The 113,658-nt window shown below is 54.7% G+C and overlaps 46 protein-coding genes and 1 non-coding gene across 47 annotated transcripts; 27 read left to right on the top strand and 20 right to left on the bottom strand.

Annotated features, from left to right (window-relative positions):
- Positions 1-1,283: 1,283 nt before the first annotated feature.
- On the top strand, positions 1,284-3,252 carry LY79DRAFT_555172 (uncharacterized protein). The gene is made up of 2 exons (XM_060557908.1): positions 1,284-2,349; positions 2,420-3,252. Exons 1-2 carry the CDS (start codon positions 1,533-1,535, stop codon positions 3,076-3,078), a joined length of 1,476 nt encoding a protein of 491 aa, XP_060413625.1. The 5' UTR covers positions 1,284-1,532; the 3' UTR covers positions 3,079-3,252.
- Positions 3,253-4,573: 1,321 nt separating this feature from the next.
- Positions 4,574-8,123, top strand: LY79DRAFT_590574 (metallopeptidase MepB; the record flags this gene model as incomplete). The annotated part of the gene is made up of 5 exons (XM_060561172.1): positions 4,574-5,908; positions 5,968-6,269; positions 6,330-6,541; positions 6,693-6,879; positions 8,054-8,123. The coding sequence occupies 5 exons, from the start codon at positions 4,574-4,576 to the stop codon at positions 8,121-8,123; spliced, it is 2,106 nt and encodes a 701-aa protein (XP_060413626.1).
- A 255-nt stretch (positions 8,124-8,378) lies between these two features.
- Positions 8,379-9,894, top strand: LY79DRAFT_670074 (TfdA family taurine catabolism dioxygenase TauD; the record flags this gene model as incomplete). The annotated part of the gene is made up of 7 exons (XM_060563732.1): positions 8,379-8,396; positions 8,574-8,630; positions 8,697-8,827; positions 8,876-9,035; positions 9,103-9,459; positions 9,533-9,634; positions 9,688-9,894. 7 exons carry the CDS (start codon positions 8,379-8,381, stop codon positions 9,892-9,894), a joined length of 1,032 nt encoding a protein of 343 aa, XP_060413627.1.
- Positions 9,895-11,839: 1,945 nt separating this feature from the next.
- Positions 11,840-13,157, top strand: LY79DRAFT_222940 (uncharacterized protein). Its single transcript, XM_060551622.1, has one exon. It carries the CDS (start codon positions 12,013-12,015, stop codon positions 12,688-12,690), a length of 678 nt encoding a protein of 225 aa, XP_060413628.1. The 5' UTR covers positions 11,840-12,012; the 3' UTR covers positions 12,691-13,157.
- LY79DRAFT_222839 (general substrate transporter) lies at positions 12,832-15,305 on the top strand. Its single transcript, XM_060551621.1, has 4 exons — positions 12,832-13,129; positions 13,189-13,975; positions 14,034-14,357; positions 14,415-15,305. The coding sequence occupies exons 1-4, from the start codon at positions 12,972-12,974 to the stop codon at positions 14,838-14,840; spliced, it is 1,695 nt and encodes a 564-aa protein (XP_060413629.1). The 5' UTR covers positions 12,832-12,971; the 3' UTR covers positions 14,841-15,305.
- Position 15,306: 1 nt separating this feature from the next.
- LY79DRAFT_222829 (uncharacterized protein) lies at positions 15,307-15,945 on the top strand. Its single transcript, XM_060551620.1, has one exon. It carries the CDS (start codon positions 15,389-15,391, stop codon positions 15,875-15,877), a length of 489 nt encoding a protein of 162 aa, XP_060413630.1. The 5' UTR covers positions 15,307-15,388; the 3' UTR covers positions 15,878-15,945.
- Positions 15,893-16,292, top strand: LY79DRAFT_580095 (uncharacterized protein; the record flags this gene model as incomplete). Its single annotated transcript, XM_060560073.1, has 2 exons — positions 15,893-16,145; positions 16,231-16,292. The coding sequence occupies 2 exons, from the start codon at positions 15,893-15,895 to the stop codon at positions 16,290-16,292; spliced, it is 315 nt and encodes a 104-aa protein (XP_060413631.1).
- A 1,939-nt stretch (positions 16,293-18,231) lies between these two features.
- On the top strand, positions 18,232-19,040 carry LY79DRAFT_516488 (uncharacterized protein; the record flags this gene model as incomplete). The annotated part of the gene is made up of 3 exons (XM_060554825.1): positions 18,232-18,303; positions 18,389-18,679; positions 18,789-19,040. 3 exons carry the CDS (start codon positions 18,232-18,234, stop codon positions 19,038-19,040), a joined length of 615 nt encoding a protein of 204 aa, XP_060413632.1.
- A 422-nt stretch (positions 19,041-19,462) lies between these two features.
- Positions 19,463-20,738, top strand: LY79DRAFT_659654 (uncharacterized protein; the record flags this gene model as incomplete). The annotated part of the gene is made up of 4 exons (XM_060562749.1): positions 19,463-19,894; positions 19,952-20,030; positions 20,381-20,427; positions 20,661-20,738. Exons 1-4 carry the CDS (start codon positions 19,565-19,567, stop codon positions 20,736-20,738), a joined length of 534 nt encoding a protein of 177 aa, XP_060413633.1. The 5' UTR covers positions 19,463-19,564.
- A 556-nt stretch (positions 20,739-21,294) lies between these two features.
- LY79DRAFT_590578 (family 16 glycosyl hydrolase) lies at positions 21,295-22,617 on the top strand (the record flags this gene model as incomplete). The annotated part of the gene is made up of 2 exons (XM_060561173.1): positions 21,295-21,382; positions 21,482-22,617. 2 exons carry the CDS (start codon positions 21,295-21,297, stop codon positions 22,615-22,617), a joined length of 1,224 nt encoding a protein of 407 aa, XP_060413634.1.
- Positions 22,618-23,584: 967 nt separating this feature from the next.
- On the bottom strand, positions 23,585-28,481 carry LY79DRAFT_580099 (Sec7 domain-containing protein; the record flags this gene model as incomplete). Its single annotated transcript, XM_060560074.1, has 2 exons — positions 23,585-25,575; positions 25,631-28,481. The coding sequence occupies 2 exons, from the start codon at positions 28,479-28,481 to the stop codon at positions 23,585-23,587; spliced, it is 4,842 nt and encodes a 1,613-aa protein (XP_060413635.1).
- A 1,512-nt stretch (positions 28,482-29,993) lies between these two features.
- LY79DRAFT_555199 (uncharacterized protein) lies at positions 29,994-30,646 on the bottom strand (the record flags this gene model as incomplete). The annotated part of the gene is made up of 2 exons (XM_060557909.1): positions 29,994-30,221; positions 30,282-30,646. One exon carries the CDS (start codon positions 30,641-30,643, stop codon positions 30,398-30,400), a length of 246 nt encoding a protein of 81 aa, XP_060413636.1. The 3' UTR covers positions 29,994-30,221; positions 30,282-30,397.
- Positions 30,647-31,499: 853 nt separating this feature from the next.
- Positions 31,500-32,057, bottom strand: LY79DRAFT_555202 (uncharacterized protein). Its single transcript, XM_060557910.1, has one exon. It carries the CDS (start codon positions 31,911-31,913, stop codon positions 31,734-31,736), a length of 180 nt encoding a protein of 59 aa, XP_060413637.1. The 5' UTR covers positions 31,914-32,057; the 3' UTR covers positions 31,500-31,733.
- A 772-nt stretch (positions 32,058-32,829) lies between these two features.
- On the top strand, positions 32,830-33,549 carry LY79DRAFT_223016 (uncharacterized protein). The gene has a single exon (XM_060551623.1). It carries the CDS (start codon positions 32,915-32,917, stop codon positions 33,374-33,376), a length of 462 nt encoding a protein of 153 aa, XP_060413638.1. The 5' UTR covers positions 32,830-32,914; the 3' UTR covers positions 33,377-33,549.
- A 1,545-nt stretch (positions 33,550-35,094) lies between these two features.
- LY79DRAFT_555205 (uncharacterized protein) lies at positions 35,095-35,574 on the bottom strand. Its single transcript, XM_060557911.1, has 2 exons — positions 35,169-35,574; positions 35,095-35,117 (listed from the first exon to the last, which is right to left on the bottom strand). Exon 1 carries the CDS (start codon positions 35,519-35,521, stop codon positions 35,297-35,299), a length of 225 nt encoding a protein of 74 aa, XP_060413639.1. The 5' UTR covers positions 35,522-35,574; the 3' UTR covers positions 35,095-35,117; positions 35,169-35,296.
- Positions 35,575-36,599: 1,025 nt separating this feature from the next.
- Positions 36,600-37,255, bottom strand: LY79DRAFT_555207 (uncharacterized protein). Its single transcript, XM_060557912.1, has one exon. It carries the CDS (start codon positions 37,170-37,172, stop codon positions 36,912-36,914), a length of 261 nt encoding a protein of 86 aa, XP_060413640.1. The 5' UTR covers positions 37,173-37,255; the 3' UTR covers positions 36,600-36,911.
- LY79DRAFT_632886 (uncharacterized protein) lies at positions 37,220-38,620 on the top strand (the record flags this gene model as incomplete). The annotated part of the gene is made up of 1 exon (XM_060562202.1): positions 37,220-38,620. One exon carries the CDS (start codon positions 37,220-37,222, stop codon positions 38,618-38,620), a length of 1,401 nt encoding a protein of 466 aa, XP_060413641.1.
- Positions 38,621-38,749: 129 nt separating this feature from the next.
- On the bottom strand, positions 38,750-39,861 carry LY79DRAFT_555209 (uncharacterized protein; the record flags this gene model as incomplete). Its single annotated transcript, XM_060557913.1, has 1 exon — positions 38,750-39,861. A coding segment is annotated over exon 1 (298 nt), but the record flags the coding sequence as incomplete, so codon positions are not given.
- Positions 39,862-40,882: 1,021 nt separating this feature from the next.
- LY79DRAFT_516456 (Alpha/Beta hydrolase protein) lies at positions 40,883-42,040 on the bottom strand (the record flags this gene model as incomplete). The annotated part of the gene is made up of 1 exon (XM_060554823.1): positions 40,883-42,040. One exon carries the CDS (start codon positions 42,038-42,040, stop codon positions 40,883-40,885), a length of 1,158 nt encoding a protein of 385 aa, XP_060413643.1.
- A 1,202-nt stretch (positions 42,041-43,242) lies between these two features.
- Positions 43,243-44,555, top strand: LY79DRAFT_223074 (uncharacterized protein). Its single transcript, XM_060551624.1, has 4 exons — positions 43,243-43,879; positions 43,947-43,956; positions 44,024-44,312; positions 44,369-44,555. Exons 1-4 carry the CDS (start codon positions 43,622-43,624, stop codon positions 44,397-44,399), a joined length of 588 nt encoding a protein of 195 aa, XP_060413644.1. The 5' UTR covers positions 43,243-43,621; the 3' UTR covers positions 44,400-44,555.
- On the top strand, positions 44,396-47,119 carry LY79DRAFT_516344 (aspartyl-tRNA synthetase; the record flags this gene model as incomplete). The annotated part of the gene is made up of 2 exons (XM_060554809.1): positions 44,396-45,388; positions 45,443-47,119. The coding sequence occupies 2 exons, from the start codon at positions 44,396-44,398 to the stop codon at positions 47,117-47,119; spliced, it is 2,670 nt and encodes an 889-aa protein (XP_060413645.1).
- Positions 47,120-48,216: 1,097 nt separating this feature from the next.
- LY79DRAFT_580104 (uncharacterized protein) lies at positions 48,217-50,020 on the bottom strand (the record flags this gene model as incomplete). Its single annotated transcript, XM_060560075.1, has 2 exons — positions 48,217-49,662; positions 49,781-50,020. The coding sequence occupies 2 exons, from the start codon at positions 50,018-50,020 to the stop codon at positions 48,217-48,219; spliced, it is 1,686 nt and encodes a 561-aa protein (XP_060413646.1).
- Positions 50,021-50,350: 330 nt separating this feature from the next.
- Positions 50,351-52,906, top strand: LY79DRAFT_590584 (aldehyde dehydrogenase; the record flags this gene model as incomplete). The annotated part of the gene is made up of 4 exons (XM_060561174.1): positions 50,351-50,357; positions 51,163-51,217; positions 51,317-51,358; positions 51,457-52,906. The coding sequence occupies 4 exons, from the start codon at positions 50,351-50,353 to the stop codon at positions 52,904-52,906; spliced, it is 1,554 nt and encodes a 517-aa protein (XP_060413647.1).
- A 461-nt stretch (positions 52,907-53,367) lies between these two features.
- Positions 53,368-53,454, bottom strand: LY79DRAFT_t140. The gene has a single exon. It is a non-coding gene; the product is annotated as a tRNA-Gln (tRNA).
- Positions 53,455-54,373: 919 nt separating this feature from the next.
- Positions 54,374-54,988, top strand: LY79DRAFT_516369 (thermoresistant glucokinase family carbohydrate kinase; the record flags this gene model as incomplete). Its single annotated transcript, XM_060554813.1, has 2 exons — positions 54,374-54,490; positions 54,557-54,988. 2 exons carry the CDS (start codon positions 54,374-54,376, stop codon positions 54,986-54,988), a joined length of 549 nt encoding a protein of 182 aa, XP_060413648.1.
- Positions 54,989-55,860: 872 nt separating this feature from the next.
- On the bottom strand, positions 55,861-56,193 carry LY79DRAFT_670085 (uncharacterized protein; the record flags this gene model as incomplete). The annotated part of the gene is made up of 1 exon (XM_060563733.1): positions 55,861-56,193. The coding sequence occupies one exon, from the start codon at positions 56,191-56,193 to the stop codon at positions 55,861-55,863; it is 333 nt and encodes a 110-aa protein (XP_060413649.1).
- A 1,927-nt stretch (positions 56,194-58,120) lies between these two features.
- Positions 58,121-58,699, bottom strand: LY79DRAFT_659664 (uncharacterized protein; the record flags this gene model as incomplete). The annotated part of the gene is made up of 2 exons (XM_060562750.1): positions 58,121-58,310; positions 58,362-58,699. The coding sequence occupies 2 exons, from the start codon at positions 58,697-58,699 to the stop codon at positions 58,274-58,276; spliced, it is 375 nt and encodes a 124-aa protein (XP_060413650.1). The 3' UTR covers positions 58,121-58,273.
- Positions 58,700-60,617: 1,918 nt separating this feature from the next.
- On the bottom strand, positions 60,618-61,204 carry LY79DRAFT_516419 (ankyrin repeat-containing domain protein; the record flags this gene model as incomplete). The annotated part of the gene is made up of 3 exons (XM_060554818.1): positions 60,618-60,752; positions 60,848-60,988; positions 61,046-61,204. 3 exons carry the CDS (start codon positions 61,202-61,204, stop codon positions 60,618-60,620), a joined length of 435 nt encoding a protein of 144 aa, XP_060413651.1.
- A 1,949-nt stretch (positions 61,205-63,153) lies between these two features.
- LY79DRAFT_516346 (NAD dependent epimerase/dehydratase) lies at positions 63,154-64,209 on the top strand (the record flags this gene model as incomplete). The annotated part of the gene is made up of 1 exon (XM_060554810.1): positions 63,154-64,209. One exon carries the CDS (start codon positions 63,154-63,156, stop codon positions 64,207-64,209), a length of 1,056 nt encoding a protein of 351 aa, XP_060413652.1.
- Positions 64,210-64,382: 173 nt separating this feature from the next.
- LY79DRAFT_223401 (membrane transporter) lies at positions 64,383-66,162 on the bottom strand. The gene is made up of 3 exons (XM_060551625.1): positions 65,759-66,162; positions 64,692-65,702; positions 64,383-64,636 (listed from the first exon to the last, which is right to left on the bottom strand). The coding sequence occupies exons 1-3, from the start codon at positions 65,993-65,995 to the stop codon at positions 64,556-64,558; spliced, it is 1,329 nt and encodes a 442-aa protein (XP_060413653.1). The 5' UTR covers positions 65,996-66,162; the 3' UTR covers positions 64,383-64,555.
- A 587-nt stretch (positions 66,163-66,749) lies between these two features.
- LY79DRAFT_632907 (enoyl-CoA hydratase/isomerase) lies at positions 66,750-68,171 on the top strand. The gene is made up of 2 exons (XM_060562203.1): positions 66,750-67,208; positions 67,303-68,171. The coding sequence occupies exons 1-2, from the start codon at positions 66,778-66,780 to the stop codon at positions 67,895-67,897; spliced, it is 1,026 nt and encodes a 341-aa protein (XP_060413654.1). The 5' UTR covers positions 66,750-66,777; the 3' UTR covers positions 67,898-68,171.
- A 13-nt stretch (positions 68,172-68,184) lies between these two features.
- LY79DRAFT_670089 (uncharacterized protein) lies at positions 68,185-68,539 on the bottom strand (the record flags this gene model as incomplete). The annotated part of the gene is made up of 2 exons (XM_060563734.1): positions 68,185-68,415; positions 68,522-68,539. 2 exons carry the CDS (start codon positions 68,537-68,539, stop codon positions 68,185-68,187), a joined length of 249 nt encoding a protein of 82 aa, XP_060413655.1.
- Positions 68,540-69,555: 1,016 nt separating this feature from the next.
- Positions 69,556-70,478, top strand: LY79DRAFT_555235 (uncharacterized protein). Its single transcript, XM_060557914.1, has 2 exons — positions 69,556-70,015; positions 70,090-70,478. Exons 1-2 carry the CDS (start codon positions 69,817-69,819, stop codon positions 70,275-70,277), a joined length of 387 nt encoding a protein of 128 aa, XP_060413656.1. The 5' UTR covers positions 69,556-69,816; the 3' UTR covers positions 70,278-70,478.
- Positions 70,479-72,158: 1,680 nt separating this feature from the next.
- LY79DRAFT_590590 (heterokaryon incompatibility protein) lies at positions 72,159-72,725 on the top strand (the record flags this gene model as incomplete). The annotated part of the gene is made up of 1 exon (XM_060561175.1): positions 72,159-72,725. One exon carries the CDS (start codon positions 72,159-72,161, stop codon positions 72,723-72,725), a length of 567 nt encoding a protein of 188 aa, XP_060413657.1.
- A 2,408-nt stretch (positions 72,726-75,133) lies between these two features.
- Positions 75,134-77,382, bottom strand: LY79DRAFT_590591 (uncharacterized protein; the record flags this gene model as incomplete). Its single annotated transcript, XM_060561176.1, has 2 exons — positions 75,134-77,273; positions 77,327-77,382. 2 exons carry the CDS (start codon positions 77,380-77,382, stop codon positions 75,134-75,136), a joined length of 2,196 nt encoding a protein of 731 aa, XP_060413658.1.
- Positions 77,383-77,804: 422 nt separating this feature from the next.
- On the top strand, positions 77,805-81,987 carry LY79DRAFT_607910 (MYND finger). Its single transcript, XM_060561901.1, has 4 exons — positions 77,805-78,058; positions 78,124-78,367; positions 78,418-78,468; positions 78,525-81,987. Exons 2-4 carry the CDS (start codon positions 78,196-78,198, stop codon positions 81,941-81,943), a joined length of 3,642 nt encoding a protein of 1,213 aa, XP_060413659.1. The 5' UTR covers positions 77,805-78,058; positions 78,124-78,195; the 3' UTR covers positions 81,944-81,987.
- A 588-nt stretch (positions 81,988-82,575) lies between these two features.
- On the top strand, positions 82,576-83,430 carry LY79DRAFT_471987 (uncharacterized protein; the record flags this gene model as incomplete). Its single annotated transcript, XM_060553214.1, has 2 exons — positions 82,576-82,919; positions 82,944-83,430. Coding segments are annotated over 2 exons (831 nt in total), but the record flags the coding sequence as incomplete, so codon positions are not given.
- Positions 83,431-87,689: 4,259 nt separating this feature from the next.
- Positions 87,690-88,897, top strand: LY79DRAFT_555244 (uncharacterized protein). Its single transcript, XM_060557915.1, has 2 exons — positions 87,690-88,345; positions 88,422-88,897. Exons 1-2 carry the CDS (start codon positions 88,070-88,072, stop codon positions 88,626-88,628), a joined length of 483 nt encoding a protein of 160 aa, XP_060413661.1. The 5' UTR covers positions 87,690-88,069; the 3' UTR covers positions 88,629-88,897.
- A 954-nt stretch (positions 88,898-89,851) lies between these two features.
- LY79DRAFT_223566 (uncharacterized protein) lies at positions 89,852-90,423 on the bottom strand. Its single transcript, XM_060551626.1, has one exon. It carries the CDS (start codon positions 90,318-90,320, stop codon positions 90,000-90,002), a length of 321 nt encoding a protein of 106 aa, XP_060413662.1. The 5' UTR covers positions 90,321-90,423; the 3' UTR covers positions 89,852-89,999.
- A 471-nt stretch (positions 90,424-90,894) lies between these two features.
- LY79DRAFT_555249 (uncharacterized protein) lies at positions 90,895-91,935 on the top strand. Its single transcript, XM_060557916.1, has one exon. The coding sequence runs from the start codon at positions 91,011-91,013 to the stop codon at positions 91,533-91,535; it is 525 nt and encodes a 174-aa protein (XP_060413663.1). The 5' UTR covers positions 90,895-91,010; the 3' UTR covers positions 91,536-91,935.
- A 1,888-nt stretch (positions 91,936-93,823) lies between these two features.
- Positions 93,824-94,814, top strand: LY79DRAFT_670095 (uncharacterized protein; the record flags this gene model as incomplete). The annotated part of the gene is made up of 3 exons (XM_060563735.1): positions 93,824-94,172; positions 94,242-94,732; positions 94,800-94,814. 3 exons carry the CDS (start codon positions 93,824-93,826, stop codon positions 94,812-94,814), a joined length of 855 nt encoding a protein of 284 aa, XP_060413664.1.
- A 695-nt stretch (positions 94,815-95,509) lies between these two features.
- Positions 95,510-95,909, top strand: LY79DRAFT_223662 (uncharacterized protein). The gene has a single exon (XM_060551627.1). It carries the CDS (start codon positions 95,605-95,607, stop codon positions 95,830-95,832), a length of 228 nt encoding a protein of 75 aa, XP_060413665.1. The 5' UTR covers positions 95,510-95,604; the 3' UTR covers positions 95,833-95,909.
- A 2,014-nt stretch (positions 95,910-97,923) lies between these two features.
- Positions 97,924-99,535, bottom strand: LY79DRAFT_670096 (uncharacterized protein; the record flags this gene model as incomplete). Its single annotated transcript, XM_060563736.1, has 4 exons — positions 97,924-98,309; positions 98,391-98,823; positions 98,902-99,450; positions 99,521-99,535. 4 exons carry the CDS (start codon positions 99,533-99,535, stop codon positions 97,924-97,926), a joined length of 1,383 nt encoding a protein of 460 aa, XP_060413666.1.
- Positions 99,536-100,249: 714 nt separating this feature from the next.
- Positions 100,250-101,899, bottom strand: LY79DRAFT_580118 (uncharacterized protein; the record flags this gene model as incomplete). Its single annotated transcript, XM_060560076.1, has 1 exon — positions 100,250-101,899. One exon carries the CDS (start codon positions 101,897-101,899, stop codon positions 100,250-100,252), a length of 1,650 nt encoding a protein of 549 aa, XP_060413667.1.
- Positions 101,900-102,887: 988 nt separating this feature from the next.
- LY79DRAFT_670098 (uncharacterized protein) lies at positions 102,888-103,400 on the top strand (the record flags this gene model as incomplete). Its single annotated transcript, XM_060563737.1, has 2 exons — positions 102,888-103,117; positions 103,388-103,400. 2 exons carry the CDS (start codon positions 102,888-102,890, stop codon positions 103,398-103,400), a joined length of 243 nt encoding a protein of 80 aa, XP_060413668.1.
- A 590-nt stretch (positions 103,401-103,990) lies between these two features.
- LY79DRAFT_516392 (ribosomal protein S2) lies at positions 103,991-105,293 on the bottom strand (the record flags this gene model as incomplete). The annotated part of the gene is made up of 3 exons (XM_060554814.1): positions 103,991-104,285; positions 104,359-105,202; positions 105,263-105,293. 3 exons carry the CDS (start codon positions 105,291-105,293, stop codon positions 103,991-103,993), a joined length of 1,170 nt encoding a protein of 389 aa, XP_060413669.1.
- A 218-nt stretch (positions 105,294-105,511) lies between these two features.
- On the bottom strand, positions 105,512-108,355 carry LY79DRAFT_607924 (uncharacterized protein). Its single transcript, XM_060561902.1, has 3 exons — positions 107,889-108,355; positions 106,751-107,624; positions 105,512-106,692 (listed from the first exon to the last, which is right to left on the bottom strand). Exons 1-3 carry the CDS (start codon positions 108,096-108,098, stop codon positions 105,728-105,730), a joined length of 2,049 nt encoding a protein of 682 aa, XP_060413670.1. The 5' UTR covers positions 108,099-108,355; the 3' UTR covers positions 105,512-105,727.
- Between the last annotated feature and the right edge of the window lie 5,303 nt (positions 108,356-113,658).

A 113,658-nucleotide genomic window follows, 5' to 3' on the forward strand; every position in this document is an offset into this window, starting at 1 on the left:
TAGACGTTGCGATTACTCTGGCAAGTTCACAGAGACAATTCATTCTCATTTTTATGCTAGGAGAGCTAGCTTGGAATACCTTGGCAATGGCTTAGTTTTCGGTGTTGCAACGGCTTTTCTACTTGATATCTGTGACGAATGAGAATGAGGCAATAGGACACAAAGGTGGGTCCACAATTGCCGTGCTGCGATTGTGGCGCTATATCACCTCGTGACAATATCTAAGTCCCAAAATGCTGATGGCTTCCTACTTTGGAGATTGGGGTAGTAATTATCACACATCAGCGGAATGAGCTTACGATAGGTATTTGCTAGAACCATTCTCAAGCACGCACTATTTTCCTAGATACGTTATCACTTAACAAGCGGTATGCACATCTTCAAAGTCCCTTATCGCGTCATTCTATACTACGCCTTGCCTATAGAAGCTTACTAGACAGGATACGTTGATACACGCTCCACAAAACTATAGGTAGATTGGCGACGCTTGAATCTCGAAATCTTCGGAGGCTATACAAAGTATCCCTGGTCAGTTGTTTTGAATTTTATCGTCACTAGCAAGATATTTATACGATTTCTATTTAGATTCTACACTGATACCCTCCAGATCGTAGAATAACGCCCAATTCTGTCTCGTCTCTAATAGTCGTCTTTTCAATATATCACTGAGAAAGATATTCAAAACCTTGCAAGGGGTTCTTCTTTGATCATAATTTTAAAAGCTGCCAATGAAGCAGGATTGCGGATAAACGGGAATCCCAGCAGAACCGGATACTAGCAGCCTGGCGGCGAGGATCGTAGTAACTTGGTTATTGTTCCAGATTGAGAGTTTTATTCCCACTCATATGGTAATTCTCATGTCTGCAATATCGGGAGTCGTAAAGGTGTAGAATCACTTCACATAAACTAGACGCACCTTGCTCGGCTGGGGCTTTCATTAAGTGACCGAGATAATTAGCCCTACCGAGCGAAAATACAACCCAAGCTTACTGGGAGTCGAGAACGCCGTTCGACAGGTTAATAGACACTGCCTCTGAACGTCCAGTTGGTGGAGAATGCTTTCTGCAGGGAGGCCGAAACCAGTCTAGCCTAGCGATGACCATGGCCCTCCAAAAGTCATGGATAACGCCCAATGGTCATAGATATGAAAGCCAAGTTGGTGGCTTGGACGGGAACGGCCACGATATTGCCGCCCGGTTAGTCAGCGAATCACAGATTGCAAAAAATCAATATTAACTCTTCCGCATGCAAGGGTGCTGCACCTCTTCTTGCCAGCGAAATCACATGGCGAAGCAATGGGCCAATTATCCGATAGACTGTCAGACCACACGTTTTCAATGCATTCCTACAAACGCCATGCAGGAGCTGGGTCTGCCTCACGAGGGGCTATGCTATTCCGGTAGCCTTGACTGAAATGGAATTTTGAAGAGTGCGAGCGAAGTACAAGATACCGGGCGATCCAAGTTTTGGCCTTTCCTTGTGTGAGGGTTGCACCATTGTAGTGTCAAGATTTTATTCTACGACCATCAGCCATGGCGTCAGATACGCAAACCAAGACCTGTCTCGACATAGCTGTCGACCACCGTATTAGAAAACTGCTCAAACCTGTCCCGAGATACACGACGGATTCCTCCCCACATGTCTCCCGCCTGGAGCAAGAGGGCCGGTCGTTGCGATTGCCACGCGCCGAGATCCAAGTCACAGCGCAGCTAGCGGGCCCGCCTGTAAAAGGCGGCATCGTCGTCATGCTGCAGCAGCCCCGGCACAACCACCCGTTCGAAGAGGGCCTCGGCGCCGTCATTGACAGCTGCGAAACGCTCCGTGCCCTTGAAGACATATTCACTGTGGTCTCCTGCGGGACCCTGGATTTTCGGGAGGACATCGCCGTCGTCGATCTGCTCCCATATGTTTCGGGAGACCCAAGGGATGTCGACAACACGAGGTTGAGGAACGCCTTTCTCTTATCAACTGCGACTATCTACGACAAGAGTCCCGACGTTCTGCTCTGCGCGGGCAAGATCATGATGCCCTTGGCAAGAGCAAAGGCTGTCAAGGGCAGTTCTTACATGTTGGAGAATATCGGGATCGGGGAGCAATTCAGAGCTGGGTCGAAGTGGCCAGATAAGGCGAGGTTTCGGCCCGAAGGCCAGCGTGCGTTTGTTGCCGTTCCCAAAGTCAATGGGTTTCACCCGAGCCACGCGATGAACTATCACTCTCACGTCAGTCATCTCAGGCAGCTTCTGATTCTGATTGGCGCCGAAGCCTGCGGCATGTATCGGAGTGACTGGGAGAACAGTATATGGATGGACGAGTTGAGGCTTCGTTGCAAGGAGTATACCTCGCGCACAGGTAAGAATATAACTGCATCATCCCATGTTTGGTTTGATACACATGCCCAAATGCTGACTTCATATCACAGTTGCACGGTCTACCAGATCTCCCACGCCAATGAGCCCTGGTAGAGACGAGACTAGGCGCAGCAGCACGAAATACATACCAGAGTATCAAGAGCTCTACTCGAAGACCCTGGTCGACATAAGGATGTGCGTCAGCCGTCTCATTCCCACCGACCAGGGCTACGAGGTCTTGCTCAACAGCGGTCTAAGCGAGAAATGCAATGACGCCAGTCTTATGCTGCGCCAGATGCATCGCCTCCAGGAAAGGGGTTGGCCCGAATCCGTAGCGTGGAAGAACGAGGCTGCCCTCGAGCAAGTGGCGGCCGACACTTATCAGTTCGCCACCGACACTTACCACTTCGTCAAAACACCCGCAAGCAAAGCCGCAAGGCTGCCCATCGAAACGCCGCTCGCCAGAGCGCTCCGAGAAAACCTCGATCTCATATTTGCGCGTGCCACGGTGGTGCAGCGTCGCAAAGAGTATGACTTTAGCTTGAAGGACGCAGCCAATGACTTCCTCGATCTGGCAGTCGAAATCGAGACGCTGTTGCTGAATCTTTTGCAGAAGAAGGAGGCGGCGCTTAACGCACAGGGCCTGGAAGACGTGCTTTCAGAGAAGCTCAGCGGGTTGACCCTTGCGCCGGTAGCTACTCGGGTGGCTGTGAGAGATTCACGCTCGTAGCAGTTCAGTGTTGAGTCGTTGGGTTTGTGTGTTGGGGATACTGCTTTTATGACGTCTGTACAATTTTTGTGGATATTAAACGTCATGTTCCAAAATGGGCTTCATCACAAAGAGACAGAGCCCGTGCTAAGATTTCAGTAGCAATGATTCAGCTGTAAGAACGTTTTAAAGTCACTTTGTGCCCATTATGGGTTTGTGTATTCGTGAAAAGTTCATCCTCATCGATCTATCCTGTTAATATCTGAAAACGTTGAGATCGATATCAACAGCCGATCTGGGAGCTTCTGCGGTCGCCGCTCGATGAAGTTGGGACCTTGAACACTAGAGTTAATGTGCTCTTGTCTCCCCTCCATAAAACAGCACTTTTCGAAGGTGTTGACTCATCCATGAGAGTTTCAAACGGAGGTTGATAGTTTAAGAAAGCCACAGGTCTTTGGAGACCACAGGGCTAAGGTGGCACTCTATGACGATGCCCTCAGTGATTCCACATCATTTTAAGCACTCTTGCTTCGCTCCGAACTACACTTTGATTTCCCAAAAAATTGAACATCTTCCATGAGCTCTCAAGTCAAGCACAGAGGATAGTCAGGCACTATTTCTAGGCTTCCACCGCCGTCAACCACCGCCGCTAAGCATGGCGAAGCTTCCGAGCAGTCAGGCCAGTCGGGTCGTCTCTGACATAGTCTCGGTCAGCTGGTTTGTTCTTTCATCGTCTCTTACCTCTTAGGTAACCCTTTCCAACAGGAAATTGGTATCTATACTCTCTCTCACTGCGCAACTGACGGAAAATAACCTCGAAAGCTTTGGGCAGGCGTACCCCATCACCAACCTCGGCAGCCTCGCAGCCTATCTCGGCTTCTTCGGCATCACCTCATCCATCCAGTTTCAGATTACGTTACACGATATCAAGTTTCTTTCGACTCCGTGTTCGCACGTATATCAAAGATCCTGCGGTTCTTGATGTTCGTTGGGTTCGCGTTGGTGGGCTCGTTTATTCCCAGGCCATCGGCTCCATGCGGCCCACTGTAGCGCTGATATTCTCAGTCATTCTAGCCGTGGACTGGGACACTAGACAGCCCAGTGCCGTGACCTTGAGATGGAATCTCACGGGGACTTCGGAGCTCTGGAAGAGAAGTTAGTGAACCGGACCTTGCCAGGGTATCATGCAAGCAGGCAACCAACAATGTTATGTATGCACTTGGTCACAAACAAACAGTCTGTTGGTGCAAGGCAGCTGCAAGGGAGGGCGGGGCTATGAGACCCTGAAACTGATACCACATCCGGCTACCTAATCCACCAACGATCTTCCTGTCCTGAACAAGTCTTCCCCACCAAAAGACGACATGGTTGAAAGTGCGAGATGGGACTGCCCGGGATGTTGAGTTGATTAAATACGTGATGATCCAACTTCATACTTTCAAACCTCAAGCACGAACTGACCAAACCATTCCAAACTCTCGTGACCGCGCTCAGGCTTGAAGTCTGCATCTTCACAATGACCGGCTCTTCATCACCCCTCGGTAGCCCCCCTCAAGCGCCGCCCGTTTTCACCGCGACGCCAACCTCAATCATTGCCGACATCAGTCGTCTCATCGAGGCATCCCGGGTCGCCCAAAAAGCCATTGCAGACTCCGTCACCCCTTCCACCGCAACCTACGACAACGTCCTTCTCGCGCTTTCACACGCAGAGAATGCATTGGCCTCTGAATCCAGCCTTCTCGTGTTTTACAAGGCCGTGTCTCCGTCCCCTGACGTCCGTGCCGCCTCTGCCAAAGCCCGCAACATGTTGCGCGATTTTGCCATCGAATGCTCCATGAACGAACGCATATTCTGTCTTGTGGATGCCGTGTACAACAACAGCGACGTTTCTCAGAGTCTAGACGCTGAAAAGGGGAACTACCTGGTCAAGAAACACAAAGAGTTTGCCAGGAACGGTCTTCGTATCCCGGCCGGGCCCCAGCGAGACCGCTTCGAAGAGGTGAAAGGCAGAGTCGAGGACTTGACGTCAGAATTTTGCAAGAACGTGGCCGAGGCCGATCATGCCGTGTGGTTCACACTTGACGAACTCGATGGGTATCCGCAACACCTGCTCGCCCATCTCGAAAAGGGGCAACAAGGCAGCGAGAACGAGGGCAAACGCCGCATCAGACTGCCCAGCCAGCTCGGGCCCCTCTTGGCAACCGCACGCAACCCCGAGACACGGAAGAGAGCCCGGGTGGCCTTTGAAAACCGCTGCCCCGAGAACGTCGCCGTCTTCCGCCAAGTCGTGGCCCTTCGCCACGAAGCGGCGCGGCTCCTGGGGTACGCCAACCACGCCGCCCTCAGCGTCGAGGACAGGATGGCCGGGTCGCCCCAGCGCGTCGACGCTTTCCTCTCGTCTCTGAGGTCGAAGCTGACAGAGGCCGCCAGGGCGGAGTGTGAAGCTCTTCTCGAGGTCAAGCGGCGCGACGCCGAAGCCCGAGGTGAGGCTTTTGATGGGCGCTTCTACCTCTGGGATGTGCAGTACTACATGCGTCTCCTCTCGCACGAGAGGTACTCCGTTGATCAAGAACAGATCGCAGAGTACTTCCCTCTGCAGCCGACAGTCGAAGGAATGTTGCGCATCTTCGAACACCTCTTTGGGATGGTGTTCCACGAGATCCGGGGTGAGGAGAGAGATACTCTATCGCCCACGAGCAAAGGAGACGACTTGGTCTGGCATAAAGACGTCCAGGTCTTTGCCGTATGGGACGTTGAGGGCGAAGGCGGTGGGTTTCTGGGGTATCTTTATCTCGATCTTTACCATCGAGATGCGAAAAAAGGCAATCCCTCAAACTGCAGCCTCATCCCGGTACGACTCTTTCCCCTTTTCCTCCCTGATCCGCAGCCATATGCTGACACCCCATGTAGGGCTTCACCAATCGAGATGGAACTCGCACGCACCCTTCCACAGCTTTGATCAGCAGCTTTGCCCCTCCTGCGTCCGCCAACCTACCATCGCTGCTGCGCCACTCCGACGTCCTGATGCTCTTCCACGAGCTGGGTCACGGCATACACGACCTCGTCTCCCGCACGCAGCTCGCGCGGTTTCACGGGCCGATGGGCACCGCCGTCGACTTTGGCGAGGCGCCGAGCCAGATGCTGGAGAACTGGTGCTGGGCGCCGGAGCAGTTGAGCGGACTGAGCCGGCATTATTCTTATCTCTCGGAGGCGTGCCTTCGAGACTGGCGGGCCCTGGGAGGGAACGGGGACGCGCAACAACCGCCGGAGAGGATTCCTAGGGATGTGGCCGAGGGTCTCCTTAAAAGCAAGCATGTCGGCGGGGCGCTGAGTGCATTGGTACAGCTATCCATAGGCGTTTTCGACATGTCCGTCCATCAGCCGTCCAGCCAGGATGCGGTTGAATCCACGGACTTTACAAAGTTCTGGAACGAGCTCCAGAGGGAGATGGTCCCAACAGATGACCCGTCCGCGCTGGGTGAGGGTGGCGAGTGGGGACACGGATACACCAACTGGGATTTCCTGATGGACGAGTACGATGCTGGATTCTACAGCTACCTTTTGTAAGTTTCACTCCACCCACTGCGCAAATCAAAGTGGTGGCGTGGCTGACCGGTTCCACCACAGCTCGAAAGTCTACGCGCAGGACATCTTCAGCGCGGTTTTCAAGAAGAATCCCACGAGCGAGGAGGCTGGCCGAAGGTACCGGTACGGCGTGCTCGAGAAGGGAGGGAGCCTGCCCGAGATGAAGACGCTTGCGGACTTTCTGGGGCGAGACGTCCTCATGGAGCCGTTCTACGAGGACTTGGGCTTGGCTGCTTGGTGAACATGATAAGAAGCATGCATCTCATGATGGGGAACGTCGCGGTTCACCGCGCTTGCTCTGGTGTTTGGGGTTTTGTAAGGGTTGTATCAGTATCGGTGAAACAGTCATGCAAGGTGTGGGTGCATGTTGGAGCATTTGCCTGCTTCCGGATTGCAGTGGGATTGGCCCAAAGGTGGTTGCACTAAGAAGCCCTTGGGGGGGGTTAAAGTTGCAGTGAACTGTGGACATATGTGGTTGGAGTGTACGCCTATCGATTATTGATACCTATTGGCTCGCCTCCCTTGTCTCGGACAAACCGCTTGCGAATACTTAACGTGTACCAGGGCTTCATGCTGTCATCCTGCGACGCACATGACCTTAGTCTTGTCGGCACCGATATGATGTATTACCTGACTCCGATCTCTGGGGGCTGTCCACAGCCTCGTCTGATGGCTGAGAATATCTCTTGGCAAGAAGCATGCTAAAAAGTGATGAGCCATGCGAAGAGGCCCTTGTGATTTATCATAGGGTCTATCAATACCGCGGGAAACGCTCCGATGTTGCAAAGGCGTTCGGTCATACCAGATGTATCATGTTGCACTGCTCTCTGCCTTCTCGGGTGGGGGGAAATGCAAGCTATCGGCTGGGGTCCCGCAATTTGCGTCAAGACGACTGGGGACAGTGGCTGTTAATCTCAAAGCTAATGGCCAACAGTGCCATGGGCGTTTCTACAAGTTCACGCAGATACGCGGTTGGGCTTCCAGCAACGTATTTAATATCCTCTCCAATCTGATCACCAATCTTCTTATGAAATCCCCATGGTCTCTTGAAAAGCTATCCAGTCGATCTCGCTGTTTGCAAGGATCTTTTCCCGGGACAGGCCCGGAGAGATGGACGGCAACCTCCCTTTGCGTGTAATCATCACTTTTCCATTCAATTCATCATCTGACAGGATTGCCCCCAATGACATACAAGAGACGGTGATTTACGTGTGTCCAACTTGACCTTCTGCTGGGTTCGCACACCACCACACGACGACCCCGGAGCCGATGTGGGGGGGGGGGGGTCGCTAACGGCGTAAAAACCCGCGCCGAGAAGCGGGGACGTCTGCCGAACCGGTTCCGTCTCTGCCCCAGTTGGCCAGCACCACTCCTGATGCCATCCCCGCCGAGATTACGACAAAAAAGAAAGGCAACAAAAAACGCCAACCTACACACGTCGCGCACCCCTATGGTATCCAGCACGCAGAGAAAGTGACTAGTGCTGCGTACGTGCATCGGGAGGGCTGGAATCCTCCTTGTGACGAGCAATCAGGACATCGATCCCGGTGATGCAATGCGTTCCCTCCCCCCCGCCCCCCTTCCATCCTCCGAAGCAGTCGGAACCAGTCCTATCAACAACGGTTGCTCGCGAAGGGTCTCTTCATCTGCGGGTTTCCCCGCATACACAGTGCCGATGACGTAAATCGCGGGATGGATGGCTCCAAGTGCTCGCCATCTGCCGTCCGATTGACGCGATGGCAATTCTTCTGCGTGTTTTTGCTTTCCGGTAGTTCGCGGGAACATTTAAAGTCAAAGGCCCCATTAAAGGGATATTATGTAACGAAGCACTTGGTATTCCTACGTAAAGGAATAGGAGAGCAGATAAAGAAACGAAATATATAAGAAAGACAGAAACCACGACGTCTTCCAACACAGCTACAGAAACCCAGGCCGGGGTGGCGCCCGTCAAGCTGACACTGGCGTACGACGACAAGATCTATGATCAGGTACACTTGTCTAGCACCACCTGGCCTGCCGCAGAGAAAGACCGAGATACTGACACCTCGCGACAGTACAAGTACTCACAGTACCTGCCCGTCTACGACGAGAAGACGTCATTCGCTCCGCTGCAGCCGTTCGAGTTCAACGACCGCGGGCTCGCATCACACAGGGAGAAGGCCGACCTCTTGCCCAAGGGCCACCCGTAGATCAAGGAGACAAAGCTGACCCCGGTCATCGGAACCGAGATCAGGGGCCTTCAGCTGTCGCGGCTCGACAGCAGACAAAAGGACGAGCTCGCGCTTCTGATCGCCGAGCGGGTCGTCGTCGTCTTCCGCGACCAGGACTTCAAGGACATCGGTGCCGAGAAGCAGAAGGAGTTCGGGCGTTCCTTTGGTCCCCTCCACATCCACGTTCGTCGCCCCCCCCAAAGACTCGTGTGACCAGAAATGCGTTACTGACGAAAAAACGGGGGGACAGCCCGTGGGTGCCCACGTCAGGGAGAACCTCGAGTTCCACAACATCTACCTGGGTCCGGACAACGAATCCCGCAACCGGAGCAAGAGCAACAAGCTGTCGACCATCGGGTACCACTCGGACGTTTCGTACGAGCACCAGCCGCCCGGCGTCACGATCCTCACGCTGCTGTCGGTGCCCGAGACCGGTGGCGACACGGCGTGGGTGTCGCAGACGGCGGCGTATGCGCGGCTCTCGGGACCGATACAGACGCTCTTGGAGGGGCTGAGGGCAGAGCACAGCGGGTTTCCTCAGGCGGACAACGCGCGCCGGGATGGAAGGTTTGTGAGGAGGGAGCCGGTCAAGTCGGATCATCCGATTGTTCGCATCCACCCGGGAGGTCGGCCCCGAATGCTGGTGCATGACGCAGACCTACTTACAACTGTCTCTTTAGGCCACCGGCCAAAAGGCATTGTTCGTCAATCCCGGCTCCGCGAAGAAGATCATTGGGCTTCGAGACGAAGATTCGGACGCGCTGCTGAAGCTGCTCTGCAAGGTACGTGATCGAACGCTGTGTAAAAGTAGTTGGGGGGCTAACAGGTTCTGCAGCACATCAACCGCGGCCAAGATTTCCAGGTGCGCGTCAAGTGGGAAGAGGGAACGGTGGCGCTGTGGGACAACCGCGTAACGGCGCACACGGCCATCTCGGACTACTACAACGTCCATAACCCACAGGAGGGACTGCGGCACGGGTTCCGGATCACAGCACTGGTGGATAAGCCGACGGGGGTGAACGGCCTGGAATCCACATGGTGAGTCGCATGACAACATTCATAGGCTTGTTGAGCCTGCAGTCTGGACGAGTTTGAAAGGTGCAAGTGGGCTGTCAGGGCGACGATGGCATTGTCTCGAGGGGCAGGGGTTGTCTTGAAAGCTTCGGACGTGAAACTGGGGGGGAGGTCTTTGGAAGAGAACACGGACCCGTGCGTGACTTTGTCAGGTATTACTATGTGTGCACCAAACATCTCATGCATAGCAAATGGAGAAATGCGCCGTAAAGCGACCGAGAAAAGTGGGAAATCATACTTATCAAGGAATGCATGCTAGCTGTAACATTGCAAATGGGCCATCGTGGAGATGAACTATTGCGGTAGGATAACTATGTTGAAGATCGGGTACGCGCCTGATCCCACCAGTCAACCATAGTCAGCCATTGGGCGACCGCAAACACCATCGGCCGACCCGGGAGCTAATTTTTGATTTCTCATCCAGGCCCGTTTCTTCCCTTTGTGGTGTTGAATACTAAAAATCCCAAATGCATCTCGTCTTATCACTTGGGGGCAGCACCCTGCCGTACGTTTGGATTGCCGGTGTTCATGTCCGGCCAAGGCGGCCAAGGCTCTGGACCATGGCTATGGCGACTATTTGTGTGTGTTAGTAATGTAATAATGGTGGAGAAGACATTACCGAGCCCCATGGGAGCAAGCGATGGCGAGAGTCTCAATCGGAAAGGGGCAGATAAGCGGCGTGGACACCATGATGATGTGATTGACGGCAGCGGAATGGTGCGAAGGCCGAAACAGCGGAGACTCAGAGACGGACTTGATTGATTCGCCTGTCGTTCCCCGGAGGAGGTGCCGAAAGACTTATTGGAGAGGGGGGGAAGCAGGCACAGTCGAGAAGAATCCGGATGCCCCGAGGGGAAGACGACAATGGCTTGTCGAGTGGATGTGCGGACTCCATGGAGCCAGAGCCTGCAGATCATCTCGGACTACGACCGACAAGCGAGTCCAGAGTCCGGACATAGGGGAGAAGACTCCAGACTCCAGACTCCAGAAAGCAGGGAAAACCGGGGATTGCTGGAGAAGGAAGTATATCTGGGGATGAGGAGAGAGAAGGGCCGAAGAGAGGCCATGAATGAAAAAGAAGCCCAGTCACGAACACGCAGGTGTTTGTGTGTGTGTGTGTTTTCTTTTTAACGACGTACGTCATCTGGGTTGAAAGTGGGTCGCGGCACATGGCATACGTACCTCGGTACCGATCCGTCCGTACCTCCCCAGCTTAGATAGGTAGGTACCATACGGATACATTGGGAAAGAAGGACGCACGTAGAGAGGAAAGAGGCAAGGAGGCGGCGGATGGAGAAGAGAAGGAAGGGAAACGGAAAGGGCGATGTCAGGTGGTTCAATCAAGGTTTTTTCTGGGCCGGTGATGGAAAGAGCTTGTCCGCTGCTTCCAAGACTTCCGCGTAGCATTTTGGTATAATCAGCAGCGGCTCTTGGACCCCTGGGCCTTGGCTTCTTTTTTTGGCGTGGCGGGCGAATGCTTCACTTTGTTGAGGGATTGTCGGGGGAGGAAAATACCAGCCAGGCGGTGCCGGTCGGTGACTGGGAGCATCGGCCCTTGGCACAAGATCCGAGAGGTCCGCCTACCTGGTCGGGAAGGGCAAGTCGCTTAGTGGTTGGCCACTATCGGCGATGCGCCGTAAAGTTGCATTCCGTTGGTTGTTGCCGGCCGATGCAAGAGCACGGCACGCATCCATACCTACTAGGAACGTTACACTGAGGTACGCTACCAAATACTTGTAAGCGTACGTCTACCTAGGTAGGTAGGTATCTACCTAGGTATCTACTTGCGCCCTGGCACAAGGGTTGTCGGATGGAGTCATGTTGCGCGGCTCCGTTGGATTCCTTCTCGATCCCGTTTACTGTATAGTGTATACGCCAAAAATACTTTGCCGTGTTTATGGTCCAATCGCTTTGGCGCAACCGATATCTTTTTGACCCTCCAGCTTTTTCCTACTCCACTGACCCAAAACCCCGTAGGAGAGAGAGTACCTAGGCAGTTTACCTAAGTGGTTTATATGGTGATGGGTCGTAAGCAGGGACAACAGGCCTACACCCTGGACCCTCCGTGAAATAGGTAGTCGGCGCCATGTACCTTTTCACATATTGCCATACCAAAGGTACTTACTGTGCACTACGGCAATCTTCACACCCGACGGCGGGGGAACCCTTCCCTTCTACTCCAACTTCCGCACACTTTCTCGCCCGATTTACATCATCCCACACCCCCATTCTTGTTTCCACCACTCCACCAACGTCAACCAACGTCATTCCACCCCCCTCCGGCCTCAATACCGTCGATACCGACAGACCAGACAACCAGACTCGCCAATACCAGGGACGACCCGCTCATCACTGTCGAGAGGCACGCCTTCCCCTCCACGGTTCCTGGAATACGCCGTCGGCCTCCCACGGTTGCCCATCATTCCCAGAGCCGCAACCGGCTATCTGTCACGCCTCTCCACCATGGCATGCAATGCCACGCCGGCCGCTCTTAGGTATTCATTCTCCATGTTTTGTCCCTCGCCTCACAGCTTCACGCCAATTTCTCATCATCCTAGTTCATGTTCCTGAGACCAGAATGATGGGGAACGGGCCGATTCCTCAACCTGGAGACCCCAGGCCCCGGACGGAAACACCTCGGTGCCATCCACACGTGTCCATCCCACAGTCCATCCCAAGTCATCGGACACGCAAACTCTGGCATCGTCTCCGCCTCTTCCGCCCCATTGACACACAGTCCTCTCTCTCTCTCTCTCCCTCTTGACGTCACGCCCCTGACTATTGAGACGCCCTCCCACACGCTCTCTGCTCCCCCAGAAAATGTCGTGTCCTTACGGGGGCCCACGTTGCTAGTGGTGCTTAGTGCTTGCGCTGTGTGTGGTGTGTTGTGTGTCGTGTCTCGATCGACCGAAACAAGCATATATATCGCCCGTCGTGCCCCCTCACCAATATTGCCTTACTCCTCTCGGACGAACCATCATTGGCATCAACCATCAAACAATCCCACCTATCCTTTACCCCGATACAAGCAAATCGTCGCCCAACATGGGTTTCTCGACGATTGAGTTCGACAAGTACAATCCTGCTTCAGAGAAGGCAAGCGATGCTCGCCAGGACCTCGCCCACCTTGACTACTCCCCACTGAAGCGCATCACGGGGCGGTCATGGGCCATGGGCATTCTCATTTCCATGGGAGGCATGGTGTGAGTAGATCCAAAACAGCAGCTAGAGACGGAGCAACCAACCACTGACAACCTCCCAGTTTCGGATATGACACGGGTCAGATTTCTGGCTTCCTCGAGATGCCCGACTTCCTCCAGCGCTTCGGCGAAGCCCGCCCCGATGGTACATACCACTTCAGCAACGTCCGCTCCGGTTTGATCGTCGGTCTCCTCTCCATCGGCACACTCATTGGTGCTCTGTGCGCCGCCCCTATCGCCGACCGCTTCGGACGCCGCTACTCCATCTCCTTCTGGTGCGTCGTCACCTCCGTCGGCTTCGTCATTCAGATCGCCGCCGAGAGAGCATGGGAGCAAATCATGATGGGCCGTTTCGTCGCCGGCTTCGGAGTCGGCGCCCTGAGCCTCATCGTCCCGATGTTCCAGGCAGAGACGGCTCCGCCATGGATTCGCGGTGCTCTCGTATGCGCCTATCAGCTCTTCATTACCCTTGGCATTTTCCTGGCCGCCTGCTTCAACTACGGCACCGTCTCACACCTCGAGCACAGCTCTGGCTCATGGCGAATCGTCGTCGGTCTCGGCTGGCTGTGGACCATCATCCTTGGTGTGGGCATCCTGGCTTTTCCGGAAACGCCTCGCTTCGACTATCGCATGGGCAACGTTGAGCGGGCAAAAAACACACTCTGCCGCGTCTACGGCGCCCCCGAGAACCACTACAGCATTCACATTCAGCTCGAGGAGATTGAGAGTAAGCTCCGAGCCGAGTCCAAGATCAAAGGCAGTGCTGTCCAAGAGTTCACCGGCATGTTCAAGGCACCCCGCATGGCCTACCGCATTGCTCTGGGTTGCGGTCTGCAGATGTTCCAGCAGGTATGGACCAGATCCGATGTCCTTTTCATAGCCCACAAACACTGACAACCCTTGACAGCTCACTGGTGCAAACTACTTCTTCTACTACGGTACCACCATTTTCGCCTCCGTTAATATCAACTCCTTTATCACGCAAATCATCCTCAACTCCATCAACTTCGGCACCACCTTCATTGGTCTCTACATTGTTGAGCACTTTGGACGTCGCAAGTCGCTCATCACAGGCTCCATATGGATGTTCATCTGCTTTTTGGTCTTCGCCTCCGTCGGCCACTTTAGTCTCGACCGGGTACACCCCCAGAACACTGTCGGCCCCGGAATCGTCCTCATCGTCTTCGCCTGCCTGTTCATCCTGGGCTTTGCGACCACCTGGGGTCCTATGGTAAGCTTTTGTCACCCAAAGACTAAGCGGGTTGTATCAGAAACTAACTCGAGCTAGGTCTGGACCATCCAAGCCGAGCTCTTCCCGTCCCGCTACCGCGCTAAGGCCATGGCCCTCTCAACAGCCAGCAACTGGATATGGAACTTCTGCATCGGCTTCTTCTCTCCCTTCATCACCGGGGCCATCGACTTCCGCTACGGCTACGTCTTTGCCGGCTGTAACTTGGTCGGCGCCGCCATCGTTTATTTTTTCGTCATCGAGGGCCAGGGCCGTACCCTCGAGGAAATCGACACTATGTATCTGGAGCGCGTCACCGCCTGGAAGAGCGCTCAATGGGTGCCGCCTTCCGCCGAGGAGATGAATCGCATCCGCAAGCAGGCCGGTACAGAATTGGACGCTATCGAAAATGAGAACGCCATGAGCAGCGAGAAGAGTATGGAGCCAAAGGGCCTCAATGGCACTTCTCACCAAGAGAGGGTCTAAGTTCTGGCCTCGAGGTCCTCGAGGCCCGCAGGGCGTTTTCATCTCAGTCTGTGGCCACGAATAGGCTTGCAAAAGCGATTTCTTTACATTAACGATTTGCATGGCATGGAGTTGAGGCATAGTGAACTAAACTATATACCAGTCGCATGATTTCCAGCGTTTATACCAATACCAATATGATATTCTATATATTTCATGGGCTGGCCAGGCCCCCCCCTGTTCATGTTCGTTCTATCTCCAAGGCAGTATGCTCACCATCAGGCAGAATTGGTTTGGCCATGGCGAGACACCGGCCCGCGGAAACCGTCATGAAACAGCCTATTGTTGTGATAGCGACCTAGGTGTGCTCGTGTCAACTCGATCAAAGCCCATTAACAACGATCCCAGGTGCGCCCAGCGTGTCGCGCGTCACGATTGATTCTGTGGTGGTGCACCCTAGCTTTCGGGTGGGCGGTCCTACAACGTGATTTTGTCCTCGCTGACGTTGTGCGTGCCGGGTCAAAGTTGAGGGTGAGACTAGCATACATTAGGAAGTCCATGGAGAGCTCATGCACCACCCTTGTTGTTACTTCTCGACTTCCAGAATACACAGCCTACAGGTCAGCAGCGTACGCTATAGGAGCTACTATATTATACGGAGAAGGTGGAGCAAGTGGCACAATTATGGCGAAGACGCCGGTCCCGGCCGCTCCGCCGAGGTACGACGCCCTACGTCTGGACCTTGGCCCTCCCGACACCGGCTATCGCGACGGCCCCGACGAGGACATCGCCCTCACCTCCGCCTCCTGACAGCCATCACCACACCAAGAACGACATATCGTACGGCAACGGGCTCTGGGAAACACGGGAGTCGCGCGCGAGGGTCCCGAGACGCATCTCCCACCATCGGCAGCAGCGGCAGACAAAAAAGACGGGAGCCTAAACGCCGACGTGCTGGTCAAGCTGCGCGAGAAGTGGGTGGGGGGCCATCTGTGTCGAGCCGTGTCTACCTCGAGGCACTCAAGCCCATTCTGGTTTCGCTGGTGAGGTCAACATGAACGGCCACCGGAGACATGCCTACTCGTCATCCTCCGCCACCATATTCTACGAGTCCAGTGCACGATGCCAAGTTCCGCGACGACAGCCGGGGCGTCCGTCACCTCGTGCCACACAGTACCGGGCACGATCCTCAAACTACACATCGGCCTGACGAGACACCTCAAGTGCGACTTGGACAGCTGCAAGTCGCGAGGCTGCTGCGGCCCGGCAACAAAATGACGTCGAGGATGATGGCCGCCCGAAACGTCGTGAAGGGAAGCTCCACGGGTAAGTTCGAGAACCTCGGGGAGGTAGGTGATGGGCCGCCACGCGCACAAGAAGGTGACGGACTTCCGCCTGACGCACCCACCAGCTTTGCCGCGGTTCTACTTCCTCTTTATCATCGCCAAGAAGGTACCCGGCATAGGCAAGTAGTAGAATCATAGGTACAATCACATCTGATCCTGGGATTCCCCAAAGATCATTAGCACGAAAGGTACTGGTATGGCGCCAGGTTGGGATCAGCTTAACGAATCTTAGTAAATAAAAGCCTAGATACGGACCCGCAATCTATTCAGTCCCCTGCATCTTACCTAGACGCTTGTGTAACTCCATCATCCCACAACACTCACTTGCAGAGACCCTGCCTCGACCCAGTCTTCGCAGCATGGTATGCGGTAGCCAAGACCGAAAAATGTGCCCATGTCCCCCGCAGCCAAGTTAGCACACGGCCTCTTTGCACCTGGCAGTGCCGACCAATGAGACTACGGCCCATCAGGCGACCACGCACCCAAATACGGTCCGCGTACCATAACAGGCTGGAGGAGATGTATTCCAAGGCGCGCAGGAGGGCGAACAAGACGCTCAAAGCCGAGTCCGGCAAGCGCCTAACGTCATGGCATGTTGACAAAGAAGTTGGTTTTGGCTGGAGCGCCGGATGTACGGGACTGGGTACGACTTCAGGGGATGTGAGGATTCCGAAGGCACGTTCGAAAAGGTGTGGAAGGGAAGGGCCTCGTGCTCGGAGCTGTGCCTTTTCCATGGAGTCCCAACCTGCAGCAGCCACTTTAGCTTGATCAGATGCAAGGTCCGATCGGAGGTGGAAATGTGGGCTTGCGTCGCCGGTATCTTGGATAGGTCCGCTTCGCGCGAGTAATGGACGCCGACCAATGGGCCGGGCTCACGGGGACGGCTTCGACCCTTTTTTGGAGAGATGGCGGGAACTACCGGTATGATAGGTGGCCTACACCGCTTGTGGATGGCGATATCCATCAGCGCTTGCTTGGCCTGTCGTAAAAGCAATCCAACCAGCTTTCGAGATGGTCTCCCCCGGGTTCTGCGCGTGGCCCGGCGGTGACGCGGATCTATCCTCCCGCCCACCTGCACCTGCCTCTATTTGTCTGGCGTGAGACATAGGGCTTCACGCGTCTTGGTACTGCCAGGCCGCAGCCCGAGATGCTCGTCTCTGGGTCCTGAGAGGTTGCTTTCTTGGCCGTCGCGTAAGATAGGCTGCTCTCTCGACCACACAGAGGAGGCAGCCGGTCCCCGAACAGGAAGGTTCGTGGAAAGCCGCGTGCGCCGGAGTCGAAGAAGCCGGGGGGTGGGGGGCATGGAGGGAAGGGGTCAACGTGCAGCGGAGAGGACAGGAGGAGGAGTCACAGCCCAAAGCATATCGCTCCTTCGCAGGTGATTGACAGGGACCGATAAGATAACGTGCGGAAGCCGGCTGATATGAGTGGTTGGCTTTAGGATTGGCTCAAGGTTGGCAGCGTGGAAGGGGTGCATCGACACTGGAGATGGATGATGCCCCGCCAATGGGAGCAGAGATAAAGGCCATACACTGCTGTCAGCTCGCCGGCTGAACCCTGTGGCCCCCCCCCTGCTAAGTCATAGGAGACGTCTGCTTTGAGTTGCACTGCGAGCCGACCTAGCGCCTCTTTTAGAGGAGCGCGGCGTTTCATTGCCTCCAATGCTGCATCGAGGGCGGGCTCCTGGGAGGTCGAGCTGGAGATTAAGACGGCAGGTAGACGAGTCGTGGGGTGGGGAAGGGCGGTGACTGGTTCGACGGCGACACGGACGACATGATTGTGGAGTTTTGGGGGCACGTTGAACAGAAGGAAACCTGCGCTTGGGACTATCGTGGCCCGCCGATCATGGAGACGTCAGTGCAACCGTCGAGATAAGCAGGAAGGAGGCAAACAAAACATATAAACCATCGCGGATCTCCCGTTCTGGGAGATCCAGATCCTTCTTTACCGTCGGTGCCAAGCCGCTCGTTCACTATAGCTTCCAACCCTCATCTTCGTCGTTGCTCGGTCGCTTCGGTCGCCAGTATCCGCCAATCGTCATCATGAAGGTTGCCGCCGCTCTGTTCATGCTCGCCGGCGCGGGCCTCGCCGCCCCCGTCCCTAATCCGGTCGCCGAGCCGATGCCGATGCCCACTCCCGTAAGTGCCGAAAGACGCCTCCCCCGTTGAATGCTCGGGCCCACCGCAAACGGAGCTCGCAAGCTAATTCAAATTTCGCTTCCAGCCCGGCATCCCTTCCGCTTCCACGGCCAAGACGCAGCTTGCTGCTTTGACAGTGAGTGCGTGGACCAACACGGACACGTACGACCGTGACCTGTTCCCCCACTGGTCGACCGTCTCTGGTAGCTGCAACACGCGTGAGACGGTGCTTCAGCGAGATGGCACCAATGTTGTGGTCAATTCTGCCTGCTCCGCCACTAGCGGCACCTGGTCGAGCCCTTACGATGGTGCGACCTGGACCGCGGCAAGCGATGTCGACATTGACCACATGGTACCTCTGAAGAACGCCTGGGTCGTGAGTCTCCCTGGCACAAGTTCAGTCGAGAGTCGTGCACACGGTTGCATTCTGTGCACTTGGATGTGATGATAAGTAGCAAGGTAGAAATGCTAACATGGGACGACAGTCCGGTGCCGCATCGTGGACGACTGCCAAGCGCCAGCAGTTCGCCAACGACCTCACACGTCCCCAGTTGTGGGCCGTCACAGACAGTGTCAACCAGGCCAAGAGCGACAAGAGCCCCGACTCTTGGAAGCCTCCTCTGGCAAGCTTCTACTGCGTCTATGCCCGAAGTTGGGTGCAGGTCAAGAGTTACTGGGCCCTCACTGTCACATCTGCCGAGAAGACGGCCCTCACTTCGATGCTCAACACCTGCTAAGCGGTGCGACTGTTTTGGCATTTCGATACAAGCGAGGAAGGGTTTTTTTTTCCTTTCTTTTCTTCTTTTCTTCTTTTTTTCTTTTTTTCTTTTTTTCTTTTTTTCTAAATTTGCCGTAGTGGTTTGCGTGCCGGTTGATCATCATCAGCGAGCAAGCCACGGTTGGGCGGTTCTTTTTGTTTATACCGTTCTGTTCACCTTTTGCCCCCCTTATTGATGAGAACCAATTTGGCTTGAGACCATGGAACGTCGAATACGAAAGTGCCGAGGACGCGCAGAGGGATGGTTGCTGAACGGGCTCGCCCAGCGCCGCTACGAGGCTTACGACGGATCGATGCAAGGGGCGATGGGAGCAAGTGCATTGTTGCAGGTTTGTGCGGCGGAGGCCGTGCGAAGAGAGACAGAGATGCAGACTATGGATTGCTAGTCGGTTACAGTTAGCCGCTAAATATTTGCAAAAATAAAGAAATGCAAAAAAAAAACCAAAACCCGAGCCAAACGCAGGAGTCGCTCGGAAAGGGCAAATGATCCTTCGTTACGGACGTGATGGCGATGTAGTCAATATGGTGGTTCACCTACCACTTGGACATGCACAGAGCAATTTCGGATGCAGCTCGACCGGGCTCGTCCCTGACCTGCCTGTTCGCACAACACAAGAGACGACCAGCGGTCTTGGCATCTGGCCACAACCCGATCGGTCGTCTTCCCTCGAGGTTCAGGATTGGACAACATGGCTTGTGCGAAAGAGTCCACCCGAGATGACGAGGGATCCAACAGCGCCGCTTGCGACAGCGGTTGGTCAGTTCGAAATTGCGTCCGAGCATGCCGAGACTGCGATGGGTGGAGGGGAAGACGTGAGGGGTCGGAATGTCTTCATGTTGTTTAAGCGTGAGACAATGCTGGATGGATAGGGACGAAGTCCTACCGAGGGCTGGAAGGGAGGCAACGTCGGCGTTGTCGAAGGCTGTCAATGGAACGGCAACAGGGGACGTAAGGCTTCGGTTGGAATGTAAAGGCTGGGAAACGGTGTTGAGCTGGACTGGGTTTGAGTTGAAGCTACGTAGTAGTAGTAGTTGCTCCTGCGAACCGAACGGGGACTGGAACACCACGACGAAGACGGTGTAAGACGGAACCGGCGTCAAGCTGGACTTGAGTGGATCAGGAGCTGGATTTTCTCGTGGATGCAGAAGCGTTCAATTGCAGGCATGCAGTGCGGCAGAAACAAAGATGTGTGGGGTACGTACCGGTTCAAGAAGGAAGGAAGGAAGGCGCGTCTGCGGCTGAGATAATCTCCTGCTTGCGGCGGCAGTAACTAGTCGGACCTATGTACCTTTGCGCAGTGCTTGTAGGGAAAATATACCTCCTTGGGACCCCGCGTCAGTATAAGGTAGGTCCCCGGCTCCTCCCTTTCTCTCGCTTGCCCTGCCCTACGCTTCCCAACCCAGCCTTGGTCGACTTGGCAAGCGCGAATTCGATAGTGATTGGTACCTTGGTGTGGTTGGAGACTGACTACTACATAGGTACCTGGGGGAAGAGGCAAGAACGAGCTGCAGCAGGAAGGAATCAGACGAGACGAGACCGTCTGCCCGTGTCATCTTACTAAATTAGGTAACTACCTAGGTAGGTACCTACTGGGGTACTTGCTTTACCTTGGGTACTTGGAACAGAAGAAGAGACAAATGGTCCACGGCTGTCTGAGAGTCTAGGGGATTTCTTGGGATGGCTGGTCGAGTCCAAGATGCCTTACTGACATCCAATTACCGGCCCAACTGGCCCCCAGAGCCGTTTGCCGCCTGCTTTCATCTCATGTCTCGCCCGCCGTCGTCCGCTGCCTTCGGTAAAAAAGGGTCGTCTTCGCCTTCTTTACCGTCGACTCACTCACCTTGTTCCTAAACTCTCCAGCCTCTCGTTTCTTGGTTTCCACAAGTCCAGCCCGGTCAGTCTTTGGTTACCACTTTCACCTTCCTTAGTTCCTTCGCCTTCCCCCGTGCTACGTTAGATCCTTTCTTTCGTCGCCGCTAGCCTTCCCAGATATCTATATTTGGCTCATTCTCTTTCCCGGAAGTGACACCTGTGATCCTGCATTGCTTCCCTGCGGCGGCTCGCCTTGGATTTCCATCTATATACCCCGACTACCGCTCCTTTTGCCCCTCCCTCTGTTCTTCAGCAAGCCAACACCACTCGTTCACACCCGTCCCATCGGACACGCCCGCATACCGCACACAACCACTGCCCTCATCACAATCAACCAACAATGATGAGATACGCTACCTTGGCTCTGGCCGCTGCTGGTCTAGCATTCGCCCAGACCTTTTCGGTGTGTAACCCCGTTAAAGGCGACAGTGAGTGCCCCCCTTCCCCCAAACCTCCACTTACACCCGCTTAAGGCGGCCTCGATCACCTCACCTAATGCTACCACAATGCTGACGTGTTGTCCTCAGCTTGCCCCCCGGATCCCGCCTTTGGCAATCAGACCGACTTTGACTTCCGGACCTCCAAGAACATCGACGACCTCGAGTCCTTCTTCACCGTCGATGGCGGCGTCAAGTTCAACCCCAAGCTCATGTCCTTTTCCGCCGACACGGGCGCCGAGATGACCATCTTCGAGGAGAACAACGCCCCCACCCTTACCTCCAAGAACTACCTCTTCTTCGGCAAGGTCGAGGTCGAGCTCCAGGCCGCCCCTGGCCGCGGCATCGTCACTAGCATCGTCTTCCAGTCAGATTGCCTTGACGAGATCGACTGGGAGTTTATCGGCTCCGACCAGACCCACGTCCAGACCAACTTCTACGCCCTCGGCGTCAACGACTACACGCATGGACGTGTCCACCCGGTCTCCTTCAACCCCATGACCTCTTTCCACACCTACACCATCGAGTGGACCAACGAGTCCATCATCTTCTCCATCGACGGCGAGGTCTACCGCACCGCCACACCGGAGGAGGGCAACTACCCGCAGACGCCTATGCAGGTGAAGCTCGGCACTTGGGTCGGAGGCAAGGGCACTGCCCAGGGTACCATCGACTGGGCTGGTGGTCTCGCCGAGTGGGAAAATGGTCCCTTCGCTGGCTACTACCGCTCCCTGAAGGTCTGGGACTACGCCGGTGGCGACAAGTCCGGCGCTGAGCTGTACGAGTATTCCAAGGGTTCCGACGGCAAGTGGCAGAGCATCAAGGTCGTTGGTGCCGGCGCCGGCGACAAGCCCTTCCCCGGCGGTGTCGCTTACAACAACGGTGGGATGGACAACAAGCCTGATGATAAGGGTAAGGCCGCTCAGTCCGACGGTCCCGTGGTCTCTCTCAACAGCACTGGCGTCCAGACGTCCACCACCAACGGCCCTATATCGTCCGCCACCGTCGCTGCCACCGCTATTACCCGTGCTAACGGCACCTCGTTCACCCTGACGAGACAGGCCTCCAACTCGCCCACTGGACCTGCCTACGTCCAGACGACGTTTCCCGTCGCCCCTGCGACACCTACTCCGACCCGCATCCCCGCATCCAGTGCTTCCCGAACCATGCAGAACAGCTTCCTGGTCGCTTGCCTTGCGGTTTTCTTCGCCAACATACTGCTGTAATCGGGTAGCTTCGCATGGTTGACCGGTGTTGCTTGCTTCCCCCTCCCCCCCCGATCTGTGCATACCTTTTAGACGACGGGCTTGTGTGTTTGTATGTAGATATGTATAACGGACTGGGAAAAAGGCGTCAAGGCCGTCAAGGCCAGAGGAATGTCTGTAATGCTACACACTAATAATACCGCTTTTACCGCATTGCCAACACTAGCCTTGTCTGTATGTGTGACGGCTGGCCGTGAGGAAAGGCTCTATCTGGAGCATGAAGCATACCAGAGTCATTGAACACAATGGACGACAATAATGACAAGAGACGGGCATAGAAACGCACTCAAAAGGGGGGGAAAGCGTCATCGAGTGGCTAAACTCGAGGTTCAAATCATGTTTGGAAACCAAGTATATTGCTTTGTTTCTGGGTCTTGTTTTGTTTTGCTCGTGATCGTATTACTTTTCACAACCCATTAATGAACCCTCCCTACGTTGCGAGAATCCCACTCCCATGCCCCCCCTCACTCTATTATCTCGACTGCGCTACCGCCTAGAACCGCCCCAAAAAAAAAAACAAAAAAAAACCAAACATCCAATGCATGCTATGCTTCTTCCACAGACCCCAAAAAATGCCGGAAAGCCCACCAACGCCTGTGCTTCCCAAGTGCCTTGGGGGGAGGGGGGGAGGGAGGCAGAGTGAGGACATAAGGCCGAGGGCGTTAATGACAAAAGGGTTGGGTATCGAACTTATGTTTGTACAAATGAGGAGAAGTCAAATGAATAGCAAAAATGGTTTACCAAACCAACACCACCACCGCCCCCCCCCCCCTTCCCAAAAAGAAAAAAAAGAAAAAAAATGCCCACCCAAACTCCCAGAGTTCAAGATGGTGGTCATGTCGTCGTGGGCTTGGCTTGTGCGCGTACAATCCACCCGTAATGTTTTCCGATCGAGAGACTCGCTCGTACCGTAGCGCTAATGTACGCATTAGGCCCTGATCGTCGCGTCTCGTCCAACATCAAACTCGATCTCGCCTTCATCCAGTTCTCCTCTGGCCGCTCGTCGGGCCAGGTTTCTCTCCATGTAGATCTCGTTCCTACGTGTTTCCGCCTGCTGTAGGCAGTCGACGTAGGTGCGGAACTTGACAATCTCCCGCAGAAGGTAAGCGCTCTTCCGCTCCCAGTTCGCCATGGCGCGAACGGCGTTGCTGCCACGGGGCGTAAAGGCAAGCAACATCGGGCTGCGAAGCTGATTGTGTGCTTGCAGCTCGCCTTCGATGCCCTTGACGTACGCAAGGAGACCTTCGAGCTGCTCCTCTTCCGGCAAGTTACTGGGCCGCATGCTCTGTGTCGGAGGCGCCCACTCGGCAACGTGAATTCGGTCGCCAGGTAGCTTATGGCCACGGCCGCCGGAACTGTAGGGCCCTCCGGGTCCTTGGTCGAGAGAGCCAGAGCGGAAGCTCGACATACTAGGTCGAGAGTTGACGGTGCCGCTTTGGGGTCTTGAGTTCGACCGCTGACGTCCTGTCGTCGGGCCCGTGGTCTGTTCGTTGATGGCCGCGACGAGAGCGTTATTGATGATGGCATCGCTCCATCCGTACTCGATATTGCTGATACCGCCGACCAGCGGGTGCGTGCTCAGGCGCGCGCTCCAGTAGTTGGCCGTGGTCACAAACTCCTTGCCAATTTCCGGGGTTCCGACCTGGAACAGGTGCACGGCACCCGTGGGCAGACTAAGAGCCCAGACATGGGGCCGAGTTCTCGAGTAGCCCGGCGGGGGCAGCGTAGACGCCAGAGTCTGCCGGAGACTGAAGGTGCCTAGGTTAGTGGCGTTTTCCTGCCAATTGCCACCTCCTACGATGGCTGGACCCTTGCTCGCGTGGCGACCACGGCTCTTGCGTCCCACCGACTTGTTAGTGGCAAAGGAGAATATACTCATTTGGCCCCGCTGGATGACAGCGAACACCTCGTTCCAATGACGGTCCTTGGCCTTCTTGTCTATGCCGTCGAGGTGGTGCTTGTGGATCACCATACCCTCCTTGACCCAAGGGGGGCCGGCGAGCTCCAGCGATTCATCCTCGAGCAGATGGGTAGGCTTCAGTTCGTCGCTCACAATGGATGGCTCCTTACTGACAGCTGATTCATCGTCACGGATGACGGCCTGGCTAAGGGCGTTGGCAAATCCGATGGACTGTTGATAGTCGCCCCCGCGGAATGACGAGCTGAGCGAATCGACAGACATCGATGTCTGCGTTCGGCCCAACGAGAGCTTGCTCCAGGTTGCCGAGGATAATGTAGGGCTCCAAACTGAGTTTCCGTCGTCGAAGCTCGTTCGCGATGAAGAGAATCCCGGATTGCCCATACGAGGTCGTGACCTGCTCTTCGAATTCCATCTGGAAGAATGGGCACGGCCATTTTCAGCTATGCGCCCACGCATAGATGCCTGACTCTCAGACGGGGCCTTACTCAGAACGCTGGGCGTTCGCTTCAACATGCCAATGACAGACAAGCTGCCATGCGAGTTCGGCGCGAGGTTCTTCGACGGATCGGCGCCGAAAAGTGGCAATCGCTCGTCGCGGATCGAGGCGTAGATGTCCTTGAGGACGACTTCAACTTGAGCCTCCCAGGCGCGCATCGAACCGTCGAACGGCGCCTTCACCAGGGGCCCGCATTCGTCATGGCTGTGGTCTCCGGACCCGTCGACCTCGTGCCTCGGCGGGGGTCGGAACGACAAGCGGCGCGAAGTGGAACGATCCTCTGCCGATGCTCTGGAATCGTCGCCTCCAAGAGCGCTATTGGACTTGCCTGGCAGTATGGTTGGCCGTTCGAACGCGTCGGGAGCCGACTCCGCCACCGCCTGAGTGATGGTGGTCATGGTGTTCTTGACGAACTGGCTCCGCGTCATCTTTTGTTCGATGTCAGCCAGATGCAAGTCAGTGTTGAGCAGCATGATTGAATAGCAGATTGTGTGGATAACATCTATGCCGTGTTAGCTCGAGCTCCCTCATCCGGGCATGTGGACAAGAAAACGTACCGGATGCCTTGAATCCGTGGTTGGTGTTGCAGTCACACCAACGCTTAGAAAAGGCAACCAAAATGCGATCCACCTGCTGCGTCTCCGCCCTGAAGACCAAACGCTCGCAAACCAAACGAAGACTCTGCAAGATGCTCTTGCTGGTGAAGTCGTAAAGATCCATATAGGCCTGCAGGGTTCTCTGACGGATGGGGCCTTCCTCGCCCATCCACGCGGCGGCCTTCTCCTTCTGGATGAAGTCCTCGTTACCATCAAAGATTTTTTGGGCCTTTTGGCGGTCGTCCTCTGTTGGGTCTCCAACAACGAAGTCGGGCTCATCCAGAGGCTTCGCGGCCATGGACTCAAACGTGCCGTGGGCCTTGGGGCTGCTGTTCCCCGAGGGGTCGATTCTGACGCTCGGGCTAGGAGCACTGCTCTTGGCAGACTTGTAGTCGGTCGCAGTTGATCCCGATGCCCTGCTGGCAGACCTGGTACCCTCAATCGGCAGAATTAGCGATGGTCTGTTGCCTTCTTCATCAGAGTCTGTCTGCGCGACAGCCAATTTGTCGTTGTTTCTGCCTCTCAGGGTCCTATCCTTTCTATCTGAAGCACTCCTCCGCGGCGGCGACGCATCTTTGTTCGTCTTGGCAGACCTGGATCCAGTGTCCTTTTGCGTATTGTTACCCCGCTTTGACAAAATGTCAGCTTCGTTGTCGCTGCCATCGATGTCGAGAAAGGAATTGTTTCTCTTCTCTGCCGACATGGGAGGTTCTGGGGGCCGCCGGGTCGGGGTATCGGTGCGCCGTTCGTAGTCGTAGGGCATGTCATCACCATCACGAGATCCAGTCCGGACCTCTCGTATACGTGCATTGGGACTTGGCTCGTAATCGGGCGAGAAGGAGCGCGGCTGCTCGTCGATTGCGTCGTCGCGGGAAGCTGGAGTGGGATCGGAGGCCATCTCAGAGTTGAGAGTTTGCAGAGGCGGGGCAGATTGTGGTGTCGAAGGCGTGTTTGGCGTCACCGGGCTGCCCTTCAGGTATGGGTTCATGACTCTGCGAAGGCTACTAATTGGGCTGGGTTCGGGTTTCGCAGAAAGTTTATCCTTGGCTGCAGCCAACTGAATCGGGGGCACCAAGGGGGGCACTGGGGGTTCGAGAGTGGCGGCGGCTGGCATGGGAGGGACCTCGTCGGCGGACACAGACTTCTTCCTGCGACGGAAGAAGGAACTCGGCTTCTTCTGCAGCACGTGATGCTGAGAATGGGATGAGGAGGTATCCCTCGAAGTGGCGGAACCAGAGGGCTTCATCTGGTTCGCGGTTTGCATGGATTTGCTCCCTGACCTTTGGTCGGGGACGTCGACAGACGTTGGCGACGTGACGGCCGTGGAGCTCTGCGTATCGGGCGTGTTGCTAAAAGTATTATTCTTGGAGGAGCCGAAGACTCGCCTGAAAAACCCCGGTTTTTCTTTCGTTTGCGATGCTGCCTGAGCCGGGATCTGTACTCCGTGCACGGCCTCTTTGGTCTTGCCGTAGCCCACGTGTGGTGCAGGTGCGGAATCCATCTCAAGCGCGGGGATGGAAGATGGTGCTGGGGATAAAATGGCGGACGACCCAGACACTGGGGCCGAGATTGGCAAAGTCGGCGTCTCTTCATAAGATGAGTTGCTTGGTTTGTTTTCCGGCTTGCGGTGGTTCGTTGAACTACTTATTGCGGACAGGTTTGATCGCTTGCGTTCGAGCGCGACGGGTGGCGGTTCGGCTGACTCCACCGCAAGGGATCCGGGTGTGGCCGCTAAGGAATGGGGGACGCCCGTAGGCGACACGGGCGAAAGCGAAATCGTGCGTCGGGGCCCGCCAGGCACAGTAGGCGTCGGCGCAGCGTCGTAGTCGTCATCGGCGAAAAAACTGTTGGAAAATTCGATATGCCACGGGGCACCTCCGGCTTGTTGAGGCTGCAGCAGCTGATGTTGTTGTTGTGTGGCCTGCAGTGCGGGAGGGCGATGGCCGTAATCGAAACTCGATGATCTACCACCAAAGCCCGATGCCCACCTCGTACTACTGAGGACCTGGGCATAACCGGCATCGATGCTATTCGAGCTGCTGCTTTTCGTGCTCCCCTTGCCTCCTCGAGAGTGCATCTGGCGCGGTGGGCCTGACGTGCTTCGCAACGGCTCGCGCATGCTGCTGATGCGATGCAGGGCGGGTTGATAGTTGGAGATGCTATTACTTCTTCGTCCACGAGAGGATATCCTACTCGCATCGTCGGCTTCGAAATCGGAGCTGTATGAGTACGAGTGCCCATTGGCACGCCCACCTCGCACCGACGTCGCGAAGCCGTCTCCGTCGGTATCGTACTGGTATTGTTGTGACGGCTCATCAAGCATGCCCGGCGCTCCGGCCCCAAGCGAGCCGAAGACTGGACTGCCCATGTTAAATTGATCGAGGGAGATGAGCATGTTGGCCATGAGGGAGTCGCGTGTAACGTTTCGCGGGGACAGGGACAAGTCGTGGGAGTCGCGCAAACGAGCAAGATCGGGGTTATTGTTCTCCTTGTTGGCGGACATGTCGAAGCTATCGGGTGAGTCGGGGTTGTCTAGAAACGAGTCGTCGGCATGACGGGAGAGGGCCGGTCCTTTCAGTAACCGGGAACTGGGCTTGCTCTTGGAGACAGACGAGGAAGAAGAAGGCGGCGGCGGCGGCGGCCTCTTCTTGCTCCTTGGCGGAGGCGTCTGCGGAACGGAGGGAGCGGCAGCGGTAGCAGGGTCTCGTGAGGCGACAGCGGTAACAGGCCTGGTCGAGTAGGCGGTTGGAGAGGTGTCGATGTTGAGATCGGGACGGCGGCGACTAGAGCGTCGCGGTGTTTCGACGTACATGACGAAGGAGGGGGGCGGCTAGGTATCGTGGGGGTCGAGAAAGATTTTCAAGTCATCTCCGGATCTCAGTCCAACAGGCGTAGAGGCGCAAGGCGCGGGCGCGTATATCGGCAGGGTCGAAGGTAAGGTTTGGGCAAAATAAAGTGCCGCTTGATTGATCCCACGCGGCCACACGCTTCTGGATGGGGGTCCCAAGTCTGTCCAATGCAGGCCAGTGGTAAGCAAGCAGGCAATATCCAACAAGACTACCGTAAGGGGGTAAGCCGCAGGCGAGTCTCAAGGAGCACAAATGACTATCCAGGAACCGAGCAGGGAGGGGGATCCTGGGAGCGGCGCGCTGTCAATCGAAACAGCGGCTACTCGGGCGTCGCAATGTCCACAAAGCCGGGTTCTATGGTCGGGGTCGTCTTTGTCTCCCGGTCGAACGAGTTCCGAACGAGTAATCTGTGGCGGGAATGAAAGGCTTGGATGATTCTCCTTTTGGCTGGTTTGTAGGGGGGCGACGTTGCAGTGGACGCGGTCGACAATTTTCTTTCTGCTCAGCTTGCTTTTTCTAGACTCGCCGTTTCCCCCCTTTGGCCTGGGCGCAAATGGGCAGGACAGGGCAGCCACAGACCAAGACGGTGCCACGATGGGCGAAAGGTTTGTTATGTATTAGTGCTCGTAAACAGGTAGGCGACTAGTCGGCTCAGGTAACGGTGGATAACTAGTATGTACTATGGTCCAAATGAGGCGATGGATGTTAGTTACCGTCAATCTTCTCTTCCCCTGACCTGGAATTTGCTAGGCTCGGACGGGATGCAGTGATAAGATGGGTGTGATCGACTGCCGAACGAGGGTGTGGTTTTCGGGGCGATGAGAAACGGGGGGGCCTAGGTATGCCTATGTTGGCGGTAGCGTTGGCAGCGGGTGGTGGTGATTTGTATTGGTGGATGTCGCCCAAATCGGGGCGGAAAGAAGCAATAGCGTACGTATTACAAGACCGATGAGCACTCACTCGGCGGTGTTCCTACACTAGGAAGAAGATATGGGTACCGGGGGATGCTGGATAATACTGGGTGATGCTTGGAGAGGCATGCAAGCACTGGGGTGGTTTGTTCGGGAGCTGGCGCTACGTGCCGGGGGGCGTTAGCTGCTGAAGCACGAGTAGTCAGAGAAGAAGAAGTATCGACATTGCGTTCATGGGCGAGCACAGCAACGTTCAAAAACGTGGAGAGAAGAGCACAAGTGAAGGACTCGACAGAAAGGAAAAGAAGGAAAAAAGGCGGGATGGAAAAGCGAGAACCGGGTCCAGGACGGGTAGCGAGAGGTAAGGTCAGGGCACGTTGGACTACAGGTATGATGGGGCAAGACCAAGATGGATGGGGACAGGTACAGGAACAGGAAGGAACTGGACAGGGGGTGCGTGATGTGGTGTGTCCTTATGTTCCACCTACCGGTACTATGGCAGTTGTGTAGCGTCCGTACATCCGATGTACGTAGAGGAAGTGGGAGAATGGATATCGGGGACTACCCTGACAATAGAGTCGTAAGTCCACCGCCGCCACGTCACATACCGAGCATGCAAATAAATACCAAGGCGGTCCAACTACCTGAAGGAGCCGAAAACAAATGCAGCATGTCTGTATCTTTGTCTTCGAGTATCATGGCATGACACATCACGTCATACCATACTAGCTAATTGGGAAGTGGTTGAGGACGAAGGGACGGACGGCGACGATTCCAAGCCATTATCTATCTGTACGTTGTGTGCTGTTTCAACGTCCGCAGAACTCCTTACCAAGACAAGACGCTACCTAGGTAGGAACGTAGACTGCAAGACCAGTAACGGCGCTAATGGCAGCCGCGTGTAACACAACGAGATGCTGCACACCGTGAGACACAGGCAGAGAGATTCATCACAGCCAGACGGCTCATCATCTCGGGTCGGATTGAACTCTGGCAGTATACGAAGCGCAGGGTGTGGGGCACGCTACGTGTCCAGCGCCTGTCCCTGTTCTGTTCGGCCCAAGAGAAGAGAAACACCAGACGAGACGATGATGGCAACAATAACAATATGCAAGGGAATATAAGCAAGCCGCCACACGGCAAAGCACGGACGATAATATCGGCGAGGTCACGAGGAACGTAGTACCTACGAATACCTGTACTTTTTTACACATGGCAACGCTATATCCAGGTATCCATTCGTACAGTCGGTATGCGCTGTCAGAGTACCGAGTATCTGCCGTGTATGGGGCACGTCAACAAGGAATACGATCCGGCTTGATCGGACGGATTGCCAATGAATTATTGATTGATTGATCGCTCGAAGAAAAAAAGAAAAAATCGATGGAATCTCAAAGTACCCATCGTCGGCCACCAGCTTGCAGGTAGAGAGACACGACGCATGAATGGAATGGAACGGTTCTCCTCAATTTCCGCATCTGGCATCTTCGCCTTCCTTCTGCTCTCCTCTCTCCTCCTCCTGTCTGCCAGCCTGCCAGCAGTACGTACCGGCAACGGAAGCCAGCAAGCAGCCGGAGGTGTCTGAGCACGAGGGAAAGAACGAAGGCATTATTGAGGCTTTCTTGCCGGTGCCTATAGTACGTGTTCGTCCCACCGTATCGGATTCCATGGTTCCTTCTTTTCCTTCCTCCCTCGGACCTCGGCGGGACAAGTAGTCTAGTCTCGAAACCTTGCAACTTTGTCATCTCTTCCTACTTGCTTGCTTGCTGGCTTCCTTCCTTCCTTGGTACCAAGTATGCGGCCGCCAGCTGTACTACCACAATACGAGTTGGCAGGTACGGAATACTGAAAATAACCACATAGACTGCAGAATGCTGGACAGTTTGGAGCACCTGCCTGCCTCCTTATGCACTTGCCCAAGTGGAGCGCCCCTCCTCGTCCTCCCAAAGAGGACACAGGTATCCACCGTGTCTGCAGGGTCCCCCTCTCCCCCTTTTTCCGTGCCTGCCTCCCTGTCTGTCGAATCTTCTGCTCTTACCTGCCATAGCATTTCCTTTTTCCTTTTTTTTTTTTTTTCCTTCCTTTTTTGTCCCTTTCCTTTCTGCTCCTTCTGACCTTGTTTCACTTCTACCAACGTACAGATATTCGCCGCACTTTTGCCGTTTCTGCGGTGTCTCGGCCAGAATAAGCATCAGCATCTTCATTTCATAGTCTATCGCCAATAAGGTCTGTCCACCATTACCACCACCACCAATCAAACGAGCCGACTCATTGGCGGACCGTTGTTGGTACGCCCGACGCCAATCACGGCTGATCCGGTGATAAAACTGGACAACTTGTTGTACCTCCTCCTCCACCCGCTAAATACCAGCTACCACGCAGTACCGAGTAGTGCCGTACCCAAGAGCAGGGGAAAATGGGAAGAGAGACGGACGGGTGGCCTTTCGAGAGGCGCCAGATACCGACGACGCCAACCGTTGCCATCCATCTTGGACTCGATTATCTCCTTTTTCTTTCGGTCATCCCTTTCCTCTGTTTCTTGCCCACTACCGTAGACCCACCCTCTTTGCAAGCGCTCATGAAAAGAACGGGGAGGACAGGGATCAAGAGCGGACAGAGCTGCAGGGGTAATGCACAATGCAGCCCTCTCTCACCGCAGCCCTTATCCCGAAGCAGAAGTCGCCTTCAAGGGTCCCCCAGAACTCTGACCGGGTCTCCATCGAGGCCATCCAGCGTGCATGTCACCGGCTGCGCAGGGGGCCAAGAGGGTGATGCCACGATGCCAGCGTGTTTGTCGGTATTCGTCTGTCAAAAGGAGCATTAGCCGCCTTGGGCTGCTTGGCGGTTATTGGTCCTTCTGCCCATCCGTCCTATTCGATGCTGCCCCTCGCCTATCCCTATCCCCGCGAGTTCGACGGCAATCCCAACCTCGAGCAACCAAGATAAAGTCTTAACGGCTCGGCCGCGGCCTCCTGGCTGGTCCAATGCCGCAAGGCATATCCCGTCATAACGCCGTCTTATCCCGAGCCGTTGATGTCGCCGGTCTGAACTCTGCTTCTCTTCCCGTCGATGCATGCGCCTTGCTCAATGCTCAATGCTCAATGTGTTTCTATGCCTCTCTGCTTCTTCTGTGCCTGTTTTCTATCATGGTTCGCTTGCGCGCGCTCGCTCTCCTGTATGCACCCGCCCACATGGAAGCACATGCATGCACGTAGGCACCCATCCCTGGCTGCCACTGAATCGCTCATTCATTCGCCCGGCCCTCGACATTCTACACCCTCTCGCCGTCCACGGCCGCTCGCCACTACTACGTAATACCAAACAACCTCCACTGCTCCCCTCCGGCCCTTCTTCCGCTGTTCCAGTGCCTGCAGGTCCGCCGTTCCGTATCGACAGCCAACCGCCGGCCTACAACCCTGGCGCATCGAGTGCCATGGGGCAGCACCGTCTGTGTGTCCGGGCCTTGCCAATATTGGTTTACAAACATGTGTGACAACGGCGCTCTGCGGCCTTCTCCTTCAAGGAAGCGATTTTCATGTCGGGCACATCCAAGGAACGAAGCCAGGGCCTCCAAGCTAAGAATTCGCCTCATGGGAATTGCCGAACTCACTGGGCCTTGCCGGCTCACGCGCGTCCCAGGGCGACAACGAACCCATCTTCTGTCTTTCAACAGAAATCATCCGGATACCCCTCCGCCCCCCCAAGTGCCGACATTCTTAACCAGGAGCCTTCCATCGTGCATCGTTGGATTAGTGACACGCTCTAACGCTCGATGGTCGGGACCCAGGCTATCGCCGATCGTCTCACCGGATAGTGGCTGGCCTTCTAGCTGCGACACCAGTATTAGTACTAGTCAACCCAGTTCCAGTCGCACTTCGACGGCCCCGCCTGAAATTTGCTCGCGAGATGGTGGTCCCAACTCAACTCAACCTCTTCCCTATCACTGACCAACAGTCCGGTCACAGGGGGAAAGCGCGGGCTCGGCCCCTATTCCCACTTCGATCCAAGCTCGCCCGCCGAACGACTCAATCTCCAACACCGGCGCCCCTCCGTGCTGAATCTTCTCCACGCCGAATTGGCAGAAACCTTAAACACACCGACACATCTTCCATGCCGTCTCATTGACAACGTTCCTTAGCCTAAACAATCTCGCTCCAATGTGTCAAGGCGCAACCCGTTGACGCTCCACAGGCCACCGTGACGATCGGTCCTTGGAATCTTTCAATGTTCTTCGACCAGTCCACTGGACAATCCGGCAATGCGAACCAAAGAGAGGGCCTCCATCTTGGCGCATTAACTGCAGGTCAGAGCCCAGGTAGTGAATTCGCTATGCTCATCCTGGGTTACATGCCCCCACGTGTCTGTATGTCGACGACGGCGCTTCTTCAGTTGGTGTACAGTCCCTGTAGCCTTCGGCACCATGGTGTAGAAGGACAGGGAACTACGTTTCGGGCTCCCAGCTTTGGCAACCCCTTGGGGACGAACCGGGCCAGTCGATCGGCAGATCACCAGCCCTGGCAATCGTCGCTTCAAGATCACGATTCTGCATCGCACGCGGCGAAGCGAGCTTTCGCTTCTCCAGACAGTCTGGGCAGCTCGACCCTGCTTCTGTGACCCCTCGAAACGACGTCGCGTGCTGTCGTTGCCCTCTCTGCCCTTCGCACGTCGCGGCGACTTCAATGCAAGAACCATCCCAACTTTGGGACCAAGCCGGCCACGAGACGGTTTCTGCTCATCCGCCAAGCCATGCGTGAATGACTCTTCTAGCCGGTAGTTCAAATCCTCGCAATCTTGGCAACTACCAGCACGTTGAGATCCCGGCACACACTCACAGCCGCAGCCAAGTTCCGGGATCATTGCCGTCGCGAGAGCGGCCTCTGATCTCACTGCATCAGCGTCACACTTCGCTCGGCCTCTCCCAGTACCATGGCGGTATCCATCGCCCGCTACCACTACCAACGCAGCATTAGATGCATCGAAGGAAGCGCTGCATCGTTGGCGGGCCCGCCGCTTGGACCCTCTCGCCGGGCTCCAGCTCGCGGCTGTACCTTCCAAGTAGGCATCTTCGTGACGAGGTGTCACTGTATACGGAGCCGACGGATCCCGCGTTGCAGCGGGGGCCGACCGACTGGCCTCGCGACGTTGCATTATTTTGCTGAGTGCTACTATGTATGTGGTATGCAAGCTGTCAAATTTAGCATGGTCGGGGGCACATAATCTCGCCCGAATCATCCTGGAATATTGCAGCTGTGCCGTCATTGAAGTCCAACTCTCTCGTCATCTTCAGGGTGTGGGGCCGAGTTGTTCCGGGGGTAGACGCGAAGAAAAGGCTTCATCGATGAGAGAAAGTCGTTAACAATGATAGTCAATTTCCTTACAGTCTCCGACAGGATGGCGCGTGTCTCTGCGGCATCAGTTAAAAGGCGCCGCCTTTGTCGATTGGAATAAGTACGTACGTCACGTGAGTAAAACGACGGGTGTTGTCTGCTGAGTGTGAATAGCCATAGCTATCGTAAAAAACACAATGATCGGACTGCAGGTGATAGATCCCACGAGTACCAACCCAGGATAGTCCGAAACCGCGGCGAATCTGAGATGCTTGAAGCAGCTTGCCATGACTACAAACCAAGACCATTGACGGCAGGAGAAGGAGGGAAAGCGAAGCTGCGACTAGACGCCATTGCTATTGTAAGCCGAGCTCGGTACAATTTCACGTCAGCCTCATGCCAACTGCAGAAGTACAAGAACTACCTGTGAAGCGGCGAAATGCTTATGGCACCGGTTATACGCAAGGATAATCGCTCGGTACAACCACAATCGGCTGCGCTCTCTGTGCGTTGGCTCCCTCCATGTGGCTCAGAGATTGTTCAATAGCTGTTCAGAGCAAAATGATGAGGTCCGTCCCAACGGGAATGTGTTTTCTGGTTGTCAACGAACCAGCAAGTAATACAGCCCTCAATGGCCTGTTGTAGATATACATCAGACCACATACTGGCGTGACGGTACTTAGCTTGACTTTGATGTGACGTTATAACGCCCATCATAAGGTAAAAAAGTGTAGGAATAGGGGTGGTGCGGGGTGCGTGGACCATGGGACGCCGTGATCGAGATTATTGGTGATGCTATATAGGTATTAGTACGACGGCATATGTATCCACCAAGGAAAGAGAAGCCGTGCTGCCGCGGGGTGCTAATACTTGATCAACGCAACATCGTCCGAAAACACAAGACGGCCCCAGTGCCTGTCTTTTCTCCTCTTAACTCCACAACTTAACCCGCAGGCCTATGTGGCACAAACCCCAGAGGACCTTCACTCCATCATCCGGTAATGTGTCGGTGGAAGCCCTCTTGGTTCCTCTTCTCCAAATTTTTTCCCAGCTGCTTGGGGCCTTGACAACCCTGTTGGTATTGGCAGCGGTCTTGGACCTAGTACTTTGCCGTCGCGTCTTCCACTTGTTATACCTCCCTGTTGCAGAAAACATCATTGCCATCTTCCCACGTAGCTGATGTCTTGTTCATGATTCTAGCATTTGCTATAGGGTTGCTTCAATGATGGTGTGTGTCAGGGCCACACTGTCCGTAACTCTCTGGCATTTTCGCTGATCTACGTAGATTTTCTGGCATGCTTATTAACGCAAGGCTTCCATAGCACTTCCGAGGCGGCTGCCGCCAGCTTCAGCAAGATCCAACATAAGCCTAGACCATCTGCGGAGCGAAACCTCTCTTGTTCTTTGCTGTCACTTGAGGGCTCCATCTAGTACAATAACCCGATACACGGTCTCACCAAAGACGTGCTCTCCTCTCGACTTCTTGACGCTGTCGTACGGTCAACCCGAGATATCCCGCCTACGGATGAGCGCACCCCTGATACATGCCGTTTGGGCCGGAAAACTAACGGGAGTTGTACCACAAGCGCTGCCGGCTTTAAGATGCGTGTCTGTCGCTCTAGGACTAAGCATCGTGGACGTCCAGGGGGTTGGCCGAGTGGCTGATGTTTCTGGCACAACCCTTGTGCAGACGCGGACGCTTCAACGTCGCAAGAGGGGAAGAAAAGGTACGTAACGTTGATCTCGTAGCAATTTCACAGACTTTGGGGGATGACTAAACGTCCAGTACTGCAAACATGAGAATGTCGGCGGCCCCGTTCACACTAGTCGGGCGTTTCAACGCGTGGCATGGTGCTGCTCAACCTTTCCTGGAAGGGAGCAATGGGTATTGTTTTGACATGGGCCCGGCTCGGACTCACTTGTTCGTATCGAAGTCCACCTCTAGAATGAAAAAGGAGAAACCGCTGGTCTGGGACCCGGATGTCCAGTTCCCCTTGTCTGGTGTCCAACCTGGCAAACGGTTATCCAGCGAGAGCTGGTTAACTAAAGGCAGGTATCGTTCTGAATCAAACTTTGAAGCCAACCCAGATATTACAGAAACTATTATTGCGTAACTCAGTATTCACCCTGGTTCGCTAAAAGATACGACAAGCCATCATCCATCAAAGTTTTTGTATCGAATACGGAAATAAAGACAAAAAGCAGAACACCCCTCGTATGAATCATTGGACAAATTATCAGACAAACCATCAGGCACGCATTCGGATGAACCGTCAGATAAATCACCAGAGATTACACCAGACAATCCCTCAAACAAATTAGTAGAAAAGCCGTTTAACATAACGCCTTTTCCCACTACAATTCCCCAAGCTATCCGCCTCTCAATTATAATAACTACCAATGGATCCAGGCTCATCAGAGGGCAGTTCACCCAACACGGCTGCCCTGGCACGGCTGGCTGATATGGAGGCTGCGTTCAAAAGATTGCGACAGCTGCGGAAGGAATACGAGGCCCTGGAACACGAAGTAGAGCCACGCGTTGAGCCAGATGAAGAGCAACCGGAGGCAGCTCCAAAGGCGAAGCTTCAGCTGGCAAAGCTTGGTATCGATCTGGCTTCACAAGAAAAACGAGTGATCCGGACGGGGCAAAGGCTGGCGATCCATTTGATGCATAAAGGGAACCTGACCCCCGAGATGGCCATGAGATATATCCGAAGACAGGACAAGTGCTACTTCTCTGCCGGGGGCGACCTATGGAGACACAAGACGAAGAAGGCACACTACGAAGATTCCGAAACAGACCGAGTGCTGTGGTCAGGTTACTGCGCTCTCATTCAACGCCCTTCTACTTCCATCCCGCGTGATGTCAACCTCATCGCATGTTCTCATGCTGTGGTGGAAAGCATTTTACCTCTTTACACAAGATCAGATGGCCGGGGAAGGCCACAAAGACGACCCTTTGCCTTTCTCAAGGACGCCGCGGACTATTATAGCGGCAGTGACGGAAATGGCCGAGTCTGGTGTCATGCGAGCGGCATGTGGTATCTCGACAAGGATGTCGAAGCGGCACATATCGTACCCTTCTTTACCAATACCGACTGTATACCCGCAATGCTGTTTGGCGACCGAGCGGAGTCGGTTGAACGAGCGGGGAACGCACTTCTGCTGGCTGACCAGATCAAGAGTTGGCACGACCGCTATTACATTGTGATCGTTCCGGTCGACGCGGCGGAAACCCCCATCAGAAGATGGAGGACCGATGTCGTTTGCCCCGACATCAAGGACTCACCACATACGAGCAATGGGGATAATGCAGGTGCTCTCGATGGAAAGGAATTGACGTTTCTCAACGACAAACGTCCAGTCCCGCGCTTCCTCTACTTCCGTTTCGTCATGGCGCTCGTCCGCATGAGGCGTCTCGATCGCAGTGGATGGCGAGAGGTCTGGGCAAAGTACCACTCGCATCCGCCGTTCCCGACGCCAGGGAAATATGTACGGACGAGCGTGTTACTCGCACTTTCCTCTCATTTTGACGCTCCCGATACTTATCTGATTGACTCCTGGATCCACGGACACGGCTTCGAAACGCCGTTGGAGCTGACTGATGACGAGGCCATGGAAGTGGCCCGCCGGGTACACATGGCAGTCGAACATACTGCCTCTCAAGCAGAGAAAAGGGACGACGACGAGGACGAGGATGACGATGAGGATGACGACGAGGACGACGATGATGATGACGACGAGGACGACGATGATGATGAGGATGATGATGAGGATGATGATGAGGATGATGATGAGGATGATGATGAGGATGATGATGAGGATGATGATGACTACGTGAACGAAGACGAAGATCAGGAATGATGCAGCTCATCACTCTCTTAACCCAACCGCCTAAATTAATCTAGCTGCTATACCTCCTGTCACAGAGTAGGAGAACCTTTCGAAGGAGTTGCTTAATCGAACTGACGAGGTAGCCGCATTGGGGCTTCAGTCTTATACGTGTAATAAATATTATTTTACATCATGGAACCCATCTTGAGAATACTATAGTCAATGCAAGCGCCCGACAATAATACCAATGGCCGCCACATTGGCATAAATAGCAAGGATTCATATATAATATCTTCATTATTACTCATTTATGCGAGTAAAGCTCCCCACTTTGAAGAGATGCTGACTCCCGCAACATTGGCAGATGCAGTGGTGTCGCTACGGGTCTAGACGATGTGGACGTTGAGGGCTCGCTCGGCATACTAGTCGTGCAGTCCGGCGGCGGCTTCGGGATGGCGTTACTGACTCACAGGCGGCAGTAGTAACCAGGCCAGAGGCCATAGCAGTTATTGTTTAGAAACAGCTACCAAGCCAGGGACTGACATTCGGCGATGCTCTTGTGCATTGGCACGACCTGGCGGCGTGTGTCGGCCTGTTTTTGTTCGGGGGAACAAGTGTTAGTAGGCTGGAACTTGTATATGGAATGAGGACGGCTCTATCTTATTGACCACATCTGGTAGTACTCCACGTAGTCTGTAGGCAGCGGGTCCTGTACCGGGTTGGGCTCAAAGTCTGTGTCGACAGGCGGCAGCTCCACGGATGCCGGGATTACCATAGGCGGGACCGTGGCGTTGGGGACAAACATTAGGAAGAAGCGCTGGGGTTCCGAGGAAGACTGGGATGATGGCACAAGCCACGAGTTAGGTTCTGGTAACCAACTACGAGCATAGTATGATTTCATAGATGCCAGTCCTCCATTCCTACCCATCCGTGGTGATCGCTGACAATGGACTCGCATTACTCTCCGGGCGTCACGAGGTGCCAGTCCTTACAGTTCGATGGCTGATCCGACCGCGTTTTCTGCGGGGACCATGGCTTACTGGGAAGGGTTGGCGTCGTGATTTTAAGACTGGTGGCAGGGTGGTCGATAGTGTACGGCGTCGAGATGGGTGGCGGCACTGAATACGAAGTGGCAGATGTTGTTCGCGTCGTGAAAGTAGTATCGGATCACAGGCAAAGGGGGGAAGGAGGGGTAGGGCACTTTCACAAGTGCGAAGATGATGAAGTAAGTCACAACGATGTTGGGCGTTCGGAGCAACGATTATATAACTGCCCCCACGTTATATACCTGAAATGAGATATAATGTCCGAGGTCCGAGGAAGGGCATGAAGCTCTCTTATATCTCACGATATTATCTTCGAATCCATTGTATTTATTCGTATACTTCAGCAGCACCACATAGTAATCAACCAGGCTTCATGTAGCGAATCCTGTAGCTCCTGAATTGATTATGAAAGGGGCCCTAGGCCGCTGCTGCTTTCATTTAGCATTTCCCCTAACAGATCGAAGCCTAACCTGGCCGTCGACAAGCCGCGAACGCACACAACCAGGAGAGACTGCACGTTGTAGAATCGACCCGGTGGTCGGGGTTTGGAGATCACAGCGTCCGTACGCGGTAGCAGATCGTCATATGGAAGTTTATCGCGAGGCGAAACGAAACAAACTATATTCCGTTTCTGGTCGCATCCCTGTAGCGATACCCCCCTAGGAATTTCTCGGCGAGTTTGACTTTGAGGCTATCTGAGATCACCGCGCCGCACTGCTGCAGTGTCACGGCGTCTTTCTCAGCCCAGACAGCCCTGAGGCGGAGAACGTACCCGTCGGGCCCAACCCGGGCTGTCACCTGTGAAAAAGAGTGTAGATACTCCAGAAACTAGGCTCACAGCTGGAGCAGAAGAACTGGGACCAAAAGATGGGTCTGGAATTGAGTGGCTTATCATGATGATGTAGAAGGGTAGAAAATCCCCTTTGGCACAGTGCGGCCAGTGCCTGTTTATATGCAACCATCGGTGCTTCTCCCTTTTCGAAATTCCATCTCGCACAGTTGCTTGGTGTCGACGATGTTGCTGCAGGGAACCTGCTTGGATGGTCTTTAAACCCCACAACGCGGAAGGGGAGCCACCATCTTCGGAGTTTCAGCGATTGCATGTGGATTGGGCCCTGAAAAAAAACTTAAAAAACTTATTGATACAGAATTCTGGACCGAAGCCTCTTTTACGATGTTAATGAGCAGTCGCTGATGGTGCCCTGACCACCCGCACCGGGAGGCTCGTGACTGGGGCCTGTGGCACTCATCCAAGCTTTGGATGAGGGTTCTCTGACCATTCCTTAAGAGCCGTGATGGCCTCATTGTACTCGACCATGACCGATTCTTTGGGAGTGAACGGAGGAGGCTTATCCCAAGCATGCTTTTCGGCCTTGACAACACGTGTGCTAACCCGACGACCTCGAGACCTGGCCCGTTCAGCAAAGCTCTGGCCTTCCAGTAGCAACATGTCGAACTCGCACAAGCATAGGTGAACAGGCGGCAGCTGATCGATCATCTCATCTGTCATGAGACCGGGTGAGAGGCGGGGATCACCGCGTTCAGACCTGGGCCGGGGCGGATATACATAGGATGCATCAAAAAGATCGGTCATGCTTTGAGGCAGAGTCATGTCAGGCCTTCCACACGTCTTCCGCTTCTGGGGCCTCGTCATGGTCCAATCCAGAAGGGGATAGAAGAGGACGATACCGGAGATGTCGGGGACTGGAATGTTGAACTTATAGCTCCACTCGTCGGGGTTCTGGAGGATGATCCAGCTGGCGAGGGCCAAAGTGCCTCCAGCCGAGAATCCCGAGAGAAACACCTTTTGTGTATCGATGCGGAACTCTGCAGCGCGAGCCACAATCTGCAGGATGGCGTCGGCAGAGTCCTCTACCGGAGTGGGAAAGGGATAGCCCGGGGCCAGACGGTAATTGACGGAGAAAACAACGGCGTTGAGTGCGGAAGCCACGGTACCAGCCCAGCGTGCATCGTCGGTCCCCTGACCGAGGACGAATCCGCCGCCGTGGAAGTTGATAAGTGCAGGGACCTTGCCCGTGGGCTTAGTGCTAGTGGTGGTGGGTGGGAGCCAGACGTCGACCTTGATCTTCTCCTTGCCGCTCCACTCCGATAGGGTGGAATCGAGCCAGATGACCCTGTTCGCAGCGGGTGGGATGGGAGAGGAGCGGTTTTGCAGGCCGAAGGCGAATGCGGCCCCCGAGCGTAGGGCGACGGCATTGGCGGTCAGGCGCCAGCGAGCCACGTTCTCTAGTGGATTGTCATACTCATCGTCGGGAGTGCCGGCTACGCTGCTGGCTACGCTGCTGGCAATGCTAGCAGCCTTGCTCGCCTTTTTGCTGCTCTTGCTCCCTTTGGAAACATTTGAGATGCTGGACAAGGTGCGGGTGAGTTTGTCCTGCAGCATTGGGTTTGCTGGGTGCGGGATGCAGGATACGCAACACACAGCGCAGCGCGCACAGGAGGCCAGACTCGAGCGGGGTGGAGAAGGCTGGCAATTGAACAGTCAACGGGGTTAATGCTCAAGCGAGGTAGTGTACTGTGGTAGGTCGAATGCGGTCAGAGCGCGGTGGTTTGGTTGGTATCTGTATCTCGGGTATGCCGGATCAGCTCCGTTGACAATACACTAGGTGACGGGGAAGGGAGGTGTGACAACTCGAGCAATGGATGGATGGACGGAGGGAAATGTGAGGCGTCGACGTGGAGGTAGGTAGTCAGGCAGTTAGGCGAGAAAAAGGTGTGACTGATGTTGTCCCAAGGATTCCGAGTGGCTCAGCCGATGGAGGGGGACAGATGGCGTGAGTTGTTGTTGATGTCCAAGTAGCCTTTGCTTGGCAGGGCGTACCTTGCTTGGTGTGCCGCAAGAGGGAGGGGGTAGGGGGGAGATGTGGTGTGTGTGTGTGTGTGTGTGTGTGCTGGCAGTTAGGTATTAGGGGAGCTAGTGTGGCTGATGAAATGGGGGTGATCAACCACCTGTGGCTGGTGGTTTGTGGCACAGCGATGATGAAGGCATAATGTCAGTTTTTGTGTTAAAATCAGAAGGACAAAGAAATGTTTTCTCGACGTTAGACAGCACAATGACAAAGGCGGAAGGAGCAGCGATGGGAGGGAGGGACTGAGACAAGATGTCACTATCCGGCCACCAGACACCAGACGATAGGTGCATATTTGATGACCTACAGTACGTTGTTGCGGAATACAATGTTTGGGATTGATTCTTGTTGCTCATTACCTGTTGTCCCGAAGTGAGGTCAGGTCGGTGTCAGAGGTGAGAAGGGATGCCACGGTGGCTAGTGTACAAGTGCCCAACTCTGTGCCGAGTGCGTTTGACGTCATACTTGAGGCGCAGAGAGCAGGGGCATGCGGCTAGGGCGGGGCCGTAGCTTCCGGGATGTGAGCGGAGCTAAGGTAGCAGTGGAACCACTTTTTCTTTTAGGGAAGCAGCAACTCACTCAAGATGCCGCAGTTTCCAGACGATGCGAGAAACATCATGTCATGTTTTGCTACACCACCTAGGTAAGGTAGGTATGATGTAGGTACCACAGAGTGCCCCCTCATCCATTGGGGCCATCTTTTGAGGCTGAGGTTTTACTTTCCCTTATTCTACTTTATTTGTATTTGTATTTTTATTCTTTAGTTTATTTACTGCTTCCCTTCTCTCGTTCTTTCTCTCCCGGGGTTCACCCAACAGGTTGGATCGAGCGCGGGAAGGAGTGGACCTTCCTCCAGCAGCCGCGTCCCCCGGAGCAAAATGTCCACGTGTGACCACTCTGTTTGTTGTGCACCTACCTCAGCAGGTCCTCTCGGCCATCCACAAGCTCCGATCCAACGTCCGTGACCTTGCCGGCCTTGCCAAGTACCGTGGGTCAGGTGCAGGCGTACGCACCTTTGCCCCACAAGCCAATGACGTTTCCTTGACACCACACGGCCCAACACGCAGAGGAGACGGAGGAAGCTACGATGAGGATTGGAGCTCCATGGGAGAAAAATGTGGAAAGATGGACGAAGCTGGCTCACCTGCTTATTCACGGCCGGTCTAGGAGTCACAAAGTTTAATAATCACTGCCCTCGCCTGCCCGATGCGATCCGATGCGATCCGATCCAGTGCGTTACCATGAGTGGTTCTTTCCGTACCATACCATGTGGTGGTTTTCGCAAACTTCTTCTCCGTGGTAGCGCCAAGGCGCAAGGTGGTGGAGGGGGTGAAAATCACCCGCCGACCAAGCTTCTCGGAGGTGAGCGTAAGGTGAGGTAATTCCAAGTCTCTTGGTACACGATACATGCCGACTTGGCTTTCCCGGCCCTGCCTGTAGCTTGCTTGTCGTACGTATTCCAAGTTCCCCAGCCTGGAATCTGTGTCGTTGAGTCACTCACTGCCCGCGTGTCCCGGACTTCGTCCCATCAAGCGAGGCAATTCTCGATCCTCGGCGTACCTATTGCCAAGTAACTGATACACGACATCCAACTCGAGGAAGCAAAGGGACTACCTACTCTTGCTCCGCCAAGCGACTCACGGACCTTGACGGAACCCGAACTCATGTTCTCTCACGCCTAGTCTTTTCTTCTTATACCCTGTTCCTGTATTCATCTACCCTCTTCCCCCCCCTCCTCTTCCCTTGTAAACTCGTCTTGGCAAGCTCATCGAATCCCGTCACATCTTCCTCATTCATTATACATCTGCAAGTCTTCCAACCAATCTAGTATAATACATATACTTAAATACATCATCGCCTAGCCCTTGCCAAGGGGAGGTCATACCGCCATGACCCAACAGGAAGCAGTGTCACGCTCACCGAGCACCCTCTCGCGCCTTGCGCAGAAGTTTACCTCGCCCTCGAAGTCACCGTCGCCTAGCCCAACCGTTTCCACGCGCACAAGGACGACCGTCTTCGAGAAGAAATCGCCCATCTCGAGCTCCACCAGCCAGTCCAGCAAGTCTAGTACAGGACGCAGCCCGGTAAGGAGCGGCGAGATCAGGCGCCAGGAACGCGGCGAGAAGCTGCAACGCCGGCAGGAAGAAGAGCGCCAGCTCCAAGAACGCCGCCGAAGCATGTACGAAGAAGGCCGCCGCGCTGAGGATGAAGAGACCCGAGCGCGCTATGGCGAGGGCGACGAGGGCGAGTATCCGACCGAGCTGACCACTATCGGCGAGGCCGTCAAGCTGGACATTGGAACCAAGGTGACGTTCCGCGCGAGAATACATACCCAGAGGAACATCTCGAAGCACCTCGACTTTCTCCTCTTCCGCGACCAGACGGACACCCTTCAGGGAGTCCTCGCCCACGCCACCCCCAACATGGTCAAATGGGTTCAGCACCTGCACCCAGAGTCCATTGTACAGGTATCCGGCACCTTGAAGAAACCTGTCCAAGACGTCAAGTCGGCACACTACCACGATGTCGAGGTGGACATTTACTCTATCCACCTTCTCAACCCGGCCAAGGCGCCGCCCTTCAGCAACTACCAGCCTCCGGACAACATGAACTTCAGGTTGAACAACCGTATCCTTGACTTGCGACACCCCAGCAACCAGGCGCTGTTCCGTGTGCGCGCCATGATTACACGCAAGTTCCGCGAGACCCTTGACAACAGCGGCTTCATCGAGATTCAGACCCCCAAGTTGCAGCCCGCCGCTACCGAGAGTGGCGCCGAGGTGTTCAAGCTCAACTACTTTGGAAGGCGGGCCTTTTTGGCACAGAGCCCCCAGTTAGCTAAGCAGATGACGATATCTGCCGACTTTGGTAAGGTGTACGAAGTAAGTAACACAATCTCATCCCGTGCAAGTCAACTGGTGCTGACATATGTGCAGATTGGCCCCGTGTTTCGCGCAGAGAACTCCAACACCCACCGTCATTTGACCGAGTACACCGGCCTCGACATCGAAATGAAGATTCAGAAGCACTACCACGAGATCATCAAACTTCTCGACCAGACTTTGAAGAACATCTTCGCGGCTGTTCATTCCATGCCCGAGCTCAAGATCATCCGTGAGCGCTTCCCTAGTGAAGACCTTGTCTGGCTTGACGAGACACCCATCATCTCGTTCCGTGATGGCCTGCAAATGCTGCGTGACGACGGCCGCGACGTTGAAGATGAGGACCTATCGACACCCAACGAGATCCGCCTGGGAGAATTGGTCAAGGAGAAGTACGGTACCGACTATTACATCCTGGACAAGTTCCCCGCCAACGCTCGCCCCTTTTATACCCACAAAGCCGATGACCCCTTCTGGACCAACTCGTTCGACATTTTTGTCCGTGGCCAGGAGATCTGCACTGGTGGCCAGCGTATCAATGATCCCAGGGAATTGCGGAAGAACATGGCCGAAAAGGGCATATCGGAGGACGACATGGCCGAATATCTCGAGGCTTTCGATCTGGGTGCTCCGCCACACGGCGGTGCCGGTCTCGGATTAGACCGTGTCGTATTCCTCCTCCTCAACTTGGGAGATGTCAGATACGGCACCCTCTTCTACCGCGACCCCAAGTCTCTGCCATCGCGGTCTTTTACCCTGCCGCACCCAAGCGCCGACACCACCAAGGCGTGGGCCGGAAAGGAGCTACCTCCCTTGGAAGAGTTGATTGCCAACTACGGAGACGCCACCAACACCTCGTGGCTCGATGAGAGGTTTGAGGTTTGGCGCCACAGCAGTGGTGCTGCGGTTGGATATGTCAAGCAGGGCAAATTTGCAATGATTACTGGAGACCCTCTCTGCGACCGGGGTCAATATGAAGAGGTTGTTCCTGCCTTTGTTGAGTTTGTCACCAAGGATCTTAAATTGACTCCTGTATGGATGCTGGTATCCAACAAGGTGCAGGAGCTTCTTGGACGCCGCATCGGCTGGCGAACCCTGAGCTGCACCGTGGAGCAGCGGGCGGATGCGGACCAGCACACCACTCCCGACGGCCGTGCCGCCAGACGCGTCAAGAGGGAGGGCATCAAGATCCACGAGGTCAAACCTAACGAGGATTTTATGAAGCGTGCCGATCAGGCCATCGAGGCGTGGAAGGAGAAACGCAAGTCAAAGACGCAGGTCCACCTGACGGAGATTCGTCCTTGGATCGACCAGGCCCACCGCCGCTACTTTGCCGCCGAGAAGGACGGCAAGGTCTTGTGCATGGTTGTCCTCGCACAGCTCGCCCCCAGGTACGGCTGGCAAGTCAAGTGGGCGCTGGACTTCCCTGACGCACCGAACGGCACCATCGAGGTGCTTATCGAGTACGCTTTGTCGTGCATTTCGGGCCCTGTGACCTTCGGAGCCGGCGTCAGCGACAGATTGGTGCCCGGTGAGCACCTGCACGGCGTTCGTGCCAAGTTCCTGAGCAAGATGTACGCTGGTATCGTCAAGAGCCTCGGTCTCGGCAACAAGGCTGAGTTCAGAGACAAGTTTGGCGTCTTGGGCGAGCAGGTATACATCTGCTACCCGCGCCGCGGTGTGACACTTTTTGACCTCAAGGAGATTGTTAGGTTTTTCATGGACGACTAAGAGGCCTTTGGGCCCTTAATGACTGACGAAGATAAGAGAGAGTTGAGCATGGAGCGGATAATGGCATGCCAGGCATATGGTTTTTCCCTTTTCCCCCCCTCGCGTTTTCTCTTTCCTGCTCTTGTTTCTATTACAGCATCCCTGATTCTAAATTCATTCGTGATACCAAGCTTGATATTGCAGTAATTGTTAGATTTTGATACCAGTGTATTAGATCGCACTTTGCACATTTTGTTTGTCATGGCAACAGATCCATAGAAACGAAATAGCACCTTTTCTTTGGCAATATTTTTTGGTACGACGTCTCCCTGCCTGTCAAAGTGATATTGTCGGTGGGATATAGAAGGTGCAGCGAAGTGAGTCACGGTACCCATCACCCGGCACAAAATCCTCACCTGCATCACTTTACTACTATTGCCTACTTACCCACCTTGTATGGCATTCAACTAACGTCAATCACACACGATTATCACCACTCGCAAGTGATACAGATATACTCATCTTGGTTCCTGTAATACCAACAGAGATGAAAGCCAGGCGAGCAAGAAGACTGTTTCCCCCAACGACTACTGCGCCATTTCCACGGTCGAACGCCCCAAACCTTCTCGACCATGATGGTTAGGCCGCCGTATAGGCGATTCGATGCCTTATTTGGAACGCCTCCTCCATTATGGAGATACACCTAGGAGAGATTGAGGCATCCGCATCTACGGGGGTTGGAAAGCCGTCTACAGGTTTTCGCGAAAGGTCAACGATGAAGTGTCGTCATGAAGTTGCTTTCTTTTATTGCGCATACCTGGCAGTACAATCTGGATATAGTCCACCATCGACTAACCTCCGTTCACTTTCCCTCTTACTCCCTCACTTGCACTAATCGTCTGCACGCCCTCACCACGCTCCCCATCAGTCGTTCAGAGCAAGGTAAGCCGGAATGGTTAACAATTCCCCCTAGACAACCCGAATCACACAGCCGGTGACGCTTTGGAAACAAAAAAGACAACTGCGCAGGAAAAAAGAAGAGAAAAGAAAACCGCGTCAGGAGGCCGCAAATAGGGAGATGGGGGGAGCTACTTCGACACCACCACCTCCTCTCCCCTTTACTGTCTCGTCTCGGGGCGGAGCCGCCTCAAGGTATCCATGGAGGAGATGGCAACCTCCTTCTCGAGCTTGTCCCAGCACTCGGGGTGTCCCAGGGCCGATACCCAGTAGTTGCCGTTAACGTCCTTGCCGAGGATGGTGAAGACGTTGCGAGAGAGGATGGTGCGGGTGCGGGTCATGGAGTGGTGGTAGGAGATCTTACCGGGGGCCGGGCGGCTCAGCACCTGAGCGATGCTGGCGTTGTTGGCCTGCTTCTCCAGGTCGCCGCCGCCGTTGCTAACGCCGTCGCTGGTTATGGAGTCTTCGCTGTTTGGTTGGTTGTTTTCGGCAACTGCGGGCAGTTCCGCGATGCTCGCGATACTGTTGATACTGTTGATGCTGGGGATGACGGCCGGGGCGAAGTCAATGCAGTCGAAGAACTTGCAGCGGGACCAGTTGGTGAAGATGATGAGCATGCTGTTGGGGTCGCCGTAGATGGGCTGCGTCTTGCAGCGGCCGCGCTGGCGGACGCGGCGCATGAAGGCCATGAGCTGGGACGGGGTGGTCTGTGTCTGGATGTCGTAGCGGAAGCAGCGAGCGACGTAGCCGAGGGGAGCCTTGAGGACCTCGGCGGAGCTGAGGAGGGTCCAGGTGCCGAGGGCGAAGTTCTGAACGTAGAGCTTTCCGGGGGCGAAGACGCCCTTGAGGCGGGCGGTGATGTCGACGGCGTTGAGGACGGTGACAGGGCGGTTGGACCCGCGGGCTAGACAGACGATGCGGGTCCACCAGGCGGTCAGGACGTCGCCCTCGCTGACGAAAGGGGCCTCGCCGGTGCCCATGCCCTTCTCGTCCATGGCGTGCAGGTCGGCCATGGCCTGGGCGCGGAGGCTGGCAACGAAGTCGCCGGGCAGGCAGAGGATCTTGGACTCGATCTCGGGGCGGCGCATAATGTCCCAGAGGAAGCGCAGGTTGAAGCGGAAGTGCCGGAATCCCTTGAGCACGCGGCGGTCGAGCAGGAGCGTCTCCTTTTCTGGGTCCGTGTCGACGCCGACGTCTTCAAGGATGTCCTTGCGGGCGCCGTGGAGGACGGGGACCTCGGCCTCGCGGCCGGCAAGGACCTGGGACCAGGCCTCGACGAGGGCCTGCATGCCGGCGGCGCCGAAGAGGACGTGGGAGAAGAGGAGGCCGACGAGGGTCGCGTCGTTGAAGGAGACGACGTGCAGGGCGATGCCGGGCTCGTCCGAGGAGATGAGGTCCTCGAGCGTGCGGGGTGCGCCCTCGCGCGCGCCGAGGGTGTAGAAGTTGACGACACCAGGCTGGATGGACGGGGTAGCGGTGGTCTTGGGCAAGTCCTTGGCGTACTTGTGTTCCGAGATGCTCATGTTGTGGACCACGTGGGAGAAGCGGACGGCGGGGCGGGCTGGTGTGAACCTGTGCGGGACGTGAAGCTCGAGTTTGTTGTCTTTCTGAGCGGGTGACTCGCGTTAGTTGAGGTTTTCTTCACCAAACAAAAACAAAAAAAGGGGGAGAAAAGAGGGAAACGGGCTGGCAGCCGGTAGGAAAGGCGGGGAGGATAACACTCACGGTCAACCGCATTCGTCCAGCGAGCTTCCTCCAGTCTCCAATATCCAGGAGTTTGGCGAGCGAGAGATGAAGTTTCTCGGCGTCGAGGACATCGTCGAATCGGAGAGTCCAGTTCATGAGCATCTCACGAAAGGGCTTCGTATCGTCGAAGAAGTGAACCGGGTACACATCGTCCGTTGCCACCTTGGGCACCTGAATCTTCTTCGTGTTGACGCCGACAAGAGAGCGCACGTAATCCATGATGGGCAGTTATTTCGAAAGAATACGGGGAAAAAAAAAGAAATGGAAAAAAAGGAAATGGGGGTATCAGGGGGCGTCGTTGCTGTTGGCTTACAACGACGAGCTCTGGCTAGATCAAGACTCTTTTTCTATCCAGCCGCGAACCGGAGCAAGAAATGGAAAGGGGGAATCAACCCGGCCGTTTAACAGAAATTCTCAACTAACTGGCATCGCTCACCAGGAGAAAGGGGGGGGGGGGAGGGGGGTCCCAATGGCTAGAATCGTTCGGATGCCGGCTTATATGGCATAATGGACGACGACGCGATCCGGCCGAACTTGGGCTCAGGTTCAATGGCAGGCAGCTGTGCATGCCTTTTTTTTTTTTTTTTTTTTTTTTTTCAATCCATCGTATGTCTTTTGCAATGACAGAAAGGGGGTTTCCTGTAGGTTTGAGGTAGAGTCTGAGCTGACGGCTGCTCCAGTTCTCCAATAGGTTCATTGCGTTTTGCCTGCAGGACCGAGAAACATGCTTCGTCGAGAGAGAGCATGTGCGCTTTGTACCCTTCAAAGCCGAGCGAGATCGTGCCCCCCTTGAAGTGTAGTTACTACTACTGCTCCTACTGCTGCTGCTGCTGCTACTACTACTACCGCTTTCCAGCCGTATTCAGCCTCAATTAAGGCTTAGCGGACGATGGCAGGGACAGGGGTTTGCTGCTCCCTGCCCCCCATCCGTTCCCTGCTTGGCAAAAGGAACCAAAGCAAGCACTAGGCAGACGCTGGTCTTAGCTGGCCGCGAAGCTTAAACACGCTTCGCATTTAGACGCTGATCCCTGTCTGTGGGTTTGCGTCGCGTGTTACGAGATTGCGTTGACAAAATGCGACCACCAACCCCGGAACGCGGCGAGTTTGTTATCTCGCCGGAGGGGGGCAGGGGGAGGGGGAAGAGTTGCTTGCACACGGAGCCGGCCGGTAAGCGCTATCTATCGGTGGTGGCATTTCCGCATTGTTTTTTTTCCCCCCCGCAGTTGTGTAAGATTTAAGAATGTAACATAAGTTCACTCAAAAGAAAAAAGGTGCTGTACCGGTGATATTCTTCACATACGAAAGAAGAAGGGGAAAAAAACAACAACTCAGTGACAGCTGCACAAAAGACAAGATGACAGCCCAGACGTACAACCTCTGGGTCGGAGGCCATGAGAAACCGGGACATGCAGAACAGTTCGTGACCTCCTCTTGATCCCCCTCTCCCCCGCAGCGAGGGGTGCAGGACGCTTATCTGTGCTCGTGCTTCATGATCGACTTCTCACACTGCATCAGGATTCCTGTTGAGGACCCCGCGACCGGTGAGGTCTTTGCCCAGTAAGTTGACATCCCCCCCCCCCAAAGCCATCAGCTCTCGGACCCCTCTCCATCCGCCGTCCATTCTTGTTCGATTGACATCTAACTGCTTCATGCAGCTGTCACGCAGCGGACCCCCAAGACGTCGACGAGGCCATCCGTCTCGCGCACGAGACCTTCAAGGCCGGCACGTGGTCCAAACTGCCCCGTCATGCTCGCGCCGATGTCCTCGACAAGACGGCGGAGCTTCTCACGGAGGAGCTGGCCTCGCTGATCCCCCTCGAGGTGCGCCAGACAGGACGCGCGATACGCGAGATGCGCGCCCAGGTGCCCACGCTGGTCAAGTGGTTCAAGTACTACGCCGCCCTGCTGCGCACCGAGGAGCGTGCCGTGCTGCCGACCGTGGGCAAGCTGCACAACTGGGTCGACCGCGTGCCCCTGGGCGTCGTGGTGCAGATCACGCCCTTCAACCACCCGCTGCTCATCGCCGTCAAGAAGGTGGCGCCCGCGCTGGCGGCCGGCAACAGCGTCGTGGTGAAGCCCAGCGAGCTGACGCCCCTCACGACGCTGCTGCTGGGCGGGATCCTGAAGCGGGCGGGCGTGCCCGACGGCGTCTTCAGCGTCCTCCCGGGCTACGGCGCGACGACGGGCAGGTCCCTCGTCGAGCACCCGCTCGTCCGCAAGGTCGACGTCACGGGCGGCACAGCGGCGGGCAGGGCGATTGGGTCCATCGTCGGCGGCAACCTGGCGCGCTACACGGCGGAGCTGGGGGGCAAGGCGCCGCTGGTGGTGTTTGAACAGGCCGACATCGACGTCGCCGTCAATGGCATCGCATTCGGGTCCTTCATCGCCAGCGGCCAGACGTGCGTCGCCAGCACGAGGATCCTCGTCCAGGACACCATCCTGCAGCCCGTGCTGGAGAGGCTCAGGGCCAAGGCCGAGTCCATCGCGCGACGGATGGGATCCCCGAGCAACGGGGAGTCCATGATGGGACCCCTGGTCTCGGCGAAGCAGTTACAGAACGTGGAGGCGCTCGTCAACGAGGCGCTTGCCGCAGAGGGCTCGGCCTTCGCAGGCGGCCGTCGCATGTCTGGGACGAGCAGCATCGACGGCACCGACTTCTCCAGGGGCTACTTCTTCGAGCCAACGGTGCTGGTGTCGAGTGCCGAGGGCGACATCCTCAAGACGCGCATCTGGCGCGAGGAGGCGTTTGGGCCGGTGGTGGTGGTGGCGCCCTTCAAGACTGAGGCGGAGGCCATCGCGCTCGCCAACGACAGCGAATTCGGGCTGGGGGCGGGCGTCTGGACGCGCGACGTGGCGCAGGCGTTTCGAGTGTCGGAGCAGATCGACGCGGGCATCGTGTGGGTGAACACGCACCATCGAAACGACCCCAGCAGTCCGTGGGGTGGCGCGAAGAGCGCTAGCGGCGTCGGCAGCGAGAACGGCATCGATGCGTACCACGCCTACACGACGACGAAGAGCACCATCATCAGCTACGCGAGCCCCGAGGAAGCGCTGGCGGCCGACGACTGGTTCCGCGAGGGCGCCGGGGATGTGCGATACGGGTAGACTTTTCTGACGGACACGTACGTCCATCCATCTGTCCGTCCATCGGTAAATCAACCTCGACGTCAGATTACTGGACCGAAAAAAAGAAGGGGAAAAAAAAAGAGGAAAAACAAACAAACAAAAAAAGGTTAAAGGGGAGGAGAATACGAGACGACGATGATGCTGTTCCTCCCATGTTCGGGGATGAGTTGAGTGGGTTTCACGCCGAGGGACCCTATCAGTGCGTGACCGCACGTTTCGTTTGGTGCAATGTATGTGAACCATCCAGTCAGTCCGCCAATGAGGCGTATCCCGCATAGAAGAACAGGTGCAGCAAACCGGCTTTGGTGGAACAAATCAACTGACCCAGACTCAGACGGAACACTAGATAGATACTCCGCGGTGAATAAGTAGTGCGAAATGGATATAAACTGTAAAGCACCAATAAAAATTTGATTTGGTGACGCTAAAGGCAAAAGACTAGGTCCATCCAGGATTCGAACCTGGGCCTACGGAAGAATCTGAACGTAATCAGAATCCGACGTCCTAACCAACTAGACTAATAGACCAGCGCCTATTGGGTGAGATTACATGTGAGTGACATCAGCTGAACTCTCATATCTCTTACTCAATCATCCACCCGCTGCCGACTGCCAACGGTTGTTCCCACGCATCAATCGTCCATGACTTGTGTCCATCTATCTATCCATCAATTGATTGCCATGGAAAGAATTCGGCACAGCCGGGAGGACAGACTTTGACAAACTGAAATGGCATTTTGCAGAGTCGAGTCGCTTATTTTCTTCGAGAGAACACGAGGCGCACGAGTCTTTCTTTATGCCGGCCCGGATGGTATTCATGCTGCCATCCATGCCGTTTGCCCACATGTGGCCGCCGCCGTGTTCTTCGACATGAGCAAGCTTTCTGAACGGTCTTCCATGTGCCCGCGCCGCTTGATGGCTTTTCCGCCAATACCATCCCGTTCTGTAATGTCTGACACGTTCGTCCCGGCTATCATTGAATGAAAAGGGAGGGACATGGCACGAACGGTTTTGGCTCGACCGAAACGTCCCGCTGCTAGGTCCGCCGCATGACATCATCCGAACGACATCCAGCAATTGCACCGGCCATCCAACAGGAATGCAACAAGAAGAACGCGACGGATGGGCGGCACTGTGGTTGGGGAAGCCATTTCAAGACATCAGACCATCCGGAAGACAAAGAAACACTTGGGTGGTCACTTTGACTCTGTTTTTTTTGTTTTTTTTCTCGGCCCCGTTCCTCTGACGTACTTAGTTATCGTCCTAGTTATCGTCTTTGTTTGAATGTCCAGTCCCCAGAGGCATCGGAAACTTCGCTGGTCTGAACCAACTCCCCCCGCGTGCTCTGATCCTGCTGAGATCCGGACCGAGGGAGCATTATCTCCAGGCTCGCCCAGAATCGGCCTTGTCCTCGAGCATCGACACGTCTGCTGCAAGGTCCCCAGCCATGTCGCGCCCGAAACAGCACATAATCTTCCTGACGGGGCCAACGGGGTCCGGCAAGACCACCATAGCAAAGTACCTCACAGAATCCCTCCACATGAACTTCATCGAGGGCGACGATGTCTGTGCCCCCCTCCTCCCAAGCGCATGGACGCAATGACACTGACACCACCGCCACCGCGCCCAGTACCACCCCAAAGAAAACGTGGAAAAGATGCACAGGGGCGAGGCCCTCACCGATGACGACCGCTGGGGCTGGCTCGACAGCCTCCGCGACGAGGCCCTCCGCGAGCTGGAGACCGACGGCCTGCGCGGTGTCGTCGTCGCCTGCTCCGCGCTGAAGCGGGCCTACCGCGACGTGCTGCGCGGCGCCTCCCACCCGGAGAAGGACATCTTTGTCAACTTCGTGACTCTGCACGCCCCCGAGGACGTTCTATTCGAGCGCGTCAAGAATAGGCACGGCCACTTTGCCGGTTCCAACCTCGTGCATAGCCAGTTCCAGAGCCTGGACCCGCCACAGGAGGACGAGTGCGACGTCGTTGGTATCGACGTGCAGCCACCGATGGAGGAGGTGGAGAGGGACGCGCTGAAGAGGTTGGAGGAACTACTGAGCAGGTAAAGCTGACCGGGGTTCAAGGATAGTGCGGCTTTCACATGGAGCCGAAGTAAATGGGGGGGGGGGGCGCATTTATTTGAAGTTAGAGTTGGGTAATGCAATATGCAGCATAAAGATCAACAGCACGTGTCCCACACTATACATAACGAGAGCTCGCTGCTCACTGGCGGGTCTGGCTACACTTAGTATTATATCGATTCTTGGAAACTAGTTGTTCAAGTTGAGTTCAAAACGTCCCTCGGAATATGAAAGCCGTTTAATGCCAATCATACCACACCAATTCCGCGCGGTATATCCCAATCATCAATGCGTGTTAGCCACACATACGACGAGCCATTGACTGGTTCAACCTTCCGACATCTTGCACCGGTGTCCTTCACGATGCAGTAGTTATTCTATGCGAAGCAGGATTTAGGTTAAACGTATTGACGAAAAATGCAATACGAGGCTGTTGAAGCGCGTTGACGCTATCATCTGTCGAGTCAGTGCATGAGTATGAATGCTGTCATGGTTTGCTGGCTAGCCCCAGTAGCTCAGTGGACTACTTACGGCAGGTCTCGTCCAATATCGAAGATTTAAGGCGAGTGATCCAAGAAAGAAGTGTTGATTATCGGCCCATTAGAACGACTCATGCAGGACCCTTTGAGTCCCATTGAGAGACTATTGTATAGGGACGCTCACTGTACATCGGACCGATCTTGAATCGAACTCTTCGGAAGTAACTGTACGATCCTCGATGGCTTCCAAAACTGCCACCAAGATTGCCACCGGGAACGTTACGGGGATAGAGCCTTTGACAGTCCGCCCCATCCTTGGATCAGGGGCTACTGCATTGATTACAAAGGAGCATTCGAACGTGATGTATAATTTCTCACCTAACGAGTCGCTTCGCCACCTGTAGCAGCCCGCAGATCCTGTTGACTTTCATCTTGTAACTCGGGCGGAGGGTTCTGGTGGTGCCATTGCTCGTACGGAAAATACTCCGAATCGACCTCTCTGAGGGACCTGGACCACTCGTCGTCGTTCGGCACTTCTTCATGTGCCTTAATCTGGTCGTTGTAAGCGGCGTAAATGGCGTGACCAGCCCAGCCGTACCCGGCTTCTGGTCGAACCTCGTCCCACTGGAACGTAGGCGGTCCGGCGTTGCGGTAGTTGACAACCCGCCCGTTGATGGTTTCCGATTCATAAACCACACTGCCGTCACCCATCCCGTAAAACGTTCCCGGATTTTCTTGCCGGTGTAGCAACACCTTGTGGATGAAAGAGATGGCCCCTTCAAGTCGTCCGAAACAATCAACGTCGTCTCCAAGGGGGACACGACTGACGGGTCCCTGGAAATTCACCACCCCGATTCGCGATCGTTGGTTCCATGGCGGCCCAAAATGGTCGTCGACGTCTCTGATCAGTTCTTGAACGGGTCTCAATGGAAACCTGCCCGCCCATGCCAGCTGGGGGGGCGGTATGTCTCCTATTCGGGGCAAGTGGATGCCATCTCCAGAAGTTGAAACCCGCGGTTCCGCAGGCGAGACGCCCGGCACCGGGCACAAACGAAACGGACGATAGTTGGGCTCGGGTAGGACTGCCCGTTGCTGAGCAGGCCGGCCCACCACAGGCAAAGCGATCTCGTTTGCACGAGAGTGGCGGTCATAGACCTCAGACTCGTTTCTTGGCGGGTAGTAGTAACCTACAGACTCGTTTCTAGGCGGCTCGTTTCTAGGCGGGTATACATAATAATCCGCATACTCGTTTCTAGGCAGGTAGTAACCTGCAGACTCACCGTAGTATTCGTTCATACCGAAAGTTTTTATGATGTTGTAGCCGAGTAAAACATTCAAGTATGTGTTCGTCGTTTGGAGGGCTCTGACATCTATTTACCTTGAGCACTAGAGCGAGGGCAGATGTAGACCAAAGGCAAGGTAAAAGGGTTTGAGAAGCAGCAGATAATCAGGTGCACTGTGTCTATTAAAATGTCGAACAAAGAGAAAGAACCGCTGAAATTACTAGCCTAAAAACCTCCGAAGAATGAAAAGGTATGGATCAATCAGTAATCGAAACTTGGGAGCTACGCAGCTTGTTCTGTGGATCTGGTTCTACGGCCGCTGGACGAACCACTGGTTTTTGGAGGTTTGTTCTCGAATTTCTCGTCACCTGTTCCCGCACCTCTTTTATTTATCAGTTCCTGTGGTCGACAGGCGAGGCTAGGCTGGAGATCCGCACACCTGGATAGCTTCGTTGGATAAACTTAATTGCTTGACATGATGGGCACTCAAGGTCGACATCGCGTTCACAAGGTAATTCGTTTTGTGTGGTTCATGGAACCTGTATATCCTCAAATCTAGTGCTATAAAATCTTGAGTGATGGCTACTTGCCGTATTTGATTCCAACCTACTTTGCAACATATTCATCTATAACCACGTTTTCTTCCCTCTACGATACGGAAACTCATCATCTTCGGTCGATTTCTTACTCCAAATCTACCAGTCATGAAATTCGCAAGCATCGCAGCGCCAATACTAGCTCTGGTCACAACCGTCCTCGGTGCCATACACACAATGCCTCCTGTAATCAAAGTCAACCCTCATCACCCACGACTATATACACACTGCTGGCGCGAAAGCCTCGTCGGAGCCGACAACAAGACCTCCGGCCTGGAGTACTACATTCTCTCTGCTGTCCCGCCAAATAAGATGGCCGGAGTCTGCCGAGATTTCATGATGGACTTGATATGGAGGAGTCACTGTTCGTTTGATCTCAAGGATGGATATAGATGCAGATCTATCCAGCAAGGGATTGAGATCGAGTTGCGGACCCCCGTGTCTTGCAGGCGTCGCTGGGTTCAGGAGGCCTGGATGAATGCGGTCGGTTTTGAATACGGTCCATTGGAATGCGGGTCACTAGATCAAGTGCTAGAAAGAGTAGATAGTCCCCGATTCCCTGTGGATTGAAGCCAAACGCCGTCTTATAGAAGAGTCCACAAAAATTGGCTATAGTGAGAAAAGGGTAGTCATTATGTTTCGAAGTTGGCTACTAAGGAGAGGGATTGGAGAAACAGAAATAATGTTTGTTAGTCGTAAACTCGGCATACCTAGGAAAGAAAGCCTGATATCGCGGCTAACAAATTCTTTGCATACCTACGTCCGTGCCTAATAGATATTCTTTGAAAATTGCTATCCATGGATAGTTCAACCCGTCCGAGGCATACAGCCCATGCTTCAACTCATAATCTTCCCAGCCCAAGTGCCCCGGTCAGAAATCCATCTTTGTCTTTCCCGCACAACCCATGACGATCAATGTGGCGAAGGCTTTGCGGTTTCCCTGCCTAGCCTATCAAGGCCACACTCGTTAATAGCCCACTACAGGGGTCCTCATTCGCACCTTATGGCACCCCAATAGTTTCTTGTGGCTTCGTAAAAGGCCGAGTGCACCATTCCGGCGTTGCAAACCAAACTGGTCTTGAAGTGCCAGTAAATGCTCTGGCCGCCGGCCTCCTCGCATCCGTTGGGTTTGAAAACCATGCAAGCGGGGTGTCGTTTGAGGTTATCCCAGAGCCTTCCGCATGTCCCCGCGATGAATAAGGAACCCACATCTTCAATCGTGATCTGGTGAATAATGCCTCCTTTTTCTTTTCGCCGCAGGCAGCGCGAGCTAGCGGAAGCTGGGCCACCAAGGCTCAGCAGGATCAAGGAGGCGTTGGCTATGGCTGATAGTTTCATGTTGTTCTCGGATACCAAGACTTCAGGCTATGATGAACGAATGCAGTGATGAGCTCGTCTGAGGTCTTGTGGTGTTGATAGCAACCTGTTGAAAAACAAATAGGCAATATCAGAACGGAGTTTGTCTCGTCTTTAAATCCATCCGTCCCGTCGAGAAGCTTTGACTCATCAACCGAAGTGAATAATACATGGCAAACTGTCAATTCTTGTCCCAAACAAGCGCCAAGCGGAATCCCCTTGCTTAAGGGCTTTGTCCTCCAAATAAAAACCCTGGTTGAACTTCATAGCCAGGTCATGAATAAAGGACTGAATCAGCAAGGAGAAAACGTGCGGTTCTTTCGGAAGAACCCGGCATCCCTAGGGACCATTCTCCAAGGTATTAAATGCCTAGGAATGGCCAGCCCTTTTATCGTCACAATACAACTGCCGCGCGGCTTTTCTTATTCATCATTTGTGCTCGTACAACCTGGTGCCACCACCACATCTCTCCCTTCCGAAATGTTTATCACAAAGCAAACTAATAAGTAACTCCGATAACCAGCAATATGACGGTATCAAGACCGTTAAAAATGGCTTTATTAAGAAATATATTAACACTCTCAGTTATGGTTAGTATGGCTGACCTGTATGCCAGCTTTGGGAGCAGCTCACATTGGCACCTATATAATTTCTTTCACACACAGAACATGGTTCCGGCATAGCGCCAGAGGTGGCTTCCTTTGAAAATGGCAGGTCAGAAACATATGAATGGCATCGTTTGTCATAGCTACATGGCGGTTTTGAGAAGAGCAATGATCGATCATCAGACGACATTGACTCTCGTCAATATATGCTCCAAACCAACCAATAGAGAAGTGTGGCTTTCCATGGGATCCCTCAATGGCTTGGACCGTTGCAGCAGAACATCATATGGGCTCGGCTATGTTTCAGAAGGCGAACGTGGAAAAGATGTGGGTTTTGTTGCAGAGGACACACTATATTCCGTGCATTGTTCTGCTTAGAAGGTCTGGATGCAACACTCCTATGGCAAAAAGTACTGCAAATGTCACTTGTTCTCTGGTACATGGCAGAGCCTACATTGACGTAAGCTTCACCGTCACTATATCGAGATACGTCTCTAGCCAGGATGAGTTGGAGGGGTTGCATATCAGCGAACACCTGTACCGACATTCCAATGGTCACCTTGAAAAGCGTACAATTGCTATTAATCATAGGTTCTGAGGCGCCGAGTCATGAGAGACACAAGCTCGGTGGACAAGGGATTCGAATGGAGAATGTGCACTGCATATAGGCCGCTTGGTCTGCGCCACCAGTGGATCATACTAACTCGCTTTCTCATGAGTAGCATTGATAAACATGTAGCGAGCCCCTGTTGCTCCTTGGCACTTCTTTATGGGCGTTTCTGCCTCCATCAAAAAGAGGAAGACCGTCCTGTTCCTCCATACCCTTTATTAGGCTCCTTTCTGCGCCATTTCCACCGATCTCGACGCCACAGCTCATGTCAAAGACGTGGGCATTCTTGAACCGGTACAGCACCTGCATGGCCTGGAAGGATTTTCTCTTAGGCTTTTTCTGCTGGGTGCTCGGCCGAACGGAGGACGAAGTTCTGTCCATTTTTGCAAACGTTGGCGAAGAACTTGAAAGGGGAGCTTTCGATGTCATTCTTGATGAGGAAGTCATTCCCTTCGTCCCCAAAGTGCACCTGCTTAGAAACCCTTTCGCATACAGCCATATATACTGTATATGGACAGAAGGTTGAGGGACTGGAGCAAGCCCAATAACAGCATCGGTCTTCTTATTAGATGATTTATATTGGCCTGTGTAGAGTTCTCTTCTCTCCTTCGTTGAGCAATGGAACGATTTTAATACCTTGGCATGCCGAGAGCCAGTACCCCTGGGACCTGGACCTGGAGCTTTGTTATGCAGTGGCTTTGCCTCTCCCAGGTGCAGCCTCAAACTTGGTTTGCCACTTGTCTTCTTGCTTAAACATGACGACACATTGCAGTGCGCTCGGGTTGCCGTAGTCTGGATCTGCCCCATTCTCGAGAAGAACCTTGTTCTGGAGCATCAGCTTGTCACATGTACAGAAGAGACAATGATAGAAATCAAGTTGCATCTCTCATTCGGGAAGGGCGATAAGGCTCTTACCTCTATGACTGCGTCTTCTTGCTTGAATACAGCTCCCGCCAAAGGACTTTGCCCTCTATCGTTCAGACGATTAGGGTCAGCTCCGTGCTGGATGAGGAGCTTCACCAACTCCGCATGCCCGTGGTAAGCAGCCAACATAAGCTGGGGTGCGTACCTTGTCAGTGAGTTTTGAAAAATGCCAAGGAGCAAAACACTTACCAATGTATCGCCTTTTTCGTTGGTCATATTGCCGGGCAATCCAGCTGGCAAGGCTTGCTGAAAGAGAGCAATATCACCCTTTCGCGCACCATCATACATGCGCCCGGCAAGAGCGATAGCCTCAGGTGGCAATTGTTGACTTCCCTGGGATGGGTCCATGATTACCTGGTCTATGAATGTCAATCAATATCTTAAAAGTCTGCCTTAAAGCTTGCCTTGAGAAACTCAACAGCCTCTTTGCCATGCATCATCCGACACGAGAGGCCATACCTTTACAGGGATATCGTATCTTGCTGAACTTGACGGAATGGCAGTTTGCCACCGACGATCGAGTTGCCGATGGTTACTGTGCGTTTACTAAGGCTAACGAGGTCGCCAAGACGAGCGCAGTAGACCGGTCACCGCAAGTAGTGGGGTAAAGTCCGAATGCCGGATGGATGACGTGAACAAAAAAAGGTCGTTCTTTTGGAGGACCCATGCTCTCGGTGGAGAATTGACTACGAACCGGAGAGTATGAGCCAATTAGAATCAACAGATTTGACGTGCCAACCCATATATCAACTTGACCAATATCTGTTTCGGCACGTGTAAAGTATCCATCTAGTATCCGGGATTGGATTGAGGTCACTATGAACAGTATCGAACTGCTCTAGCAATTGTTGAGTGAAGACTGGTCAATGTGTGGAACATTCGACTATAATAGCCGCAAAAAGAATTCCATATGACACTATGAACGATTAATACTTGGAACATGTTCGAGCAGTGCGACATAGGGAAAATAGTTTTGAGGTTGCAGCCAGTAAAGAGGTGTGTGTAGGCTCCAATGGTCGAGGTTCTTCCGCGACAACTTAACCCTAGAACCAGTCTCGTCAACCATGATTTCCATACAAAGGGAACGCGCAATCAGTCTCCATCAGCGATCAAGGACTCGGACCTATAGGTGAGTTTGAATGTATAATTATTATGTTGGCGTACATTCTGGTGATGGTTATTACTCTCTATTTCTCTCTGAAATGATCCAACTTGCTGATACGATGACCTAGTAGTAGTGGCGTAGAACACCTACACCAGGGAAAACAGATATAATAAAGCCTACGTAGCATCGCACCTTGGCACCGGTATCACGAGGCTCGCGCCAACGGCTGTTCTCCTGCATGAGGCTCCGTCATAACCATTTAAGGGTAGCCTCTATTTACCTGGGATTGAGCTGCGTGAGGAGGGAAATCCCAATTCGTACGTGTACTGTACAAAGAAGTGGTTCTTCTCTCCCTTTTCTTCTCTTGACATTATGCCTATGATGCTTACCCAAGAATAGTAGCTTGCTTCTACGACACTAACCATCAACATGTGTTCGCCTGCATCAATGAGCTGCTGTATGGACTTGCTGCATGGAGGTCTCCAGGACCTGAGCGCGTCTGCCTGTGGCATTGATCTATTCTCGTGATCTACCTAGTATTCGCCACCTGGTTTCTATTGTGGCGGTTTAAAGAAAATAGGGTGCGAGGGTAGTGGTCCTGCAACGGCAATTACATACTTCTGACTAAATAGGCTATCTAGAATTGTGTTGGTCAGTATACCCGGACGCTCCCATTTCATGGAACCCGCTGTGATATCTCCCGCCAATTGGCGGGGTCATTTCAGCTACCATTACAAAGCAATGCTTGCTACGGTAAGCAACACATGTTTACATCAGTAAGCAACACGGCCGTCTGCATACTCGGCTTCGCGACTTCGGCGATAAGAAACGCCATGTATCACTTCGGAACCCACAGGTGGGCACGGCGCTAGGAGTTTTTTCGAAATTTAAGGGCTGATTTATGGCATCATTGTTCGTCCGTTGGTTCGTCCCGCGGCAGAGAGAAAAGATGCGGGGTTAAAGCTGGCGATAAGACGTAGAAAACCCCCTTTAAAGCCGGGCCGACAACGCCGCAACATAAACAACACCGCTCAAACATATAATGCTAGGGTGGATGAACGAGTGCCTTTCACGCCCACAGATCAATTGTCTATACGAAACCGACTCCATCAAACGCAGCAAAGCCCAGTTGAAAGACCCGCTTCTGCAACAAGCCCAACACATAGAACTGGAACAAATCTATTAATGCGACATGTCGTCGACCAAGGGCCTCGCTCTCGTCACCGGTGCCAACGGTTTCATCGGCGCCCGGGCTGTCGAGGCATTCCTCTTGGCCGGCTACTCGGTGCGCGCCGCTGTCAGATCTCAGAACTCGGCGACGGGCCTCACCGACGTGCTTCCCTCGTATACCGCATCGGGCCAGCTCTCCACGGCCATCGTGCCCGACATCACGGTTCCGGGCGCCTTTGACGACGCGGTCAAGGGCGTGGCCGTCATCGCCCACATCGCGAGCCCGGTCGACTTCTCCAACACTAATGCCGAGCAAGTGTTGAGCGCGGCCGTGAAGGGCACCCTCGGCATTCTGGACTCGGCCGTCGGGGAGCCGGGGCTGAAGTCGTTCGTGTACTTGTCGTCCATCGTCGCCATCAGGGGCCATGGCCCGCGGTTCGAGGGGCGCACCGTTACGGAGGAGGACTGGAACGACGACGGCGAGGAGACACTTGAGAAGGCTGGGAAGGACGCGACCGGCGCCCAGGTCTACGTCGCGAGCAAGGTCAAGGGCGAGCGTGCCCTTTGGGATTTCCGGGAGAGGAACCTGGACCGCATCGGCTTCAGCATGACGGCGATCAACCCGGTCTGGGTCATTGGCCCGCCCTTGATCCTGCCCAATGACCCCAAGAAGCTGAGCGACACTGCCATCGTCACGTACCGTGTCATGAACGGCGAGGAGGTGTCTCCATTGGGTCCGGGCAACGGGACGCACGTCGACGTCCGCGACGTCGCACGCCTGGTTGTGTTTGCGGCCGATAGACCAGACGTTGCGGACAAGCAGCGTTATCTTGCGGGCGGCAGTAAAAACTATGCCAATATCCAGGCGTACTGTGATATTCTGCGCAAGGCCTACCCCGGCAGGAGAGACATCATCAAGGAGGGAGAACCGGGCAAGGGTTACGAAAAAGACTACAGCACACCCCCTGATGGGAGGGAAGTTGATGGAACCAAAGCGGTAAAGGCGACGGGTCAGGATTGGATTCCGTTTGAAAAAATGGTTTTGGATGCAGCAAAATCCTACGAGATCTATTTCTGAGGATGCTGTCTGTCATGGAGTCAGGCCATTCCGGATCCGCAGCTTAAAGCTGCAAACATCGAAGGTCCACTAATTATGTTGGCCACACCACCAGTGTTCAAGGTGAACTTTCCTGTGACAACATTCTTTTAGATGTTATGATAATCATGTTGTCAGCCAAAAGAATTGTATCGGCAAAATAGACAGAAAATGGTTTGAACTGGAGCAAGTTATCGTATACTTTTCTCTAAAACGCAAGCTTTTGTATTGTATGAAGGCTGGTGTATGCTGCTCCGTATATCCAAATTCTAGTGGCCTTCTCACTCAGTCAAGGCATCTGTAAAGTACACTCAAAAGACTCTATAATCTATTTTCCGGCCACAGACTCGCTCGCCTTCAAGGCACCGACAACCGCGAAACAGATCAGGGGTGAGATTATGTACGACATCTAGAGCAAGGTCAGCAGGTGTATCATGTTTTGTGGAACAAAAGCCAACACTCACAGTCAAGAACTTGGCAATCAACATCTTCTCAGAGTCTTCGGAGCCCTCACAATCTGCTAGCGCAGACAGCTTCATTGCCGGGGGTCCGGTGGGCATGAGCATCATGCAAAACCACAACAGCGCGTCCTGGGTAACCAGGTTCGTCCGGCTAGCCAGCAGGTAAATAATTCCAATTGAGATGATGGGCCAAAGGATGAACCTGATAAAGGTCACAACCATGAATGGCACTGGGGGAACTCTGCTTTCTTTTGAGTCGTTTCCGTTCTTGTATTGGAGAATCGCTCTGGAAAGCTTCACACCGACGACGATGACCTGCAATACAGCGAACAGTTCGCCAACGTTTTTGATGGCAGAGGTGAGCCATGCTTTGAGGTAGCCACCCTCCTCAGGCTCGTTGAAGAACAAACGATGGAGCGCAGGGACAAGGCCAACAAGGGCTCCGAGAAGAGCTCCAATAACGGGAGCGTTGATGAAGCTGTACAGGAAGTCGAGAATAGAGCGCGTTGTGGGTGAGAGAGAAGACCAGAACTTGCTACCTTTTCCGTAGGCCAAGTATCCGGCGCGGGTGCCTTTGGCCGCGACCGGTTTCGGGAGGAGCGACGTCTGCTCGTTCCTCTCAACGGCATCCTGTTCTTGCGACTCGATGTCATTCTCGCCGTCAGTTTGGCCGTCTTCGTTGTCGTCCCCGGGCTTGTCAGGGGCTTCCTCCTCTTGGCCATTGAGAAGTCTTGGCCCCAGAGCGAAAGTCAACGAATTACCAATCATGGCGTTGACCAAGAAGTAGCTCTTTGCCTTGCTCACAACGCCCGAACTGTCGTCTATGGAGCTAAGAATGCCCGTGGCATCCAGAGACTGGACGAGCAAGAGAGGCAGACTGGTTGTGTTATTGAAGGCAATGGCCGGGATGACCCAGTCCGGCATGCCGAAGACCTTTGTGAGGAGGAAGCCAATGCCAATGGAGACGGTGGTGTAGAATATAGCCCAAATGACTATAGGCACGTATCGCATTCCCTGATAGATGGGTCAGACAAGTCGAAAACAGGTGTCAAGGAGGGCCATGAACGTACAGTCTCGAGGTCAAGCTGAGATCCGACATTTGTGATGAGGAGTGCAGGGAGGGCCATGCGGACGCAGAATGTCGAAATCTTCTTGCTGCTGGCATCGTCTAGAAGCCCCAGCTGAGCGGCAATGACTCCGGCTGATATGGTCAACAGGACTGATAAGGAGGCTTGAATGGCCCCCAGAAAGGGGACGAGAATGCTCTCTGTTGTGCTATCTAACATGGTGAAGGACTCGATAGACATATGGTAGACAAGTGTGAGAAGTAAACGGAAGAGCTGCAGCAGAGCGCCATTTAAAGGGAATCCAGCGGGGCACACGACTCCCCTCAACTACCGGTACCTATAGGTACGTGTGTGTGTGTGTGTGTGTGTCTTTGCGCAGGAACAGAGAGCTTGGCGCCAGGAACGTCAACGTCACTGTGCACGGGCCACGGGCGCCCCCTTGATGGCGGATGAATGATTAGTCTTGGTTGCTTTCGGGGGTTTAGTGATGATGGTGTTTCTCTTCGAGAATTCGTTGAGACGGTGTTCCTCGCGGCAAGTGTTCCGCCAGCCAAGCATTGACGATGGTTGTTTTTTAAGTGTGCAGAGCCGAAGCAGCTGTGCGTGTGTGTGATCCAAGCTCCTTGCCGGCTTCGGTGACCTTGGCTAGGAACCAACCTTCTTCCATCAAGAGCTACCTGTATTAGGTACCTACCTGCCTCTTACCACCTACCGCGCTAGAGATGACAGCTGGTGACTGGCAGACACCTGGCGAGCGCACGATAAGTGACAAAACGTCTCCACAAATAGCCGAGCAAACCCGGACTGCCATGAACGTCATCGCATTTTCACCAATGGAGCTTTCGCTCCAGTCCACGTCCTCGGCCCAATTCTCGAGCTCTGCCGAACCGCACGCACCATCAAAAGAAATCTGCGACGAGCTTCCCGCACTTTGTCTGCATTCAATTGTTACACTATACTACCGGTAACCCTTGACTTCTTATCATCTCTTAATCCCCCCCCCCCCCCCCCAAAGCGCCATAATGCCTCCTCGCCTCGCCCCCCTCCGCGTCGCAATCCGCATCCCGTGCACTACCATCGCATCTTCAAAGTCGGCGGCAGCGGCCTTCTACTCGACATCGACCGCCTCAGACTCCAATCAGCCGCTGATAACCGTCACACAGCTGCCCGCCCCCGGGTCCGGCCACATTCGCATCCTCGAGCTCAACCGTCCAAAGGCCCGCAATGCCCTCTCCAAGGCTCTGCTCTCGCAATTGCGCGCCGAGATCGACGCCATCCACGCCCAGTATGACCCGGAGACTGGTGATGAGCTCCCACAGAAGCCCGTCTTCGGCGGTGCCGCCGGCAAGGACGTCAAGGGCCCGACCCGTGCCTTGATTCTTGCGAGCGCTGTTGAGACGAGCTTCTGCGCTGGCGCCGACTTGAAAGAGAGGCGGGGCTTCACGCAGCAGGAGTACGTGCCACCCGCACACCTCAGTCCAAGCCGATTGGCTCTTGAAGATTGGATTTGACCTGCTTGAGCCTGCTAACACGCATTTCTTTGACAGAACAGACGAGTTCCTCCACAACCTCCGTTCCACCTTCACATCCCTCCAAAACCTCCCTATCCCGACAATCTCGGCCATCTCGTCCATCGCCCTCGGTGGCGGCCTCGAGCTCGCCCTTTCCACGCACTTTCGCGTCCTCTCATCCAATGCCCAGGTCGGTCTTCCCGAGACACGCCTCGGTATTATCCCCGGCGCTGGTGGCACCCACCGTCTGCCCGCCCTCATCGGCCTCTCGCGCGCCCGCGACTTGATCCTCACCGGCCGCCGCGTCTCGGCCCCGGAGGCCTACTTCCTGGGCATCGCGGACCGCCTGGTCGACATCACTCACGAGGAGGCTGAGAAGGCCGGCGAGGGCGACAAAGACAAGGGCGTGCTGCTCGCGGCCCGCAACGCGGCGCTGAGTGAGAGTGTCCGTCTCGCGGGCGAGATCTGCGAGGGCGGCCCGATTGCCATCCGCGCCGCGCTGCAGGCTGTCGCGTGGGCGAGGGAGGAGGTCGAGAACAAGATGTACGAGCGGGTCGTTGCTACCGAGGACCGTAACGAGGCGCTCAAGGCGTTCCAGGAGAAGAGGAAGCCTGTTTTTAAGGGCCAGTAAACGCCATTTGACTGCGTTTCTGTGGGGGTCGCCTAAGCAAGTAAGTGGCTGCAACTGATACCACATTGTTTATCATGTTGGGTAAAAAAGATTTATTGGCCGTGTAATTGGTCACAGGATTGGTATAAGCGGACCAGCACGTGTGTAGATAGTAGAGAGAAAGAAAAGATCTTTCTCGACAACCCTATGGGGTATTGGATACTTATGACCATTATCACAAAGCTTCGTAATTCATTGAGGATTTACCGGGCAGCTAGCAAGACGGAAACCAGCATCGCTCGTCTACTCTATTTGTTCCTGTTCAGCATGTCCCCGACCTTCTCCGTCACTTTTCTGCCGGCCTCCTGCACATCCCCGCCGTCACCGCTGGAAGTCCCCAGGCCCGGCTTCGCGGCCTTGCCCTCGGCCGACGAGGGCTCCTCGCCTCCGTGCTCGATCTTGCTCTCGTTGAAGGCGTTGACCTTCTTGACCAGGTCCGCGTCGTTGGCGGAGCCGAAGGAGCCGTACGCGCCGTGTTGCTACGATAGATTCCGTGTCAGCCAACGGGTCTGAGACTGTGCATATCGATTGGACAGGGTAGGACAAGGTAAGGCAAGGAGAGGAGAGGGGAGGTGCTACACTCACGTTCTCCATGGACGACATTATGCTGTATGGTGAGAGGATTTGTGTATGGTTCAATTTGTGTATCTGCAGCTGTGATGCAAATATCATGTATATTGAGTTCAATTTGGGATCGGATGTGATATGGAAATGTGAACCTGGCAGTATCAGGCCGTTGTCTATCCCAACGGGCTCGAGGGGTATTTATTGACCGTGATCACGATGACGATGTTTTCCTCAGATGCCTTCGTGCCATTAGTTGGCGGGACTGCAGATCGCAAGGGGGCTTCATTGGTTCGGTAAGAGCAAGGGAGCTCAAGAGGATGCGGGTCATATGCGAGTCCGAGACAGATACAGTTCGGAAAGGCGCCCGGCTCCGCTCACAGGTCCGGGTCGCGGTAGAGTGGGGCCGCAGGGCCGAGGGGACAGACGGCCGCCACTCGGTGGATGCTCCGAGCAACACTGGGGGGGGGGGGGGGGGATCGAGATCAGGGTAGCCTCCAGCTCAGCAGCGAGGAAAATTCAGGGCTGGAATCGCAGCAATGGTTTGATAACTGGAACCATACCCAAGCCTGAGTTCGCTCGAGCCTCAAGGTGCCGAGCCATTGTTTCAGTCCTTTCTTTCTTCGCACAGGAAGGATTCTGGGCCTCAGTTATGCAAACAACCCAAAGCAATCGACTAAGCCTTGGCGTGGGCGACGGTGCGATGAAGAGCTGCCAATGTAGCCATAACGTCATCTCCCTTCTCCAATAGCCCGCAGGGTTCGAATCGGTCGGTGGCAGTGGCACAAAGATACCTACTGGGGCAGTACGGAGTACCGGTCCCCCAAAAATAAGCGGCTGCATACATTTGGGGAGCGTCGCCTCGATCGATGATGTAGGTGTGATACAATGTCTCGATGGCCGTCCAGGAACGTCATTTAGTGGGGGGTTTGGCATGTGTGGCCTGCAGGCCCCCCCCCCCCCCCCTCTCCCTGAGGGCAGTTCCAGACTGTGTTAGGGAGAGCTTGACTACGGTATGCCCCGCGAAATCAGGGCGTACAGCAGCCGCCCGATGACATCACCCTAAGCTCATATGCAGCTTCAGCTGAGCTACCTCATTCGGACGCGAAGGACTGGTAGCTAGCTGTCTTTGTTCCATCCACCCGTTCTCTTGCTCATATTTGAACTGTCTGCATCCCAAATCTTTCCTACCTTTTCATCACTCAAAAAACAACAACCAAACGAATCAGACGCTTTCATCGCGATCCAATCCAAGCAAATCCCCACAAGAACAACCTTCATAAACAACAACACAAACCACACACCTCACACTCAAAATGTCGTTCTTCATTGAGACCACCAGCCGTCGCCTGGCTACCCTCCCCCGCGTTGTCCCCAGAACCTTGGCCGCCGCGCCTAGGTCCTTCACCACCACCGCTCCCGTCCAGAAGTCGCCAACCGAGGCCGTCAAGGATGGCCTGAAGACTGTCGACCGCAAGGTCAGCGACAAGCTCGTTGATGGAATTGATGTCGGAGGTAAGTAGCAGCACCAGCTTTGTCTAACTTGCAAACCATCATGGGCTCCGACCCACTAACACATTTTCCCCCAGCCAACGTTGCCGAGAAGGTTAAACAGGCCGTCCCCAACAACGCGGGCGAGGCCAAGGGCAAGGCCCAGGAGCTCAAGGGCGAAGCCTCAGGCAAGACCAGCGAGCTGTCCGGCCAGGCCAAGGGCAAGGCGAACGAGCTCGCAGGCAAGGCTCAGGGCACCGCCGAGCAGGTTAAGAAGAACATGTAAGGTGTTTTCTTACAACGAACATGAAAGATGACAGACTGTACGAAGAATAATTCATGAGTGGACATGATCGTGTCCCACTGTACACTACCATTACTACTACCTCATAGCATGGCAAGGGGTTCTCGGGTCTACAAACGGGGCGTTTTAGCAAGCTCAATCAAAAATGGCTATTGATGATACAGCAAATTCATTCGTACTACCTGTCTGTTGACTTTTGAGGCAATATTTTGGGAAGTTGTGGTGCCGGGGCAGTCGAAAAGGCGACGCCTTGGGGAGGAAGCACCTAAGATGCCCGATGGTCGGTCTGAGCAAAGCAGGACCTTCCATGATACTGACTTCCCGGGACGGTTCCAAGATGCGGCTTCATTTTCCCCTATTATTCCCTCTCCTTTTCCATAACTTCATCTTCACAATCCCTCCAACCTCCAACCATCTCCCCGGTCGTTCTTCTTGGAGTACTGGCATTCGTTTGCGGCATTATCAAAACATTGCTCTATTCATTCGCTTTTACCCACACAAGATCCATCACGCATTCCACCGCCTCCATTTCCGCATCAACCCGACGCGGCATCGCTGCTGGATCCATCGCCTGAAGGCTACCTGACAATGCAGTTCCGACACAAGCCTCTGGAGGATCCCTGGTCCATTCGAATCTTCACCCTTCACCCCGGCAACTTTGACGATGAACTTGTAGGCTCACTTTTTGTTGGTCGGCTCCTACCTAATCATCATCCAAGCTATTACAACTTTCTTTCCTACGCATGGAAAGATGCATCAGAAGCCGACGCCAGTCTGCCCTTAGCCAAGTCTGACCAAGACTGGGACTGTCAGGACAACTCGCGGACAATTAGGATCAATGGCCAGCCATTCAAAATCGGCCACAATCTGGCCCTCGCCCTACTACACCTACGCTCCCAAGAGTATGCTCAAAAGCTGTGGATCGACGCCATTTGTATCAATCCTAAAGACAACATCGAAAGATGCACTCAAGCTTTCCTTATGCCGAACATTGTGTCACAGGCCCATATCGTCATCTCTTGGCTTGGACCGGATGACCCTCGGCAGGTTCGGACAAACTGGCCCCATGAAGAACCGTGGACTCGGATGAAGCTCAATTGGGACCTCGGGAGGACCAAACTCCTCATCAATTATATAAGGGATCCGGAAGGCCAAGAGTTGAACACGACATATCGACAATCCATCCCCGTGGCTCTCATTGGACAAAAGCCCTACTGGAGCCGCATCTGGGTTCTTCACGACCTTTACTATGCTCAAAATGTCTTGTTCGTTTCCGGGACAAACGTTTGGAGGGAGAAGGACTTTGATATCCACATGCATCACTTCGGAACACTTCCAATCGTCAAAACCCTGCAAGCCCGCAGAAACCGAGCCAGGAGGCTACCCTTCGAGACTCTCCTGTTCAAGTACCACTCTTACGAGTCTGAAAACCCTCTCGACATGCTCTACGCCTTGAGAGGCTTGGCTTCCGACTTACGTATAGCCGCTACAGTCCCGGGGATAGACAAGAGACGTTGGCGCTTTTCACACTTGATCATCGATTACTTGCAGACCCCTTACCAGGCCTAGGTGGACTTGGTGCGGCTCACAGGCGGGGAAGTCAACCCTGTGAGATGTGTTGAGCAGTCCAAAGACCGGCAAAGAACCAACATTGTTCGCTTTGCAGCGCTCGCCCAGAAAGCGCTTCGTGTTCTTGATACTGACCCCCAGATCTATCTCCGAAGGACTCATTCCACCCCTTTGCTCATATCCTTCTGTGATTCCATCATCGCCAAGGGTTACATTGCTGGGTATGTCCATCACGTCGGACGAAGCTATGGAGACATCGTTACCTCTCACGGGCCACTTCTCTTGGGAGACTACATGCCTTTGTATCAAGACGATGAAGACAACGCCATCTTCCAAGCCTTCGTGCAGGACTACACAGCCAAGGTCATCAGATCCGGCAGACTGGAACGAGCCACAACCTATTACAACGGGCTCTGTTTCTCTGATCAAACCCGCGGATGGGCCTTCAGCGAGAGCACTGAGAATCCCAGCCTTTCTGTTGCCCGGGCTTGCTGCTGTGCGGCTGAAAGAAAAGAATTGCCTGGCATGCAGACTGGCGAACTCGTGCAGTTCACCGGAACCGAGGGTAACGTTGGCTTCGCCTCATCAGAAGCCCGCATTGAGAGGGGAGACAGAATCATCGCCTTCCAGGATTGCCACGTCGGATTCGTCGTCCGCTCGCTGCCTGGCTCCCTTTGCCTACAAATCATCAGCATTGCTGACGTCGAAACCGTGCCCCGCAGAAAATGCAACGAGGGTGAGCCTGAGGGTCATCGCCCACCTCCGTTCTACAGCCCAATGGAAGACCCCGAATGCGAAAAAGCCTACGTTCTGATGGATTTCAGGACTCTTCAACAGCTCACGGCAAACGTAGATTTCTGAGCCGATTTGAGAGTCGTATGGCGCGGTGGGGTTCGGTTATAGCCATGGCTTGTGGGACAACATGCCCAACTCCAGAGGAATGTTGATGGTATTTAGACGGGGGCTGAGGGAGTTCTGGTCCAATTTTCCCTTTTGCAGCGGTTGTATGATACCAAAAGCGATACAATATAGTTCAATAGCGTTGTTTTTCAACCGCCTTGGCCCACCCACGCAACATCCCCAAAAGGTACCCATTGCTTCCGTGCCGTCCTGCAAGTATGATGTCAACTGCCCATGCGTTAGGGGCCCGTAGCTTACTGTGCCGTACGGGCCGTACGTAGCATGAGGGCCTGGGCACAGAGTTTCCATGACCCTGCCGTGTCTCGAATCCTGGGACCGCCAAGCTAGCCCGTGTTAGTGATATTATAATCAAATAGTGAGCCGCCTCTTGTTAGCAAAGCAAGCCTCATGATCATGGGAATAGTAAGATATCTACTCTAACCCTAACATCAGAAATGACCTCCAGACACCGGCCTGCACAAACCTGTTGCGACCATCATCCCTCGTATGTCACTAGCTGCAGGCCTGTGTTCCCGTCCACCCAGACCGTCACCTATTTCCAGAATGTTTTTGATGAAACTGACGAGGATTATCAATTCGACGACCCTAATCTCGTCGGACTCTGGCCGTTGCCAGGGGAAATAATCCCTCCAGGCGTATTACCACTGTCTGAACCGCTGGGAGGAGACACGCTGGGGACAGGGCAGTTGCTTAATACCGATACAGGTGGCTTAAGGACAGGTTTTTAGTCAGGCTAGGGGTCCCCCCTTATCTAACCTTCTTTGCCGTAGGTAAGCTCACTGCTCACAACGTATATATATTGAGACCGTTAGATGAGATCCTGAAGACAAGCAATAGCGCACAGTAAGACCTATGCCCTACAGTTATATAATTTATTAGGTCACATAAGGACATGCTCTTAGTTAAGATGTTACCTGTGCTAGGTTGTTCTAACAGGAGCAAGTGGCAGGTAGGGTAGCTAAAGCAGATACGTGCTCGTTAGAAATAGCTAGCTATAAGTATCCTTTGTAATAGATCACAAGGAAGTACACCCGTATACTAAGTTAGCGTACAGGAAGCCTGAGAAATCTACCGCAAGTGCCGTTGGCCACATTTACAGAGGTTCCAGCCTCGGAAATGCCGCAAGCTCCTAGTTGAGATGCAGGACCGGCTCACGCCGGCGAAGAACGAGGAACGAGAGAGGAGAAACGCGGGTTGCTTTCGGAGGCCTGAAGATGAATCATGTGTTGTGCCACGGGCTGGGACTGGCGCTCGGCGTTCGCAGCACGTTTTTGGAACAACGCCCCTCGTCATATTGACCTGAAAAGGCAAAAAAGTTTCGACCGTCACTTTCTGGCCCGGTCATGGACCATGTTGGTTCGGGAGTGTAGGCCGCTGCGCCGAATGAGGTGCTCCAGAGCATCTGGCCCCCAGGTGGAGAAGTCCAATGCCATCATGGACAAGACGGGGCCAGCTGGTGAGGACGTGGAGCCGAATGCTGGGGTGCCTGCCACAGTTGTGCGATCGTTCTGGGCTATGTCTAGATGGCTTCTGTCTTTAGTAGCGACTTCTTATCCCTTCACCTCGTTGATCTCGGCAGCAATAGTATACAGGAGACTTGGCAGGCTATAGTCAAGATCAAACGTCCTTGTAGTCCTCCGCCACGGTAGAGAGGAGCCGCGGTTTCCTCAGCACAAATCATACGACTCGTGAAGGACTGTGTCACAACGGGACAGATACATGTCATAAATAATACTTGGAAGATAATGCATGTCACTGGTCACCAAATCACGCATCGTTGACATGATGTACCGACGGAACCACCTCCCAGCCTTGGCACCCCCCACCCCCTCCCATCTTCCTCCAGCCGCCATACACGACCAGAGTCAAGGATTGGGGGCAGATAACAGGATGACGGGGTAGGCTGGGAGAGCAAATGGTCAATTCGCGTATGCCGAACCACCCGTTTGCCCCCACCCGTAAAAAATCCCTGTCCTAAAGTAGGAACCGTCGGCTATGCCCTAGTCATGGAGTCGATCTGCCCGACAACACTTCATCTTGCGATCTTGTGCTTTGCGGGAAGAAAAGTCCCAGAGGACCGGGGTTGTTTGATATACCGCTCGTAATACAGAGCTGGATCAAGGATGAATCTCTCCTTGCGCTCCACCTGGACGTGCGGATTGCCTTGGCCTCGAGAGGCTAGGCGATTGATGGACGTGTCTTCGTGACGTAAGACAAAGAAAAACACGGGGAAAGAGGAATGCTGACAACAAGGCGCACCACGAACGCAGAGTTTGGGTCGACTGCCAAGACGGCCCATGGGTATCGTACATTTTGGTCTCATCTAGGTCAAGTCTCGTCAGCAAACATTAGTGAAACGAGCGGTCCTGGTCTCCCTCGAAGAGAACCCTCTTCCGCCCACTACCCCGATCGTCTTCCATATACTCCAAAGCCCGGTCAATTTCCAGAATATCCAGCATCTCCACCTCGACATCACGCGTCGTGACATCGTCCTGGAGGTCTGCCGCGGCATTGAGTGTGTCGGCGAACTCAAAGCCCGACTTAGGCCGTCCGACGGGTAGCGTGAAGTCGTGCGTGGCGTCCTCGGCATCGAAGCTGTCGCGGCCGCCTGGTTTCGCACGTAGGCTTCTCGTCTTATTAACGCTGAGGTTGAACGAGACGTTTCGGGGCTGGTCGGGTCGAGAGTGAACAATAATGGCGCTGGGAGGCTCTACCTTGCCCTTGTCGCCGAATAGTCGTCGGCGTGTCGAAACAACCGATCCGATCTTGGTGCCAGGTGTGTCCTCAGACTCGTGAACAATCACCAAACGGCTCTCCCCCATGATCAGGACCTCGATCTGCAGGCCGCCATCGTTCTCCTTCAGCTTGGCAAAGTTGACCGCAGCGCTAACGCCACAGCAACGCTCTCCGAGGAGGCCCGTGGACAGGTCTTGCAGCCGGATCATTCTGGTCGGGGTAGTGCCGCTGAACAGGTTCACGCCGCCTCCCGAGCTTCGGCGCAGTTGTGCGTCCCAAAACCGAGAGACTGCTGGGATGACAGAGACATTATCCAATCCGCCGATCCAGAGCACAACGCTCTCGTCAGCAGAGCCCGAACCACTACCAGGCAGGGGCGTCACTGCGATCCCGCCTCTGACAGATGCGAGCCGTTCCAGAGAGCCAGCTGCGCTCAACGATGCCGCAGCATCACGGCGGCTATGCGGCGTCAAGGGAACAAACTCGCCATTGCCGTTCGACCTCGGTACTCCAGCTGATGTGCGCAAAGGGCCTGTGCCTTCGACATGGCCGCTGACGCTGAAGGCCGTGAGTGCAGCACCCTTGATACCAGAGCTGTTCTTGCCCAGGATCGAGGCGCCGGCGGGACTCGCACCATCCACATCCCAGATACCCCAGGTGCCGTCTGCAAGTAAGGCGAGCACGGCCCTGCCATGTGCGATCCAGGCTGCGTCAAGAATGGGCTTCCGCGTCGAAGTAGGGCGAGTGAAGGGCTGGAACAAAGAGAGAAGCCAGGATCCCTGGCTGGGGAACGGCCCGATGGCCTGGTCATCAGGAGGCAACGAGGGCAGTGCATAGTCATATATGCGTACAGCATGCGGCGAGGCTACCGTGAGAAGCTGGGTAAGGTGTGTGGGGTTGAAAGAGATGCTGGATAGGGGGCTGGGTAAGAATTCGGACTGGAAGGGGCTGATCCGGCCACTGGCTTCGCCTGGTTGGACTTCCATAGGGACGTCCCAAAGACGCAATGTTCCCGATGCCTCGCGAGTATGTGCGGCCACCACAAGGCGAGGTTTCTGTGTGCTTGATGCGCCGTTTTGCTCCCGTGTCCGATCGGAGGTAGATGCTGCCTTTGGCTTGATTAATGACATGGCAACACCTTCACTGTGCTTGTATTGTCCGCCGAGGAGAACAACGCGCTCCCCCCACTGGCCAGAACCGGCCTTGCCCGCCAGCAAGTTCGATCTCAGCTCTGGACGAGCCTTGCTTTCGGGGCTCGGGGGCGTCAGTGGCAGAGTGACGACGTAGACCTCGTTGGTGGCGCAGGCCACCGTAAAGACGATCTTCTCCTTGAGCACATCGGCTCCTACCCACGAAGCGTCTTCGGCAGGGCAGGGTGTCATGGGCAGCACGGCTAGGTGAAGAGCGGTAGTGCCAAGGGAAAGATCAAGGGTCTGAATGATTTCGGGATACGGGCCATCCTCCTCGGAATCTTCGAACTCGGGTTTGTCCGTGAATGGCGGGAGAGCCTTGCCGGCCTTGGCTGGAGGTTCGTCATCATCCGAGTCGATGATCATGACGGAATCGTCGGGGGTGCCGTTCTGTTTCTCGTTCACTTGGAGTGAAGGCTTCTTCGGCGTGTGCTTAAAACGCCTTCCGCCGCGCCAAACTATCGTCACACCATTGTCATGAGCGTACAGGAGGATCGTGGCTCCCTGGGGAGACTGGACAGGGTATGTCTTGACATCGTGGATTCGCCTCGAGAGGTTGTATCTGGACTGTGTGAGCAAGCTACATCAACTTTAGAATCCAAGGCCGACTCATACGTGTATTGTGTGTTTTGCGACGTACGCTGAAGTCGCGGGGTAGGGTGAGGAGCCATGGCTACCCTCTTTTGTTTGGGATGATGTTGTTTTCCGCTGGGAGCTTCCAGTGCAGCTGAACTGGTTTGACTGGTATGGGATAAGTGTGGCTTCCGCTAGTGGCAGAAAAGTGTCGCGTTCCCAAAGACCGGCTATCTTCTTTAATGGGTCTTTCTATGGGGTTCTTCGGTCAGTATGGGCGGAAGTGACGCGAACGTCGTCAATTGCTTTGTGAAGTGTTGAAGCTGTCAGAGCAAAAACGCGATGGCGTCGCGAAAAGCATCAAAAAGCTGTGGCTAAACAGTTCACCACCTAGTTCTGCCGTTGTGGCTGAATAAGGCGGTCAATGGGGAGGGGACGGCAGGAGCTTGGGCCACTCGGGTACCGCCCTACGATTAAATAGCTACCTAGGAATACCTAGATAAGTATTAACGACCTCTCCGGGGGAAGTAAGAAGTAGGGTAGCAAGCATGTATCACTCCCTCTTGGTGTTCGATTCGACCTTTTTCCATAACCGCAAGCTGCATATTGTTGGATCGTCGATTGATCTGATTAACGCAGGCCAATCTATTCTGGCCGACACCGGTTCATTGTGTCTCCCGGGACCTCTTCGAGCTCCATTGATTTGGTAAGGCGCAGGCCGTTCCATTCCATACCGCATATGACTACCGTCTTTGTGTTTCGGTCCCCTGCATCGTAAGTGTCGTCAAACACTTTGCGTCTTGTTCTTGTTCCCATGCTTACTTCTGACTAATTTGTAGTCTTCATCCTTGATCTCAATCCCAAATCTCGTTTTCTGTTGCCAAGTTCCCCCAGACGTCCCTATCGCCAAGATGTTCACCCCTACTGTCGCGAATTACATCTCCTTCTTCTATGCTGTGGGCAACACCCCCGCCATCAACTTGACCAGAAACTTGCCTCATGGTATCGATGCCAATCTTCTTCTTCTCGGCTGTGGTGATGTGAGGAACATCCTTCACACCTCGTATCATGAGGATGGACTCCGTAAGTCGCAGCCTAGCTCCCTTACTCCTAGCTCACTAACACCCCAAAAGCCAGTCGCAAGCTTGACATCACAATCAACGACATTGACGAGGCTGTCTTGGGTATGGCCGCTTCCCTTTCTCTAGCATCAGATCTGGCTTTGACTAATCCACCCAAGCACGTAATATCTTTCTGCTCTCCCTCCTCCTAGACAACAGCGCCTCCGGCAACACGCCATGGAACCTGTACTACAACCTCCACCTGGACAAGAAAGACTTGAGCATTCTAGCGTCCCAAGTCAAGAAGCTCATCTCCGCATCTGAGTCCTTGAAATCATGGAAAGCAAGCTCTTACGGCAACGTCTTGCCATTCTGCGACCAGGCTACCCTCGACGATGTTCGTGCCATTTGGGTCACCTACGACGCTGCTGCCAAGTCTGATGATACGTCTGTGGACTCGGCCGCCTTGGTTGCCAACATGAAGCATTCATTGGTCACGAAGAATACTGCCTTTGGCGGCGGCGTCTCCTTTACTGGTCTGCGATCAGCTGCCCCCGTCTCTTTGCAATTTTCGCAGCAGATCGTCGAAGCATCGGAAGAATTCTGGAAATCTGCCGCCGCAGGACCAAGCGGCGTCACAAGCCACCCAAATCCCCTGTTTTATGCCTCATTGACGGAGCATCATCTCTTGCATTATGGAACTGATCCCATTCTGGGCTTCCATCTTGCAGCTGCGTTCCTCCGCCTGACGGACAAGTCTCCTCTTAAGCCCGACCAGAAGGATGAGGATTCCAAGGTCTTCGCCGCCGCGAAGACCCAGTTTCGAGAGTGGGCCACTGCCTGCGGCACTATGCTTCGGGCAAAGAGACTAGTGATTCGTTCTGTTGCCAGCGAAGCCCTGGCATTGTGTCAAACCTTCCAACACTACGCTGTGACCCAGGAGACATCAGCTGGATGGTACCGCCGACAGTTCGATGCCCGGATCCTTGCTCTCGATCCCGAAGCTTACGGATCAAAGCCATCAGCCCCAGCGGCCTTCGATACTATCGATACTTCCAACCTTGCAGACCACTTCGGTACTCTGAATATTCTTATATCGGCGCTGCCTCTACTCGCCGCCCAACCTTGGTCAGCTGTGTTTACTGAGACTCTCCTCAAGACGGAAGATACCACGAAGGAAGCATTCGACAAGCTCCTTTACGGCCACGGTCGTACAATCTCATTGCTCCTAGGAGCGAGCCCTGTAGAATACTGGACAAACGCCACTGCTACATCGAGCGTTGACGAGGTTCTTATCGGTTTAAGGACCAACAGCATACAGTCGACCAAGGATACGCTGTCTCAAGTGCACAACCGTGTCACATGGAAGCAAAGCAAACATTTCTCTGGGGTGAGCTCAAAGAGTCCTCTCAAGATCGACCCAGAGGCGCTGGCGAACATCTTTTTCCGTCTGTACCTCGATATTTTTGCGCATGAGAACCCCATGAAGCTCCTCTCCATCTCGAAAGCTTCCGTCACCCAGCTAATTCGAAACTCGGCCTATTCTCACTTTCATCGCGGCACGCTCGTCTCTCTTCTGCGATATCTCAAGTTCAGACTGTCCGTTACCGATTTCGACGTCACTTGCAGGCTGTTGATAGAGAAGATTTGCGCGGAAAGAAGTCTCATGTTTACTGGCAACCTCCGACAGGACTTATCCCTGCAGATGCATACCCAAGGCGTCTTTTCGGAGCCCTGGCTTCGTCAAGAAATCAAGCCCAATCGTAAGCTTGGTGGTTTTGACTCGTGGGAGCACGTCCCAGAGGTTGTGGCCGTTAGTCTTGTTGTGCCACGAGAGTCGTTCAATCGGGTTTACGCAGGATCGGGTCAGGCAAAGATGAGCGCTCCCACCATTAGAGGATCCTTGATCTCTGGCGAGAATGCGAATCACCAGTGGCACAACTTCTACGACGAGGTTCAACTCGTCTTTGGTAACATCATCACCAGCGGCGACAGAGAGAGCAGCGATTTTTCCGTCGTCGTCAAGGCGGACCCGGCGGGTTGGCTTGGAAACTCTCCGCTCATCGCCTCCTTTTATGTCCCAGCTGCTGCGCTCCAGATGGAACGTAAGACGGCTTATGCTCGCTTGGAGATCGTCAGTTCCGCTCAAAGCGCAGCCGTTTTCAGCCAGATCTTGGGTCACGAACTGAAAATATTCCAAGCGAAGCTCGGCGATGAGGGCAGCGTATTCATCACCAAGCACATGCCTGGACAGACAATGTATCCCGCTGCTTCTGACGCGGCGGCTACTGTAGCCGAGTCTGATGTCGAGCCCAAAAACGAGACCGCGTCCATCTTCACCGCTGACGTGTCCAAGAATCAGGACAGGGTCGAGACTATCACAGGCCATCTTGACTTCTTCGCAGAAAAAGAAAAGAAACTGCTCGCTGACAAGGTCCCAATCGCCATCAAACAAGCATCACCCTTTACCATCAACATTGTGTTTGGTGACAAAAAGCACATCTACCCGCTCACGTTCCCAACTCCAGTCGATGCCAGTAAGGCCAAGACCCGCATCGCTCGCAAGTCGGCCTACATTGAAATCGTTGCTCCCTTCGCCGTGCCCCCGACACAACCACAGACGAAGACAGCTCTCGACGATTTTGTCTTCCCAACCTACCTCGCGCGGAGCCTTTCCAACACCCCAGCGGACCTCAACACCCCACACTTGAACCTCGATCGTCTCCCCATCATCGACCTCTCGGGCAAAGAAGACAACCGCTGGATCACGACCCTCCTCTCCTTCGTGTTCTCCGTCAGCGAGAGGGTGCTGCGCGAGGAAGTCGACGCAGGACGACAAGCGCTCTCGACGTCTCCCAGACTCAACTTCAAGGAATCCATCTTCACCATGGCGATGCTCTCCTCGGGCCAGCAGGGTGGCCAGACTGGCCTTTTCTGCCTCAATCACCCCGACCGTGGCGGTATCCACATGCTGGTGCTCGTATCCGCAATCAGGCTTGATGCTGCCGCAGCTTCCATCATCCTCGACGCCGCGGTCCTCCCTATGACAATCCCGCTCGTTAAGAAATGCGAGCCGTTCCTGTTGCTTCTCAGGGAGCTGGAGATGTGCTCCGTCACGGTCAACGACGACGAGCTGGTGTTCTGGAAAAAGGCTCTCCCCGCCCTCGCGGAGCGCAGCCGGACGTGGAACCATAAGTCGTCCTGCGAGTATCGCAAGACCGGCTCTATTCCGCTGTCTCTAGAGCCCGGCGAGCCAGTCCTCTGTTCGTGCGGCAACGGCCATTTCCCGGACAACTTCATCGGCCTCCCAGAGTGGGAAACGGCCGCCAAGTACGCTACTCGCGTCGCCATCAGCCCGACATTTGCTGTGCCGCTCGTCGAAGACATTGTCGACACGGATCTATACAAAAGGTCCGGCTCCGTCATTCCTCCGCAGCAGGAGAGGTGTAGGAGCTGCGGAAAGACCGGCAAGGACGGTGTCGCGCTGAAGAAGTGCATGCGCTGCCTCAATGCAAGGTACTGCAGCCCCGAATGCCAGAAGAAGGATTGGCGGAAACACCGCGGAGAATGCGAGGAGAGTGAGCAGTACCATAAGTAAGCTCAGCCTCGGTTCGGGCATAAATGTAAAACATTTTTCTAGCGCTTATGCCTTTTTTTCCTGCCCTCCGTCTCGGTGATCTCTTCTGTCCTGCTGGTCTAATTCATGTCTCAATCCCAAGTCCACCACGCTCGTGTGATCAATGTCGTCAGGTTTCTAGTCTGGATACGCCTCGTTCCGTGACAAACTGTCAGCAGTGTTCACGAGAAGTTTTATGCTCAAAATCGCACTTCTGCCGTTTACGCTCTGACCGAATCAGAGCTTGGTTTACCACTCGCCGTGAAAATGCGCACTTTCTAAGTCAGAACAGGCAAGGCAGGATGGCATGACAGGCACATGTCTAGTGGTGGTAGTGCAGGCTGCCTGTCTGCGGCTCATTCTGACCTTCTGACCTGTCTCCATACATGACGATGAACGAGGGGGGCGAGATATTTACGAAACGGTTCGCATACACGCTACAATCCGCTCCATGCATGATTCAAGGCGACCACAACACAGCTCACATGAGGCGATCAGCCGGCAATGCGATGACGATGGTCGAATCGACACTGATAAGCAACACAAAGAGGACCGCCAAACTCATTTGTCGAAAACTGTCAGCACACACAAACTCGCCTCTGGCAACGGATGGCATGTGGCTAACCAACACCAGAACCTTGACCCTGGAGCGCTTCCACGACCCCTCCGCCGTCAAGTACGCCATCCGTTCACGCAACTGGGAGGAGGTCACCTTCCAGAACATGGCCTACGTCCGCAAGGCTAAGCGGAAGGCAGGCTTCGCCAAAATCGCCAGCGCCTACAAGATGGCCCTGGAGACGGGGGGCCTCGGGTACGCCTGGGTCGACACCTGTTGCATCGACAAGAACAGCAGCGCGGAGCTCAGCGAGGCCATCAACTCCATGTTCCAGTGGTACAGGCAGGCCGACGTCTGCTTCGTCCTCCTCTCGGACTTGCCCCCTAAAACGAGGCCGCAGCCGTCGCCGGCGTGACCCTTCCGCAGGCCGCCCGAGGACGCCGCGGCCCTGGGCGTCTGCAGGTGGCTCAGCCGTGGCTGGACCCTGCAGGAGCTGATGGCGCCGACCTACGTCAAGTTCTACGACGCCGGCTGGCAGTACTGGTTCACGAAAGACGGCGAGGCGTCGACGCTCTCCGCCATCACCGGTATCGACCACGACGTGCTGGCGTTGAAGAAAGAGATGACCGCCGTCCCCGTCGCGGTCAAGATGTTATGGGCATCCCGCCGCAAGACGACGCGTGTGGAGGGCCAAGCCTACCCCCTGCTCGGACTGTTCGACATCGACATGCCGATGCTCTACGGGGAGGGCCACAAGGCCTTCCAGCGGCTCCAGGACGAGATAGTCAAGGAGACGGACGACATGTCACTCTTTGCCTGGCTGGCGGAGAGGGGTAGCAAACAGCTCTACCGCGGGGCGTTTGCTGGGTCCCCATCAGAGTTCGCCCACTGCGCGACGCTGGAGCAGAGGAGGAGCAGGGTGGACATGACTCTGACGCCATTCTCCATCACAAACAGGGGTGTCAGCTTCAAGGTCATCGTCTTCTCGAGCGTGCCCGAGGATAGGCTGTACATGGACCTGGGCTGTCGGACGGGCGGCATCTGCCGGCGCTGCGGGACGGAGCACACCGTGCACGTCGGCCTGCAGCACACCGCCGACGGCTGGGTGCGCAAGTCGCCCACGGAGTGCTGGCTGGTCAACAAGCCGGCGGCCACGTCGCGGGAGTGGGAGATCTGCGTCCGGAAGCGGAGCAAGGAGATCAGCAAGTTCCCCGTCTCCCAGCCGGTGTACCACCGCCTCGTGCTCTGGTCGTGAGGTACCTGAACGGCAGGACGCTGGTGGTTCTCGGCATCCAGCCGCATCCGGACTGGGAGATCGCCGAGGGCCTGCTCCCAGAAGGCGAACGTTATGCCGACAGGCGCCAAGCTATACTTGAAAAGTACAGACACGAAACATCCGAGGCGGGTGTGAGTATCGGTTCTCAGTGGCGGGTGCGGGTGACAAACAGGCACGGGGGCCAGCAGCTGGGCTTATCAAGCCTTTGCGGGACCAAGCATGCTTGTCACGGTCAAACGGGTCTATTGATATCGGTGGTCATTGCCGGCCTCGGATGAGCTCTGCATATGGTCCAGGGTTCTAACAACTGCTCGCTTGGCATAGCAAATATTTGTTACAATAGAACATATCAAAGCCAAGCTCGTTTACACCGGCATCGCCAGTAACAGTTAACACGAAAAATAAAACCAGAAGTAATCTACAGTCTCGAGAGCTTTCATCTGCTCACTAGAGGGGCCAAGGCGTATCGGGCTTATCACCCACAACCACAACAGCTAAGCGTCACGTGGGGAGGAAAGCAATTTCTGGCTCTTACTCTGGTTGACGATTTGAAAGCAGAGGGAGTAACAGGACAACGTGAGTTGGAACGCGGAATCAATGGTCAAGATGAAGTCCAAAGCCACCAGGGAGGTAATTTCAGTGCGCACGGGCTCTGCTCATATACTAATTTGTTCCAGAGAGATAGTTTGTCGTTTCGAACCACACAGGATTTGATTATTCAGACACGTTTTCAGGTCTTTCCCCGGTTTCTTGTTAAAGTGAAACGGCTCAATCCTCCTCGTTGGGAAGTGAAAAGCAAGCTGGGGAATAAGGTAAGGAAAGTACAGACACCACCAAAAACAAGAAGATTTGATTGCTCGTCCGAAATTCTTCCAGGGTATTTGTACATATTGTAGAGGTTATATCAGTTTAGCCTTCCTGTAATCTTAGCCGGCATCTCCTGTTCCCCCGGGCTTCGGCCCGGGATATGGTTGTCGCTACGATGGCTTGTTTACTTTGAAGGTCCTGTATGTCTCCAGAAGAAGCGCGTAAAACTCGTTTTGCACATGTACTCCGTACATACATCACCACTACGCACTATCGATTTTGTGAAGTCCAGCATGTCCCACCTCACGCCAATAGGGGCCCGTTACCCAGGCAAAGAGACGACAACCCATAGCGTTGCGCTTTACGCAGCTTGCTAACCGAATCGAAAAACCTCGAGGCAGCCAAGGGTGATCCCATCATCGTCGTACAGCTGGACTGTCGTGCAATGCGATTCATCAGTTATTATTCCCCGAGTCGGGCTTAGGAAGCACATGGTAATCGCCGATTAGCCAAGGGCGAGAATAGTGGGGGGGACTAGACGGCCATCCTCCTTTGTCTTTTGTTCCTCGTTCGTTCGAGCGGTTTCCCTTCCTCTCTACCTTATAGTGTGTATAGTAAAGCCAACATAGTGTAGCTGCCGACCCTACGAGGGACTGGCTTGTACTTGTACGTTGTTCCTTGTCCGAACAAAATCCCTCAAGCGGGCGTGTCCGTCCAGGCCCAGCTGGATGCCGAATCTCGATAAATGGAAACCTAATTTATCTCCGTCTTCATCTCTCCTTGCTCCGGATACCCGTTGTGTCGCAACCGTACGCACGGTGTCTTTCATCACCGCCTAGCCGGGCCGTTGGAAGGAAGGCGAGAGCCGCCGACTAAAGGGCAGATTGGAGAAAATTTTACCTAATCCCTGATGCCACCAGGCGTAAACTCTCGCAGCTGAAAGAAGGAGAGAAAGAGAAAAGAAACGGCCCCCCTGATGGGCGCCTAGCGCCAACCGGGTCTGGCGGAAAACACCATGGCACTAGTTCCCACACGCCCCCTCGCTAAGGCAAAGAAGGCGCCTCAGGAGAGGTGACCTAGCAGCCCTAGGAACGCGCGGCCACGGAGCTTTCCGGCGCCTTCAGGGAGTGTGGTATAATCGAGATGCCTCATGTGGCCGCTGTCAAGATTTACACCAGCACCACCAGATACGGGATCAAAAACTACACTGCATGGGGTAGGCTAGAACTTATTAGAAGGGGGGATGGGGGAGATGTCGAGGTCTAACCAAAGGTTAGTAAAGTCTATCCGATGGGAGGCGGCACAGAATGCCTATCTCCTTCTACAGCTGGAGCGTCGGTACATCGGCACCTCGTGGCGGAGAAGAGATGAACAGGAGAGCTCGCCCATTCGAGGCCGCTACCCTATTTAGGTGGATGACGCGACAATAAGACAATAAGAGCATGCGTGCCTGGGATGTTGGCGGGAGTAGACGGTCTAGACCCCTTTCGGCCCTTCGAGGGGGGCGGCCCAGAGGAGCGGTGCTGCTAAGCCGCGAGTACGAGGTAATGTGCGCCGGAAACACTTCCCCGATTTCACTGTGGGGAGAAGGATGTGAGCATTTGAGCTGGGGGAGGGGTGGCCTTTTGCCCTGTGTCTGGTTTGAATTTGATGCAGAACGGCGTTGGTCAGACCAGTTGAGGAACTAACAAGAGGCGATCGATCACACGCAGAAGACCGGGAAAAGAAAGAGAAAAACAAAACCGGAGGGATTGGATGAATTCCGAAGCGGCCGGTCGTCACACACACACACACACACACACACACACACACACACACACACACGCATACACACACACACACGCATACACACACGCTATCAGTATCAAGGAAACCGCAGAGGCGTAGTGTTCGTCAATACTCCACCTCCTCCTCCCCCGTTGATGGTTATCTTGTCTTTCTGTCAACGAGAGAATTGCGATACATGCAAAAGGGGGGTTGCTACAGCCTGCCAGTGACGGGATCTAGAATTTGGACGAGCATCTCGGTAGAGAAATGCTGGTCGATCGTGTCATACCCGGGGCGGCAAGTCTTTGTGTGTACGCCAAGCCCAAGGCCCAAGGCGGCTCGTGGGCTTCGGTGCGGCTTACAGGGAGAAGCCGTTGGGGGGAGTTGTCTGGGTTTCAGCTTGGCCTGTCGATGGGACGTCTTCCTAGACGTTCCCCCTTGTGGTTCGTCGTCGTCGAACCGCTGCCGAAGGCGTTCAAGGTCTTAGGGCTATGGCACTCGATCTTTGTAGCTCACGCCGTCTGCCGAACGGGATTTGGGTAATCAACGTGAAGGATCGTGGTGGCGACGTCTGACAGCCTCTGATGCATCCGAAGCCGGCTTCCCCGTCTCGCCGCATATTTCCCCTCAGCCCGACATGCTTCAGCTCTCTATTTCTGTCGAGCAAGCGTCATGGGTTTCTTGTTGATGTAAAGATTTTTTTTTGGCGGAAGGGGGAGGGAATTTACCAAGACACGGAAGAAAGCCATGTCTTGAGACGGCAGCTTCATTCCTGGAAGACGTGTATGGTTCGAGATGCTTCTTGGGGGACGAATGCTTGCGCGGGAAACAGGTAAACATCAGTGGCAGTCTCGCATAATTAAAAGTGTCTGAGACTGGTCTCAAGTTTGTTGACGGGACTGCATTCAAGCGAGAGTGTTTGTCTGAGAAGAAGGCGTCCACTCGCCCCTTCAAGTGCACACGGGCGTCTGGAGTATGATGCTGATGTAAGACTAGACGGGTTGGAAACCTCCAGATGGATGAATGAATGGATGGGCAGGGCAATATCGTGCCGCCATTTTCGGGGCGGCGGGCCCGGGCCTTGAGAGAGGACGGGGTGACGGGCTAATCGTAATTAGGGTGAGGGAGCCGACGGGATCTGCGGCAGGGCCAGCAGGAGTAGATGAAGAGATACCCATCCTCATTTCAACTGGAAGGGAATGCGATGTTGAGACCATCAAAAGCCAGCACGGTCACACCGTACATAGGGGCGGGGGATAGAAGACCTTCATACGTAGCGGCCTCGTTCTCGTTGAGTAGGCGACGTGAACATAAGAACCAACCCCCCCCCCCCCTTCAAAAACGGGTCGTTGGCTCCCGGTCAATATCTCGACGGCTCCGAAGAACCGTGGTCGGAGCCTGTTCAGCGCTCTCCTTAAAGGGTCAAGAGTTGGTACATAGTAGGTCCCCATAACAAGAGTAACCGAGCTCAGGGTAGTTTAGACCTTTCACGGAGTTGCCAGTCTCTGGTCAAAGGGCTCCAGGCGGCTGAGCAGCTGGACCATGACTCGACCTTCTCCAGAGCATCCACATCGAAGGCCGCATACTACGGCGGGTTTGCGTGGCTGGCTCACAGGTTGAGGGGGAGATGGGATTGCCCCTGCAGCGAGTCGTTTGAAAGATGGGGTTCGGACTCTTGAAATGAACAGACGGCAGCCATAGCATGTGCAGAAGGGGTGAGAGTTCCCGCATGGCGTCGCAGCCGATAGTGGAAGAGATGGGGTCTTTCGGGGTGGGCAGGCGGGTGGTGGTCGCTTTCCTTGGTCGGGAGACGGCAAGGCGAGGACGAGGAACCGGGAGCCGGGTACCGACTCGAGATAGGAAGCTCGGCAAGCCGATCAACGGAGTCGAGTGCTCGAGTGCCATCTCGGGGTGGTTGGGGGGGAGAGGGAGGGCTGACCTGCTGTTGTGGCCGGAGCCTATTCGCCTAGTGAGTTTTCTGGGCCAATAAGTCAGTGCCTTGCTCGTATTAATCAAGACCGATGGGACCGGTTGGAACGCTGCAAGGCACTTACTTCCTTCACGGCAGTGCCGGATGCGTGCGTGCGTGCGTGCATGCGGACGGACGGCAGGGCATCGTTTCTTTTTTGCGGGGTATCCGTAGATACCCTCACCCAGCAATAGACGCCGAGAGTCCGTTGTATCGGAATGCCTTCGAGCATTGCTTTTCCCGCTCGAGAGGTTCGAGATGTAGGGGCGGGGAGAGAGATTGGCGATGGTGAGGCTTTGAGAAGACAGACGCAGAGCGATTTCACGGCCAGGGCAGGGAGGACGTGGCTAATTAATTAGTGCGAAGTGCTCCAGGGGGCCTCCAACCTATCTTTAGTGAGGTAAGTTAGGGGGTACTGTATGCCTGCCACCTGTCGGACACTGAAGACACGGCTCGCGATGCCATGTTCCCGCTCCCTGGTGCTGTGACAGGCAGGCGGTTGTTCTCTGCTGGCGCCTGCCTCCCCGTTCCCCTACCTGAAAAAGAGCGAAGCCACCGGAGAGGGGGGGGGGGGCTTATCGTTGGTGAACACGCCTCTCTTCTCTGCCAAGAATAGTCACAGCCGCCCAACATATGACCCCTTCCCTTATGCAACGAACTGACTAGTCGGTGTTCTCGAAGAATGTACTCTCTCGACTCGGGCACACCAATGTCGATCAATTTCTAACAATCGGAGGTACCGGGTTTTTCTTGTCCCATCCCACGGTGGTAAATGGCTTGCTTACTCAGGTATGCCGGTGGCTTCGGGCTGAGATATCCAACATCATCTCCTTTTCGCTCCTCGCCAACCTCTCGGCAAACCGTCTGGGCTTCGATAGTGTCTGTTGGATGGATGAATAGATGGAAATAGAACCCGGCTCGACCCATGCTCGGTCCCCGTCCCATCCCGTCCCCTTGCTAGACATAGAACAGCGCACTCAGACAGACTCTTGGGGGGGGCGAGAAATCATCATCGGCAAGCAAACTCCCTCCTCTCTCGCCTGCAGGATGCCCAGCGGCCAACAGCAACATGACGCAGCCCTTCTCAATTGAACAATGAGGCTGTGCTTTGGGGGGGAAGGGGAGCAACATGAACCCCCAAGCGCGAAAGGCAATGCAACCTGGGGCCATCCCCAGCAGCACATGCATGGGATACCCAGGCTTGCGGATGCAACTAGGGACAAGCTTCTCTATTTGGCGGCTCCTCTTTCTCTCTCCCTCTCTTCTCCTGCGGAACGGGATATGCGCGTTCAATCAACAGGCTCTGTCAGTTGGCATCAAGCAAGCTGCTCAGACCCCCAAACGGGCCCCCAAAGACGCGGGAATTGATGGACACTAAGGAGAGCAGTGGCAGCAAGCTGTTGTTCTAGCATTTGACCTGCCTATGATGCCGAGGAATGGCACGATTTCTCCTTTGGGCTACTTCTCGGGCGGGGGCGAACACTATTTGCTGGGGTGATGAATCCTCATTTCCTGCCTTGTCCTTTTGTCTTTATTTCTGCTTTTTCTCCATCTCGCCATCGTGTTATAGTTCGCTTGGGTGTGATTCCGCTCCTGATCATGCCCCCTCGTACTGGAAGGAGGATTGGGAAACCAAGACTAGAGGCCAATGCAAGCCACCTGTCTACCCGTGTTGACAAGTCGTACAGTGCTCTGCATACTCTTTTTGGGGCGGGTTAGACGCACAGGCAACCTTGGCATCAAGGACGACGAACTGGCATGCTGCAAGCCTTTTCTGAGCCTGTTGGCCCGGCCGCCCAGCCTCGTATCCTGCCTGCCCACATGCTGCCCACACCCTTGGGGGAACCAGCCAGGGAGTGTCACCATCCCCATTGACCAATTTCGCCGCCTCCTCCTTGCTTCTTTTCGCGCCCTGCGTGCACGCAGCAACAAATAGACTGCCTATCAAGGTAGGAGTGGTGATTCTGAGAGGCAGGCATCGCATCGCAAGGCAATGTGACCAATCACTCTTGGTTCAGCATCACAGCCCGAACGACCTGGTTTCTCATGCACAGCACAGCAGGATATTACGCCTGGCTCTCAGGTGTAGCGAGCTGACAACGTGCAATGCGCCTCAGCGGTGTTCATTTTGGCGCCTCGGTCTAAGAGGTGCCGGTGGGCGTTGGGTAGTAAAAGAAAGCAGCACTCGTAATGAACGGTGTTGCCGAAGCCAGGACGAAGACGAAGAAAAGTAGAAGGCGAAGGGACCTTCCACCACCGTCTAGCCCTTTTCGTTTCACGTTTCAATCTGCGACTTCGAGGCGGCCACTTGATTCTAGGCGGGTTTCGTTTTCGCAAGTTCATCGTTCGAGGGAACCACCGGCTTCGAGACTTCTTGCTGTCCATCGATGATCATCAGAAACACCAGCAGCAGCATCGAATCGGCCATAACCCTCCTCTCTCGTCTCCCTCAAACGTTCGTTCAAGCACCCGTCATCGCCCACTGTCATCCGATTATTGAAGGTGACATGCTGCAAATTGCTGTGCCGTTGGGGGGAGGATCCAAGCGGGACACAAAGACAAAAAAAAAAAAAAAAAAAGGGTCCGTCCGAACAGTCAATCAGACGGGAAGGAGTCATCCGTAGGCCGCCTGTCCGTCCGTTCGTTCGTTCAGTATCCCATATAGTTGGGCTGCATGCACGCACGCCCAGCCGGTCCGCGAGCTCGCAACAAATCGAGACGAAGAAGGAAAGAAACGTTGCCAAAAGAAGGCAAGGGGCACTGGGAGGAAATGGCACGGCCGAGCGAAGAGCGAAGGCTGATCAGGTTCATCCTGTCATGTAATCGTGGCACCGGCGGCAAGGAAAGGTGCAACGGACGCCGGTGCGCAGGCGTCGTCCTCCTGCCCCCCCCTCCCTCCAATACCATCACGTCGCACAACCGGGCGAGTACCTGGCTGCCGACGCGTACGGTACAGCGTATTTGCTGTACCGTCTCTCTCTGTAGGTACCCGCCCTTACCATTGAATGCTAGCCAGCTCCATGCGGGCGCCCATGCGCGTGACACCCTGACAATCAGTGTCAGACACACAGTCCCTGGAGTCCCGGCGACAAGTCGTCCAAGTCGTCGCAGGATAGAGAGAGAGGAGGTAAGGGAATCCTCGTCGACGAGGGGGAAAGGATTTGCCGCCGTTACAGGTTCGCGCGTGGCAGCTGAATGATAAACGCCCGACGAATACAATGCCCACTGGGAGACTGACCGTATGGTATGGGCCAACCGACAACGGTTGAGCAACAGCGGCGGATCGGATGTCCGCGTCGAATGGAAACAGCTATTTCTCTCTGTCTGTCTCTCGCCGCCGTGAAAAGAGGGTTTCACAATCTGGTGCGCTGTCAGTTTGGATGGCCAGCGTCAGCCTGCCTCTTCCCCCATTTCACAAGTCTGGAGGGGGTGGTACATAGCGACGACAATGTAGCGGGTGTGTGTCAAGTTATTCACCGCCTCCCCCTTTCCTTGCCTCCCCTCTTTTATGCACAAATCCCGATTTATGAAGGGCCCGCGCGATATCCTCTGCAGGGCGGCGGCGGCCAAAAAAAGTTGGCGGTGGTGTGTTGCATTGGTGAAAGATTTAATTGGAAAGTGGATCTGATCACTCTACGGATACCTCGTGGTGCACTAGTAGTAGGTATTACTTCGTGGAGAGTGGTGGGCGTGTGTACGGTACACGGGTAGTAGAGGTACGTAGCGGATTGATTGCGATAGCGCGTACAAGGGATGATCTATCCTATTAGGGGGTTTGCCTCCAGACCAGCCTCTACTACTAACATGAACTATCTAGCTTTCACTGCCATGGGCTCTCAGACGATATCCTATACCGCCAATCATTCCGATACTGCTCATGATCTGCGTGGTCAACTGCGCCCCCGATGATAATAGTAATTCTTGTTCCTGGATCCTCGACTAGGAAGACCCCAAACGCGAACCCCTGTCGCGCGACCGCAGAGATATCCAATCGACATCGACGTGGGACAGCAGATTGAGGCATGCCACCCAGTGGAATCCGTCCTGTCGCCAGGCGCGGCACGCTGCCATTGGACCGTCATCAGCTTTCCTCCAAGACTGCCTCGCCGGGGCTTTGAGTGACGCCAGGGAGCCCCTTGGCTGATACCGATGCTTGCTACGCTCGCTGGGCCCAGCGCACTTCCCGAGGCTTTTCCCAGCACGAGTTCGCCTCTTCCCAGGAGAGTAGTGGTGGACGGCAGGGACCTTTCTTCTCAAGTAGGCTCTACTATGTACAGAGTCTGGAGAGAGTTATGCACACTCACCATAACTCACATATACGTACACGCCAGATGGGAGGACGGGAAGCCGTTTTTCTGCCTCGAGTGTCGGGCCTAGCCTGATCTGGCCCGCCCTAATTGTGCGTCCCCTTAGCTCCTCGTATGGACGGACTGCTTATCCAACTGAGATACGTAGCCAAGGAGGTCCCCTCAGGGACTGGTTGTGCCACGCCCGCCTGTTATTTTGCATCCACAAGCAGAGCTGATGCAGGAAGTGAGAGAGAGGGAGAGATAATTTGTGTATGTGTGAGTGTGTGTGTGAGAGAGAGAACGGGTGACCTAATTCCGAACAAGTGTGCGTGTGCATGCATGGGGGAGTGGGTGCCGTCGAAGAGAGGGAAAGAGAGAGGGAGAGCAAGGAAAGGGGGTGCGTCTTCTTGACACACACCCTCCCACGACCCCCGGGATGCCGCAAAGTGGGCTCGTAATTTCGCTTTTTCTCCTCATCTCAACCCACTCCGTGCTCGTTTCCCTCTTTTCAACAAAACAAGCCGTTCCCTCCAATTCCACCCACTGTCACTCGTTCATTTCCTCCCCCCCCCTCCCCCAAAGTCTGTCCCTCTTCCATCGCCTTGTTACTCATCTTCAATCTCGCCAAGGTTCTCCTTTCCCTTGCTCATTCACCCTCTCCCTCGATGCCATTTTCTCCGTGATATCCTCTTTTTTCTTTTCCCTTTCCAGCAAGAGAGAGGATTTCCAAGGAGACAACGCACAAGACGCTTGATTACAAACAAGCTCAGCACGAGAGAGAGAAAGAGATAGGAAACCTACGCGGCTGTTGTTGCGCGCCCACACATTCATTAGGACTCGCCTTGTTTCCCGCACGACCTGACAACCATCCGACAAACACGCTCATCAACCATCGACCGACCGTATCGCCACTCGATCGACCGGCAATTACCAATCGAACGGCTTGGGTTTTCGACGACGCTGCTTGGGCTTTGAAAGATCTGGAAATACCGGTAAACGACGGAAACCGCACCAACTTTGTGTGTGCATCATCGTCCCTTCGGATCCGGTTGGAACTCGGGAACCTTCGCGACGTGTCTAAATCGGCAACTCCCACGAGAATCGACCCGACTCGACACCCGCCTTTCCCATTCGATCTTAATTTCACACACTCATTATACCCTCGACGCCAGTCGTTTTTTTACTTATTACCGCAAAAATGAAAAACTCGGTAGCTGCTCTGGCCGTCATGGCATTGGGCTACGCCTCTGCCCAGTCAGCGACCAGCTCCGCCAAGGGCGTTCAGAAGCCCAGCACGCTTCCTTTACCATCTGCCCTCACCTCTCACGGCTGCTACAACCAGAATGCCACATCATGGCAAAAGTACGCCACTAAACAGGGCATCAGCAGTGGATCTTGCAACATTGAATGCACGGACGTCCAAAAGAAGAACGTCATGGCACTGAACGGCGAGGACTGCTACTGCGGTGACTCCTACCCCCCAACAGAAGCCGTTGTCGACGACGCCAAGTGCAACTTCCCCTGCCCGTTCTACCCTGCCGAAGCATGTATGTCTTGACCTAACTTGATTAACCCCTTGAGATTCGCCGATCGAGCCAGTATTAACCTATTTACAGGCGGTGGCGTGGACAATAACGGTGCCTTGTACTTCTCCGTTTTCAACACTGGTATCAAGCTCGTGGTGCCTAACGAACAGCCTGCGCCTACCACTTCATCAGCTGCTAGCAAGCCCACATCGTCGTCTGGTGGTGCCGTCGAGACCATCATTGAGACCCCTACTGTATCGCCAACACCAACCGCTACTGGTGACTCGAAGAAGGGCGGCAGCAACACCGCCGGCATCGCCGCTGGCGTCGTCGTCGGCGTCGTCGTCATTGCTGCCATTGTTGGCGGCGCCTTCTTCTTCATTCGTCGGAGACGCAATGCTGAGATCGAGGAGGAGCACCGCCGCAACGCTGCCGTCAATGCCTTTATCGGCGGCTCGAAGCCCCCTAGCAGCAGCGGCATGTCCATGAGCGACTCCCGCATGGATCCCACTCTGGCTCATCGACGCATGAGTGACGGCAGCATTGCTGACAACCAAGATTACTCGCGGAAGATTCTCCGGGTAAGTTTTTTGACTTGAGATGAATGATGGGACGATCATGAGGCTAATCCGGGTATCCCCTTGATAGGTTACCAATGCATGAGCGAGCACTTCCCTCACGTCCATGACGACGAACGACTTAGCCTCTGGCTACTAACTTTAGTTTTCAACATTCTGGCATCGATGGCGTTTAAAGGTGTTCAAATCTCCCGGCGCTGGCTCACTCGGGGGCGTCTTCCGAAAGCGACCAGTGTCGTCGGATTTCATATGTATCATGGTGTAGGGAACATATCTCGGAATTATGATATGGATTTGCGCTGGATTCATCTCTATTTGTCTATGGGACCTAAAATCCGCCGTCGGCCTCAGAAACCCCCTCTACGCCGTCCACTCCTTTTTGCACTCCATTTTAGAACAACTATTGGATATCACCAACGGGAGGATGACCTGTTTCGAGACGGGATAACCTACCCCTCACCCAATCGCATCGCCAACTACGCATATCGCATCATACCATACCACACCAGACTCCACGTACAATCACAAAAAATGTCCCCGGCCCGCCAAACACACCCGCTGGGTATCTTCGCTTCTATGGGTCCCTTTCACTGGAGGGCTTGGCCGGCCGAGATGTTTTTCTCTATACAAAAAAACAACAACGGCGGCGATTGGGAATACCCCTTTTTATTTAACGACATTTGATGGGAGAGTCGCAACGGAGTATGGTATTTCACGCCCTGCCCCCTCACCTATCTTGTGTGTATAGTAGTACATGGTCCCTCACCTTTATGTGGTGGGCGAGGGGCCTCACCGGCGGATTTTACAACTGGGCAATTATTCAAAATATTACTGTTGGATAACATTGCTCGTCTCGTTCGGCGAGCCCCTGTGAGATGTGCGCGAGAGCAACATCGGCCTTTATTTTTATTTTGGAAGTGTGTCTGCGAGCCTGGGCGCGTTTTATACCTTGCCTTTCTTTGGGAGATGAAGTGCTGGAGGCTGCTGTGCTGGATTTTTCCCCCTCTGATAAGCGTTTGTTCGATTTACTCAAAGGAAGTAAGCGTAGTAATCGAGAATTCAATAACGTCATAATAAGACTGCTCTCAGATTACATTGAATAGTTGACTTGCTGCGGCGACTCTGTGATGAGTTGACAGACGAGCCGTGAACTTGCCGTAGACACCACTCCGACAGCCGAGTCTAGTGCCGTTCCCCCTCGAGCGCCGTCTCCGAGCGCCGACCGACAACGTGCTTCCCCGGGGAAGTGGCCATGTGTCAGGTCACATGACCTCTCCCACGATTGATTGACTGGTGTGGAAATCCCATCGCCAATCTCCTGGTAGCCTTCAGCGAGGAAAGCCTTACACTCGACAGAATACATCTTGGCCGCAAGACAAGAAAACCAGCCTTACTTTGCGGTTTCTCTTTTTTCTTTTTCTTTTTGCCTCCGAGCGCACGTGGGAGTTGGAGAGGGGGTGAAAGGGGTTTTAGAGTCTCAAGTGGTTTGCTTGGCCGCGCAGAGTGGGTGCGCTGGGGAATGTAAAACGGGGAACAGGTGTGTGTCATGTCCAAGGCCCCCCTGACGATCATTCCTTCGGCAACCTTCACTTTTGTCTTTTGTTTGTATACGTGTATGTGTACGGAGTAGTGTAATACTTGTACGCTACCTGTGGCAATGGTGTATAGCACATGTACATGTACGTACATGGCTGTTTGCCGTTGCGAGAGACTTGTATACCTACCCTACAATAGTATGTGTGGTCGACTGACCAACCAGCTAGCCCACCGGATTGGGCCAGCCTCTAGAGACCCCCACTAGCCGGAGCCCTACCCAGTAGCATCACTTGAGAAAGACGCCCAGCCTTTGACGCGGCGGGAGGATTCTAGGGTTCTTTGGCCTCTCGGAGCCATTTCACCTCTAGCGGTATCGCATCGGAAAGGTTGGATTTGCACCTCCAGCCCCCTTCGAAAGGAACTTCCGGATCAGCGAGCGGCGCGTGTGTGTGTGTGTGTGTGTGTGTGTGTGTGCACAAGCAGTGAAAGGGAGGTTGGGTGCCGCGGAGGGACCCTGATGACGGCCCTATCCATCCTCATCTTGGCCCAAACCCAGTCTCTGATAAGAGAGGGGGGTTGGGCTCGGTGGTGCGACGGGGTGAGCTCAATAGCAAACTGGCAAACTGTTTCATGGCCGCCGACAGAAATCTCGTCCAGGTCACACGTCCCTCGCCGGCCCATTCATTGGCTTTTTTTGTTTGTTTCTTCCTCGAAAAAGATCCCCATCATATGCGGGTTGGACCGCAGGTTTGGGGCTGGGCCTCGGTAGTCGCAGTAGCAGCAGGCAGGGCGGCGGAGTCGAGATGTGGAAATCGCGCCGGTACTTCATTATCGCCTTTATTTTGTTTTATTTTGGGTCTTGCTGGGTTGGTGTGTGCTTTTCTCCCCTGCTCGCCCCTCCTTTTCCCTTAGAGAATGACATAATGGCCTCACGATGAAAATTCCAGAAGACCGGGTCGGCACCAGGAGAGGCCGATATGTGACTGTTATAACAGTGGACATGCGGGCATGGTTTATCCTCGTGAGGCCGTCGGCTCGACCCAGCTGTTTTGTCCGCGCGAAACACGTCGATGATCTCAGGCTGACGCTTCGTTATGGTGTTCTCGCCAACATGGTATTTCTTCGAGGACTGATTGATACGGTACGTAACTCGGGCGACGATGATGCCAATTGGGACTGTTCTGGTCCGCTCGGGGAGGCGGCCAACCTTGGACATCTTGGACATCTTGGTCACCTCGACCTTGATATACCGTTGCCCATCGGATAGCGTCCGTAAGCTTTCCGTTCTCGCTTCATCCATCAGCTGTGTCGAACCAGCTGCTCTTCGTGATCTGCCGTGCCATTGTCATGTTTCAAGGTCTTTGACACAACCTTTCCTTGGGGGAAGAGGCTATAGCAGACCCGGTTGTGGGGCATAGAACATCCCATCATTCGCCCCAAACTTCACACCTGTATACTACATCTTGGGTCTTATACGTTGGGTTGCTGCGGCACAGACGGTCTTTCCACAGCCCTGAAGATTTGACAACTGGAGCGCGAGGTCTCAGGTAGGATCATGACGCTTTGATGAATAGAAAAAAATACTAGTGACATGACTTACTACAAAACTCACACGCTTGTTAAACACAATCATTAGGAAGGGGGAAAATACATGTCTTTCAGGATATCGGCACGCTTCCGACGTCAACCCACTGCGTCCCGCTCAACGTCACTTCTCTAACCAGCACCTCGCGCTGGAAACAGCATCTCACCATGCTCGCCGCCACCTTGAGCGGCACCTCCTCCTGGAACGAGTCGTAGGCCGAGGTCGCCATCGTGAGGCACGCGGTGTCGGTGTCCGCGTCGGCCCCCTTCAAAACGTCGGGCTGCGCCATCTTCCAGGAGGGCGAGGAAGAGGTAGACGAGTCCGTGTATACCACGTTGATGTTGGACGAGGCGTCGAGGTACAGGGCATACGTGTCCACGCTCTGGAGCGAGTCCGACGGCCGGGCCACCGAGAAGGCGGCGAAGGTGCCGCGTTGGGGCAGCGTGATGGAGGGGAAGTCTGCTCAGCGATGGTAAGCTCAACGATTCGAAACAGTTTCCCGAAGGAGGTGTAGGAGGAGACAGATGGGGGAGGGCACACCCGTCGGCCACGGCGTCACATAGTCGGCGGGCACGTTGTTCGCAAGATCGGGGATAAGCGCGACCAGGCTGGAATTCGCCGACTGGTAGAAGATCCCGTAGCCCCCCTGGATGGCGATCCTGCTGAAGTTGGTCGAGGTCGGCACCAGGGCCAGCCGGCTGGCGTTGACCGCCTGCACGCGGAGCCTCTTGGCATCCCACTCCGCAGCGGGGCGGAAGGTGCCCCCGATCAGCCGCTTGCGCACTTCGACGAGGTAGCCGTCGGCGGCTTGATAAATGGACCACGGCCAATTGGAGGCGACGCTGCTGTCAACGCCGGTCCTGAGGGTCATGCTCTTGATGCTGTCATCCTGAACCGTCGGGTTGTACAGGTCGTTCATGCTGATGCCGAGGAGCTGCATTTGGGCGTTGGTGTAGAAGAGTTCTGGCTGCGGCTGTGGTGTTTTACGACTTAGCCATGTTCAAAGACCTCTCGGCGGCGGCCTGGGGGAAGGGAGGGTGGTGTATCTTACCGTATATCCGGTGTCATACACGATTGTAGATCCCGCTAAGCGTGAGTTCCCCGTGGCGAACAAGTCGAGCTCATCCGGACCTTGCCACGAGGTGTCGTTGGCCTCCGAGCCAGTGTTTTCCCACCACCCCGTTGCCGTGAGCGACGAGCCCCGGCGTATCGCCTGCGCCTCTGGTGACCCCTTGCGCCCTGCTCCCCCGCCATCTTGCTCCCCACCACGCCTGCCACGCCTGCCACGACGGCCGTCACGATGACCAGCAAGACGCCGGCTCCGACGAGGAGCTATAATTTCCTCCTTCTCCGTGCCGCTACCGACGCAGGCAGCGACTTCTGTGCGGCAGGGTCGAACTCGGCTTCGCTGGCTACCACGGGTATCTTTTTCGTATTCGTTGTTCTGGTATGTCACCTCCTTGCTGCCATCTCGGTGGTGGTGGTCGTTGACGACTTGAAGACCGGACCAGTCTTGCTCATGCGTCACGGCTTCCAAGCCGGGTTGTTCGTAGACTTCTGGCAACGCACCCGTCCCACGCTCGCCGCCACGGTTCTGTGCCTGATTGATGTCAGATTAAACGTTGCGGATTTGGTTAGATGCTGTATCGTTGGAAGCTGCTATCACTCACACCGACCAGAGACATAGCAAACCTCTCGAGACTGTCGAGATCACACAAATTTTATGATAGGACCCTCTCGAGGGTCACATCCCCTAGCTCAACTCCTGTCAGCAATCCGAATCTTAACCTGCTGGGTGCGCTTAAAAGGGCCGCCCCCCACAAAACACCTGGGTCGGGGCTTATACCCGGCCAGGGGTCGGGTGCATCTCGAGATGAGAGGTGCGGTGAGCCAAGACAAATAGTGTAGCTTTCAAAGATCTAAATTCTATTGACCACGAGGGTTCATGTGAGCCTTTTGTGGAAAGCACACTGAACGCTCGATCCTACGGATCCCTTGCCCTGCCTGGCCGGGCCCTAGCCTCCAAAGCGGTATATCAAGAAGGGTCAGCATGCGGTTTTGCCAGATGGACATGGTTTCCAAGAACTCTCGTCCGTCCCAAGCATTTCAGAGTTTGCTTGTCGTGACGGGGGTCCATCGGCTCAGCAGGACTGGCCTTCCGGGATACACCACCCGTTCAGGAGGTGCGGCATATCGACCGACGCAGGTGTACGAGCGAACGCAGTGGTATCTATAAGCTTTATTAGTATGCATTCATTATTTAAAAAGCCGACATGCTCATTCCTTTTGTGTAGAGGAATCTGGGAAGTAGAAATGGCAGAACCTCCGCCCCCCGCCCCCCCGCCGTAGCCCAGCCCAAAACGCCAAACAACACGCGCGTAAACCTTCTCACTCTTTTCTCATCCGTTGATGAACCCGATAGAGTATACGTCCTTATCCCTGCCATCCTTCTCCCCCATCGGCACATCCCCGTCCCTTTCATCCTCGTCGTGGTCCTGCTCAATCAGCATGTCCAGGTCCCGGTCCACAGCCGCCGCCTCCTCCGCCGTCTCCTCCGCCTCCGTCGCGTTGAGCAGCGCCTGGAAATCCGTGTGGTGCGGGTGGTAGTGGTTGTAGGGGTCATCGTGCGACGTCGGCGGCGGGCCGATGATTTGCGGGTCTATGGGCTGGAAGGACTCGTCCTGGAGCATAGGGTTGTGGTGCGGGTGACGGGGCAGAGGGGAGGCGGAGGGGTCGCGGAGGGTGTGCGACGGCGGTATGGATGCGACTTCGGCGTACGGTGATGATCGTGGAGGGGATAAGGGAGACAGGTGATGCTGCAAGGCGAGGACGCCGTTTGCGGTGTTGACGTCTGCGGCCGAGGGCGGCGGCATTGATGCGGAGGTGCTTGTGAACGAGGGATTTGCAAGGGTAGTATTTGAGATGGAAGTAGAAATGTTCGCCGGCGAGGAGGCGGCGGCAGCGGCCACCGCGGCCGCCCTTCCCCTCGCGCCCCCGTTCCCTCCAGAGGCGGGCATCTTGCTGAGCTCCTTGCACTCGACACAGTTCCTGATGACGTCGCTCACCGTCTCCTTTATGCGGCTCCAGTGGTATTTCTCGGCAATGGTGGCCGTCGTCTTGTTGATGCCGCCGTGCTGGGCGACGTGGACCTCGCGGGCGATCTCGTACTGGCGGCGTGGGTCGGGAACGACCTCCTTGTCCTTGAGCATCAGGCGGTCGTCGTCAAGCAGCTTGTAGTGGGTGGCGGCGCTCCGGAGCCTGCTTTTCTCGGCGCGGTCAGCCCCGGCCGGATACTTGCCGTACTTGAGGTAGAACTTGATCTTGTCGAAGCGCTCTTCACTCACGAGTTCCTCGGACTCGCCGGGTATGAGGTCGCGTCCGTAGATGATGGCGTCGATGAGCTGGTCCGGGTGAGACTTGAGGTTGCCGCAGCCCTTGACGCGGCCGATGCGCTTGAAGCCCAGCGCGTCCCAAATCTTGCACGAGGCAACATTGGTCTCATAGACGAGGTTGAAGACCGAGTAGGTGTAGCCGAGCTTGGGTGCCCAGTCGATGTAGCACTCACCCATCAGCCGGCCCACACCACGGTTGCGCGAGGCGTCGGTGACGAGGAAGCCCGCGTTACACACGTGACTGCTGCGGCCGGGGTAGTTGGGCTTGATGTAGAAGCTGCCCAGGCACTCTCGGGACCAGTCCATATCGTCTGTGAGGGCGGCACGCTCGATGTTTCCGAGCAGCATGATGGCGCCAAAATTCTGGAACCAATAGGCGCCGAACTTGCCGGCCGGCATGGGGTCCATCATCGGGTACGTATCACCTCCCTCGATTTCTTTGTTCAGTTGATCGCTGAGATAGCGAACGAGGGACTGAGGTACCTCATTTTGCGATGCAAACGGTATGATGGTTGCTGTCGTCTGGCGATCCCGGAGCGTCACTTGACGAGGGACGATGTCGACAGGCAGTTCGGGCTGGTTAGGATCCGGATACGGTGGTGCTCCGGAGACACGGTAAATTGTGGGACTTGTCGGATCATCCAGCATTGCCGGCATGTTGCACTGACTCGGCGACGGGATCGGCACCGCAGGGGCCTTTTCTTTTTTTTTCTTCCAATTATAAGAGGGCAGCTGCTGTTACCCTTTGCACCGAGTCTGGCTCTACCAACTTCGCGTGGAATAAAGAGTTAGTCAACATTTCACATGGTAAGCAAAAAACAAACAAACAAACAAACAAACAGGGTAGCAATCAGCTGGCAGCACGTGATATTTGCACGCAAGCACAGTCTGTCTCCTTCCGTCTTCGAAGTCTTGTTGGCATCTGATATGTTGGGGACAGGACGGAGGAGAGGAGTATGCAGGTCTTGATTTGTAAGGAAAGGCTGCAAGTAAGCCTACCGAGTCTGGTCCGACAATCAGGTCCTCCCCACTTGCTGTCCAATGAGAGACACGGCTTCTTCTTGACCAAAATGTCGATATGCGTGTCAAATTGTAAATGAAAGCGCGCGGTGGTGGCTTGCGCTGCACTTGTTTACCGGTCGGAGCTGGCACCGCCTTGCGTTAAGCTTTGCAATGACACCACAGCTACGCCATGCACGAATGCCTGACCTTGGCGGGGTGCGGTGCGGGAAACGGGAATGGAGCTGGCTGGCTGGCGCTGTGCTGCTGCTTGTGCCGTGCTGAAATGTTCGTTGGTGATGGATGGAGGGAGGGGAAATGCGCAGGTGCGAAGTTTTCAACATGGGGGACGGGGTGGTGGTTTAGCTAAGCATGCATGTACGATTATGTAGTTTAGAGCCACAGCCACATCACCACGTGGGCGCTACGCAAGCCTCTTCGAGGCGTAAGTACCAGCATCTTCTACCACTGTCGGGTCGCTCCGAGTTGACATGCAAGTAGGTGAGGTGGGTCATCAACCATTAGAGCCTTAAGAGCATTGTAGTGTAAGTGGCATCCCCTCGGCATGTCCCTCGGCATTTTCTTTCTACACATGTCACTCTAACGGAACAGTTCAGAATTCCAATTTTTGCCCGCTACCACCGCGATGGAGTTCCGTCCAAAAGGCGTCCATACCAAGCACCTCACAGAGGCGGACCGCATCCGCATCCGTACCCTCTACTTTGACGCGTACATGCCTCCAAAGGCTATTGCGAAGCAGACGGGATACACTCTCAGCCAGGTGCGTCACGCTGTTCGTGCCAACTCGGCTGCCGTCAAGCCACGCTCTGGGCGCCCGCGAAAACCCAAGAAGGACGAAGAAAAAGCCGAATCCAAGTGAGTGAGTTGCTCCTGCCCCACCAAGGGCGTTCCTCGGCTCCCTCTCACCATATGTCGCATTGCCATCGACTGCCAACGGGCATCACTGCATGGCCATTCCGTGACTGGCCCTGTTGTCGTTTGCACTGTAAGCCGGTGGCAGTCGAGTCGTCCATGTTCTCTTGTTACTACTTCACAACGCTTGTAGGGGAGCTTGCTCAATGGCGCTTGGCTGGATACCACCGAACATGGCCTAGCAAAAGCACATTTTGTGCTAACAAGGCACAGCAGAGAAGGCTGATGTTTACGCCATGCTACCTCGCTTGGGGGTATACATGACCCGAAGAAGACCGTTGCCCTCGAGACGTAGGCTGTGAGAAGACGCAGCACAAATCGCCGCAGTGAAGAGGCAGAGCACTGACGTGAACGGGAATGCGTGTATTGTTTGGACTCGCTTTTCTGGCACTAGGGAAGGCTTTCGAGTGGTTTGAGATCAGGATGCCAGTCTAACCCCGACGGAGAAAGACCTGCTGGACAGAGAGGGACCATGGAAACCACAACTGACGAGGCTTTGCCTTCGCTGACACACACACACAAGTTGATATACTTGATACCTCTAATGTGTATACGACTTATCTGAGCCTGAGGGCACACAGCCAAGAGCCATCACGCCATACAAGAGCTCCCTTAACGTAGTGACAGCCACCCGCAGACAAGCAAGGTGCAAATTCTATAAATACTGGTACATGTTCATACAACGGTGTATCTAGTACAAAGGCTGTGCCCCCTCGTTCCCGTCTTCCAAATTTTCAGATGTTCTTTTATCGTTTTCCTTCCTTCGACACAGAGATAGACACTTTTCCTCGTCACCCGCATCACCCCATCACGCCATCACCCCATCTTCCTGTAATTGACCTCGCCGTCGACAGCCTTGATCCGTTCCACCTGCAGCATTTCCAGCAGCTGCTGTTCGCCGCTGGAGCCCTTCTCCGCCTCGGCCGCGCTGTCGCGCTCCCAGCGCTTGATCTCCTTCTCGTACCGCTTGATCTCGCCCCTCATGTACCGCGCTGTCTCGGCGGGCGTCTGCCACGCCACGACGCCATTCTCCGCATCCGCAAGGCGCCGCTTCTGACCCTGCTCTCCCGCACGTCCAAGAACGCCTCCGATGACTGCGACGGATCGGTAGCTGTTTGGGGGCGAATATAGTTAGTCATGGGCTCTCATCACTAGCTGGCACGAGGGGTGATGTTAAAGCATACCTGTCGTCATTGGCCGGAATGGTGTACGTGACCCAATCCGGGTTCGCGTCCGTGTCGATGATGCCGATCGTCGGCACGTTGGCCAAACCGCACTCGTATAACAAGGTATAGTTCTCAAGCGGGTTCATGCACACTACCAGGTCTGGTACGAGCGGCCGGCCCGTCCTTTCCAGCCTTTCGAACCCGCCCAGCGCCGCGTCTTTCTCGTCTACGATCTTGATCTCCTTGCCGCGGTTGATCATGTCCCGGTTCGTGATGTTGCCCGGCGTCCACTTGGTGAAGAGGTGGCAACCACCCGCCAGCCGGGCCGCCTTGGTGACGATCTCCATCTGGCCCTTACGTGTGCCGACGAACAGAATAAGGCCGCCGCGGTACGCCACCTCCTCGACGACTCGAGCGGCGCGGCGCAGGTGCGCCGCCGTCGTCTCGAGCGAGATGATGTGGATCTCCTGCCGGACGCCGTAAATGTACCGCGCGTTAGCCGGGTTCCACAGCGACGTGTGGTGCCCCATGTGCGTCTGCGAGGCCATCAGAAGCTCGAGTGTGATGTCCTTGGGCGCCGGCGGGTTGTCAACGAGAGTCGAGGGCACGTAGGTGCGCTTGACGACGGAGCCGATGTGCCCCGTCGCCTTCTGCACGCGGCGGGACGCGACGTACGCCTTGCGAACGGCCTCCATCCCCTGAGTCGGACGCTCCCGCGCATGCGGCGAGTCTTCTGTGATCTGGCTGAGGGCCGCGGCCTCGGTAAAGTTCGCGAGCTGCTCGGGGGTCACGCCTCCAAGTGACGACGTGGTGATGGCGCGGTGGCACGATCGGGCGGCTGGCGCCGCAAGGGCTCGGTAGCCTGCACGGAAGAGGGCGGTCAGCACGCTGTCAATTGATTGGGGACCAAGAATCATCATACCATGCCGGCTGGCTATGCTTCTAACAATCATGTCTACCTAGTCGGCTGCGGCGTGATGGCGGGTGAGTGGTTGTTGCGCTGCAGGTCGTCAGGAACAATTTTTGGAGCTTTCGGAGAGCTGGACGGAAGTAGCCGCCCCACTCCCCCCTACCGCTCAGACGATTAGGTAAGCCAATGATTGACAACGTCACTCACAACGGAACCGATACGTTTTCTATGATATTATTGAAATTTGTTATGGTGGGTGGGTGGTCTCGGGATTTTCATTGCCAAACTAACGGAAACACAATTGAGAAGGGAATCATGCAAAACGGTGATGTGCGATGGATTAATTAAAGTCGGGGTACTCGAGTCTAGTAAAGACAATAATACTCGATACATATCTACAATGCTTCGCCAAGGACTCTCGTAAAGTCGTGATTGAGGTCCTCCCCTTTTAGCGTTCCTCGGTCTCCAAGAAATCTCTTACCTACTAGTCAAACGCGAGATGGTGAAGACGCCAACAATAACAACCGCTAACGTCACAATGGCACCGGGGAGCAGCAGCTCATTGGGAACGCCAGCAATAACCTGTTCTGGCTCGGCCGCATGCCTAGCGCGGCGCGACCGACGCACGTGGGACATATCGTCATCTTCATCCTCCGCCTCGTCGTCCTCGTCGTCGTATGCTCGTCTCCGGCGCAGGTCAGGGGTGGCAGAAATAGGGGGAGTAGGAAGGGCGACCGGCTCTATGGTCGGGGGGGCGGCCGAGACAGGGGGCTTCTCGGGGTCGTGGACAAAGAGGTCGACCTTTTCTCTGTGACCTTGGCGGGCAAGCAGGATGGACTCGAGGAGATCGTTGTCCGTCGTGATCGAGACAGAGTCGCCCTCATCGTCGAGGTAGCTGAGCGCAAAACCGCCAGAGATCCTTCCTTCCTCAACCGTGGGAGCACCACCAATAGAGTCCACCTCGCTTCCGAGCTTGGAAATCACGTTGGTGACCATGGCAGCGATGCCCTGCGAGGCGATAACCTGTAGGCGGTGCACGCGTCCGGACGGGGCCTTGAACTTGAAGGGGAACGGCAGCTCGGCGGGAGACTGATGGACCGGGCTGTGGCCGGTAACAGCGGACCGCGGCGGCGACTCAAGACCAACATGGGAGGCAGAGTCGCCGGGGGCAACGCTGTCGCCGATGCGCTCGCGGCTCATGTCGGGGGACATGATACGGGAACCAAGATTTGTGTGGTGGGTATGGCTACCCTCACCGGACATCATGGATTCCGTGCCGTCGTCCAGAGAGAGCCAGAACTTGTTCCACGCGGGTCCTTCGCTGTCGGAGGTGGACATGGTGTTGATCTGCTCGAGGGTGGCGTAGGTGAGCTTCAGGACGTCAACCATACCGACGATCTCGCCGCCATCGTTCATGACGGGGAGGTTGAGGTAGTGGCCGTCTACGGTAGGTTAGCTAGCGTTCCTGCACGAAGGTTCCGCTTCACGGGCAACACTTACCGTGCATCTTGCGCAGGGCAGCCTGGATGGACATGTCCATGGGAGCAAAGTCGGGGTGAGGAGTCATCACCCGGACAACGCTGCAGGTAGCGGGATCCAAACCAGGGGCGATTACACGGAGGACGACGTCCTTGCTGGTGAAGATACCGGTAATGGCGCCCTGGTCCTGGACGAGGACAGCGGTCGTACGGTTCTCCTTCATCATCTGTGCTGCCTCCCTGACCGAAGTCCTCACGCTGACAGTGGTAGGTGGGCGTCCGTCGAGGACGGATTCAAGAGTAGGGCCCGACATCTTGGAGCGCAAAGCCTCGACGTATTGTATGATCTGCTGGGGCTGGCTCGTGCCGAGCTCGGACTGGACACCCTCGAGGGCGTCGTAGAGGCGTCTCGAGGACGAGTAGGCGCGCTCCAGCTTCTCCATTGCGTCGTAGAAGCACTTTGTGATGTCGAGGATACCGGAGATGTCCTGGTTCTCGTCCATAACGGGCAAGTGGCGGAAGCCCTTGCGGACCATGAGGTCGAGGGCGTCGGTGGCGCTCGTGTCGGTGCGGGCGCAGAGGGGGTTCTTGGTCATGATCTCGGCGATGGTGATATGGCTCGGCTTCTGACCGGCGCCGACGACGCGGAAGGCCAGATCCTTGGCGGTGAAGATACCGGCGATGCGGTCATCGTCATCGGTGACAAGTACGCAGTCCTCGCGCTTGGCGGCCATGAGCTGGGCGGCCTCGGCGACAGAGGTGCCAGGCTTGATCTGCAGTGCCTGGCTCGGCTTCAGGGCGAGGACGGTGCCGGGCGGGGCCTTACGCGAGTGACGGGCTCGGCTCGTGAGGTGCTTCTTCTTGGAGAGATCGCTCTCCATCTTCTTGCGGATCGCCTTGACGTAGTAGTCAGTATCCGTCATGTCGAGCATTCTGGCTCTTTCAAGCTCGCCGTAGGTAAGTCGAGCCATTTGGAGGAGGGAGATGGGGTGGGTCTTCTGGGGGTCGAGGAAAGACGCGATTGTCACGATGCAGACTCGACGAGAGCAGAATGGATAGAATGGATAGACAAGACAGGCTTATTTCTTCTCCCCCAAGAAGTCGGAAAGGAGGAACAGGAGGTATTCATCGCGGGGCAATACCAGGAAAAGGGTTCATACCTCATCTCTCTTGGTCTGCTTCTGACGGCTGGCACTCACTCCCGATCCACCAACTTCGCTCTGAGTAGCCTGGGTCTCTAGAACTGGTCGAGGAATGCCGGAAGAGGTGCTAGGCGTAGCAGGGCCAGTGACCGAGGGGCTCTGGGTGAAGGGGATACTTCCACGGGCCTGGCCGCGATTGGGCGTACCTCTAAGGGTGTTGCCTGACATTGCATGAACTTGTCAGATTACGATATGAGCGGTGTTGATGCGAGGTTGCTATTTTTTTTTTTTCCAGCGTCGCCCACACTGGTTTGGCGGCTGGGGGAGAGTGGGTGCCGGGGGCGGCGCGTGCGCGAGTCGGATAGTCGGGGAGTCGGGGGTTTGTCAATAAAGGTTAAGTAAGCGTCGCTGTCTGCTCTGACTGTTTGCAGGGCAGAGAGGAAGAGGGAGATATATGAAGATGATGGGGAGGGGGATGGAACAAGAGAGAGAGAGAGAGAGAGAGAGAGAGTGAGAGAGAGAAAATAGACGGAGGTTTGGAAAAGTGAGACAAAGGGCGGGCAACAAAGAATCGGACAGTAGGCAACAGGTGTATCCGCAATCTGGTATCGTCTCTTCTGGAGGGTGCAACGCAAAGCATGCACTACAAGAAAGCCGTTGCAGAAAGCTGGACTGCCTGCTTCGGGTGCGAGCCAAGGATAATATTTGATGGACGGGGGGAGGGACCAGGTCAGTTATTTCCAGGTCCAAGGTCAAGGTCCAGTCCTTCAGTGCTCCAGGCCAGCAGCTACCTGCGGTGACTCTGTCTACCTAGGTATCTGTTGTATTCGAAAACTAGGGACACATACATGTAGGAGGTACCTTAGCTTGGTGTGGACCCTGCCTGGTCTTGCTGCGGTCCGTGGTCATGGTCATGGGGACCGAAATTGGCCGACTACAATGTATGTTTTGGTTTGTGGTCGGAATGGCGCCCCAGATGGCATTTCGTCTGCGTACTGCACGCCACAAGAACACCGGTCAGTGAGTAGGGTACAATTAACACCGCCGAAGTAAGCAAACAGAGAAACGGGAATGAGCACCCCGAACTTTTTTTTCTTTCCAAAAAAACATAAATAAATGGAAAAAAGAAGGGAAAAGAAAGACATACAGGTTGTCGAGGGGACAGGGGTATGTAATGCACTGGCCATCCTTGGCACCCGCTGTCGCGTTCAATCTCGCCCACGCTCCAGTCCGCCAAGCCCCATTCACCAATCGTCTTTTCTCTTTGTCTCCAGGGCCTCCACTTGCTCGCTCCCTGAAGCCCCCGAGGCCGTGTGATCTGTGAGAGACCTTGTCCCGCCTTTTTATCCTCGGTGTGGTTTTCATCCTGTGTCCGTTCGTGTGGTCGTTTGAGCACCATCGTCAAGACTGAGGGATATACTCGCCCGTTGGAATTTCTATGGGTGTTGTACCCGGCACCTGTTTCTTGACTGCCGCAAGAGAAGAAAAACGATTGCCTCGGAAACCGCCCTCGGTGAAGCAAACAAAACAAAGTCCAGGCAAGTGCCTCCGTTCTGCACGCTTGGGAAGGGGGGAAAAAAGGACCCCGGCTCCCCTTGCATGAACCCAAACCAGCAGCGGCCGGCGGTGAATAATGGTCTCGAATAAGACAGCCTGACCCTGTCGAGTCGGGGTGCAGGTCATCCGATCTTCATACCCAGTCAGTCAAGTCGTCTACAACAAGCCATAATCACCGTCGACTGATTTATTCTTACACCGCTGCACTCCCATTCCTCCCTATCCGTCCCAATATGTATTCCCAATATGCATTCCCAAACTCACACATAAATATGCAGAGCATCTTTGTCCGGGCCGCCACTCCGACCCGAAATGGCGGGTCTGCTCGTCTCCCTTTTTTTTTCTTTTCTTCCTTCCGCCTCGCCTTAGCCTCACCTTAGCCTCACTGGACCTGACAAGCAAGCCAACATCGTTTGACCAATTCCCCGCTCGTGCGGCAAGAAAACTCGGTTCGAGATTTGACTCGTATCCTGAGGCATTACGTCCTGTCTTATTTGCAAATTATACCTATTTTTGTCATCACCACCACTCCGAAGCCCGGAACCAACTTCCGCATACATGGACACGGACTTGTCGTGCTTGCTGTCCCGGCCCCGGACTCCTTCGGGTCCGAGATACTGCTGTAACGGTTCGTCACTCTCATCCACCGTCGCCGCTATGCGTATCCTACGGTTCTATACAGTGAAGCTCTGTTGTTCAGCATCTCATAATACCTGCCTACGTGCTGCCCAATATCAACTACCTGCTGTCACCCCTAGGACCGTCATGACCACAATTGCAGATCGCCACTTTCTTGTCGCGATAATCAAACCTTCTCATAATCTCATTTCTTGTCAATCGTGCTCCAGCCGCCCTCGTTCCCAGTGAGGGTTGCCTGCTTCAAGTCGGCACGAGAAGGGGACAGCATACTGCGTGCCTCCCATGTCCGGTTGAGCAAGAACTCTCGCCGTAGAAACGCTGCCATACTTAGGGACCCGTTTACAAGGGGCGGGTTCAATGGAAGGGAAAGCCATGCAACTTCGAATGCACTCACTGACTACCGCCCTGCCGTTGTCTGTTCTTACGCACGTTTTCTACTGCTCTGGTCATTGAAACGAAAAATACCCGAGTGGCTGGCTGTGATACCCTCATTTCAGCGGAACTCACTAACTAGTCCCTGAGTGGCTATATCCCCTACGCGATGTATGGTTACCGCCCGGCACTTCATTTGTTTTACTACCAATGCCATTTTATAGAACACTTAAAATAACACTTTGGGTTCTAAGTGCGTCCGGCCCCTTGAAAGCATGATGGTGTGAGAAGTTCGGCACCACGAACCTGCCAAGACAACCAACCGCTGCTACATGAGAATATACTTGCCCACAGAGTGTTTGGCCAATTTCCTAGGGTAGCCTTCCGCTGCCTACAGAAAGCCAGCCATAGGTAGCCACAGTTGACTTTGACTCTTAGGCTTGCTCATCCCTCCGCCGGTTCTGCTTCGCTGTCGTCGTCGCTTGCCTCGCCGGCTCACGGCGTCACTTCACGAAGCGGCGGCGCGGCCCGCCCGGCTTCCATCATAGCCCTGTCAAACCTGAACAACAGCTGCCGGAACGACAACTTCAGATCTTGAAGGCGTCCGCGATTGAGTTTACGTTGCCGGCGCGTAACGTTTGCTACAGTCGTGTTGGTAGAAATCTCCTCACATCGGCTTTGTGAGAATAAATTGCTAGAGAAATACGCCCCTAGTAAATCCAAGCCCCAGTGAATTGGACCGAAAGCACTATTCCTGCAGATGATTGATGTACATAACTTCGATGTACATAACTTCGATGCTGGAGGCTTCTACTAATAGAGGCAGCAAAGCCCAGCAAAGCGTGTAGCAGTATGGCGTAAAGTCAATGACCAGATTCTTCACTGAGAGCTTGGGTTCTGCCCTACCCAACCTTCAGGCGGCTTCGTCTAGGTCAGTACACGACCGATCATGATTTATTTCATCCTGACACCTCTCTTACTTTACATGTCTATCTTGGCTCTGTAATCCTACATACCGACATGCGTTTCTCCGTCATTGCCCTTGTTGTCTCGCTCGAGCACCGTTTCCCCCGACTTCGTGGGATGGTGAATTGTGAAACTACGGCAATGGTACTCACATGTGTTGATCGTCCTCTTCTTAATCTGACCATCTGAATCCGAACTACCATTGTTGGGCTGGTGGGACGGACTAAAAAAGGTAATTCTGGAACGGAAAGTGATAAATGCTGGCGGAGCGCTCTAGTTCTACCATACGATAGGATTATAAAGCATAACCTGCATGATGTGTCACCGACCAGAAAGGACAATGAAATTGGGACAACTGTGTTAGCCTCGAGGGGCTCGACTACATGTCAAAAACTTTCAAGATCAGATCCCAAGCTTGAACAACAAAAGGGAGAGAGAAACGAACCTATCATGTATACCTGGAATGCCACTATAACATATACACGGTAACACTGATGGCCAAGTCGACCATGGTGAGGCTAGAGCTTGTAAATCTTTATGCTGCGGCCCCGCTCACATGGCTACTTCGACCAAGGTATCCGCAACTAGGCCTACCGCAATACTATATAATTGAATGCACTGTGGAAAGGTCGTCGCCAAGACGAGAACCCGACGCTGGTAGAGGGGTGAAGGATGCGGCTGCATGTCGGAGTCTTGTTTCTGCGCTGCATCGCAAATCTGCACTCACATCGCGCTAATGCCGAGAGATGATGGCAAGCGAGACTTGACCAAGATGGCCTCGACCGGCATGACCAATGGGGCCTCCTGCAGCACTTTCAGAGCGGGAGGCAAGCTACAACTAGTATCGATTGTCGGCTTATTAAAAGCGGTGTCCAGATCCAGGATACCGTCGAGAACGGAAGTTGACAGATGATGCCAACCGAGGTATTGACAGTCGTATCGCCACTCTGGTTCTGGCCAAGAAGAGACTCTTTGACGTATATCACTTGTATCGTAAGGGACTTCCTTGATATCCAATGTAGCTCTCTACCGCAGAGTCCGAGGAGCCTCGTGTGGGGTGATATGTGCTAGTTAGCCCATGTGACTGAAATTGAAAGGCACTTCAAGACCTCGCCGATAAAGAGCCCACCTTTGGTGCCTCTAAAAGCTCTGGAGCTTCACCTCTCGACATCGTTATCACCTCTGCTAGTGGAAAATTCTATTTCCGCCGCCAGTCAATCAGCCGTCCAAGATGACGGTAGTTGGCTCGGGCAAGTCGATGTGCAGGGTACAGGCGCTTACTGTGCATGTGCTCTGAATGGATGGCTTCCAAGTTGCCGGGCTCAAAGAAACGTCAAGGTAAGCTGCAGTATACAGACGGCTTGGCCGCATTTCTGGCCAGGGAGATGGTGACTTGGAAATTAACAAGATGGGAGTACAAAAGTAAACCTTTGCATGTTCGACCGGACGATAAAAAGAGATGACGATTGTCATCCGGTCTTGTTCTTCAGAAACATGCTGTCTAACACTGGGACGGCATCTTGGAAGGCGAGCGAGGGCGGATGAAACATTGACTCGACCGTGTGGCTGCACCAAGGCGCGCCGGCAGCTGCGGTGCGTTTTCGGTACTGTGTGGTTGGCGGCGATGGTGAGGAGAGACGGCACCAGCAGACGACGGCGTGGGATTGAAGGGAGGCGAGGCGGTTGGATGGTTCCCTCGGTTGTTCTCCACAAGGCCGGTTGCCGGGGTTGTGCGATCGCTGATCGAATCGAATTGGTGGATGGATCATGGATGGACCGGGAGCACGTCCTTGATTCGGTTCCTGACTACGGAGACGGGATCTATAGGACAATACCATCTACCTGTACACGCGTATGAGGACATGGGGTGTTTTTTCTTGATTCGATGTGGGCGGGTGGATGCTCGTTCCTGTGTCCACTTTCTTCCTGCGCTGCGCCTGGGTCAGATAACGGCGACGAAGACTGCGATACGACGACATTGTTGCGGTGTAAGCGCATTCGAGGCTGGCGGCCTTGGGTGTCATCGACGTCCGACGTGGACGATAGGTGGCGCACCAAACTCTGACCATGCATGGATGAAGTCGAGGCCCCTGGAAGGGTGATGCATGCATCCATCGGCCGTTTATTGTTCGGCATCTGAAGACGAGAAGAGACATTGAACAAGTAGAAGGGGGGGGGGGGGGAAACATCAAGATTTCGACAAGGGCAAGGCAACATGAACGTCAAAACCGGCCACGACAGGAACGGCAGGGTA

This window comes from Colletotrichum navitas (assembly GCF_030913465.1).
Source record: "Colletotrichum navitas strain CBS 125086 chromosome Unknown LY79scaffold_33, whole genome shotgun sequence".
Lineage (NCBI taxonomy): Eukaryota > Fungi > Ascomycota > Sordariomycetes > Glomerellales > Glomerellaceae > Colletotrichum > Colletotrichum navitas.

What these genes read in the sequence shown, in the direction of transcription:
- LY79DRAFT_223566 (XM_060551626.1), bottom strand. Translation starts at nt 90,320, where the DNA reads ATGCGATGCCTGCCTCTCAGAATCACCACTCCTACCTTGATAGGCAGT.
- LY79DRAFT_223401 (XM_060551625.1), bottom strand. Translation starts at nt 65,995, where the DNA reads ATGTCTATCGAGTCCTTCACCATGTTAGATAGCACAACAGAGAGCATT. An exon ending in CTCAGCTTGACCTCGAGACT is followed by an intron (nt 65,703 to 65,758) that starts GTACGTTCATGG and finishes CCCATCTATCAG; the next exon opens with GGAATGCGATACGTGCCTAT. An exon ending in TGATTGCCAAGTTCTTGACT is followed by an intron (nt 64,637 to 64,691) that starts GTGAGTGTTGGC and finishes ACCTTGCTCTAG; the next exon opens with ATGTCGTACATAATCTCACC.
- LY79DRAFT_632907 (XM_060562203.1), top strand. Translation starts at nt 66,778, where the DNA reads ATGCCTCCTCGCCTCGCCCCCCTCCGCGTCGCAATCCGCATCCCGTGC. An exon ending in CGGGGCTTCACGCAGCAGGA is followed by an intron (nt 67,209 to 67,302) that starts GTACGTGCCACC and finishes TTTCTTTGACAG; the next exon opens with AACAGACGAGTTCCTCCACA.
- LY79DRAFT_222829 (XM_060551620.1), top strand. Translation starts at nt 15,389, where the DNA reads ATGCACCACCCTTGTTGTTACTTCTCGACTTCCAGAATACACAGCCTA.
- LY79DRAFT_555207 (XM_060557912.1), bottom strand. Translation starts at nt 37,172, where the DNA reads ATGAGCCTGGATCCATTGGTAGTTATTATAATTGAGAGGCGGATAGCT.
- LY79DRAFT_555205 (XM_060557911.1), bottom strand. Translation starts at nt 35,521, where the DNA reads ATGGTCCACGCACCCCGCACCACCCCTATTCCTACACTTTTTTACCTT.
- LY79DRAFT_555235 (XM_060557914.1), top strand. Translation starts at nt 69,817, where the DNA reads ATGTCGTTCTTCATTGAGACCACCAGCCGTCGCCTGGCTACCCTCCCC. An exon ending in TGATGGAATTGATGTCGGAG is followed by an intron (nt 70,016 to 70,089) that starts GTAAGTAGCAGC and finishes ATTTTCCCCCAG; the next exon opens with CCAACGTTGCCGAGAAGGTT.
- LY79DRAFT_555244 (XM_060557915.1), top strand. Translation starts at nt 88,070, where the DNA reads ATGTGCAGAAGGGGTGAGAGTTCCCGCATGGCGTCGCAGCCGATAGTG. An exon ending in CTATTCGCCTAGTGAGTTTT is followed by an intron (nt 88,346 to 88,421) that starts CTGGGCCAATAA and finishes CAAGGCACTTAC; the next exon opens with TTCCTTCACGGCAGTGCCGG.
- LY79DRAFT_222940 (XM_060551622.1), top strand. Translation starts at nt 12,013, where the DNA reads ATGTACCTTTTCACATATTGCCATACCAAAGGTACTTACTGTGCACTA.
- LY79DRAFT_607924 (XM_060561902.1), bottom strand. Translation starts at nt 108,098, where the DNA reads ATGTCAGGCAACACCCTTAGAGGTACGCCCAATCGCGGCCAGGCCCGT. An exon ending in AGCAGACCAAGAGAGATGAG is followed by an intron (nt 107,625 to 107,888) that starts GTATGAACCCTT and finishes TACTACGTCAAG; the next exon opens with GCGATCCGCAAGAAGATGGA. An exon ending in TGCCCTGCGCAAGATGCACG is followed by an intron (nt 106,693 to 106,750) that starts GTAAGTGTTGCC and finishes AACCTACCGTAG; the next exon opens with ACGGCCACTACCTCAACCTC.
- LY79DRAFT_555202 (XM_060557910.1), bottom strand. Translation starts at nt 31,913, where the DNA reads ATGGCAACGGTTGGCGTCGTCGGTATCTGGCGCCTCTCGAAAGGCCAC.
- LY79DRAFT_222839 (XM_060551621.1), top strand. Translation starts at nt 12,972, where the DNA reads ATGGGTTTCTCGACGATTGAGTTCGACAAGTACAATCCTGCTTCAGAG. An exon ending in ATTTCCATGGGAGGCATGGT is followed by an intron (nt 13,130 to 13,188) that starts GTGAGTAGATCC and finishes ACAACCTCCCAG; the next exon opens with TTTCGGATATGACACGGGTC. An exon ending in CGACCACCTGGGGTCCTATG is followed by an intron (nt 14,358 to 14,414) that starts GTAAGCTTTTGT and finishes AACTCGAGCTAG; the next exon opens with GTCTGGACCATCCAAGCCGA.
- LY79DRAFT_555172 (XM_060557908.1), top strand. Translation starts at nt 1,533, where the DNA reads ATGGCGTCAGATACGCAAACCAAGACCTGTCTCGACATAGCTGTCGAC. An exon ending in GGAGTATACCTCGCGCACAG is followed by an intron (nt 2,350 to 2,419) that starts GTAAGAATATAA and finishes TTCATATCACAG; the next exon opens with TTGCACGGTCTACCAGATCT.
- LY79DRAFT_607910 (XM_060561901.1), top strand. Translation starts at nt 78,196, where the DNA reads ATGTTCACCCCTACTGTCGCGAATTACATCTCCTTCTTCTATGCTGTG. An exon ending in GTATCATGAGGATGGACTCC is followed by an intron (nt 78,368 to 78,417) that starts GTAAGTCGCAGC and finishes ACACCCCAAAAG; the next exon opens with CCAGTCGCAAGCTTGACATC. An exon ending in CATTGACGAGGCTGTCTTGG is followed by an intron (nt 78,469 to 78,524) that starts GTATGGCCGCTT and finishes AATCCACCCAAG; the next exon opens with CACGTAATATCTTTCTGCTC.
- LY79DRAFT_223662 (XM_060551627.1), top strand. Translation starts at nt 95,605, where the DNA reads ATGTGCGCGAGAGCAACATCGGCCTTTATTTTTATTTTGGAAGTGTGT.
- LY79DRAFT_555249 (XM_060557916.1), top strand. Translation starts at nt 91,011, where the DNA reads ATGCACGCACGCCCAGCCGGTCCGCGAGCTCGCAACAAATCGAGACGA.
- LY79DRAFT_223016 (XM_060551623.1), top strand. Translation starts at nt 32,915, where the DNA reads ATGTGTGACAACGGCGCTCTGCGGCCTTCTCCTTCAAGGAAGCGATTT.
- LY79DRAFT_223074 (XM_060551624.1), top strand. Translation starts at nt 43,622, where the DNA reads ATGTGGAAAGATGGACGAAGCTGGCTCACCTGCTTATTCACGGCCGGT. An exon ending in TCCTCATTCATTATACATCT is followed by an intron (nt 44,313 to 44,368) that starts GCAAGTCTTCCA and finishes ATCATCGCCTAG; the next exon opens with CCCTTGCCAAGGGGAGGTCA.